Consider the following 137,552-nt stretch of genomic DNA (forward strand, 5'->3'; position numbering starts at 1 on the left):
CTGTTTTTGCTTTTGCAAACGTGAAACACTTGTATCTAAAATGTGACATTAGGGGAATTAAGACCTATGTATTAGATTAAACTGTGTAGTGTGGTTGTACCTGTGTTAATTCAAGTAAAAACACACTTTTTATACACACAAACTCACAGTTGAACGGACTGTATCTGAATCAGATACTGATAGAGATAATGACTGAAGAAGGGAGGTGATGGACCTTGATATCCCAACATGATTCAGGCCTACACCCAGCCAATATGATAACAATCAGCATCATTCATCAGGAGCACTGGTAGATCCAATCAGAAGCAGCGACGCTTATGTCTGCCTCTCTTGACCTGGTGCTTCTCTTCCTTCCCACCCCCACTTCACCGTGCAGACACAGAGTTGCTTAGCAACCCAAGAACAGCCTATGGAGAACACACTCAATCGTGCAGACTCTCACGCACACATACACACACACAGGAACTCCAAAAAGGGAAAGATAATGTAGTCCCACTCCACTCCTCCATCACGCTCTGTGACCCCAGCATGTGAAGAGGCTCAGTGAAACCCAGCGCCCGAAGGAGATTCCGTCCACTACCTGTGACCCTCTGAGTCCCCCACCCTGGTTCAGGTTCCATGTAGGCATCATCTTTATCTATGGAAACAATCCCATCAGCCTCTTTGATAAAAAGCTCTTGCTATCAAACACCAGAACCTCACGTAATATTTTACAATTTCGACTCAGCAGCCATGAAATCAGCATTTCTAACAGACAAAGCTTTAGCTGATGAAAGTTAAAAGCTCTTCAGCATCTCCCCAGTCTAACACTATTAGCACATTAAGTGAGTGCTTAAACACAGTCCGCAGACGATGGATCAACTCAGTGCCTTGAGCTGGAGACAGCATTGCAATCCCCTAAAGGGGGGGTTTCACTACAGTAATGGCAACCCGCATGAAACCACAGCCCCTGGGGAGTGGTGGGACTGGGTAGATTACGAACAGCCTTGGGGCAGTGCTAAATCCCTCATGGCTTCAAAACGCGTACACACAGACAGAAACACATTAAAAGAAACTGGTAACACATAAATAAGAATAACAAGAAAATGTTTGAAAATGAAAAAGAGAGGAGTGCATCTATAAAAATAAACATCCTCCACAGTTGCATTTGACTGATATGTCAATGGGGGAAAATTATTCTTTTCATTTTTTCATCTGCATGACATGTTTGGGGAGGAGGGCGCATTCACTGGGTGTCAGGGGGATCGTTTAAACTCCTGGTGGATTATGGGATGATGATGGAATGACTCTTTGGACCTACGGCAGGGAGGTGGCTGGAGGTACAGCAGTTTAAAGACAAATAATCTGAAAGATGGTGAGCACATTATGGCCTGATCCCTGCTGAAATATAGAATGGCAACACTATAATCATAATGACACTATATAGTTATTATTCTGTGCCAACTGTGAGAGCAATTGAATTTCTACCCAATCAGATCACTGGGCAAATGGACTATGGAGCTATTAAGACTTGGGCTGAAATGCCAGAGAGCACTATAGTCTAGAGCATATCTGCATATATATTTTGCCTTTATGCAAACCTTTTATCGCATAGTTTTAAAGCAGTAATGCTGTATAGTCTTTCCAGACTACTCAGCTGTTCATTTGTTGCTTTTACCCACTGGGGCAAAGCTGCTTATACCAGAAAGGGGATTACACATAACTAAATATACAAACAGAAAACACTGCAAAGCCTGTGTGACTGACTGCCTGTTGATGCAAGCACATATACACAACCCTTTATTGAGTCTATGTATAGATTTGGCTTACCATTTGACATTGCAGTCATAAATACAGTACTTAAACACTGCATGCCCCGAAAAGGACCGTAAGAGCTTGCAGCTTTACACAGTAGGGGGGTTCAATTGGCTCACATTAACAGCAGTTCACTCACACAGGCGCACTGGCCCTTATCTGACTCACAAATTCAAAAATACAAATAAAGTAAAACACAAAACTCCTCATGCTTGCTTTTCTCTTTGTCCTTTATAAGCTTCACTTCAGAATTGGTTGTTCACTTGTTACAAATGTCAGGATTTCTTTTCGTTTCACAACTGTGAGCACAAAACCCAGAGGGAGACACGGACACAGGTGACCTTTTGGGGGATGGGAGGTCACTGAATGTAATCTTTCCATGAGCAAAGCAAGGACTCAGCTGCCTGGGGAATACATACATACACAGAGGTCAGCCAGGCATCACTCAGCTCCTGAGATGAGACACGAACAAATATCCCATCAACCTCCACATAACCTACACACTTGAGGCATTTTTAGGCTTGTGCGTAAGAAGACATGCTTGAGGTTAAAGTTATTTAAGTTTGTGTTATTAGAACTAAATTCTGTCTTTTTTGCAGCCCTAAGCTACATGAAAGAGGCAGTAACTCAGAGAATATTTCATACCAACTTCGAGTTTTAATGGATTCTGATTTAACTTAAATAATTAAGAGTGAAAAATACTTTTTAACATTTTACATAGAATGAGACATCTGGGTTCTGTATCCACTCACTTCCACAATTAGGAAGTAACTTTTTCAGGAACTATATGGAGAGAAGAAAACACACACGGGGACTTATTATGGTGTTGTTCATAAAAGCATATGCAAATATAGTTTTATGAAAGGCTCAAAATCTTTCAGCACATCTTTTGAAGATATGGACTGGAGTAAAAATAGAATGGCCCCCCTGACAATAATTAAACTGCTGTTTTTGCACACTTTTAAAGCCAAACGGCTAAAGAGAAATTGGGTCTTGAGCACCTAAACCCAGTAGCTGAGGTACTCTCGTTTAGATTTTGCCTAACAAGCACAGCTTGAGAGATGGCACGATGACACAAGTGCGTGCATCAGGGAAAAAGATCTGAAATATAGGGCAACACTATCAAAATGTGCAAAGCTGTCCAAAGCTGTTTCTATAACTCTTTTGTGTGTTGGCACTGCCCCCTAGAGTCTGACAAAGACTTGTGCAGCGAAACTAAAACCAAACTCTGAAGTGAAGTGATTTTTCAGGCTTAGGAGAAATACAAGTTAATGCATAACTACGGTGTTTAATTTCACTTTGCAAAAACAAGATGAAAGGAAAGTACAGTTTTTTAATATCATGATTATGGACTTGTTGAAGGAACACATTTCCATTTTTTTCACAATACATTCAACTTAATGGTTTGAGGAGATAGGCAGTACAGGACAAATGTGAAGAAACAGATGTGCTATCCTACCTCTGCATGCCACATGTCCTAAGCTAATACCAACTAGTCTTTCTTTATTCGCTTTACAAAAAATATTATTATTATTATTTTGGAGTTTTGTCACATTAAATAATGAAAAGGTGCTTGGATTCATTTACCAACTGTCCACATTCAGGGAAGAACATCACTGGAAGATAAAGTCAGCCTGGAGAATCATTATTATTACATTTTTCACATCAGCAGCCAATGTTTCTTATTCTTGGAAAATCACATCTACTCATTTACAATACAGCAAAATAAGAAGCTTTCTTTTTGCGGGACCCAAAATTATAAGTCAAAACTGAAAAAAACATTTAGAAACTAACTTTGATTCTGTGGGTCAATAAATGCAGCTTAAACTTTGGATAATTAATTTAACACTTGTCTCAAAACAGAAACAAATAAAAGAAAAAAAATGAAGTATTTTAAACTATTTTAAGTGCTCACTAATACAGGCAACCTTCAAAGAAGTTTTTAGATTTTACTGTGCAAATGAAATTCAAAGTGCAGATCCATTTTTTTAATTTAAAAAATCTTTTTAAATGGGATTTGGGACTATGTCAGGCTCCTGCTGATTATCCATATAGTAGGGATCTCCTTGGTGGACTCTGTGATTGTGCACCCTAAGGTTTCCCCTGTGGGCAAATCTCTTTCCGCACTCTGTGCAAGCAAAGGGCCTCTTCCCCATGTGAACGTCCCGTTGGTGCGCTCTCAGGTTCCCGCTGCGGGCGAAACGTTTACCACACTGAGCACAGCCAAAAGGCCGCTCCCCTGTATGTGTGCGAGTGTGCACAGTGAGCTCAGAGGGAGTGAGGAAGCTCTTTTCACAAAACTGACAGGGATGCAGTCTGACTCCTGTGTGGCGCAAAAGGTGTCTGCGCTGGTGGGAGGGGTACGTAAAACACTTTGTGCAGTATGGGCAGGTGTAAGGTCGGCCGTTCCCTCCACTTGAAGCTGGATTGTGGCTAAGAGCGTTTGTGTGTCGTAAAGTGAGCAGCTGTGTATTAGACTGGGGTCGGAGAGGGTCTCTGTTTCCAAAATTTGTGACTCGCCGGGTGTTATTCATGGAGGCTCTCCCACCCCTTTCGTCTCTTGGTCTCCATAGTGACTCACCAGGTGGGGCTTGGGATTGATCCTGCTGGGCCCCCCTCTCTGCATTCTGGTTGGAGTTCTGGTTCTCAGGCTCCTGGTCCAGAAATGGGAAAGAGTTGTCATCATCTTCGTTACTGGTCTCATCTGAGCCAAAACCAGGCCTGAAGCAGGGCGCATCTGTGCCAGAGCTGCTGCTAGCTGCACCAGTGCAGCTGGTTGTGTCTGCCTGTAGGTTCTCCAGACTGGACACCCCACCTCGGGTGGTGTCCAACCCAGGTAACCACTCACCTGGTTGAGCTAGGCTAGGGTCAGGTCTGGGGGAGCAGCGCCCACTCTGGGAGATGGAGAGAAATGGGGCAGAGGCTTGATCCTGAAGGGGTCTGTGGTCTGCACCACGACTGCTCTGATCCCAGTGAGATACTGCAAAGAAATATGGAAGAAAAAAAACACCCACAATTTAGCTACTTTCAGCCTTCTCACTATTATTCTCGCTTTGATTATTTATTCTCATAGCTTCTCTTGTTTTAGCAATAGATTGTGACTTAGTTACATTTTGTCTTAGCTTGTGTAGCAGTCAGGGCATCAATCTGCATCTCGTCCCCAGCTGCGAGGCTTCTCTCTGGCGCTTGGGCTGTGAAAGACCCCAGGCCAGGCCGTGACCCAGCACGCTGAATTGAAAAAGTAAAATGTAGCTATAAGACTTAGAAAAGGCAGGGAAAGTTTAGCAGGTGAATGTTAAGAAGTCATAAAGACTTAATTGCTGCAGTTTAATAAAACAGGCAACTTCTGAATGACACAGAGGCAGGGGAGGGTCTGACCTCGTGCTTTACTGAAGCTCCATCCTGACCTTTGACCTCCTCCTTCAGTTTACCAAGGCTCTGGCTGACTCCTTCTACTGGGTCAGAATGAGAAGAGACATCTTTTCCCATATTCAGTCCTGTGCGAGAGAACTGTAATTTGTAACCATCTCTGGCACTAATTCAGTAGGTAATAGGTCTACATAATGATGAACACAACAGGTTCAATGGAGCTGATAACGGGATGAGCAGGTATAGATATGATGACGATGACCTGACGATGACCAAATTGAGTTGTTCATGAACCAGCTTGAATCAAAGACAGCTGTAATACCTGATCCTGTCAGGGTCTGTTGCCTCAAGCTGCCCTCTCTGTCTCCTGAGGACATCTCTCCTTCCTCGCTCCCTCCACCCTTTGCCTTCTGCCTCCTCTCCACTTTCTCCAGCTTACACCGGAGGATGGAGAGCTCCTCGGTTTTCTGCGCCAGCTCCGCCTGCTGTTCACACAGGCTGCTCTCAAAGATCTTGGCTATCTCGCACACAGCTGCTGCCAGCAGTGAGTCCATGACGGTGGCCAGCTGAGCATGGAAAGCGCTCCTCACAGACTCCATTGTCCTTTGTTTTGTGGATGCTGTTTTAATGACAACAGCTGGTTGCCACTGCTGTTTTCTTCTGTGGTTTGCCTCCAGAGGGAGTAGACGGACGACGTGGCTACCGCTATACACTCTGCCGTGGCATCTATGAACTGCCATGAGATGCTGCCATACTAAACAGCCAATTTACAGCATTACGCCATCAAACATTTATAACAGCTGCCAGCATTTATAACTCGATATCTACAATGTGTACTGCTTCATAGTAATGTTATAATAATCACAAAAACTCCTATATGGTTTATCACTTAAGCTACTGCTAGTGTTACACACGATGATGGCAAGCAATATGCTGTAATGTAAAAAGCCAGTTTGTATGGAAGAAGAGTATAAACATAGTTAACTTCAGTCTAGCGTTGAGAAACTGGCTGTGACCAGGCAAGGCGTTCAGTGCCGTTACACCGAGCTAGCTAACGTTACCTCCGGTTAACGTGTAAACACGGGAGCCAATCAAGCGTAGCCTTTACTATTCAACCCTGAAGCTCACAGCACAACTGAAGAAGAAACGACCAAAAGCACAGGACCGTAATGGCCGACAGTAGTCGGTGGGAAAATATCTTCACTGAGCATTAAAACAACACTCAATGTAGTTTTTCTTGAGCTAGCAGGTTGGTAACTGCGACGTGATCACCGCCGCAAGTCTCGCGATAACAAGGCTAAATGGTTCAGAGCACATTCATTTGTATTCATCGAAAATCCCTATTGCTGCAATTTGAATCTTCTATAAATTCATATTAAATACATAAATGACAAAAGGTATAAAATAGGGGTTTTATTTAAAAGTGACAACGATTCAATCTAGCAATTACAGTCCGGTTACAAAGAAAAAGTATAACGGGCTTGTAAGATCACCTATTACATATAGGTTAAAAAGAAAAACCCACACGACCAAAATAAAAACACATATTTGGTTTGGAGCAGATAAAAAGGTAAAACACATTCATATTTTTGTAAACTTGGACAAAAAAAACAAAAAACAGTGAACAAACGTACAAAATATATTTAGAACTGTATAAAAATTGCAAAGGTATCAAAACCTCAGAACAATGAAATGTTTTCAGATATAAAACAAGTTGAACCTTTAGAATAACTGATTTTTTCCAGTAAATACAGTCAACATGAAAAGCTCAAGCACTCAAGCACATCAGGCAATTTGGGATGATGTGAAAGGTCAAGTCGTGCAATTTCTCAAATTCCTGTTGACAAAAACAGGACAAGCTAAACACAAAACACCAAGAATGGCATTTAGCTCAAGTTATAAACAAGAACAAGAGGGTAAGCCTTTAAAATAGAGTTTAGCAAGCAGGGATCCATGTATCTTTCAGTATCCATTACCACAACTACTGCAGTCACTATTATGGTCAAAGTGCAAGTCTGCTTTAAGGTAATGTTGGTTTTACAGAACTTTTGAAGTACAGAACTATCCCAATTTATGAGGTATTTAATATATTTAAAACAAACCCAAACAAAACCAAAAACATCTTTAGAAGTATTTAGACTGAAATTCCTGAGGGTTAGTATACATTTGCACTAGCTTGAACCACTGCTTAAACCCCAAAATGTATTTTCATGTTATTAGTGAAAAAAAGTTTTAGGTGGATTAAAAAAAACTGTAACTCTTAGTTTAGTGACATTTCTTCATACCAATTTGTTGATAGCATACATCACCTGATTGTGGATTATTATGTTTTATGTATTGTTTTAAAATATGCCAGAGATGAAAGACAATCATGTAATTGTATTAAACAAAAACAAACAAACAGTACAGTTTAACTTAAAGCCACCAGAGACAAAATTCAGTGTTTCAATGTCCACAGTGGTACTAGAGGAGTCCTTTGGTTTAGTCCTCTAATTTTTACATTTAGACACATGCTTGTCATAAACTTCTTGTGAGGGTAATTGTTTCCCACACTTCTTGCACTGGATAGCTGCCGGTGGAGAGTGGCACTTCTTTTTGTGCACGTAAAGCTGCGCATTAGTACGAAACATCTCAGGACACCTGTCGCATTTTAGGGGTTTCTCTCCTGTGTGGATGCGATAGTGTTCAATCAAGATTATTTTGCTCCTCAACACCTTGTGACAGGATAAGCACATGAAGCCACGATTGTGCCGCACGCCCATTGTTTGCCATCTGGAGCTTTTCTTTGACTGAAGCCTTTCTTTGTTTTGCACAATTTCCTCACTCGTGTGTTTGCGGGGAGAAACTGAACCCCCTGTGTTCTCTTCGATCTCTTCTAAAGGTTTGGTCCAATATAGGTCTCCATTTATTTCCGTGTTTTGGTCGTTGTGTCTTTTCACCATGTGCAATCTGAGTGACTGAGCAATGCGGAACGTCTTTTGACAAATGCTGCATGAATACGGCTTTTCACCAGTATGAATCCGCATGTGCTCTATTAGCTTGAACCGAAAATCAAATGACTTGCTGCAGTGCGTGCAGGGGTACCTTCCCGCGTTTTTATTTCCCTCCTTATTGTTGTTGCTGCTTGAGGAACGGGTGCGCTCTTCACTGACGGCCTGTTTTTTGCTTGCCGTACGGTTTTCTCTTTTATCAGCTGGTTTGCCTTCAGAGCTGGCTGCCAACAATTTCTTGAGTTTTGCACAATTACGTTTATGATGTCTCAGTGTGCTCGGAAATGGGAAGATTTTCTTGCAGCCTCGACACGTCTTGTGTGATCGTACGTGCACATCTCGGCCAAATTCTGTATCGAAAACTTTTTTGCAAATCTTGCAGGAGTAAGCATTTTTGCTGCCACTTTCCATTGTTTCATGTTCTTTGGACGTGGACTCAGTTGATGCAGTTTTTCTTTCCCCTCTTCTGCTCTTCACTTCATTTTCTTGCTTTTGTCCTGTTAATTTTCTCCTCCTTCGTCTATGATGTCCCAAAGCAATTAGGTCCGGATATTCCTCTTTGATGTCATGGAGTAACAGTTTCACATCATTTTTAATGTTCTGAAACCAATGATCATGTGCTGGAAATCTTTTGTCCTTACCTGTTTTTTTGCTCTCTATTAAATTTGAAACTGTGAAGAAAAACATGGAAAAAATATTTAACATAACATGAATGTTATATGCCAAACTGTGCATTTGCATTTTGAAATAAACTAATGCAAACATTTAACTGATATCACAAGCTGAGCACTGAATAAGCAAATATGAAGGGGAAAATGGTGATATTTCTTACACTTTCTTATTCCTAGATCAGCCAGATTGCAGACTGGTAATACACATCCACATGAAGAGCTGCAGCTTAAATTTTATAAGGGAAGGCTTACTTGGGAAGGCTTTGTGATTTATTAGTACACACAAGTATATTTGGAGACTTATTTGAGCATTTTTTTTAAGAAAGCAGCTTAAAGTATCTTTTATTTTAGCATACAATTGGTTCTATTTAGTGTAAACAACAATCCCATTGTTTTACAAGCATTAATACAGGATCCTAAAACTTGGAACCTTCTTGTACTTTTTGATCTTAAATCAAAAGCACATGCAAGCAAACCTAAATTTGAATTCTGTTTTTATATAAATTCTTTTCTCTCAGACCATTCAACCCCACAGGGCTGCATCTGAGACAGTAAAATCTAAAACTCTCTTATGCACATCTACATATCAAATTAATGAACAAGCAATTTGAATCCATCAAATTCTAATCAGTCTTAATGACAGAGCTGTGATACCCAGCTAACTTACAGACAACATTTTTGCCTATTTTCCATCCTTACTTCAAATAGGTTGAACTTTATAACAACACAGCAGCTCTTTTTAAGTCTTAATGACCAAACATCTTTAAACCCACGCAAACTCAAATTGCTGCTTTGTCTTTAGGAGATGTGTTACTTTCAGCTTGTATTATGTACTTAACATCTTCACCTTTTCTCTGTAAAATCAGTTGCCCTGATGTCAGTAGACTGGTTCGCATTTCTTACTGGTCACACTCTGTCAACACCCACCCTTTCATGTGAACATGCTGATAGCTAGATTGTGCCAACTTCTTTAGTTGACAAGCACCTTCATGTGACTGCTTAGCTTGATTGCCCAGGTTGGGCACATTGGATTTTCTTTGTATTGCACACCCCAGTTCACTGTTGTGACACGTCTCTGCTCTTGAGAGTTGCACCAAGTTATAGGGCCACTCCAACCAGATCCAACAATAGATGGGGAACCGGTTCACATGCTGCTACACTGAGCTCAGTGAGGGTGCAGATCAGAAAAATAATAGTATTTCAAGTATGGGGCAGTTCCAGTTCAACCTCAGGATGACAGATTCACTGAAGAGACAGCTAATCATGCTGCTCCATTAATTGGCACAAGTAATTAGGCAAAATTAAATATCTGCTGAGTAGAAAACTATAAACAGATCTGATGATTCACTGAAACTTTTGCTCACAACACCCACCAACAATATTATCACATGGAAAACAGAGGCACGCTGTCACTTCTGGCATGAAATAGTAAATGAAAGAATTAAGACTCACTTCTACTGGATCTCCTGGCACTCTTTCTTCTCTGGTTCAAGTCAATGTCACAGCGAACTCCCTAAAATATAGATATACATATAGATGATAATCTCCAAAGACTAACAGGGCAATTTACAAGTAAACGAAATGCTCATGGAGCTGTGTTTGCATAAAGAGACAAACATCATCTGAAGAATTTGTTTCTTTTAGTTTTCAGCTAAAGTAAATAAGTAAAGTAAATAGATGTAACAGAACAGAAGAGTGCAGTAAACATTTTAATTTTTTATCAAGTCATTAGGAGCCACAACATCTTAGGTGAACTTGCACAATTTCAGTATGCATTTGTAAATTTCGGTTTGATTTAAAGGTTTAGCTATTGTTTATATTAGTTTCATTTTTAAAAATGTGTTTTCACCACTTAGTGAAAGTAATAATAATGCACCAGTGTGCATTGCATGCCACCTCATATGATTATTAAATACAATTAGTCAATCAAAAACATTTGATAACCAAACAAATTTGTAAATTCTCATCTTACAAACTATGTAGCTGTATACACATCATTGCACTCCTAAATTTCAGTTTTCTGTGAAACGTTGTAAGCGAGCCTCAAGTCGTCACAAAACGAAGATGTTTTTTTTCCTCTTCTGAAAACATAAAAGTCAAGTTGCAGATTTCTCTGGTGGTTAAGGATGCTACATCCACAGTTCTACCTTCAACTACATACCTCATCCTTGGGGATTGTAATATGACACAGAGGTATGGACAACGCCCGTAGTCGTACACTGGGACACACAACTTCATCTGGTTTGGTCACTGTCTCGTAGCCCAGAGGAGAACACCAGTCATCGGGTACTGCACAAACCAATGCACGAAAATTGCAAACATGCTTAAAGTTAAGCCAGGCAACTGTTTTACTGAGTAAAAATAATCTTGCAACAGTCTACCAAGATTAAATCAAATAATCAATTATGATCAACTCTGCACACGCACTCCACCACTGCCCTGGAGGTTATAAACAGTAACACCTATTTGTTCATAAATGTCATTTAGTCATAATGTAGTCAAAGAAGTAACTACATTTAAAATTATACCTTCAAAATCAATCTCAGGGACCTCAGAAGACTGTCCTGGAGTTTCAGTGACAACTTCAACCTCTGTTTGCGACGGATTCGTCTGGATTTGATTCGTCTTTACCTGTCTTCCTCTTGCATCCTCAAGTTCTTTCAGCTTTAGCTCTGCTGTCTGCAGCTTTATTTTAAGTTGGGTGACCTCTTGTCCTTTCTGTGCCAGCTCCATTTGATTGTCATACAATGTGTTTTCAAAAATCTTCATTATCTCAAACACGGCTCTCCTCGAAATAGATTCCATAGCTGTGGTCAGCTGGGCCTTGAACCCTCTTGTTAGAATGTCAGACATTTTTGAAAGCGACTTGCAGATATCCTAGTATCATAAATTTGTGTGTGGTGGTAGCTTCACTCCTAAACACAGGGATTAGAGATGAAGTTAGGTATTCTTACAAGCTTTACATTAATTATGACAGCAATTTAAAGTGTATATTTGCTGATAAAGTCTCCTCTCTGCCCCATAACTTTCCACCTAATGTTATGGCGCTAAATACATAAAAGAGTATTTAGGTGGAAATGATAAGTAGGTCTGGACTTAGAACAGGACTTACAAACAGCAAATATACACGTTTTTATTCCCTTATTCCCATCTGGTAGAGCAACTATCATTCATAACCTGATTTAGTTAAAAAATACTTTTTTTTAAAAAATATCACTGGTGGATGTATTTTTAGGTTGTTTATTTTATTCATGTTTACATTTATTCCATTAATCTGTATGGAAACCATCACATGTTGCAACAGAAAGATTTAAACTGCATTTATTTTAGCATGCAAGTTTAGTTACCTAGTAAGACAAGTAGTTCACTCTCCCGTATTTCCTTAAGGAAAAAAAACTGAACAAAAACAGCAGTAAAAACCTAACCCAGACGGTTAACTACATTTGATCACCATTCATAAACAGCTATTCGTAAACCACTTCATTTTTACTATAAGCCATGGTGATAGATTAAAACCCCGGTTCAAAATTAACGTCGAACAGACGAATAATCACTATTACAACGTGCATGCGTCATTTTATCTCAAATATAACCACTTCAGAGAGGCTACTGTTAACACATGGCGGGTGATTTCCTTATCTATCCAAATACCTACAGTGCGGCACAGTGAAACTCCTTCGAGGCTTGACTTTCTGAACTTCGCCTTCAACCCAGAAATTTGCTAGACTAGAACTAAAGAAGGAACCCGATTATGGCGCCTAGATACCAAAATCGTGTCTTAAATTGGTTTTGCGTTAGCTAATGTACATAAACCTAACATATTCAGCCGCCATTTCGCTCAAGAGAAGAAGAAGGAAACGGGTACGTCACTGCTACGTCGGTTTATAGTAGAAAAAAAACCCAAAGTAATCATGGATTTATTAAAACGCTCAATATTTTTGAAGCAAGTGAAAATTAAATACATAAATATACAGTTAATAACAGACAGATATTTTCCGTTCGCAATATTTATATTTTCTCGCCATCTTTGGTATCAAACGTAGCGGCTACCATGGCAACCATCTAATACAGCACGAGCCGGTCTATTCGTCTGCTACATACAACACTAACCTGCTTCTTTTTTTACCTGCATGCGAGAGAAGCTGTTTTTCTGTACCTGAACTACTGAATTGAACCAATTAGGGACAGCAAAGACACTGAAAAACACAAGGCCACAGCTTAACCTGATATTTCCTGACTGAACTTTTCCCGCCGCGCAGTGATATGACGTTTCCTCCCGTCACGAATTTCCGGTAGGAGTTCGTGACATTTATTATTTGTACATTTATTTATTTTTAATAGTTTTGTGTTTCGTATCCATTTCAAAAAGTGTTTTGACTAATATTTGGCTTTTAATTTTAACCTGGCATTCCGCGCTTTTGACAGTTTTTAAGAGGCGATATATAAACTGAATTATTATTATTAATATTATTATTATTATGAGAATGCAAAGCATCAAGCTGTGTGGAGATATTTTAACCATGCTTGAAGAATTCACAGATAAGCCCCAAAATAACCGCTAGACAAAGTTAAATACAATCCAAAACCTGAGAAAATTAAACCCTTTCATGAATGCCTGATCCCCAAATTAATGATTTATTTTCTCTTTCTGCAATATTCAGTTTGAAATACAGAAAAGGAAGCAGACTGTGCAGGTTTACAGTGTCATCACTGACGAAATATTTACTTCACAAACTCTTTGTACAACTGAGTATTGTTGATGACAAAGTCTATCCATTTATGACCAGAGTATACCCATCTTCTGTTGTCTGCTTCCAGCAGGATTATGTGCCATGTCACAATCATCTCAAACTAGTTTCTTGATTGTGACAGTTAGAGATTCTCGTCATGAATGCAAATCTCACAAATATGCACCGTGTGATGATACGTCAACATGGGCCAAAATCTCTGATGTTTCCGGCACAGTGTTGAATCTATGCTACGGAAGATTAAAGCAAATCTTGCCCAGCCAAAACGTTGCATAGATTTTTGTAGAGCTACAGCAGACTGAACAATCTACACTTGTATGCACAGCCTGAAAACAGCTTAATTGTCATGCTTGGGTACATGGATATATACAGTTAATGGCTTGGCTCCTATGGCCTGATGATGAACACTTCAAAGTGAGTTTTGTATGAATCCGTGTATTTCAATAATACTTAATATGTATCCTGACAATATACCTGATACTTGACCAGGCACAATGACAAGGACAACTTGCTTAGCTCATTAATGGACAACATTTTCAGAGCATTAACACTCAGTAGCAATTAGTTTACAGTGATAGTTTCAAATGGGATAAACAACAATTAACAGATGGCTTGTCTTTCACTATCATGCAATCGTAATATTTCCCCTGTGCCGTCCACATAGTGTTCCAGTCAAAGTAAGATTCCATCACAGCTCCCTGACTGCTCTAACACATACCTGTCAGGATCCTTTTTCATTGAAAACAAAGGAAAACAGAAAATCATTTATGGTTTATAGGATTTGCTTTATTGCATTTAAATGGGAAAGTTATAGTGCAATGCTAAAGAGTCTGGATAAGTGCTTTTAAGGTAGTCAGTATTTCTACAAGTGGATCACCAATTGTCTTCAACTCATCATTTAGTCAGTTATAAGTTCCTGTAGGAAAATTCTGGAATGATCTTTTTTTTGACCTCCATTTCAGCCAAAGGTTGTGCTGTTCCAGGCCACATTGGCTGCTTCCATGTCCATAAAGTTAATATACATCCTGAAATACACAAGAGAGAAGGAAAAATAGGTCAATGAGAGTAGACACTGACAGCCAGACGGGGGTGGGGATTGCTTCTGTAACCATGTTACTTTCACTCATCAAATTATTAAAAATGTGCTGGTTAAAGTGTGTCTTTGGTACCTTTCAGGAGAGATGCCCAGGTGTTTGTTGAGCAGTCCACACAGCAGTTTAGAGTATTGCCTGTTGGCAGCACCACTGATCTTGCCAATGCTGTAGAGGAAGCAGAGTGCGCAGGGGTCTCCCTTCCCTCCAAACATCATCATTTGGTCAGGGTTGATGTGCACAGATACGTACTGGTGTGTACAAGACAGAAGCACAAAACGGTGCAAACAAATTTTAAAACAATTAACCAGTGAAGGCTGTGGATTTTTGAAAAGTTACCAATATCTTCATTTATTTTCCATTTCTGTACACAAGTAGAGAATCTCTATAATATATTTTAACATTGTCGCCTATGTAGCACTTAATTAAGCACTTAATTACAGTCTAATAAAGAAACCATAGAATCGTCTGATTATAATTCAATAACATGATGACTCATGTTATTGAATTATATTTATATATATATTTATTTTATTTTGTTCTCATCATTGATGAGAATAAAATGTCTGTCTCCTTTAATGTTGACTATTTATGAGTAGGTTACTTGATTATAAGAGTATTAATGTGACGTAATGAAGCGCCATCCAGATATTCTTATGGCCAAGCTTGCATTTGAAGCGGGTGAGTGATCCAACTCCACCGATCAATGATCTCCCAGCGCTGGCAGTCTACACACTGTCTGCATAATTACACAAGACAAAGCCAGCCTAGTTTACCGAGTGGAGCTCTATATAATATGCTTTCATCAGAGAAGTTAAATCTAAACATGCGGAATTAAAGGGGACAGCCATTGATTGATAGTTATGACGTACAATCGCGTGAGGGTAGGTGGAAGAATGAGCGCGTGCCGGCCTACCTGTGCAGGTTTTCCCATAGCTTTGGCCAGCTCCTCTGTAGCCTCGGACAGGAGAGCTGCCGGTACATCACCTCTGGCAACATTGGTGTTCACTACAAACATCGGCATTATTGCAACGCTTCTCTCCCTCAAGGTGCAGCGGCTGGTATTCTTCGCCTTCCTGCTTCTTCTTCTTCTTCTTCTGGTTGTAGGGTTGGCAACTAGCTTGTAGACGCATTACCGCCACCTACCAGACTTAAGTGTTTCACAATTACAAAAGTCGCTAATGGCCCTGCATTAATAGCAACACATATTTAAACAACTTCGGCCTCTTACAACTCACTATGGGCCTTTTCCTTCTCCACCTCTCTCATTGAGATTTAATTCAATTTTATTTACATAGCGCCATATTATAACAGTTGCCTTAAGGCACTTTATATTGTACGGTATAGAGAAACCAAAGACAACCCCAACAATCATATGAACCGCTTTGAGCAAATACTTTGGAGACAGTGGGAAGGAAAATCTCCCTTTTAACAGGAAGAATTCTCCGATAAAACCCGGCTCAGGAAGGGGGAAGGAGGAATGGGGTGGGAGGAGGAAGAGAAGACAAAGACACGATGTGGAAGAGAGCCAGAAAAACTAGTTCATGCATTTATTATTTCTCGACTGGACTACTGTAATACATTATTATCAGGATGTCCTTAAAAGAAAAAGGTGAAAATCTATGCTATGCCTTCTAATGATATTGCCCAAGGGTAGAGTTGGATGTTCAGAGGACTGGAGGAGCCAGGGATCAAACCACCAACCTTCCAATCAGTGGGTATACCTCCTGAGTTGCAGCCGTCTGGCTGCAGGTTAAAGACTTTTTTTTGTCTCTGTCTTGGTCTCCTCGCGACTTTGTCTTAGTCTTGACTCGGTCTTGGTCTTGTCTTGGTCTCGATACCCTCTGGTCTTGGTATTGTCTTGGTCTTGGTTTAGGTGGTCTTGATTACAAGTCTACCTAAGGGAAGCATGTGTGATGCAATTGGAATTGGTCCTAGCACCCTAAAACCCTGTGGAACTCCATAATTAAACTTACTGTGTGAAGAGGACTCCCCATTTACATGAACAAACTGGAGTCTATTAGATATATATGATTGAAATCACTGCCGCGCAGTACCTATAATACCTGCAGCAAGCTCTAATCGCTATAATAAAATATATGATCACTGCTGCACTGAGGTCTAGTAGGACAAGCACAGATTTGTCCACTGTCAGAGACCATAAGCAGATCATTTGTAACCTTCATTAAAACTGTTCCTGTACTGTGATGAACTCTGAAACCTGACTGAAACTCTTCAAATGAACCAAATAGGCTATATGCCTTGTCTCCCATCCGTCCGTCCATCCGTTCACTTCCGCTTATCCTTTTCAGGGTCGCGGGGGGCGCTGGAGCCTATCCCAGCTGTCATAGGGCGAGAGGCAGGGTACACCCTGGACAGGTCGCCAGTCTGTCGCAAGGCTAACACACAGGGACAGACAACCATTCGCACTCACATTCATTTGCACATTCACACCTAGTGACAATTTGGGTTATCCAATTAACCTATCCCCACAAGCTGCATGTCTTTGGACGGTGGGAGGAAGCCGGAGTACCCGGAGAGAACCCACGCAGACACGGGGAGAACATGCCTTGTCTCCCAGTTCTTCTAAATCTTTGTGACTATCCCACTTTTTCCTTGCTAACCTTTTCCTTTGAATTCTTTCCTGTATTTCCTCATTCCACCACCAAGCCTCTTTATCCTCTTTTCTCTGTCCAGAGGATAGATCAAACGCATTCTTCAACATTTCCCTCAGCACTATAGCTGTACTTTCACAGTCATCTTAAGTGTCTTAACGCTTCCTTAATACTCAGAGCCTGGCTCAACTTTTTCCTGAACTCTGTGCAACAGTCTTCCTTCTTCCGCTCCCACCAGTTAATCCATGGCTCTGCCTTCACTCGTATCCAAAGCCATTTTACAGACTACTATTGAATGGTGTCTAGCTACATTCTCCCCTGCCACCACCTTACAGTCTCCTGATTTAATTGAGATTGCACCTTTTGGATGTGCTTAGCTTCCTCCAATCTTATACATCAGCTAATGTTCCTTGCTCTCCTTAAAGGAGGCACAGGCATTTACATCCTTTTCAGAAAAACCCCCACTAGCATCTGTCCTTTTGCATTTCTCTTCTTATCACCATACCTACCCCAACCCTCCTTATCACCTCTGCTTCCACTGAAGTCTACTCTCTCCATCCTGTGGAACACTTTCTAATGCTTCATCGAACTTACTCCTTCTCCTCTGAAATTTTGCACCATCTTTCCAGCTGGGGGGAATCGTAGTTATTTTTAGGGTTTTTTCCTGCAGTTTCAGGCTCGTAGGCAGCTTAAGAAATCTTCTGTCTATATCTCAGGTTTTCATGAAGAAATAATCTAATCAAACTGACCTCCTTAAGTATTTACTTTCAAGAATATTGCTCCATGAAATCTAGAAGAATGTATCACTTGCATGTCTACAAACACAGAATTCCACTTATTTGCTCCATGCTAAAATTTGTCTATGGGTTTTCTTCTGTATGTGTCTTAGATTCGGTCCTTTTGTGTGGCACTTCATTACTGTCATGTTCTGATTTTAGGCACATCAGACACCAGTGAAATTCTCAAAAAAATGGGCACCCTTATCCTTCTCCACAGATCTGTCAGTGTCGATTTAAAAATATCTTGCATGTCTCCTCTTTCCACATCGATAAAACTCAAGTACTAAATGAATGCTTTATTATTTCTTTACCTGAGCTGCAGTCAGTCAATTTCTATTTTCATGTCCACATTGTGACTGAAGGCCATAACAAAGCTGTATGAAAATAGCCAGTTGTCACATGTTCCCATGCTTCTTGCCACTCGATCCCCTCCTAACACTTGACTTCTTTCTTCCTTCTCATTTCCAGGGTATCTTTAAGGTTGGTTTTGATGAGTCTTTGTCTCCATGACCTCTGAACTTCAACAAGTAATGTTCTAGCAGCTGTTTCCTCCACACAGTGGCATCTATCCTGTTTCAGCTTGAAGCACGCGCGCGCGCGCACACACACACACACACACACACACACACACACACACACACACACACACACACACACACACACACACACACACACACACACACAACTAATGATCTTACAGCCCTGAGAGATATGAGATCCCAAGCCTGGACAATATGATGATGCAGATCCATAAACCACACTCTCATACTCAAGATCTAATTAGGGCAGCAATATCTGCACTCCATTCTGCTCCTAAAATACATAATGTTTATAACATTTTCTCATTTATCTGCATCACTCTGTGTGTATATAGCAACTTTCCATGTCACCATGCGCTTGCAGGTGAGCATCAAATTGATGTGCTTTCTTTCTTGTTAAGAACATTATCTGTGTTTGTTTCCACAAAAATTTGATCTCCAATTTCAGTGCTGCTAAGTGATGACAGACTCTTATCCCTCTGTCAAAGGATATGATTTAAGATTATTTTCCAAAAATCCTTATTTCTGCATCATTATTATTATTATTATTATTATTATTATTACTATTATTATGCTAGTCTTATTTTTAAATTTAGGCAAACTGATTTACAAATGTATTTTCAAACAATGAAACAATTAAAACCCTTTAAAGTGACATGAACATGAACATGAAAAACTTTAGTATTCTACTATGCTAACTTTGTCGTTTTTTTCTGCAACTGGTAATGCAATTGTATACGCACTTCTGTCTTAAAACTACTAAACTATGAACAGAGGTGGGAAGTAACTAAGTACAAATACTTCGTTACTGTACACTCCCTACATTTTTAAAGAAATATCCGCACATCTGCTACTACTACTTCTACTACTTACATTTTCTAACAGACTCTTACATTTGGTTCATCTATAGCGTTTATACTCGGGAGTTAAAAGTCGGTGGAAGGAGTGCATGTGTTTTTGTTTGCGATACTTCAGAAACTGTCTAGCGCTACAGAAGAGGAGACAGCATGAAGGGAGTTACGTTTTTATTAAGTAGTAATTTTAAATCCAACTTTTCTGTCAGCTGTGTGCATTTTGCAGCACAGTCTGTTGCTAGTTAAATACCAGCAGATGTATTTCACAGAGAGACAAAAGAGAGAGCTAACTTGTAGAAAGTTAGCTCTCTTTGATATAGAAAGATGCAGAAAGATAGACAGAAGGGGAAGAAGACAGGTTATATGTAAGGGTAAGGACTGATAAACTGAAGATTTAAATCTTACATATGATGTCATCATTTTCAATCACGCATTGGATTTGTATATAATATGCTGTAATAAATTATGTATATTTGTTTTGTCCTGCAAAACAAGCTAAGCTGTACTAACTTTGTGTTATTCAAATGTTGCATGAAAATACTGGGTAGTTTTGTCCACGATAAACAGGTTCGTTTGCATTAATGTGGTGAATTCACAGCAAAGCTCTGTGTTGGATTGGTGCACAGTGCCTGTGGTGTTCATGGTCAGGCTTAGGTTGCATCAAGTTGCAGAGATGAATTTGCATTTAAGCTGATGATGTTCAGGCTCATTAGCTGAATTCCAACTTTATAAGCAAAAAGTTGTTTCAGTAGCCTACTTCAACTTTTACTGGAGTATTTTTTAACCTACTGCTCAACTTCTGCTTAAGTAAATAAAGTCTGTACTGTCGCCACCCCTGACTATGAAATTGAGAAGAAAACGTGTGCAATCATGTGACAAATGGGTCGTGCTAAAAACAATAATATCAAGCGGAAGCTCTTCTGTATCCTTATGTCTTTAAAAAATCATCACCACTGCTGAAATTATTATATAAAAAGTGGCTTGTGAAACCTGAGTGCTTGGTATTTCCAGGGTGCGGCTGCTCTTGAGTGTAGCGTAATTACGGTACCGGGCATGCGTAGTGTTCTCAAGAATTAAAAGCAGTGCTGGATGAGGCGAGAAGGGAACTGGCAGGGAGAGAGAGAGGGCAGAAGTTGGATGGCGCTATCCTTTGTCGCCGTATTTCGGCACACAAACAGCTGCCGAGCGTCTCCGTGATCCGTGAAATTACACCCTTGCCGCTGTTTCACGCCGTGGTGGCTCCTCGGTGTCATCCGACAAACGGTGCGTATTCAGGGCTAAACTAGCCAGTCTGCTAGCACTTTCCAACGTTACGGAGAGGCTGCTGCTCCAGCTGTACTTTAACATTAATGCACGCACAGAAGCATTATAAGTTTACTAACAAGCCGGGCTGACGGGGGTTGTGATTTTGGCGTCGATTAACCAGCATCGCCGCCTTGGCACTGCACAGATTAACCGGGCAGGTATAGTCTTTAATTAAGTTGTAATAGAGGCGGAATGACCGTGATGCTATTCACGGAGCCCTGTCTCATTTCACTGCCGTAATCATTTAGGTTTATTTTTTAGCAGCAGGTTAGCCAGTAAAGTTAACCAACAGCTGCTATGGGGGAGAGTTGATCACACGATCGAAAACTTTTGCGATCATAGCAGGAAAGCTGTGTTACAACTGATCACGAACTGTGTGTGAAACCGTCATCAGATCTGCAGCCCCGCGGACAGGATGATGGAAGAATCGGTGACCACATTTGAGACGCATCTGACCGCCGTCATGGACAGCCTGATCCGTGCCTCGGTGTGCGAGATCACCAAACTCTTCCAGGAGACAGTGAACGACTACCTGGTGGAGCTGTCCCTCAACAGGAAGGAGAACGAGGCTCTCAAACTGCGGCTGAGGCTCACAGAGAGCAAACTGAGAACCGAGCGCAAGTACGGCATGGGCTGGGCTGCCAACCGCCGCAACGCCGGGCTGGTGGCGGCAGCAGCACCGGTGGAGGAAGCTGGAGGCCGGCAGAAGCGAAAACTTGACGTGACTCGTAAGTATTTGCTGTGTGTGGCGACTTGGAGCTTTTCTTCCTGTTTACCTTTAGTTTGCATGATGTATACAGTTCAATGGCAGCTTATCAGCACATCCTGCAGTATTTCCCTATGATTGTGGCTTTAACGTGAATAACAATGTGAATGCTATGCAGTCTAGGTGCAGTTTATGTGAAGACGCACTTGTTTTGTTGGAAAACCATCTGGCAAGAGCTGATCTCTCCCTCCCTCCTCCTTCCTCACCCCCCTTCCTCCTCCGCCTCCTCTTCATGATCGCTCTCCCTCTGTCCTTCACCTCCCCCTCTCCTCTCTCCACTGCATTCTGTCCCTCCTACTCCTTTCGCTCTTTCTGCATTTGCTCACTCCCTCCTTTCCTCTCTTCCTGCCTGGTTCCTCTCCCCCCCACCTCCTTCACTTCTCCCCGTCTCCCTCCAACTCTACCTCCTCCCCTTCCCGCTCCTCTTCTCCTCACACCCTCTTCTCCTTTTCTTATTCTCCCTGCCCCCACCTCCTTCTGCTCTGCTCTCTCTCTACTTCATCACGTTGAACACACACACACTCCCCCTCTCCTCTCCTGCTTCTCACCACCTCCACCACCCTCCATAATTACACACTCCCTCTCCACTTCTCTCTCTCTCTTCCTATCTCATCTTTTTCAACTCTCCATCCTACTTTTATCTTTTTCTCCTTCACCGTGCCCTCCTTCTTTCCTCCTCTTCCTCCTGCCCCTCTTTTGACCCCCACCAACTCCACTTCTTCCTCTCCTCTCCGCCTCTCTCTCACTCCTCGCTGTCACATGTTTTTCTCTCCTTTCCGCTCTCTTGTCTGTCCTTCCACGCCCCCTCTCCTCAACTCGTTCATCATGCTCACTCCTCCTCCGCCGCCTGCTCCCATTGCTCTCACTCCTGTTCCCGTCTGCATCTCCAATCCCCTCATCCTCCTCCTCTTCCTCGTCTCCCACTTCTCCACCCTCTTCTCTCCTTCATCTCTCCCTCCCCTGGCCTTCCAATCACATCCTCCCACCTATCTCTCTCCCCCTCATATTTCATTTGCTGTTCTTCCTGCTTCTCCCCCTCCCCTTCACTTTCTCCTTCCTCTCACCTCCTTCACCACCCTCCCTTCTCCACAGGAGGCAAGTCAAAAAAAGGCCCAGCAGCAGCCTATGGCAAAGCGTGGCCTGGAGGTGTGTGGGAGGAAGGAGGAGGAGGAGGTGGTGGCGGTGCTGGTGGTGGTGGAGGAGGAGGAGGAGGAAGTGGAGCAACTGTGGGCATGGTAGCAGGAGCGGGAGGAAGAGGGGGGAAGGAGGCCAAAGATATGTACCTCATCCAGTTCCCCCGGGATGAAGAAGACGAGGGAGGGATGGTGGAGGAAGAGGAAAGGGAGGGCAGCCTCAGCGGTGAGGGGGAGGAGAAGGCCAACATCAAAGAGGAGGTGAGGGAGACAGGCTTTCTCAGAGGAGGAGTAGGAGGAGAAAGTGGCACAGCATCTCTGCTCTGCTCTGCAGCTTCATAAACACTGAGAGAGCATGTAGACACAGACAGACAATAATAATACAGAAAGAGTTTTGCTCAAATTCTTCTTCTATCAGATCACTGCAGAGATATAGTGGATAAAGTGAAGCCTATTGATTTGATATTTAGCTTCCAGAGGAGCCAGGAGTGGGGCTCTTCATATCTCATGCACAGCAAGCTTTTAGGGAGAAACACTACTGTTAGAAAAGCTTTCCACCACATCACCAAGTGGCAGGACGCTGATCCACTCTTCATTTCTCTTCTGGATTTGAATATTCAAACCATGCATAATGTGCATAAATTTGCCTCCCTGCTCTGTGAAGTCTTTCACCGCTTGAAAGGAGTCCTTCACCTAGCTGTATCTTTATTTCAGGTGCATTGTAAACATATCATGTGGAAATTTAACAAGCTTTTTTAGAACAAGAGTAAATTTAATAGTGAATGTCTCATTGTACCTGGACTCAGTCGATTACCCAGTACAGTAGCTCTCTTTCTGCTTCTCTATGCAGTTGGCCCAAACAGAGGGTTATCAGCCTGCCTCTCTCCGACTAATCAAGGAGGCTTTGAAGATGCATCCGCCCAATCAGAACCTCCACGCTGGCTCCAGAACCCCGAGTGAAGGTAATGAGCCCAGGACTCACTGAGTGAGGGAGGGCAAGTTAGAGAAAATGTTCAGAGACCAGTACTTGAAGGAAAACGGAAATGATTGCCCACACCAGCTCGTTCACTCTCTCCTCCTCCTTCTGTTTCTGCTCAGGAGATCTGTCAGACCGTCCCCCGACTCTTCATCCAGGGGAGAGTGAAGAGGAGAACTGGAAGGTGGGCTCTGCAGAACCATCAGAGGGAGGAATGACCATGGATGAGCTGAGGGGCCTGGAGTCTGCGTTAAGGGCCGAAAGAGGCCGCGAGCAGGCTTCTCAACATGACTCAGAAGTGGTTTGTGGGTCCGAGATCAGCTTGGCCCCTAAGTACATTGGTCTCGATGGAATGGAGCAGGATGGAGAGCTGGAGCCTCAGCCACCCACTCTGCACAAAGAGGACCAGATAGGACAAGGCAGGGTGAAGGAGGGCGAGAGGTTGGGAGTGGCTGGGGATGTGGAGCTGAGGTTAGGCTGGTCAAAGAAGTTAAGAGAGAGCGACTCAGCTGCGGTCATGCCTGTAGAGGATGTGGTGGAGCACGGAGAGTCGGAGCATCCGCCCCACCTATCTGCTCCGGGGAGCGTCTGGGAGAGCGCCGGGGAAGAGGAGGGCGGCGGGGACCTGCTCCACTTCTGCCCACAATGTGGAGGAGGCTTCACTTCGGAAGCCGAGCTGGAGGAGCACCCGTGTCCACTAGGTGGCGCCCATTTACAGAGCAGCGGAGCAGAGGACAGTCTTTTCCCTTGCGCTCACTGCGGCAACACGTTCAGCCACGCCTGGGCTCTGAAGAACCACGAGTGCGCCTGCGCCGCCGAGCGGCCGCACTGCTGCGAGATCTGTGGGAAGCGTTTTACACACTCACGGTCGCTGGAGCGCCATCATCTGGTGCACACGGGTGAGAGGCCGCACCGTTGCCAGCACTGTGGACGCAGCTTTAGTCGCCTTGGTAATTTGGAACGGCACCAGCGGATTCACACAGGTGAACGTCCATACGGCTGTGAAGCATGCGGCAAGCGCTTCAGCCGTGTGGAGTACCTAAAGAGACACCAACTCATACACAACAGCGAAAAGGCAACACTCCAGTGCTCCAACTGTGGAAGGGGCTTTAGTGATGTGGAGCAACTGAAGAACCATCAGTGCTTTTAGAGGCTTCACAAGAAACTCAGTTTAGGGAAAGAACAGTGGTTTTTTTTTTAAAGTTTTTTTTATGGTTGTGGTAGAATTTAGCTGATGAATGTGACTGTTACAATCTCATGTCTTTCCCTGTGATTATCTTTAAGATAACAAAGCACATACATGGCAGACTTTGGTCGAGTAAACAATGAAGGCACATTTTAAAAAGCTGGCAGGAAGGACTGGTTGGTGTTTTTGTGTTGAAAGAGAAATAAAGTCAGTCTCTGCCATCTAGCCATTTTAACTGGAAGTATTATTATTTGTATGTACGTGCACAGCCAGGACTTATTTATAATGATGAATACATCGTTCATTCATACCTCTTTATCAGTACGTTAAAGCTGATGGCCTTGTTTTCTTTTTTGGATGACATAATTGACAGTTTGGTATTTTGTATGTTTGTGTTTTCGTCACATTGCTAGAAAATAAACATCTTAATTCATGAGGAAAAGTTTCGAGTTAGTGAATAATACGCCATAAAGCTTTTTTGTGTGACTACCTTCATCATAAATTTTAATTTTCAGCCATCGCTAGGCAACATTGTCATTACACATTCATTCAAGGACTAAAAAATTTGCTGTTCAAAGAGCTGCTGCTTTTTCAGAACTTCTTGTTAATGATGGCTATCAAATGGAGATGCTCGCCAGCCACTTTATTAGGTACACCTGTTCAGCTACTTGTTAATGCATGTGTCTAGTCAGCTGACTGGATGCATTCATGCATGTCAAGACAACAAATTCGAACCAAGCATCAGAAATGGGAAGAAAGATTTAAGTGACTTTAAACGTGGCGTGGTTGTTGTTGTTGTTGTCATGTGGGCTTGTTTGAGTATTTCAGAAGCTGTTTATCTACTTGGATTTTCCCACACACAACCATCTCGAACTATCTTGTCAATATGGACCAAACCCTCTGACGAGTGTTTCCAGCATCTCCCCACAAAGTTGATTCTGTTCATCTGGACGTAGCGGTTTCTGTGAGAGAAACATTTCATCACTCATCCAAGTGATGTCTTCGGTCTCAGCTGACTTCTGTTTCTGATGATTTCTATTTAGTCAACTGAGACTGAAAAAGCCACTTGAATAAGTGAGGAAGCGTTTCTCCCATGGAATAGAAACAGAATCAACTTTCTGGGATTTCCTTACCCAGATGATCAACACTTTCCAGCACCTTGTTGACTCTATGACAGGAAGAGTTAAGGCAAAAGGCAATCTATTAGCAAGGTGAAGTGGTAGGTGAGGGTAGATTGATGTTTTCCCTCATGATCGCCCACTCTACAGCTAAGTCCTGATATTAGAAAGGTGGTGAACCTAATTCGCAAAGTCCTCTCCACTCTCAGGATTATTTCTGTTCTTCCCACAGCAGCATGATGTGTGTCGAGGGGAAAAGATCTCCAAGTCAGGAAGTTCATATTTGAAGAAAGAGCAAAGTAGACCATCTGTGCTCACTAACGACAGCCCTGCTTGTCATCTATCCAGCCCACTTCAGGCTGGTTCTGACGGGATCTTCAACTTACCTCGTACCAGATGACTCAAGGGCCGAGTGCTGGAGTTCTACCCACAGTGTAATCATGTTTCTCAGGGTGTCGATGGCCTCGCAGCTTTTCTAGTGCAGCATGGGAGTGAGAGGGCCCTCAGTTTGAATAGACCTGCTTTTATCCTCAAACGCTGCTTGGCTTTCCGTCACATTTTAGAAAATGCGTGTTGGGAAGAGCTTCACGTATTAATCTGGCTGAAAAAAAATGTTTCATCTTTATGACAAAGCTGTTCATTACTGCCTGCATGCAGGCTGCAGTCATGCAAGGAAAGGGTTTGCATGTTACATGGCCAGAGTTGTTCTGTTTTTATCTACGTCGCTTCTTTGTGGTTATTATGAGTAAATAGAAAGTTAAACGTTTTACGGAAGTAGAAAGAAACTGCTCTTTATTTGAAGTCTTATTGAATTTATCTATTTTCAGACCTTAAGGAAAAGTCAAAACTAGATCTGTTAAGGTTAAACTAATTCACAGTGCACTGGCGAGACTTTACTGAGCTAAACTGTAATAAAATAGATTAGGCTGATGAATAGAAGTGCTTTCATACAAAAGTCAACTTATTTTATGTTGTCTGAGTCATGATCATATTATATCATCATATCATATCATATAATTATAAAAAATTATATTATTATTATTATTATCATTAATTATAAAAAAAATATTGCCATATTAGACATATTCAAGTGTTGGGCTGTTGTTGAGAGTTTCTTTTGTGCACTAGTTATACAAATATAAATCTCACTTACTGATATTTCTGATTGACTGAAGGGCTTTCTTGCATTATGCAATGAAAACAGCACTTTGACATAACCTGGCACGCTGTGTATTTGACATAAGATACTGTGTCTTCGTAGTTTTTAAATAGCGGCTAAAGTCTAGAGTAAGTTAAAAAAGACTGTATGACACTCAGCAGTTTGGTTTGTTTGCAGGTTCTGGGTGAGCGGTGCGTGAATGTAGAACAACTACAAACTAAGCTAACAAGCCGTGTTTGTTAGCTCAGCCAGTCAAGTTGGATGAGAGAGAACCCTGGAAAGATTCATTTCTGGCCTCCTGACCCAGAACAGCTCAGTTGTGCGGCAGCTCTAACCAGGACGGCTCCACTGGTACATTTTTTGCAACATCAGGAAATGATAAAGAAAGAAACCCCCAAAAGTCAGGGTTGAGGCTGTGAAATGTGTTGCACGGATCTCAGGCAAACCAGTGTTTACTGAGACAAGAAGAAAAACAAAGATCCAAGCAAATGGATATGATTTAAATAGTGGTTCATCATTTGGCTGTTTGCCACGTGATTGTGCACATCGAGTATAGCTAGATGTGGTGCACAATGCAACAGTTCACAATGCAACACGTGAAATGTGCATCCCATTTAGCACCATGTTTTCAGTGGCTGGAAGAGCCATGCAGGAGTTGCGGTGTTGTAGCATTTTCCTACAAAGAGTCTGTATCCAGATATGTTTTCACTGTCTCTATAAGTATTAAGTCTTTTTCTTTTTAAAGAAGACATAAAAAAGCTGTCCATCTGTCAGAAGGTCAGTTTGTTTGCAGAGTAAGGGTGAGTGGTGCATGAATGTGGAACGACTACCAGATCAGCTCCAGCGAGCCATTTTCTGCAGGAACAGGAAAGACAACAAGTAAAAAAGAACCCAATCACATCTTATTTGCGGTTCAGACATTTAAGTTTCATCATCGGCCCATCTGAACCAGAGTACGACCTCATTTATTAGAAAATAAATGTTGTTAGATAATAAATTCACTTCCTGTAGCTTTTTACCAAGTGACAGTACAGTTCCTGCTTGCTGATAAATTAAGAAATGGCCAGAAGAAAGAAGGGGCGCTTGTGGTGTTGCAGCATTTTCCTTCAGAGAGTCTGTCTCCAGCTTTATATCAAGTTTTCTATAAAAATTAGGGCTTCTTGAGATTGGAAAGATTGGAAATAACACACCAAGCACAAATGCTGTGATGCTATCTATGGGTAACCACTATTTAAACCATATCCATTTGCTTTGATCTTTGTTTTTCTTCTTGTCTCAGTAAACACTGGTTTGCCTGAGAACCGTGTTCTTTGTGTCACTGAAACTCGCTCTCTTGTGGGAACCAAATTTTCTGAACATATAAAAACTCACCATACCATATTTCGACCTTTATTTAGCAACTGTCAGTTCACAGCAAGTCTGCGGTTTATTTATTTTCTTTATGTGGTCAAATAATTCATGAGAAATTCCTCATTTCAACTATTTTTCTTTAGTTTGACACAATCATCATTAAATGTTGAACTGGGTAACGTCAGTGGCAAACCTCTGAAAAAAAGTGACCCAGAAAGCTTGTCTGCCCCTAAAATGTTTTCTATGATTTAATGCTGAAATTCACTAAGTCATTTTTGTAAAGAGGAAAAAATGAAATCAGACATTTGTATAGACTTAGTATTTATTGATAGTGTTCCAGCTCAAATGTACATTTGTAATATGTAATCAATAACTGACTCATGTTAAAACCAGTGCAGTTTTATTTAAAAGAACTGAGCGCTTGCTACTCTCTGTGTTTGGCTTTTGAATCTATTGGAGAATAAACATTAAAATCACACACTTCAGTCTTGATTAATTGGAAAATTATAATGCTATTAAATGTGAGTGAAATGACCTTAGCAGGAGGGGAAATTACATTTTTACAAAGTCAATCAGGGGGAAAAAACAATTTCAGTCCATCATGTCCTCAATAATCAAGCAGAAGCTCGATAATTAAAACTGCAGCGAGTTTATCAGAGTCCGGTCAAGCTAAAGGCTTTTATGCCTGACAGCGGTTATCAAACAGACTGATGGGCATGGCCAGTCTTTTTGCCAGGATACCCTCCAGGTTCTCTAACGGCATCCTCCTCACATCATAGCCCCGCACGCTGGGCTTCGCATTCTTATTAACCGGCACAATCTCCTCACCGCTGTTCGGGTCGTTTCTTCCAACTGCAGCACACGTGGGGAAAAACCGCTTCACATTATTAGGGAGATCAGATTTGAATGATGGGCAGCAGTAGGCAGACCACATGTATTCAGGAACAGACACCCTGTTATTAATCCAGTGGTCCCCAGATTTGTATGGCATGGCCCCGGTGATCACGTACATGGTCCCGTTGCAGAACATCTTGAAATCTCTCAACACGTCATTCTCCAGTTTGTTCCAGGGTCCAGAGTTGGAGCCCTCTTTTTGGGGGACAATGTTTGTCAGGGTAAAGGTGGCTTTCCGGTTGTCGAGGGTCTTCTGGTGCAAGCTGGGATTGAGATGACCCTTGGTAAAGCTGGAGTTCCTGTAGTCATCAAGCACCGCCTGGCTTTCAATCACATTCTGGTCGACAGGGGTTTCAAAATGCTTCATATCTGGGCTGGCACCGGAAAATGCCAACTGACAGACGGAGGAAAAAGGACATGACCATGTTTAGAAACTTTAAAAGAGTTTGCTGCTTCTGTTTGACTTAAACAGTCACATAGCTTTAAACATGACCTCATTTGAAGATGCAAATGTCTCTTTCTTCATGGGTTCACAAAAGAAAACATATATGTGACTGTGTTTTTCATACATGTGTTTTTTACGTATAATCTCTATTTTTCACCGGAAAAAAACAAACAATGAACACAACACTATAAAATAAGTGTCTGCTCCTTCTTACCTGCGGTTCATACATCCAAACGGATTTGGGTCGTTTGCCATCAGCAGGACTCAGTCTGTACGCAGAGAACAAAGGCACTCGACGCTGACGATCATACAGGCTGGCAAAGTAGTACTGGTTTCTATAGCGCTGGCATATTGGCTGATATCCTGGTGCGCTGACACCCTGTGGGGGAGTTTTATTATAGAAGAAATTAGGGCAGTGGGAGAAGTCCTTGCCGATCTCGCCAACAACCAGGCTACAAAGAAGAAGTAGAAACAGAGCTCTGATGGAGGGTTGGAGCAAATTCCTTTGAGACATCTTCTGTAACAGATGAGCAGGTCAGCTGTAGATCAGAAACAGATTCTAGTAAGCAGACGAATCCCCAGAGTAAAATAATCCACAGTTGTTGTTTGTTAGTTCTGCATCTGCAATCTAACGCTGAGGTTTCCTCATTTATACCAAGAGCGTGGTAACAGTTCTTACCCACCCACATCGACGTTTACAATCAAACTTCCCCTGCTAACGAGCAGTCAGGCTCCCTTCTGAGAATCAAGTTTGCGTCACAGATTTTTTTAAAAAAATCTTGGATTCTTTTCAAATTTTAATCATTTGGAAATTTCGTCAAGGTAAATGGATAAATTTGGACCTACACACTTGTAGGAACACCTTGAGTTCTACAAATCCTGGGATTTTATTTGTCACACTATGTCAGTCTGATGACACACAACATGCACTGATGATATTAGTTTTAAAAAGAGCAAAAAACGTGTGGTAAAGTCACAGGAACAGACATTGCCTTCCCTGTTTGTTGTCTCGTACAAGTTGATTTTTTATCTTGAGTACACTTAGTCCAGAATTTTTAATAGCCAGGAGAATCTCCCTTATTATACTTTGTACCTAAAAAAGAGAAACATCATGGAAAACTTTGAGATGTGTGTCTCGTTTAAGGCAGAGCGGTGTGACATGCGATGCTTTTCATAATGAAAATCAAACACTCGTTTCTGTTACCACTGTCCTAAACCAGCTCCAGCACATGTTTAATGCAGCATCAGGTGTTTATTGACAGTCATTTGACAAATTATGTATTTATGTAATCACATGCTGTCAAATATTTCTGTTTCTCTTTCTGTCTCATTGGTTTCGGTGTAATGCAGTTTTTCCTTCTGTCATCAAAACTCTGCTGGATGTCAGAACCAGTAGGATTCTGAAAGACAAAAAAAGCTCCTCGCAGAGCTTCCCCGATTTCTCAATTGCCAAAATAGCAAATGTTTACTAGCAGTATGTGGCTTCTTTATTTTGTTATGTGCTCAATTTGGGGAAATTCTCCATTTTAGTCAGTTTTTAATCAAACAAATTATGATTCACTACATTTAGGGATTGTCAGAATGCAGAAAAAGCAAAAAATATGAAAGAAACCATGATCACAGCAGAAAACTACAGATTAGATATTTTTCACACATCTAAATGAAACACATCCTGATACTTATGTGTGAAAGGAAAGTTTGTTTTCTACAAGCTACTGGTTCTGTGTTGTAGTAATGGTTTTCTGTATGACTTTATCAGTATCTCACATCACTGGAGGAATTGTGGTTCACTCTTCTTTACAGCGTTGGTTGCAAAGAAGACGGCTTGTGTCCATCTGTTTAATCATGGACATCAATTTAAGGTCTGAAATTTCTCTGGGACATTGCAATATCTTGATGGTTTTGTTTTTCTGCCATTCTGTTGTAGATTTGCTGCTATGCTTGGGATCATTGTTTTATTGCACGGCCCAGTCATCACAATAATGGGTGCTTCCATGTTCTTTTAGAGCAAAGAGGCTTTCTCCTGATAGTCCTTCCAAACAAGACAAACTTGTTTATTCTTCTTCTAATGGTCATGACCTTTAAAATTTAACATGCTAACTGAGGCCTGTAGAGTCTGAGAGCTTTTGGGGTTTCAGCAGTTTTGCATTGTTGCGAATTTTTGGAGTGAATTTGCTGGAATTTCCAATCTTGGGAAGATTATGGCATTGTGTTAACCAACATCTGAATGCTCTAAACCTCTGCTTTTATAGAGCCGGTCATACTTGCATTTGATTAGCAGTGCCTGACTACTTCACTTTAAAAGTAGAATGGGAGGCAGAACCTTCAGCTTCCTGGCCCTCTTCTGTGGAGCCAGCTCCCAGTTTGTATTCAGGAGGCAGACCCCTCTCTACATTTAAGATTAGTCTTGAAACGTTTCTTTTTGATATAGCAGATAGATAGTTAGATTCTTCCCACTGTCGCCAACTGTTTGTGTGATTTGGTGCTATATAAATAAATTGAAATAATTAAATTACTTCTTACCCACTTAATTCCAGTAGTAAGGACGTATTTAATTTTTCACAGTACTGCACAGGTGAAAATATATTTACATAATAACTGAAACTTAAATGTTTCATTTAAGAAAAAAAAAAAAAAAACAAAAAAAAAAAAACATAATAACTGAAACTGACTAAATGTATACATATTTAAGATTATACATATTGGATACATATTACCTCTGGTTTTAGTAAGCCTGACCGCATATTACTTGGTATTATTCAGCCATCAAACCTCATGGAATTACTCTCTCACTATCTACAGCATTTGTGGGCATTGGGAAAATGTCATATTTACTGGTTTCAGTTTTCTATGATTTATAGGATTTTAAATGTGTGAAACACACTGCCTCTACATCTAGCCACGATTGATCTGTTTCTACAGAAATGCAGGATGTTACGGTGTAGTGAAAAATTAACACAGAACGCACACAAATGCAGAACAAAAACTATAAATGCCATATTTACTTTCACAGTGTTTATGGAGAAGTATACAAGTACAAGGACCGGTGTCTTTGTGGCTCTAAAGAAAGCACATGACAGGGAGCTTAGAGCGGAACTGTGGGACTGCAAGAGGAAGTCAGGAGTGGCAGAGAAGTATGCGAGGCTGGTGTAGGACATGTATGAGGACAGCGAGACAGCGGTGAGGTGTGAGGTAGGAGTGAAATGTGGGGATGGCATTACATCAGGGAACTGACCTTCCTACTTAAGATGGTGATGGACAGGCTGACAGATGAAGTCTGGAGTCTCCTTTGACAACGGGTGTAGGGAGCAGGTGGAAGAGAGCCTAGGTGGAGGTATGCTCTAGGTGAAGAAAGGAGTGCAGGTAGGGTGGAGTGGGCTTCAGGTGTGATTTGTGGCATGATAGAAGAAAGAATGAAAGGGAGGATTTACAAGAAGGTAGGAAGACGTGCTATGATGTATGCTTTGAAGACTGTGGGACTAACAAAAAGACAGGTGGCAGATTTAAAGATGTTAAGATTTTCTCTGGATTAGAAAGGAGGGCATGCAGAGGACTGTTGTAGCAGATGGGGATGCTAGTGACAGGGTGAGATAATCTACTGTAGCGACCCCTAAAGGGAGAAGTGGAAAGAAGAAGAAGACTCACAAGCTGTTTGAGTTTTTGGGCACACAAAAGTTTAGACGTAATCTCACCTCTCTGAGAAACCCCTAAATAATCTTAGAAATGAGACCATTTGTTGAGAAAATGTTTTTAATATTCATGAGAAAACCACCAGAATGGAAAACTTGTTATAATATTTATTATATCGCCTCCCTCCCAAAATATTCTGATAACTAATTTGTGAAATGGATACAGTTTACAACAAGCTGGTCTCAAATTTAGCGTCTGGAGGAAAAAATCCAGGAGAAAAGGAGCAAATACTGCATCAGTCCTTATCTTAAAAATGCACCTGGTAGACTGATCATCGGGGCCATCTACTGAGCACTCAGAGGAACAACAGCAGGTGGCAGGATGACCTACATGACCCTGACATTAATCATGCAACGTGTATAAAATTGACTGAGACTAATAAGACTTTATTTGTATTAGCGTGTAATCCATGGACAGGCAGGGATATAATTTTAATCGAAGAACGCTGGCAAGAGTGTTTTTTTTTCTTGGTGTCAGCTACTTTCCCTTCCCTTCTTCCTTGCTCTGTGTCATGCTTTGCTGACTGGAAGGCTGTGTGTGTGTGTGTGTGTGTGTGTGTGTGTGTGTGTGTGTGTGTGTGTGTGTGTGTGTGTGTGTGTGTGTGTTCTTGGGGATAACCTGGGGAGACAAGTTTAATTTAAATCCCAATTAAAGGCCAAATTGAAGAGCCCTTATACGTGTACGCTAATGCTCTCTTACATGAGTATTAACACACATTTATTCAGTGCTGTCTATATTAAGTAGCTGCGCCTCTACAGTGTAATGCAGTCAAATCCATAAATGCCATGAATGGGACTTGATTACACCGTCACTGTGAAAACATGTAGGGTAAAACCTGTGATGTATATGTGAAGAAGGAAACTCAAATGCATTTCAATGCTTCAAAACTTAGTTTCAATCTTCAAAAGCCTTTAAATGCTTTTGATTCTGTCTGAGATGGGTGTTGTTCCAAAAAGCGATCATCTGATTTCTAATGTCTCTGTATGTTTCCATGTTTAATGTCTTTACTTATATTTGTAAATAGACTGTGATCAATAGGATTTAAGAAGAGATTATACATAAAATATAGAAATTAGCAAAAGTATTTCTGCGTTATTGTAGCTACATTGTAATGAATCCAGCCCCTTTTGGCCACTTAAAACATCTTTATAGAGCTATGATGTCATAATTGTTGCAATTTATGCTGCCTTCTTGGCAAGACCTTTAAAAAACCCTACATTTTTAATGTCAATAAAAACTTTTTCGGTGGATAAATAAAGGATAAATAAAAGCAACTATGGCAAACACTAATTGCAGATTTTACTTTATGACAGGAATTATGTTTCTGTCTCAAAATGACTTGATATGCTCAAAAAGAGATGGGTTTGCCATATGTTTGTATGAGTTTATAGGCCAACAACTTATTCAGAGCTGTTTATATACGGGCAATCGTTTTTTGGAAAATACGGGAAATCACTTTTTTGTTTGTGTCGTTTACCCTACTACACAGAGGTTTCCGCTCACACGTTTCTGATTTATTTCCTGTAAGTGTTTAATAATTTAAAAACTTATAAACCAACAAGTAAGACAATTGGTACAACCCCCTTTTAAAAATTCCGCGTATATTTCCTCGCAGCAATAACGTGACCTTTCTTGTTACTGTTCTCTTCCTTCTAAGAAACCCTCTTTCGCTCAGGGCAATCATAAACACACTGCGCCCTTTAAAGGAGCCCTTCATCACGCCCAGCCGAGCGTGTTTCTACACGCCTTTGGTCGCTTCCGTGAAAAAAGTCGTACTGCTGTCAGCGTCAGACCACTCCCTCTCTGAATGTGAACGGAAGAGCAGTTTAGTCTTCTTTCCCTGTCACAGTGTTTCCCACAGACGTGTCTTCTGAGAAGTATGAGCGCAGTAAATGATGGCGGAGGCCAGCGCGCTTGAAGAGCTACAGTCGGAGCTCACCTGCCCGGTGTGTTTGGAACTCTTCCGTGATCCCGTGATCCTTGAGTGCGGGCACCACTTCTGCCAGGTGTGCATCATCCAGTGCTGGGAAGCTAAGGCGGACGAACTCTCGAGTTGCCCGAAGTGTAGAAAGTCGTGCGCCCGGAAACTGCGACCCAACTCGCTCCTGTGCAACGTGGTGGATAGTGTGCGCAGAGCCCGCGCCATGGACGCGGCCGCGGGGATGTGCGTGTGGGACCACGAAGGTACGCTGGAGATGCCCGAGGACCGCGAGCGGGGTTCCAGCATGAGCAGCGTGGCCTCGTCCATCGGGCACTGGCCACGCCTGGGAATGGGTTTGGATATGTGCGAGGAGCACGAGGAGAAGCTGAAGCTCTACTGTGAGGATGACCAGCTTCCCATCTGCCTAGTGTGCGGGATGTCTCGAGACCACAAGAACCACAATGTCATCCCCATTACAGAGGCTTTTGAAAGCTACAGGGTACTGTTTTGTTATTGGCTCGTTTTTAAGGCTCCCGGTCTTCCAAAAACTTAATTCAGGCATACACAGACATGGTATTGAGATTTGACCAACATAATCACCAAATTTGATTTATTTTTCTACTGTATTTTTTTTCCTCTATAGTGTAACAGCTGGAGCTTCTAGATAAAACAAGCAATCAGAGTTTCAAGGAGTGCCATACTTTACAATGCTTATTGGACACTCCTCTTATTGTACTACATTACTGTAAGTTTCACAAGTATTCCTATAAGTCAAGTCAAAACTACTTTTTTACTACAAAACTCAACTGCTCTAATGTAGCAAGCAGGCTTTTCATATATGTAGCAGTTGTGCTTTAAAGAGCACACTCCCTGTCTGCCCCAGGAGCCTTTGGGTATTTTTGTGCATTACAGGAATTCAGCAGGCCTGTGTGAGCTTTACTACCTTTCAAACCTGGCAGCTGACCTTCATCATGTTGTTTGGAGACCCGCTCTGAGAGGCCTCTCTGTGTGTCTTAACATGTTTAAGCAGTGCTAAATTCCAGCTTTGTTAGATTTTTGGGGTCAGGGCGCTCAGTTGAGGATTGGCGGATGTATGACTCCCATTAAAGACGGGACGTTGTTCGGACTGACGCACAAATCAAATTAACTGTTGATTGAAGCGTAATCTGGTTTATATAACCTCTTCTCAACAAACGTTTTTATGTGATTATCTGTTTGTCCTGCAGGGTAAGCTGTCTGTGGTTCTGGAGAGGGTTCAGGTGCAGACACAGGAGGCCACACTCTTCCAAAAACAGACCAATGAAAAGATCCTCCTCATTAAGGTATCACGTCTCTGTGTGTGCTGGCTGTTTCTTTGTGAAGCACTGTGAAAGAAAAACACTCCAGTGTGTTTGTCCTCTAAATATAACCAGAAATTCTAGCGGCCAGGCAACATTCTGACGCATTCCTCCACCTTTACCTGTCAAGACAGAGGGATGACTGGTGGTACTAATGACTGGTGCTGACACACCATGTTCTTACTCATCTTTTATTTAGACGTGATGATTATCAGGAGCTCATCCTGGACTAAAAAGGGAGGTTCATGAACATTCATACACATCATTTTGTGTTTATCTTCGTCATGCGCTCTTCTTTCACAGGCTGTGCATGTGCCCTAACTGCTTCATGTCACACAGCTTGCGAGGGAACTCAGCTGATAGAGTTTCGACAGGCACAGGAAGAAGTTCACTGAAACGCTCGCTGTGTGTGTGTTAAACACACATATGAGGGTAGTGTTAGAGAATGCACTGGAGCATTTCTGCCGTGGCAGATAACTTCGTCTAGCTCTGCTCCAGGTTATCACAGACCGTTTCCTTTCCTATCTGTGTGTTTAAATGTGTCAGTGGGTGTATTTTCCTGTCTGTCTGTTTGACCCAGTTTACATGCAGATTCACAGATTTTTTTTTCTTCACTTCTCCCTTTCTCTGTCAGTATGACAGGATGTGGTTGAGCAGAGGAAGTTTGTCAATTTTTCTTCTCTGTGTTAAAAATACAGACATCTATCTAGCTATCTATCTATCTATCTAGCTATCTAGCTAGCTAGCTAGCTAGCAAAAACTTTTATATCTCAGTAAGATATAATAATTTGTGCCACATATGACATAAAATGTATCGTCTCCTCATAACAAATACTGATTTTTCCTATTTAATGAACCACTTCTGGTCTGAATGGTCACAGTTTAAAGTTGTTGATTTAATCTGTTGAACATAAGATTGTAGTCATATTTCCAGAGAAGAAAAAAAAACTGTATTTTTATTCAATAATAACAGTAAAATAGGACACTTCCGGTTTTAGTGTCACACCATTGCTGTCAATGAGAATTAAGTGTGTCCTCATTTTCACTGACACGCAACAGTTAAAAAAATAATAATATACTTGTTAAATAATAATAACTCTCTAATAATAAACCCTATTAAAACAACAGTATGTAACAGAAATTTCAATTGTGACAAAATAAAACTGAACCCCACCGTTTGTCACAGCATAGCTCGGTATTTTTCCACCCCAGGAAGAGCTTAAAAAGACTCAGAGATCGTTATCATACAAACTCTAAAGCAGTTAAGCATTTTGAAGACAGACTTGGTTTCTGTCAGCTTTAAGGGGCATTTTTGAGTCGTGCTATTGCTTTAACCTCCTAAGACCCGAACTCTTTCATGGCATGCATTTTTAATTTCTTTTTGCTATTTGGGGGACGCGATTAAAAAACAAAGAGTTATCTTTTTATCTGATTTTGGTCTACAAGGGCCAGAGATCCACATATGGGGACATTCGTTTTAAATTTCGATAAAACAGTGGCAGTATAATGTCCTCGTAAGAGACATCAGGCCCTTGTAGAGCAAAATGTAGTATTGTGGTCTAGACAACCCAAAATTGGATGTCCACATATGTGGACGCCAGGTTAGAGGAGGTTAAAAAAGAAAAAAAGTTGTACAAATCAGCTGTGCTTTACCTACTGACTGGCAAAGTTCTTGCTCTCTGTGACCAAATTCCTCGCTGCATTTCAGGAGCGAGCGGGAGATTTGGAGGAGCTGGTGTCTGCAGAGTTTGGCCGTATGAGGGAGTTCCTCGTTGAGGAGGAGGAGCGCATAAAGGAAAAACTGCAGAAGCAGAAGGAGGAGAAGCTTCAGCAGCTGGAGGAGGCGCTCACTCAGTCCACGGAGCAGATCAGCCAACTGGAGATTACAGCCGATAAACTTCGGCTCAAACTTAGAGAAGAAGAAAATCCTGAGCAACTCAAGGTGAGAGAAGAAGAGACGGGGCAGAGGAGAAGGATTTATGGACGAGCTACATATTTCTCATAATCTTTCAGTATACTTTGCTAATAACTGGAGCACATATAAAAGAATACTGAATAAAGAATGAATGGAAGTCCCATGTTTGTAATCACAGGCCTGTTTTTATCTGTTTCAGGGGATCAAAGATTTTATTGGAGGGTGAGTACTACTGTAATCTTATCCAAGAAGTTCTGTCAGAGCTAATCAAATATCTAGGCCATCTTCTCATTTATCTCATCATGACTTTTGTCCAAAAGTCACAAGGCAATCACGTCCGTTTTGAGTTGTTTTCGAACAGAATGAGAGGTTGTGATTGTTCCAGCTAGAAACACATTTTTTTTCAGTTTCAAATTTCATTTCAAATGTGGAGAGTAAAGGTTTCGTTAGTTTCTTCTTAAATGAAGGTTACTTGTACTTACTTAAATACTTCGAATATGCTATAAAATACAAGTTCACAAGCATATAGTTTTGGATGTTTCATAATCTTTAAAACGACTTTCTTTCCCTCTCCCTCTCAGGGCAGAGAGCTTGTTTGAGCGCCCTGCAGAGATGGCTGTGGACCTGCAATCTGGAGACTTTCTGGGACCTCTCCAGTACAGGATTTGGAGGAAAATGAGCTCAATTCTTCAGCCAGGTATAAAGATAACACACATCATGCAAACCAAGGTCAAGAGAACAATAGTGCTCATTAGTCATTAACTGCCTAGTCTGGAAAAAACACTGACGCAGCGCTTGTAGCCTCTAGTATCCTTCAAAAACCAAAACCACAGGCCCCAATACAACAAATCCAACTTCGAAGCCCCAGCAGAGCAACAGAAGGCCTTATACAACTGATTTCACAGACTCACTAATGCTTTTTATGACAAACAGTGGTGTGACATCAAAATTTCCTTTAAAAAGATTTGGCTGCGTCTAGAAAAGACATATTTGTGATTCAACTCATTGTTCAGTCTCGTTTCAGCCTGCTCTGACTGGCAGTGAGTTTCAAGCGTGACTCCATTTGTTCTCTGAATTTAACCTCTTTGTTAGTCGAGCGTACACATGCTTACTTTGGGTCTGTGATGACCTCAAACAACACTGCTGTAAAACCAGGCTGCTCTCCAGAAATTTATTTAATCTCTGGATACATCGGAGCCACGTTATTTATATTTAATTTGCGTCCATGTAGCTGATGCTCGTCTTACACTAATTGCGCAGGCTGGCATTCAGTGTCTTGCTGAAGGTCACTCCAGAGGAGTTTGGGTGGTGTCAGTTCTTGTAAACATGTTTCACCTTCATTGGTTTGTCTCTGTTTTTCATGTCCTCCCAGCTGTGACACCTGTGACCCTTGACCCAGACACAGCCTACCCTTGTCTGTGGGTTTCCCCGTGTCGCACCAGCGTCCAGGTAGGAAAACTACAAGCGAACCTGCCCAACAACCCCGAGCGCTTCACCCGCTACAACATTGTCCTGGGCTCTGAAGCCTTCTCTTCAGGCAGACACTACTGGGAGGTCGAGGTAGGCTCTAAGACGGCGTGGGGACTGGGTGTGGCCACAGCTTCCGTCAACAGGAAAGATGAGATCAGCCTTTGCCCAGATGATGGTTTCTGGACGCTGGTGCTGAGGGACAGCGGAAACGGCACCAGCGAGTATGAAGCTTGCACTGACATAGAGGAGAACTTATTATATCCCTCCAAACCTCCGAAGAGAGTGGGGATATACCTGGACTACGGTCGTGGCCTAGTGTCGTTTTATGATGCTGGAGACATGAGCCACCTCTTCACATTCAATGATGCAAAATTCAAAGAGCCTGTTTTCCCCTACTTCAATCCCTGGCCGATCATCAACGGACACAACCGGGAGCCGCTCACCATAGTAACGCCACACTGGGGATAGATGGCCTTTTTTTCATCAGAGAACCAACACTGCGCATCAAACGGATTCAGGATCAAACTGCAGACTCTGCTGCTAATCACTTTAAGGGACTTGTCTCATTAGCATTCACACATCTGTCTTATTACAAGGACTTTTTAGGGGTATGACGACGGTCTTGTAAGGCTGTCAAGCTGTGGATGAAACATCAGAAGGACAAGAAAGGCGACACTTCAATCAATCTAGCTGCAAAGAAAGTACATGAAAAGATAATCAATGAACTGTTTAGCTAAAACCTAATCTGTTTGATCCATTATTCCTCTGTGTGCCACCGAGCTCCGTTGCTGTTTGACAAATACTGTTATAAACACAACCTGACACAGTCTTTTATTGTGGTGAGCACACACACTGGTTTTATTCTCAGTCAGTCGAATGCACATCTTCCTTCTGATGGATATATTCAGCAGTGCACCTAATGCATATTAATCTGCACCTAAACTAGTTCCAAACAGATGACTGTGTCTTCTTTTTGAGTAATTTTTGTTGAAACACAGACATTTAAAGAAAACATTTTTGACATTTTGTATTTTAATGTGAGTTTTTATAACTATGATATCAAAACATGGTTTGTTTTGGCTTTTTTAACTGGATTTTCTAGCAAAGTTTTTAATGCTTTTTGTATTTTTTTTAAAGTACTTTACAGAAAGCATATCTACTGCTATCATTCGGCACATTGTTTGTGTTTCATCTAACAATGCAATACCATTTTTTTTTTTTAAGGTATTCAGTTGTTTTATCTCAGTGCCATTGAAAACATAATGGGTGTAGTATGTTATGACAGTATGAGTTCTGCAGTATGATTCGTCCACCACCTTCATATTTGTCTAACACTAATCTGAAATGTAGTTTACTAATCGTCTGTTTGTATCCTCGGAGTTTAATGTTGTAAAGCAAATGTAATGTGAAGTGATAGTCACCAATGTCTAGATCAGGGGTCGGCAACCTGCGGCTCCGGAGCCGCATGCGACTCTTTAGTCCTGCGGCTCCGCGTGGTTTTGGAAAATAAATTAGAAGTATTTAGCTGAAGTGTATTTTATTTATGTTAGTTCTTTTTTTTAACTTGTAGTTCTAAATTGGAAGATTATTGTGATATTGAAATATAAAAATAAAATTATATTCTATTATTTTTTTCATCGCTCAAAATAAGCGTCACACTCGTGGAAGCCGGTATACCCGCCGAAACGCCGTGCATCTATCGAGACTTTCAACCCCAGGTAGGTCAATTATGGATCTTCGGATCCACATGATGTCAGCAGCTGTTCTCCACCGTGTGCTATGTTAAAAACAAACGCCGCTCACGCCTCACAGATGACAGCTTACAGTCCTGCGTAAAGATGAAAGTGACTTCGTACAGCCCCGATTTGCAGACGCTGTGCGCAGAGGTTCAGGAGCAGAAGTCCAATTGTAAACATATCACGGCAGACCCGACGATGTTTGCATGAACATGCTTTTCAGCATGTCTTTATTGACCACTTTTCACACACGGTTGCTGACACATACAGCAGGCTGTAGCTTTTCAGCTCACAGCCTTACGCATACCAACACAACAGCACAGACGTAAAGGCGGCGAGGCGTGATTGCGGGTCCGCTCAGGTGCGTCCGCCTCCCCTGCAGCGGCGCTGCAGACCACACCCCGCTACACATATTAACCAGGTAAAATACATATTTAGGCAGAATTTTGCAAATATCTATTTTTCATTTTTTAGCAGCATAGTGCTTTTTTTCCAATTATTTTTTAAAAGTCAGGTCAAGGCTCCAAAAGCCCAAAGGCGATATAACAGTTTTTGTTTGCTACATGGATCATTTTAGTTCAGCTGGGTGTCTTTCCTTTTGTTATATTTCTTTAAGAGTTCAAAATGTGTTACTTACATAAATAAAATGTAATTTTCTCTGTAGCACTTCAAGGATTTCATAAGCAACACACCTTAGTTGTTCAAACAAGGCATAAAGGTAAAAAACAATATATACAGTGTTATCTTCATTTTAGATGTCAAAAAGTATTTGACATCTAAAATGTCAAATACCCAGTGTTTTCTTTTGCGTGGAAAACCAGGTCCAAATGGCTCTTTCGGTGTTAAAGGTTGCTGACCCCTGGTCTAGATAGCTGACATGAGAGTTTTAGGGTATAATTAACTTTGATTGCACATGTAGTACCAGCAGAGGGCAGCCAAAGCTAACTTCGAATGAAGCAACTTTAAAGCATTTTTGTGCAACATATGAATGCCACCCTCATGAAAATGCGACCCACTGGAAGCTGTTAGATGAAGATTTTAAAAATGATCAGCTCAGACAAATTAGAAATATGCTGCAAGTGGTAAAACATAAACTTAAATATCAAGAACTATCCACAGACTGTATAGGAAAGATGGTTGTCATCTGAAGGTGCCGGTATGAATGTGAGTCCGTTGCTTTTAAGAAGTGATGTGTTATAATGTGTAACTTTAAACACTGCCACTGAAATACAGTGCTGTGCAAAAGTCTTGAGCCACCCCTTGATTGTTTATATTTTTCTAGGAATTTGGGAATTTAATGAAGAAGAAGGAAAAACCAAGTTTATACAGTTCTAACAAGATTGAAAGTCAACTTATGTCATAAAAATCTTTATTTTCTAACACAGCCTGAACTGTAGTAGGCCAGCCTTGTTGTAATTTCTTAGTATTCAAAGTAGTATTCAGGAATAGTTCTCCAGGCTTCGTGAAGGACATTCAGAGCTCTTCTTCGGATGTTGACTGGATTTTTGTGTTGTTCTCTGTTGGGATGATCCCACACTGCTTCAGTTATATGCAGGTCAAGATGGGACTGCATGGTCGAACAAAATCTGACGTCTTCTGACTTTTCCATGTTTATCGTTCCATCAATTTTCACAAGATCTCTGAAACCTGAAAACCACGACAGAGCCAACGATGTGCTTTATGGGTGGCTGTAAACCAGAACGACAATTAATTTGACCAAGGGGCACCATGAGAAACTGGGACTGTTGTGGAGGGCTGCACCAGTGCAAAAGTACAGTTTCTCATGTGACCCACTTGGTAAAATGTTGCAGAAGTGTTCATGTCTGCTATAGATATTTACTGTTACCCTGCTCTCCTGATCTCCTCCGTACATATTGCTAACAATCATTTGAAGGTCCAGAAGCATCTCTCTGGTCCTGTGTCATCTGCATCTACAGTTCATCTGCTGTAGATGGTTTTTTGGCCCAATTTTCTCAATGTGTTTAAGGACAGTGATTCAAGCTTTTACACAGTGTTACATTCTTCAGTATTACATTATGATAAAAAAAAAAACGAACACTGAAACTTCAAAACATTAAAGCAAGGATGAAAACTCACTGGAGAAGAAAGCTAAATGAAATAAAAGTGAATGAATAAAAAGACAGTCAAGATAGTTTCTGATATAAAAACCTTTGTGGACTTTATTGTGATTATTTCTTTGTTGCTGATGATGCGTCAGAGAGATTTCATTTAACATGTATCACAATATAACACAACAACCCTCAACCAGTGGAAACAAACGTCATTTTTGACACAAGCTCAACAAAAGCTGAACATTTGAGTCACAACATTGTGTTAATCAGTTGATTACCTGTATCCTACCCGTGGTTGAGTTTGGTGTTTACCTGTCACAGATACGCTCTGTGTTCTTCTTTCACTCTGCAGTTAAGCATGGTTAATGAGTCCTCTCCTGCCAGTTGAGCAATTCGGTAATCTGTGACTACCATTACGACCAAATAAGTAATGAGAATTAGTCTGACCTGAATAAAACGTACCTGTTCTGCCTGTTTAATCTCTGTGTGTCATCTGCATACATTACTCACAGACTGCGGGACTGACCTGTCAGGGCTACGTACAGCCTTCAGTCGAACCCTTCTCTTCTCTAACTGTTCTGATCTGTAATTAGATATTATTACAGGCTGATCGACACGCAGTAACACAAGCCTTCACGTCTACATTATTGCTCAGCTGGCCCTCCCACTGCCATTCATCACATCTTTGAGTTTCTTTAAGGTCAGATAAGCCTGAGATGAAAGAAAATGAACAAACACACACACACACACACACACACACACACACACACACACACACACACACACACACACACACACATTTTTTTCCCTAACCTCTAATTTCTCTTTCCATCTCGTCCATTCATTCTTCATCTTTCCTCGATCAGATGACGGGTCTGTTCCCAAAATATGAGCCGCTATTTTTAACCCTCAGTCGTGTAACTTGGCTTTTCTGTAATGGATCTCTTTTCTGCCTCCACTCAAGAATTTGTCTCTCCATCTTATCAATAATCAATGAGGAGAGGGGCTAAAGAAAGACAGCCGAAAGACAGGGTTAAGATGATTAATGGAAACCTCATTAGGAACTGGAGAGAAGTGAAGCTATACATTATCAGCGCGTCTGGAGAACGCACACTATCGGAGGTTAACTGGAGATGCGAGGGGCAGAGCGGCGATGGAGGGAGCTTTCAGGGGAGGCAGTTAGGAACAAAATGAGGGGGGGGGGGGGGGGGGGGGGGGGGAGTGAGATGCATCATCAGCTCAAAGCTGCTAGTGAAATGGACGGGGTTGATTGATGGGTTTTATTTATAGAAAGATGATGCTTTTAGTGGAATTAGTTGCTTTAGAACACCAAAAGGCTATGGAGTTGTTTCTAGCGAGCTGAAAAGCACAACATTACATGCTTATGAGAACATTCGTGTCTAAAAATAGGGGTCAGTGGTTACATGTTCACCTGTGCATGCACGTGTGTGGGCTCAGCCATGCTTGGTGGATGAGATTATGCATGCAGGTTTCCCTGAGGTGATGTGTTATTGCTCACTGAAAGCCTTTCATCATCGTATGGCTGCTGAGGTTGGTTTTTTTTTGTTTGTTTTTTTGCAACTCTTCATCTCTTTCTATCTCTCACTGTTTCTAAATGAATAGCTGACCTGGGCACTGCAGAAAAACATCCAATTTGTTTTACAACAAAGGCTTCAAATGTGACAAGGGGATTGAGGGCAGATAGATTGGGAGAAAGAGACGAGAAGAAGGAGAAGCACAGGGAGCGACGAGGATTATTGTCAGGGGGAAATGATGGTGATAAGAAAGAGAAAAAGATGGGGGGAAGAAGGATTCTGGGAAAAAGACTGAGATAAGATGGGAAAAGATGAGTGTAAACGACCGGGAAAACACGAGAGAATAACGAGATTACGGGAATTATAGGGAAGGAAAGGCAGGTTTTTATAAAGCCTGTGTTTGAGGTAGAGAACCCGGCAGAGAGGAGGGAAGTTTACCTGTGATGAAGGGGAAAAGGTGGAAAAAGGGGAGGAAGAGAAGGAGAGAGAGAGGTCAACGCACTACAGGTAGAAAACGCGAGGGAGCTAAAGTTCGGGAGGTATAGAGTGTCACCTAAATTATCTGGAGATAGCAAGTGGGGGCAGAGGTGCTGGAACTCAATCCCGGAGCCAAGACAGCAGCTGATGATAAAAACCTCCTCACCTGAGAGAGATGGACAGAAGCTTGATGAAACTCTGAGGAAAAGAACTGGAGGAAATACTTGGAAGGAAAGGAGGAAGCAGGAGAACATTTGAGCCGTAGCATTTTAACTCCTTTTGTGTTTCCCGGGACAAAGAGACAGCTGCAATCACTGCGTGAAGGGGACTGAATTTTTAACACATTTTTCAGAGTTTAAGAAAAGAAATCGGTCCAAGCTGACTTTTTTTTGTGGTGGGAGGGGGAGTTTTATTACACTTAAGACATAAAGAGCTAGAGCAGAGGAGAGGAGAGCAGGGGAGAGGGAAGCGAGAGGGGGAGGGAGGGGGAGGGCGAGCGACGAAGAGAGAGAGTGTGTGTGTTAGCCCGTGACACCGAGATGTTCATGATCATTCGAGAGCCGGCACCCGGGGGAGCCGCTGGAGCGATGAGCGCGCCATCAGAGAGGAGCGCAAAACAGGTGAGTGGGTGCAGATAGATATATATATAATTGTGTCTGTGTATGTGTGTGTGTGTGTGCATCCTTACATGCTGTGTGCCTATATCACATTTTATATTGTGCATGCTGAAGTTTTGTTTTGCCGAAAGAATGATAAGAGTCATTGATACAAAAGATGAACTGTTGATTTCTTGTGGAAAACACATGTTACCCATATGTGACAACTTATTAAAGTTTTAAAACAAACTGGATTACTGTAAATGGGTTAAAGGATTTCTATGTAATAGGTTAAAAATGATCTTTTTAAAAAGATTTTTATAATGCATGCATTTCATAACATTTCGACTTCTGCAAGTTGTGTATTGTTCTTATTTTGGCATCTTCCTTACAAAGTATGTTCATGTCACATCTTCCTAGAGCAAATGTTATAAACTAAACATCTCACGTTTCAGGCAGTGAGCGCTGTGGCACTGTATTTCATCTACAGTCTCAGTAGTATCGGTCATGCTTTATATTGATATAAGTTTGAGTGCACTGTTCTACTCTCCTCCACCCCTGCCTTCCCACAGGTGCAGGCTGCTATCAAGAAGAAGGTGGAGAAGCAAAAGAAGCGAACCAACGACCAGGGCGGGGGTGGCGGAGACGCTCAAGCTGCTGCTCGCAATCAAAAATCCAAATTACCCCCGATGACGGCAGCAGAGGCGGGTGAGGACAGCGAAGCGCTGGAGGAACAGCTGGAGGAGTTGATGGAGGGACCGCGGAGGAGAGAGAAGGAGAAGGAAGAGGAGCCCGTCGACCTGCTGCCCATAGTGGACTCGGTGTTTGGACAGGTAGGAGTGTGTATGTGTGTGAAGCTCATCTGTTTCATACTCTGCAGTGGACGTGTATGTGTGCGTTCTTGTATGTATGTCTGACACTTTTGTTACCGTGTGTGTGTGTGTGTGTGTGTATGTTAGAGTGTGTGTGAGTGAATAAATGTGTGTGCATGTGCATCAAGTTCTCTGGCTGATTGAATGTCTGGCTTCACAGAAACCCTAAGCCTAAGCCTTCACTTCAAATTTAAAGGGTGGCTGTGGTCCAGCTTTTGTAAAGTAGCGGTCTCTCTCGCAGCCCTGCTCTCTTTGATCTGGCAGTTCAGAAAGACACAAAGCTAAATTCACAACGGCAAGGTGAACATTAACCATTTTGCCTTGTAGTTTAACCCTCGTGGAAAAAGCCAGAGCTGCAAAGCGCAATGAGTAGAAGGATGATAGCGTGAGTTTGAGAGGATTTAAGCTCTACTTTGGGAAACATTACCAAAGTGTAATCCGTAATAGATACCAGTAAAGTCAGCCAGAGATCTGATGGACACCCTATCGCTGCAGCCATTCTATCAGCTCCATATCGCATCACATCCCATCAATCACATGCTAAGAGGTGACACATGACACGGCACGATAGGCCACACCATTACAGCGCTGTAACCCGAGGGCCAGACGTGTGGGCTCGCGGTGTGAGACAGCGGTTTGTGTGTGAAAATAAAATCAGAAGGGATTACACCGAAGTTAAATCCCTACCCGCTTCCTGCTGCTGATTTCAAGCATGGCTTGTGAGTCAGTCAGTATTTTCTTTTTTTCTTGACATGTAGAAAGAGTCATGTCCACCTGATCGCGTCAGCAAACTCTGAGGAGGGTGACGATGAGTGGGGCTGAGGTTAGAAACAGGAAAGCAATGTAAAAAAAAAAAAAAAAAGTGATGTCAGTGGTGATGCAAGTGATCCAAATTAAGAGAGAGCAGCAAGTGAGTGGGAGAAAGCAGCCAGCAAAGTCGGAGAGAAGAGAAGCTTGAGTACTCAAGTGCAACAATATGTAATATAGCCTCAGATCACACTTGCTTACATAAAATAACCTGAAATTTTAACACCAGTGTTGAAGGAGCAGCTTTAAGAGCTGTGAGTGAGTGCACCATCGGGCCCTTGGTCACATGAATGTGATCTTGGTCAGAAACTGAATTTCTAAATGAATTATGTGAACAAACCCCAAGTAAGAGTAATTTCCCCCTCACTAACCGAATAACAACTATCCATCAACACGACGATATGTTCAACATGAATTTGATAACAATACATGAAAGCATCTGCTTATAAAAGCATGCCTAAAATATGCAAATGGTTGCAGAAAGTTGCTCTGCATGCAGCGCAGCACAAATTGAACGTTAACTGACGTTTAACCTGCCGGCGTTCTAGTATGAAGTTCATGTGATGTAATCCAGCCCATGTGAGAACAAAGCAGGTGACAGTCCAATGATTTCATGTGAGCGAGTGAGGACCATGTGCACACGGTGCAGCATCCTCACTTTAAACCAAACATTTCCTGCACTATGAATGCGTCTGAAGCATGAATTGTATATAAAAGATGGTTACACCATAGTAATAGTTAGTGAAGTCACATTTTTGAAACTTTGACTTCATCATTATCATCCTGTCAGCTTTTTTTAAAGCTAGCCGCCACATGGGAAGGGTGAATCACAAACGAAGGGACACGGCATTCTGTGACAACGAGCACACACCGCTTTATTGACATTGATGTTTTGGCTCTAATAAGAAACATCATGCACTTGAACTTTCCAAGTGAGATGATAAACTCATCAGAAAGTTTTCACTGAGGGCACAGACCAAGCGAGCTGCAGGTTTTATCGTCTAAACTTACAATGCTGTTGACTTCATTTTGGAACCAAAGCAGTCTCCCTCTGCTGGCCATTAGAAATGAGGCAGGCTTAATAGACTTCTGCACTGGCCTCTATTTTAGACAGTCTTAAGTCTTAAGGGAGCTCTACAACTATACTTCCTTCCTTCCTTTTTTCATCCCTTCCTTCCTTCTATCCATTCTTCCTTCCCTCCTTTCTTCACTTTCTGTCTGTTCTGTCTCTTCTAGTGTTTCCCGGTGTCTCGACAGCTCTCATTTCTGGAAACCTGCTGATGTACACCTGACACCAGATCACACTCACATCAGAGATCAAGAGTATGTTGAGTCCAAAACAAAAGACAGAGTCACGTTACCTGAGTATGGCACATCTCTATCATACACACAGCACACACGCACATATGCACGGTGTGTTAAGTTAAAAGTGTGTGTGCATTCAAATTAACCACAGACTGCAAGCATGACAGTCGCTGAGCGCTGATGTCCTGAGAAGAGCAACTAAAGAGTATTCAGGACCCAGGAACAGTGTGTGTGTGTGTGTGTGTGTGTGTGTGTGTGTGTGTGTGTGTGTGTGTGTGTGTGTGTGTGTGTGTGTGTGTGTGTGTGTGCGCCCACTTCTCAAGACCATCTCATTTACGTGATTAATTATAACCATCAGTAAGAGAGACCCAACCTGGTAGTTAATCAGATTTAATGGTGTCTTCAGTTGCAATTACTGGTGTTAAGTTTTGTTTCAATGTGCAGCCAATAGAGTGAATCATGCTGGAGCTCACAGAAAGAAGTGATTAATCTGCTAATATTATGTGCTGAAAAGCTGATACTCATATTTATCTATTAAATGAATGTATGTAAGTTTGAAGGTTGAATTGTATATACTCTACTCAAGGTTTGTACTAATTTGTACTAATACTAATAGTCTGTACAAGGTTGGTACTTTCGGAAATATGTTTTCCATCTCAGACAGCTAAAAATGTAAAACTTAGAAATGACAGTTAATTATTAATTGATTGCAAATTAATTTTGATTTGTAGGTACAAATCAAAAATACAGAAAGTCTTGCACTGAAAGCTTTGCAAGAAAAATCACAGCACATCTGCACTATAAAGGGATGCTTGGGCTCCAGTTAGAGGAGTTGCAGCAGTGCTTGAAAGTTAGTGAACCCTTTAAAAGTTTGAATATTTCTGCATATTTATTTAATTAAAACTCAGTAGATCTTTGCACAGTTGAATGAGGTAAATGAAGAACATGATATGTGTTTATCAGACTTCTGATACCGACTGTCCACATGTCCTCACAGATGTGTAAAACTGGATCTTTCAATTAAAAAATAAATGACGTCTAATATTTTTGTCACATTTTATTATTTTGACTTATTAAGGAGCCAAATCACAACAACAACCACCTAAAGGTGCATTATATTATAAAGGAAAAGACCCTATAATCGATTAAAAAAAACAACAACAATCAGACGACCTCCTTTAAGCAAACACTTAGCTAAAGTGGGAAGAAAAACTCCCTTTTTTGTTGTTTTTTCCCTGTAGAACCCAGAACAACTGGTGTGTTTTTTTAAGATATATTATATATTATAAGAACCACTGCACAGAAACATGTATAAAACACGCAACTGTGTTAAACAGTTTTCATGTGACCACCACTTTGATGAAAAGCTTTACATCCCAAACATCTCCTGTAGTGACTCCCTCATGTACCTTTGTAAAATAAAATAATCTGTTTCTATCAAATCACATGAAAGCTCTTTGAGAGAAGTGATCTATCTTCATGCCACAAAAGCGTTCTTAAGCTGCAAACTCGTTAATTCCAGTGTTGGCATTCCGTGTTTATCAATCACAATAAGAGTCTTATTGCAGAAAAAAAAGGAAAACTAGAAATCTAGATTTCCATTTCTAATATATGACTGCTTAATCTGCCTAAAGTATCTCCTAAAAAATAAACAAACAAATAAAAAGTTGGTACTCTCCCAGACATCCACTGCTGCAGCTGGCAAGTGATACTGATGTTAGACCGGTCCTAAGGTGGCCTCTAGTGGTCACTGGAGCTTATTGCAATAGACAACGCATGCATGCAGAGTTGCCATTAGTTTTAGCTAATGAGTTTAAGAACTCTCTCTGCACACACTGATTGTGCTCTAGTGTTCTATGTTCATGTTTTCTTGTTGCTGACTGAGAGTAGTATTTCATTCAACTGTACGCTTGTAGATGTATCCACTGCTGTTTCTATAATTTTCTCCACCCCACACTGTATGTATCAATTAGGGCAACTAATAGCTAATAATAAACTGCTAACTGGGTGTATGATTTAGTACGGAAAAGTACAAGAGAGACAAATTTGGAGAATGAACAGCAAGAGCCAAAACTGGATGAGTTAAATCTACCTCCTGCAGTGTTTTACACACACACACACACACACACACACACACACACACACACACACACACACACACACACACACACACACACCCTATGAATCTCTTTTTCCTGATCCTTAGTCGTCACCCTAAAATCTAAAATTAAAAGAGTCCCCACAATGTGACTAAACAGAAAGATGAGTGACACACACAGAAGCACACACACACGAGCCGTATGGATGCACTGTAGTAAGCAGCATGCCAAATCTGCTTTTGGAGAGATTTGCCGGCAGATGCTTTGTAAAAGCTCAGATGACCACTTAGCATTGCTCTCATAACCTCCACTTGAGATTTTAACTTTATGCCATTATAACTGACAGCTCAGCCAAAGTAGTCCATGGATGTAAGAGCTGAAGTTCAAATTGAAGTTCATTGTGCTTTTCAGTTCGACGTGAGCTGACGCACTTGAACGCCACCAGGGTCTCACTGTGAGTTGCATAAGCTGTCATTTTGTGAAGCATTACAGCTCACTTGTTGTATTTTTCCATTGGTTTCTAATTTAATTACCACATAATTGAAAAACACATCTAATACTTGTTGGAAAATACTTCACAAATCACAGCTAAGTCAACTTCTTATATTTTTCAAAAACGCAAACACTCAGTTTTTCTTTTGTTACTTTAGCAGGTTTCATTTTTTCACTTTCACGTTTTACATTTGGTACACTTTGTACACTTTGTACCCATTTTTGTGATCTTTGGGGCCCATGAACTGAGTGTCACAGGGACCCTTAATAGCTTGGACATGTTTTAAACATACATGACAAAGCAATGAAAACGTACATGTTATGTTTTGCATTAGCCCTCATGCTACATGTACAAATGACCACTGATAGAAGGGGATCACACTCTAAAACATCATAAATAAATCATAAATATAAAATAATAATAAATAACAACAAATGTAATAAATAAAGATTCTTTTATTGTTGTAAATAAAATGCAGAGGACATGCAGAGGGTTGGTGAGATAGAGGAGGATGCTAGGGACAGAGTGAGATGGAGGCAGATGATCCACTGTGGTGATGCCTAAAGGGAGAAGCCAAAAGAAGAACATCATATAGAAGCACCTTTTGCATTTATTGCATGTGTTGAATGCCACATGTTTGACATACATTGTTTTATCCGGTGACTGTGGAGGTCATTTAAGTATAGTGAACTCTGCCACATTCAAGAAATGACGAGTGGGTATTACATCAACAAGGCAATTTGCCCCAGAGCACTGAACTCGCTGGATATTTTCTCTTTGTTGGATCATTCTCTGTAAACTCTAGAAATGGTTGTGTGGGAAAATCCAAAAACCCCAATACGTCAGCACCAACAACCATACCACATTCCAAGTCACTAACATCACCTTTCTTCCTCATTCCAATGCTCAGTTTGAATTTCATCAGGTCGCCTCGACCATCTCTGCATGCCTAAACCTATTGAGTTGATGCCATGTGATTGGCTGATTAAATGTTGTGTTAATGAGAAGCTGAAACCGTGTGCCTAATAAAGAGGCCAGTGAGCGTACACTGTCCAGTTTGTCCCAGCCTGACGTTGATATTAGGTAACAGCTATAGCACTCCTACTGGCAACAAGAGGTCAACCTGATGTGACAAACATCATCATATTTACATTCATTTTACATCATGTGTTCTTTAATACCACATAGTGCACACATGCAGTGATATGTAATCCACAAAAAGTCCAAGCCTTAAGACATCTAAAGTAATAAAACCCTCTGGTGTTCTTCACCTCTGATATTCATCTTTAGCCAAGAATTTGTTTTATATCTTGTTTTTAATATTTATGGTTTCAAATAGTGCATGCTCTATTTCCAGGCCAAGTTAAAATATTTAGATTCTTGTTTATCCACATGAGAAAAGTATGTCTGTTTCCGTTTCTTCCTTTGAATGTCTTTAATCTATTCTCTTCCCTTTTTTCTCTCTCTATCACCCTTTCCTCTTTAATCTGAAAGGGCATGGATTAATCCCGCTCCGTTCGTGTCCTCTTAATTCTCCCTTTAAAACTCTTCACACTGTAGATGAAGTCATTTGAATGCTCGTGCAACATGTTGACATGAGACAGAGAGAGAGAAAGGGGGGAGGGAAGACCGAGTGACAGAGAGGAATGAGGGGGGGATTAAAAGCACCGCGTGAAGAGCCGAGAGTGATGCTGTTTCTGTGGAGTGACACATAAGCGAGCTGTGTTCAGTGCGCTCCACTTCTGCTCAGTCATCCAGTTTGTTTTTGTTTTGGGAAGATCATTTGGTAACGTGTTCAGTTTGGTTTGGGTCAGTGGAGATGACCATGAATGGATGAGGGCCGTTCCTCTTTTTCAATCTCTGTTTTATCCAATATGATGACTATTAACCAGAATGGGAAACTCAGAGGGATTTTTTAGCTTGTGAGCTTGAACTTGACTTTAGAAGTCCACAGAAGAAGAGCGCAGGGAAATAGGAACATAGAAAAGTGACAGGGGAGGTCTGGTAATGGGGAACAAACCATCTCTGAACGATAAAATGAAGAAGGTAAGTGTACTTTATCTCCTCTTTGTTAGATTCGAACTCACTGCAGCTTAATCCTCTTGCTTGCACTCGCTGACTGAAGCTTTTTGCCTCCGTGACAACCGCAGCTTTCTTTGGATGTTGTCTCACTGTATCATTTTAACGATTGCATGTAAATTAAGAAAACAGGAAAAAATATATTGTCGAAATTCTAACGCTTTCCTTTTTTTTTCCACCAGTGAAACTGTTTCCTTTTATGGTAGTTACAGGAAAGCTTAGTATACAGACTGCATCACTTAAAGTGCTATTTAAGGACACACTGTTTGTGTGCAGAAAATCGAAACGTGCAAATTAAAGAGATCAAAATAATAGATTAAAGTAAGACTAGATTAAAATTTTAAAACATATAAATTAATTTTACAAAAATGTATATTCTTTGTATTTGGATCTGTATTTATTTGTCCTTTTTATTTACTGTCCACACTTGTTTTAGAAAATAAGTTTTTGTTCATTTATTCCTTATTTTTTAATTATCCTCCATTTAATAATTAAAATTAATTTGTCATACTTTTTTCAAGATTATTTATGCATTTTAAAGGATAAATAAATACAAAATCCATATATATATATATATATATGATGAGCTTATCAATGCTTGCATTTATTTTAATAGTGATTTTAGATCCATGATTGCCATATTTATTTATTTAGCTTTTTTTTACTGTTACTTGTAATGTTCACTGCTTCCTACTATTGTAGCCGTGTTACTTACTGACGTGTAGTTAAGCTGTCAGTCTTTACACTAGAGAATTAGCAAACTCACATCAGCTAGTTTCAGCAGCTTGAAGCTGCAGCAGCAGGATTGAGACTTATAGATTATTTTCAAATCAAACTGGTTTCTCACAGTGAGGACTGAGGCTGATGAGGGCCTCCTGCAATAATGAGCAGCTGTATCTATCCTATAGTTCTGGCTTATTGCCTTTCCAACGTTTGACTGTAGAAAAGCAGGGGTCTTACTTTGCCTCTGAAAAGATATTGACTTGCTTGATCAGTCGCACATTTGGTGTGACGGACAGTAAGTTTGGTGGTTTAACACCCTGATCTGCTTCCAAAGCGGGTGATACACTGGCGCTTCCATCGTAAGGTGAGGGCAATGAGCCAGCAGCTGGAGGGAGATGAGGATTTGGATGTAGAAGATAAACCGTTCAAGGAGTCCCTCGGTGCGCTGGTGAAGAACTGCAACATGCTGCACAACATCGTGGGCCCGGCCTGCATCTTCCTTAAACAGGGCTTTGCTAGGACGCTCGTATGTAACAGGAAGTCACAGAAGTGTGCACACTGTGTCCTACCACAGCCAAAGTGCAACTTTTTCCACTTGTGCCGATTCATTTTCATCCCCACATCGTGGCTGACCCTCCTGCTCTTTACCAGCTGTGTCATCCCCCCCTGCATTAGTGGCTCGGGTCAGACAATTAAAATCCCCAGGCAACGGGCAAGCTTAAAGGGGTCAATCACTGAGAGATCATTGGAAAATCATTGACTGGCCTTGTGGAGCTTGTACGTGCCCTTGGTAAAGAAAGGATGCAGGCCTTTGTGTGAACTGTGAAACAATCACACTGATGACCTGTGGCCTTTGCTTCACTTCATATAGGTGAAGACAAAAATAAAATAAAATAATGGTCTAAACCTTTTTAGTGGATGTTTTTTTAATTGGATTAGGAGAAATAATAGACTGCCCAAACAGGGGCAACTGGAATAGAAAACTTCACATCAAAGTGGAAGTGCAACACTTCTGGGAACGCTTGGGGATTCTTGCTGGAAGGAATGCTAGCCACAACGTTGCTTTGCTCTACTTTTATTGTCAGGATTTCTTTTACTGTGTGAAAATGAGAATTTGATCAAAACAAATGCAATCAAATAATAATTCGGGTTACACACACAAGCTTGAGTAATGTATATATTTAGTGTACGGACACATACATCCGGACAGTGGACATATTCCTAAAACTAAACCTCTGACATGTCCTAGTCTCTAGATGTTTGCAGCCTGGCATCCTCCAAAAAGTAATCTGGGTACTCACTGTAATCTATGGTGCAGGAATCCCAGCATACAATAATCAGATATACGGTTTAATCCATGTAGATGCCCTGGAGCTTTCTATCTAATGCAGCTTAGGGATCATTTTCAGCATTTCATTGATGTGCAACACCCTGGAGTTAAAAGAACATAAATATCATTGTGATTCATAGTTCTCAAAAAATGAATCTTTGTCCAAAAACATTGGCCAGACGTCAAGACGCTAATTATACATAACAAAAAATATTTAACATTTCCTCTCATTATTCATCTTTTCTGTTTTGTTTCACTTGGTGCTTCTGTTTTTCATCTGTGCTCTGTCTAGCATCACGTGTTAAGTGACACAAGCTGTATGTCTGTGTGCTTAGATTGTGCTCCTCAATGCCTGCGTTTACTTTTTATTGTCTTATTGCCAAACAAACATTGTGAATATTTTCAGTATGAATGTTTGCAAGGTGAGGGGAAATCTATAACTGTGTGAAACATGAAGCTAATATGTGAAAACTTTCCCCACGGCAGGACAGAGAGCTGCGGCCAGAGGAGATCGAAGGTGAGGTGATTTATCCGCTTTTTTTAGCTGTACATGCATTTGATATGATACCCGCCTTACCAGTAATAACACGTGTTTTGCGTGTTTGTGTGTGTGTGTGTGTGTGTGTGTCTTACCAGAGCTCCGTGAGGCATTTGTGGAGTTTGATAAGAATAAAGATGGCTACATCAGTCACAAAGACCTGGGCGAGTGTATGAGGACTATGGGATACATGCCCACAGAGATGGAGCTCATTGAACTGAGCCAGCAGATCTGTGAGTGCAGCAACAGCCTAAAATACACGAGACAGCAGAACAGAGTGGAAATAGATGGCAACCGTGTGTGTGTGTGTGTGTGTGTGTGTGTGTGTGTGTGTGTGTGTGTGTGTGTGTGTGTGTGTGTGTGTGTGTGTGTGTGTGTGTGTTTCAGGTGGCGGTAAAGTGGACTTTGAGGACTTTGTAGAGCTGATGGGACCCAAGATGCTGGCAGAGACAGCTGACATGATCGGAGTCAAAGAATTGCGAGACGCATTCAAAGAGGTCAAGAGACATGCTGTCATTTACAACATAAAGACCTAAACATAAATTTAATTGTAGTGACTTTATTAACAGCAGCATTGGATTGTAGCATGTGACTTTGCTGCTATGAAAATATCAGTTGTGGGGGAGGCCTGTAAATCAGAATCCATTGGGAACGATAAACAAATAAGACTAAGCATAACCCTTGAAATATAAAAGAAGAAATAGAAGCACGCAGGAGTTTCTGGAATGAAACTTGGATAAAAATAATCATTTATTACTGTGCAGTTTGTTTATGGAACAAGTCAAGCTCATTTCTCCTTTGCAGACCTTCATTATGGGTTCAAATAGACAGGCCGATCTTTGTAACCATAAGTGGGAGGTAGGCTTTTTTCACAGCAGATATTGTGACATTTCATAGCAGAAAAATCACAGGTATGCATAGTTTAATGATGGCTGGATTCACTCAGGTTAGACCGTTTCAGGATCCTGGCATTGTGCATGCTCACTCACTGGAATAGCAAACAGAGCCACTTCATTTTTACCTTTGAATAGTATACTGTATGTTAATGTGCATCAATTTACCAGATACATTAGATGTCAGCATGTCAGTTCATAGCAAAAATATTAAACGTCACCTTATGTCCCAGGGCAGGTCACATAAAACATAAAACAATAAGCAAAAACATACAGATACACAACACAAACCAACAAAAACAAACACATCTGTGTTTAATGACACCTTCATTTTTCCTGCTATAGAAGGCCAAACAGGTCCGAAATACTAAAATATATTCACATATAAAGAAATGAGAGCTATGAAGGTTAGGCTACAGCAAATGAATCCAAAAAGAAACACAGTAAGTGCAAAACAAACGTCTGAGAGGAAAGAAACCTTCACTGTTTTTAGTTGTCATTTGACCTTTCAGGGCAGTTTTCTCATCATGTTAGTGGCCGACAAACCTACAACAATGCATGAGGAATATTTCTGTTAAAAATGAAGATTTCCTAGATTATAAAACTTTAATATTTTGTGTAATTAAAGTCACAAATGCATGAGCAAAACACAATAAATATAATAAGTAAATAATTGAAGAATATTCATAATTGTGCTTAAAAGGACTGTTTCTTTCTGTCTGTATCCAGTTTGACTCTAATGGTGATGGCCAGATCAGTTTAATGGAGCTGCGTGAGGCCATGAAGAAGCTGATGGGAGAACAAGTGACTAACAGAGAGATCAACGAGATCCTCAAAGACGCTGACCTGAACGGAGATGGCCTGGTGGACTTTGAAGGTGTGGGAAGGCCTTGATGGGATCAGTTGACTGATCGTGTTTATCCTCCTCTGTTTCTCTCTCACTTCTTTTCTCGTCTCTTTCAGAGTTTGTGCGAATGATGTCCCGCTGACCAGTCCACGTGTCAGACAGACATTACGCAACTGCTGGCTAAGCATCACACTACTCTGTAGTGGACATCCTTCATTTGCTCTTAAGAGCATGCATCTCAAATTATATTTTTGTATTAAAAAGTAATGAAACAAAAAAACTGTTGTAGCTAACAAAGACTGCACATGTACGAATTTAAAGGTGTAATATGTACAGTAGATAAATATGTCAAACATATCAGCAGCTTCACATTTACCATTTTCAGTTTTTTAGATGTATTTTTATATGAGTGTTTGTTCTTCGAGTGTAAAAGCTTGTTTGTAAAATCATAGACCTGTTTTTAATTAATAAAACATATATAAAATGGACAAATTGTTCAATTATTATGACCTGATACATAATTAAAGACCCAGACTAGTTTGATGGACAATGAAGTACTAGAAGGACCAACTGCTACACATAAGGAGGATGACATGGATATAATATATTTTTAAACTGATCAACTTTTCTATATTTGTATTCATTAGTAATCTACATAACCAATCTTTAAGGAAATTAAGGTAATAAACAAAGATACACTGAGCTCTAAAATCTGCCGTGCTGTAAAGCATTTGGATTGCGGCTGATGGCAGCTATTACATGTTGTTTATGCCAAATTCTGAACATTCAAATGTTTCAGTAGACTCATCACACAGCTGACTGGTGTGGCACCTGGTGTGGTCTTCTGTTGCTGATGGCTGATTGCCCAGATATGCTCTTTTGTTGTCCTCAGGTCAAAAATGACCCGTAGGCGAATGGCAAACAAGTATATGGGAATCCCGAGGACAACACAAGGGTTAAGCGAGTTACTGTTGTCTTTCCTTCTAACCCGAAGCACTCTGGTCAGCCTCCTCTGACCTCTGGCATCAACAAGAGATTTTTTTTCCCAATGAACTGCTGCTCCCTGGATCTTTCCTGTTCTTTGAAGCATTTTCTGTAAACCCTAGAGACGGTTGTGTGGGAAAATCCCAGCAGATCAGCAGTTTCTGAAACACTCAGATCAGCCCGTCTGGCACCAACAACCAACAACCGTGCCACATTCAAAGTCACTTAAATCAGCTTTCATCCTCATTCTGATGCTCGGTTTAAACTTCAGCACATCGTCCTGACCATGTCTACGGGCATAAATACATTAAGTTGCTGCCATGTGATTGGCTAGTTCAATATTTGAACTAAAAGCAGTTGAACATTATATTTTAATTTCAACATTTAAATTTTTTATTGAATTTTATGCTTGGCGAGGTTAGAATTAACTAAAAACTAAAACTAGATGTAGAAAAAAACATTTTTTTTAATTAAAATATGAATAAATATAAAAATTTGGGGAAAAATTAAAACTAACTAAAACACTTTTGTTAACTTGAAAAGCTAAAATTTAGTTAAAATAGAGAAACGATCCTTAGTTTCAGTATTTCTTAGTCACTGATGGACGCATTTATTGAGACTCCGGAGGTCTACTAAACTGCTTTCAAAAAGTTCTGCATTTTTATTGTAATACCTTTGGTCTTTTTCCTGAATCCTGCCTCTGACATATGCCCTGCAACTAAAAAGACTAAAATTAATGCTGAAAATACTAAATAAACAATTAAAAAAACAATTAAAACTAAGCATTTTCAATAAAAAATAAACCAAAACAAGAAAATCCACTCTAGAAACTGAGTTAAAAACAAAAACTCAAAACGAAATAAAATTAATAACTACGTAGAAAATACAAAACTAGAAAATAAAAAACTGTGATAACTCTGGTAGATTCATCGCTATTAAGATGTTTTGGTTTGGGGGGTTTTACAATATATAAAAGAAGTTTAAAGGAAATGAGTTTGTGTTTTATGTTCAATTCAAAACAGAAATTTCGATGGGACCTCTTGTTATGCAGAGCCTGTGCACAATGCAGCAGTCACATGATCAGAATCACATGTCTGAAACTGCTCTGCTTCCCAACTGACTCTTTTTCTATGCAACACAAAGCATTGTGCCACTGGGAGGTTTTTAAAGCTGAGTATGCAAAGGTTTAACAAACCCAAACCAGAAACAACATCAGTGTTTATTCAATGAATTTTTAACAACCATATGTTGACACTGAAAACTGTGATCGCACAGAAGAAACACTGGCTCGCATTATTAAAATAAAGAAAAAAAAATATTTTTAGTGTCCGGCTGTCCACATTTTTATCCATTTTTTAAATGATGTGTTATTGATTTATATTAATTTAAGTGATTTCTATGTAATAAGTAACAACAACGACGTCTTTGAAATCAAGATTTTCCTTTTTATTGAAAACTTGGCCAGGATTCTGTACAGCAGAGAGGGTGTGCAATGCACAGGGGCAGGAAGACGAGGGAGCAGGGGGCTCTAAGGACTCAGTTTCCCATGGTGCATCATACCCTGAGCTGAGAATCGTGTATGTAAAACAGTAAGAGACACTCCGTTCCCTCTACTGTGTCTCAGAGGTCTGTGGAGGGGAATGAAGCGAGGGACTAAAAATAAAAATAAAAGAAGAAAAGGGAGGAAAGCAAAGCTCAGCCCACAGGGGAGAAAGAGAAAAGTAGAAACAGAGAGGAATGGAGGGTGGTCTGATGGTTTTGTGGTCCAGCTGGCCCTTCCACTGAGGTGTTTTCTCCAGTCAGGGGCAGACATAGATCCTCACCCTTCCCCTCACTGCATTAGATCAAAGACCTTCTTAAGGCACTAAGGTAAAGGCCTCAGACGTCTCTCCCCCTTTCCCGCTTCCTCCGCCCCTCTCCCTCACCTCCGCTTTTTCTCTTTCTCTCCTTCCCTGAGCCTCACTTGCTGGCCATGGTGTAGCAGCCCTGTTGGTGCCACTGCATGTCACGGATACGCCTCACAGACTGGAACTGAGGATGGCGGGCGCCATATTCATTGAAGTGCCTGTATTCGCCCTTCTCCAGCAGGTACTGGCTGCCACGGTATCCAGGGAACTGGTATCCCACAAAGCTGGGAAAAAAAGATGAAACATGTCAATTTATTTGTTTTTATGGCCTTTAAATTTGGTATTTAAGCTCCACTGATGGTTGACACTCACGTTCCACAGCTGACAATGATGCTGCCCACTCTGTCGGTGAAGCCATAGGAGAACAGGCTGGGGACGTCATCGTCCATGATCTCCATCTTGCGGCCCTTGAACTCTCCAACCTCATACAGGCAGATCTTGTGCTTCTCGGGGTCCTGGCACATGGGAAAATAGAGGGAGACAGAGGTTTTATTTAGAGGGGAGTCTAAAGAGGAAAAAAAGTGACGTTTTAAAGAAATAGAAGATTTTTACCATTCTGACGGGCCTGAAGGACAGCAGGTAATCGTTCTTCTGGCAGTTGCTCCAGGAGTCCCAGCGGGGATACTCTCCCTTCTCCAGGATGTACATCTCACCGCAGAAGTTCATCTGCTCGAAGCCCACGAAGCTGCGGACGAGGAAGCGTCATGAAGCAACCAATCTAAATCTTAGATGCACAAACACAAGTGTATTTCATTTGACACTTACGGTCCACATTCAACACGCAGGGAGCGCACGCGGTCCATGCCCATCTCACACACATTCATGCACTCATTGCTGATTTCGATCATGCGACCCTGGAAGTTCTCCTGGTCGAACACGTACATCTGGAGGAAAGTAATACGTCAGAACAACATCAGTAAGGGTCTGTGATGTGAATTTTTTCAGCGTAGCCACTGTTATCTGTATCTGAAACAGGAGAGAACCACCCACCTTGTAGGACATCATTCCCATCTCAGACTTCTTGCTCTGGGCAGCCTTTCCGTCAGTCTGGGAGGAAGTCTTGGATTTATCTCCGCTGGACATGATTACTGAGTGGAAAGAGAAACGGAAGAAATAGGGAGAGATTGTTTATTCGTGTGATAAGTGCAGCCTTTCGTATTGCCACGAGATTGTTGAGGAACTCAAATGAATTAAAGGTAAAGGAAAGCTTAAACCTAATCTATGCCCTTTCCGCTTGCTGCTGGACCTCCTGCTGGCGTGTGAGCGTGTACCTTACCTGTGTGTGCGATGCCTGTGCCGAGCCTCACTCAGAGTGTGTGTGGCTCGGAGTGCGCCCCTCGCTTTTATACGCTGGCGCACATAGGAGAGGGATTATGGGAAGAGAAACAAACTCGCTGAGGTCAGAGACAAGAGACAAAAGAAACCCCGCATCATCAGAGAGGGACGGACCAAGGGTGATGGGGATGGGCAGAGACAGAGGAGGACAGACACCAGCTGGAGCACAGACTGGCCAATTAAAAAGTAGTCAGGTTTAGATTTCAGACAGTTTAGTCTTCTGTCTCCCCTTGAATGCGTGATTTAAAATAAAACCAAGTTCCCCAGACTGTAGGAACAGAATGTATGAAGAGTAAAAATGTGTAAGCTGTTTTATAACCCTGACTGAAAACTATAAAACCATAACCCTTTAAATAAAGTGTCAGATGTGTATTTATGCTTTTTAAAGGTTAATTACTGTATGATGTATACAACCTTTTCATGTCCCACAGACAACAACTGGCAACATAACAACAGGCTGCACAATCTAGCCTGACTTTGAATGAATAGGTGTTTAAACTGGGATGTAACTGGAAGGTACCAGTTACACTGTGTTTTACTTGTCTGTCTGACTGGTAATTTAGGTCAAACTTCCTGATCATTAGGGTTAAGCAGCTTCAATTAGATGCTACTAATTAAACAAGAGAAAACGTAAACCTTCCATTTCTGTACATTCGTTCACATCGACCCAGTTAAAACTTTATGCGTGGCTCTCTGCCGCGCCGTTAATCCCCACATTTTCCGCCCCGATTCCGACCCTTTGTGCGCGGGGCACGCGCTGGACTGCTGACCGGGGTCCGAACATACTGGAGAGGCTTTTGTTTCCGAGCCTCGGCAGCACTTTAGGATCTGCTGAGCTAGACGCTGGAGGGGGACAACAGCGTCCAGAGGCCACACAGCAGCTCCGGCGGCGCGCGCATGGTTACTGTGTCAAAACGGAGAGCTTGCATGGTCCGAAGCGTACGCGCGAACGCGCAGAAGTAGGCGCGCTCCCCGACCGTCGATATAAAACTGAAGCGCCAGGTTCTCTGAAAGCTCTACGCGAGGCAGGCGGTAGGCGCGTACCACTCCCGAGCTCTTCCAATAAAGTGCCATTCTAGGTAAGGCTGCATCTCTGCTTTCAGCTCAGCTCAGGGTCCGACAGACAGGTGGTGCTTTCACACAGAAACTGAAATCCAAAAGCACTTTGTGACACCTGTGAAACACTTCTGTTGCTGTCAGTCAGATTGTAAAAAATATATATATATTTGCTTTAAAAGTGTGAATTAGCTGTTCATGGCCAGACCACCCTTCAAATGTCGTAGCTGTGCAGCATAAACGATGCAGAAGGTGGAGTTTGAGGTGGAGTTACTGTGAGCGCGAACACCAGCGTGTTTTTGTCCGGTTATTTTATCGAAATTATTATTTTTAATTATTACTATCTCTGACACTGTTTCACCAAAAACTTCCTGTTCTTTACTTTACATCCACACATCCAGGAGTAAAGATGTACAGAACTACAAGGTCCCCAATGATCCAGCCCCTGGTTACCTCAGGAATGGGCATGGCTCCTTTCTTCAAGGTAAACAAATGCTCGTGAGGAGGTGTATATGAAATGTTTTATTATAGCCTTTGGAGCAGCAGCATCTAAACTCCTCCCCACTGATCTGTCTCCACAGGTGACCGTGTTTGAGCAGGAGCACTTCCAGGGCAAGTGCCTGGAGTTCACCTCCGAGTGCTGCAACATCCAGGAGTGCGGACTGGACAACATCCGCTCCATCAGGGTGGAGAGCGGAGCGTAAGTCTCAAAACTCTCTTTGTTACTAATAACAAATAGATGAAAACAAAACCCAGTGGACCAGCACAGAGTTAAAGAAATATATATAGACTTAATCCTCTTTTGATCACATCTATTCCAAACACTAAAAAAAACACTAAAAATTCTTGTAAAAAGAATACAAAGATGTGGGGTTTTTTTTTTAATTGTAGCTCACCTGCAGTTGAAAAAAAGGTTGTTTCTTTACTGTAAATCTCACTTTGGAGACGCAAAGAAGAGCCGAGATTTTATCAGCAGTACAAAAACCTACATTACAGACCAACTTTTAAAGGGAGCATCATGTAAACCAGCCTCTCTGTGTCTCTTCTGTGAAGCTGGGTGGGTTTCGAGCACCACGACTTCCAGGGCCAGCAGTTCATCATGGAGAGAGGAGAGTACCCCCACTGGGACGCTTACAGCGGCTCCATCTCCTACCACGTGGAGCGCCTCATGTCTCTGCGCCCCATCTATTGCGCCGTGAGTACACCCCGACTCTCTCAGGGTCCAACCACATCCTCCTTTTGAACCCTGAAATCTCAAACCTAACTCTTGGATTTTTCTGTCCTGTTCAGTCCCACCAGAGCAGTCGCATGCTCATTTTTGAGAAGGAGAACTTCTTGGGTCGCAGCGTGGAGATCTGTGATGACTACCCTTCTCTGCAGGCCATGGGATGGATGATGCCTGAAGTCGGCTCCATGCACGTGCAGTGTGGCGCGTAAGTATCACCCTAAAAACGAAAATGGGGATGGTACCCCTAACCAAATATTCATCGCAGTCCCTATTTTGTGACCATTAAACATCATCTGCCTATAAAACTGTACTCTTAAAATAATTAAAATCCATCATCAGCACATATTATTCCAATTACTAAATCCTAATTCTGACAGCAGCTACTGAAAACTGACTCTGCTGCCCTCTCCATCTGTCCCACAGCTTTGTCTGCTACCAGTACCCTGGCTACAGAGGCCAGCAGTACATCATGGAGTGTGAGAGACACAGTGGAGACTACCAGCACTGGAGGAACTGGGGCTCCCACTGTCAGACCCCCCAGATCCAGTCCATCAGGCGCATCCAGCACTGAGAGGAGGACAGGCTGAGACTGAGGCCACGGCCCACGGACAGCAGCTCCCCTCAACTCCCGCCTCCTTTTACCCATACCCCCCTCCTCTCTATCTTCCTCTCTTCAATCCTTTCCTTCATCTTGACTTGAGCCGCGACAGCTGCCCCAACCCGACATCACCACTACTACTGATTTACAGCCAGAGTGTGATAAGAGACAATATCGCACTGTTAAAAGCACAGGGAAACACACGCTCCACACGCGCACACACACCGACATAACTGACACACACACTGTGTCTTTTTACTTTGGTTTAGAGGTCGCTACACACCCGCACACAAGCACACACCTGCGCTGTACTCCCGCCTGAGCTCGGCGATGAGCGTAGGAGTTCAAACCGAGGGGAGACGAAGCTCCAACATGGTGCCATGTCCAGGAAAGTCTCCCACGCTGCAGTCCCTCACTGAGTGCAGCAGACTGTGATATGGTGCAGCTCAGATGTGTTTTGTTGCAGTTGTGTGTAGGAGGTTGGTCCACAGGTTGATAACTAATAAACTCATTTTCACTTCATGTATTCTTTTTTTTTTTTCATTATTTCAAATTCTGTATGTGATTTAATTTGAGCCAAAAGAAAAAAATATGTGAATAAAGTGGGCTGCCCACTTCCCTTCCTTCTCTTCTAGTATGAAACACATCACCTGCAGGGCTGAAGTTTCTCTCAGCAGTAATCATGTTCAAATATGACATATACCTTGATAGGACACAAAAACATGCAACAGGAGTTCTTTTTTATGCTAGTCATGCTGCGCTGCATTTATAAGTGTTTCTGCCAGACTAATTAAAGGGACACACAGCAGAGGCAAGTGGAGAGAATGATGAATACCGAGGGTTTTTTAATCTGTGGAAGCTCTCAGTGACTGATAGTTAAACATAGTACATCTTAAGAAAATAAACAAACTAAATGAAAACAAAAAGATTATGTTTTCCAATCTTTTTTTTTTTAAAAAGTTGGTAAACTATGTAAAATATAACTAAAACCAGAATGCTATTATTTGGAAATCACATAAACCTATATTTTATTCACAATAGAATATGGAAAACATATATTTTAACAACAACCTGTAAACATCTGGGAACTGAGGAGAGCAGTTGTTGGACTTCTGGGAGAGAAATGTTGTTCTTGTTATTCTAGCAGCTCGACAGTCCTTCGTCTTCTTCATCGTATGCCAAATGTGTTCAGATGGTGACTGCAGGCAGGACAGTTTACCTCCCAGACTCTTCTACTGTGAAGCCATGTTGTTTTAATATATGCAGTATGTGATTTAGCATTGATTTGCTCAAACATGCAGCTCTTTTTTTTTTTGGAAGATGTTCAGATGGGAGTATATGTTACTTTAAAACTTTTATATACCCTCCACCACTGATGGTGCCTTTCCAGATGTGCAAAGCTACCAATTCCATAGGCACTGATGACACAGGCTCTTAAACTGAGTGCTGATAACAAGCTGTATGTTCCTTTTCCCTTTTTTGGATGAGGAATGTTTTAAAAAAATAGTTTTGAGTTGTCCGACCTTAGAACAGCTTTCATTATAAGAGCTTTAACCTCGGAAACATTTTATGTCTGTCAAACTGTGTTTTTTATGGATTAGCAATTTGTGGCATTTTTTTAATGGATTTAACTAAAGAAGTATCCAAAGAAAAACCCTGACCTTCAGAAAGACTGAAGAACTATTGCTCAAGAGCACGTAAAAAAAAATCACAAGAAGGTCTGGCTGATCGGAAGCTAAAAAAAATAGGATTGGACTTTTGAGGCTTTTGTTGTTGTTTGTTGTTTCAGATCCACTTGCGCAGTAATAAGGTCACAAGCATCACAGAAAAATCTTTATTACAGGAAACAGATCCTTGAACCAAAAGTGCCACGGGGAACATTAGCAAACGAAAACAAACATAAAAACAAGGAGTGCTGAAAGTTTTCTGGAAATTTTTGGCAGAACAGAAGCTGACATACATGTATATATATATATGACCAATCATATTTACAACTAACTGAGTTACGCTTCAGCGGGAAATCTACGTCGTAACTTACAACGTAACCTGACGTGCAGCTCTGGAATAATGCAACTACAGGTCAGGTCGACTCTGATCGCCGTGGAAGATTAAGTTGTGATGTAGATTTTTAGCTGAAGCATGATTAAGGCGTAATGCACGGTTACTGTCATATGTACAACTAATAAAAACGCTTTCTTTACATACAAAAACCTGATTTTTTAAATGTATTTCCAATACTTCAGTTTAAAAAAAAAAACTTTGCTTAACAGTTACAAATGAGTAATATTAAACTTGTAACACATAAAATTCTTCAATTATGAACAATCCCAGCTGTCTCTATATACTCAGCTGAAGAGCTTAAAACTAAACATCTTCACACAAACACACGTCTTTTGTTCTGATTAAGCTCACAATGTTACGCATTAGGATGCAGGTCTTTCCTCACTGCTTGAAACAAATGACACATATTGCTCCATTTATCTTAAACCCCAGTGGAATAGCAACACAAACATCCTTGGTGTGATTGTCAGCATGTTTGCACGTGGATGTGAGCACAATACAGAGAGAAGACAAACATTCATGAACATCTACGTCGACCATTTGTCACCAGCCCTGAAATAGACGCAGTTAAATGAACCAATGTAAGAAATCACACGAACAGAAAAGAAGGGGGCATTAGAGGTGTTAATGAAAGCGCACCTCAGTCTGAACGTTTCCCTTGACAAGGTCTTTAATCACAGCGGTGAAAATCACTGATGAAGCGCTGTCTTTGTGTTCTCCGACTACATCAACGTCCAGCTCTCCTCCTTCTTCTTCTTCACCTTCTGAAGACTCTGTCCACGTGATGGTCACCGGTTCAGGGATGGGACTGGAGCCTCCAATCACATCGATGACCTCATCTTTGACAACGTCCCAGCTTCCATTTGCAGACTGTGAGGGTGAAACAGAAGGCTGCAGGTCAGCAAACACAGTCGGCGCTCTTCTGCTCTGAGTCTGAATCTCTTCTTTTATCTCAAAGTTTTCGTCGTCTCCATCCACATCGATGATCTCATCAGCGCTGCTCTGTACTTCCTCATCTGTCAGACTTCCCTCAGCTAGTCTGAGTTCACTCCACGGGAGATTTTCTTTTTCTTCTTGTAAACAGGCTCCGGTCGGAGAAACAGTCTCTACATCGATTGTCTCCTCAGGATCTGTGGCTCCTAGTTTAGAGGTAAAGTCTGCAGGTTCAGAGGTGGGTGGCTGTGTCGGTGTCTCAAAGCAAGCCCTCTTGGCCACGGTGGCGTTATCACTCGTATCCTCGTCTGACTCTGCTCCCCTCTTCTGTCCCCTCCTCGTAGCCCCCCCCACCTCTTCGTGTGACTGTACAGCCAACTCCTCCTCACGTCTCTCCTGGTTTTTCTCAAGTTGTTCATCCGCAACACAGAAATCTGCAGGCTGTGCCAGAATGGGTGGTTTTGAACACTCTCTGTTAGATGAGCTGAGAGGGTCATTTTTCCTGGGTCTGCCCCTACTTCTGCGCCCTGATTGAACTGCTGAGGGTAGGCGTTTGGCTGTAAGTGGCTCCTCAAGGAAGGGTAAAGCATCCTGTAAAACAGATTCACCTTAATGAACTATAAAAGTACAAAACAATAGTCTAAACATGGAAAATACTGAAAACAGTGCTACCCTTCAGCCTCCTATTACATGCAACCTATGGTATAAAGCTTTCCTTCTTAACTGACTGCATTCACAAGATTTTCAGAAAACTTGACCCATGACCTTGACTGTGAGGTCGAGGTTACGAAATCTGTACTCGTCCGAGACTTTTAGTAGATACACCACTGAGCCTTTTATGACTGAGTGGGGGAAAAATCCACGTGTGGTAACTTTAAATATCTGTCAGCATTCAAACGTTAGCAGTTGTCACAAACTGGCTCAAAGTAGCAGTATTTGGGATGCACCGTCTGGTAATCACAGAGTCTCACACGCTGTGGGGATTTTTACAGCGTTTTTAAGGTCTATGTCCTAATAGTATACAATTAAAGTTTAAACTTACTAGTTCATTATAAATGCAAACCTAGCTTCTGCTAAAGGTACTGTGTAAGCATGCAGTAGTATAGCCATTCTTAAACAAGCAAAGCATCATGCAGGAGTTGAGGCTTTGGGGTTAACTGGTTTGAATCTTCTATTAAATTTAGGATAGTTTTGATTTAACCGGAAAATAATCCTCTGCATCGGCAGCTTTGACATTTGGAGTTCCACAGGGATCTATCTAGGGGCCTATTTGTTTTCTTTATTACGCTCTGTCTAGGTCATATTACTCATCCGCACATTTCTTTTCATCGCTATGCAGATTTACCTTGGAATCAGGAAGATCGCTGACCCATAAGAAGGCTCAGTGAGTACATTTTGCACGTCCCACAGTTTCTTAGAGTTAAACAAATCCAAACCAGGGGAAATATTATTTGGCCATCTACTATAAACTGACAGTTTGAAGGATAATCTGGGCTCATTAACTCCTTTTATTAAAACACAGGTTAAAAACCTCCCAAATAATAATCATTGATTTATAATTTGGATAATCTCCCTGATATAGACAATGGAAATATTAATGCAACCTTTTTGGTTTTAAATGTGCTATAAAAATACAGTTTACTTACATATTTAATTACTGTTATTATTCACTTACTTAGCAGGTGACAGACGGCAAAATTAAACAATCTGCCAGTTAGCTATTTGAAATATTTCCCACCTTGCCTTTCAGATTCTGACAGATGTGTCGCGGCGTTGCCACTTTGACCGGCAGCAGTTCTCTCCTCTCCAGGTTCACCACAGGAATCTGCTTTAGCTGATTCTCTTTTCTGGCATGAGGGTTTCTGTTCACCGCATCGTCTGGCTTCCTCACCTTCACCTTCTTCTTCTCTAGTGAGAACAGATAAGGCTTTTGCCTTCTTTTGTTCTGTCGTTTTGAAGTCGGTCTAGTTTCCTCTATGTGTTTGGGGGAAACGGTGCGGCCAGCGTGGGCCTTGCGTGACTGTGAGCGGCTCTCTTGAGACTCGTTTTCATCAATGTGCAGCTCAGGTGTTTGAGAGCACTCAATTCTGTGGGTGCTCCTTTGTAGTTGAGGCATGTAGGGGTTTGTAGTGTGATCTTTGTTTTTTTTGTAAGTGTTCATGAGAGTGAGAGGTTGGCAGGACTCTGTGGAGCTCACACCACTCGTCTCCATCTCCTCTCTTGCACGACAGCTTTCAACATGCTGCTCAAACGACTGCAGGAAGTGGTCCAGCATGTCACCCAGCTCTCCCTCGCACGGCCGCTCTAGAACTGGCACCACACCATTTGTAGAACTGGAGCGACCAGCTGCTCCTGCAACAACTGCAACCTCAGTGGATTCATGGAGCTCAGAAGAAAGGCTCTGCGGTTTGTTTTGGGATGAGGTGATTTCAGAAGAGGCAGAGGCGCCAGTGTTGCTACCTGCTGGAAGGGGATGCTGAGCACGTGAAGCGCTGCCTTTGTTGTTTGGTAAAATATCGAGTCCCATCATCACTTCCTCCAGAAGACGATCGATCTGCTCAGGCTGCTCCTCATGAGGTGGTGGGGCTGGGACAGGAAGACAGGATGGTGGAGAGGAGGCTGCAGGCGATGGCAGGTGGGGAGATGGAGAAGCCTGGAAGGAGTGGCTGGAGGTAGATAGAGTATGTGCATTGGTAAACTGCATAGGTGTGGGAAAACAGGAAGCCGATGTTGCTGTTTTGGCTCTGGACCTTCGTGGCCTCCGCACAGGAAGACTGCCCTGCAAACAAGGACAGGTCACAATGTTTGAAAGAAGCAGCAAATGTAACATCCTGTTTTAAATCTGAATTCTCATTTTTGGGTGTAAAAACCCTCAAAGGTTTAGTTTTGAGCTCCCAGACCCTATAATTTTATTTAATTACAGCTTTTGACACTCTATAGATGCCACAAACAGGACACTCATTCGCTTACCTGTTCAAACTGTTGCCCCGTATTTTTCCTTCCACGCTGAGTGGTGCTTCCTCCGACCTCACCAGACTGCAGCACATCTCCAACTTGGCTTAATGCCCACGCTATGCCACGCCCTCTTTTCCTCTCACAGCGTGCACCCTTTTTCACAACCTCTCTGGTCTGCAGGCACAGCTTCCTCCCAGCAGCTCCGCCTCCCTGACCCGTCCTGGGCGTCCTCATGCCCCACCTGAGCAAGAACAACTTCTGCAACCTGCTCACCCCCACCTCCTGCACCATTTGAGTTAATCCTCCCCGACCACGCCCTCTCCCTCCTGCTCGTGGTCTCCCACGCTTCTCCTCGCCCGTCTCGGCTCTCCTGGCACCTCCAACCCCGGACCTTCGCCTGCGGCCTGCTCTCCCCCTGCGGGGCTCCTCCTCATTGTCAGGGTTCAGAAAGTAGCTGATGAATCCTGGGATGTTGCCTTGAAACTGTTTAAACTGCTCTTCCTCCCATTCTTCCGCCACTGTGACATCTTGGTCAGCCCATCCGCTCTGGGGGTCAGCATTACAGATGGTTGTCTGGCTCATAAAATGAGGGAGGGATGGGGGGGCAGATGTGTACGGCTGGGTCACAACAGCAACAGGTGTGCTTTCAGCTTCAGGTATAGAACCTAAGGGAGCAGAGGATATCTGAGGTGTTAGTTCATTTGGAGGGTAGAGGACAGACACAGGGCAAATCTGAGGGGGAACAAGTAGGGGGTCTGAGTGCTGTATACTCTGCAGAGCACTCATATCGATGGTCTCAAACGATACTGCTGGGTGAGCAGGTGGAGCTGTGTTTATCTGCAGCTCGTCTGTTTGAGTGCACACATCCTTCCCGCCATTTGACATCATCTCTTTCCACAGAAAAGTGCTCCCATCCCTCACCTCTCTCCTCCACCTGCTCGGTCTCTCCTCACTCTCAAACATCAGAGGCTCCGTCTGCACTCCTATTTCGGCGCACTGCCCGACCCCATCCCTGCTCTTACACTCCCTTTTCGTCACCTCCACCAACCCGTGGATGCCCAGGTTGGCCGCAGCAGAAATAGCCTGTTGCTTCTCCCTCTCACCCTCCCCAGCCATCTCTCCAGAGTATAGAAGCCTGACCAAGTGGAGCAAGGTGCAGGCACCCAGAGCCCGAAACTCCAAGAGGCGACTCTGCCCCGCAGCGGGAGTCGGTGTGGAGGACAGAGCGGAGGAGATGTGGGGGCTGATAGCTGACAGAATACAGCTGTGTGCGGGTATAGACACCCCTGCAAGACAGGGAGAAATGACAAAAACAAAACCTTTAAAAGCAAAACTAACACATGCAAAATTTTGTTTTGGGTTTTTTGTGTATGTGTGTCTCATACCTTCTGCCTTAAGCAGAGTGTCACAGAACTGGCTGCACTGTTGTTGTCTCTGCAGCTCAGTGAGGAGGAGGGTATCAAACCCTGGTTTTTGGTAGCACCACATTTCCCCATCCACTTCAGAAGGGGAGCAGAGAGGAGTGGAAACGGAAGGTGACATGTGTGTGGAGTGTGAAGCAAATATCCCTGCTCACCTGGACATTAGCACAATAAATGCTTCGATATTGTGGACAAAAACACACTTTTTGAGTTTGAAATTTTTGCACATTAAAACAGAGATTTTTGAGGTCGAGCTTTCTTTCTCCTTTATCAGCAGCTTTATAGTTTATTATTATGTATAGTGTGGATTAATGGGCAATCTTAAATATTTCTTGCAGCAATAAATAGTCTTTGAGCACATTTAAAGTCGAGTCATGTGGGGCCAGCTCAAAGCCCGCGCGCTGGTTAGTATCAGAGGACTAGCTAGCAGTGAACTCCAAACAGACTACACAGAGAAAAGAGTTGTACTAGCTTAGTTAACATGTTACAGACCGCTAAACGTCTGTTCTAACATCACCTTCCAGCATATCTGGCCTGTTTTAACCACGCTCTCCCGGCTTGCTAATTAAAGCTGCTGTTAAAGTCGGCCATGTGACAGACACCTGGTTTACTCACCGTCTGCGGGCCTGAAAACTCTCTACAGATCCACTATCGAGGCACAAAATAAAACCGTTTCTTTTTTAAAAATAAATGTACTTCACAAAATATATTTAACGGACAGCATTTTATTGGGCTGTTTTTTGTCCGATTTTAGTGGGGTCAGCCGCAGGTCAACGTTGTCATCAGAGGAAACGGTGCAGTCTTCCGCTTCGCCGCTAGGGGGCGGCAGCGTCACCGCACAGACGCCACGGCCACCCCCCAAGGAAAAAAAAACAGCCGGCCAAAGATACGCAAACACATTACAAAGAGAGAGCATTCACTGCTGGCACCTCCGTCTTCGTCAAATGGCACCAGAAACTAGTGGAAGAGTAAGCGATAGATAGATAGATAGATAGATAGATAGATAGATAGATAGATAGATAGATAGATAGATAGATAGATAGATAGATAGATAGATAGATAGATAGATAGATAGATAGATAGATAGTATTTTCTTTTCATTTCACAGTTAAATTAGATTGTATTATAGTTTAATTCGTTGAGTTAACTGCTTTATTATTAGTATTATTAGTATTATCATATTTATATGCGTTTTGTAATATTCTGTTTGTGTTTTTAGCACACTTTTTTGCAGTAATAATAATAATAATAATAATAATAATAATAATAATAATAATAATAACAACACAATTCAACCACAGCTGATTTCACTCTTTAACACATGGATTTGTTCAGTTGTTATTACATTACATGACATTTTAAAATGGCACAGACACATAACAGTTAAAAGTTACCACTCAACTTTTTCACCGTCTAATGTGAGATAAACAATTTTTATGAGGGACCTTGGCTAGTAAGCATATCAATATAAAATTATTTTTATCCACCAGTAGGTTTTGAAGTAGGATGTAATCCTACATCTCTTGCTCTCTAAGCATATATTTATATACAGTGATAGCAATGAGTAATGAGCACAAGAGATGCATTTATAGGGGAAACACTCACGGAGAGAATCGTGAATATTTTCTACTTATGAACAGAGGAGCTGGATTTTAGTGGTGAGAGGTAGAAAAGTACATTAACTCCACTGGAAGGTTAAAGGATAGATTCATATTTTTTCAAGTCTATAAAGCATTTTCAGCTGTGAAAGGCTGAAGGTGATGGGGGACACAATTTACACCTTTTACTTTGTCTAAAAAAATAAACTCTGCCGTTAAGATGAGGTCAAAATGAGGCTTCAGAAGCCTGAGTTAGACAATTCAAGCTGGTTTTGTTCAAACGTTACATTCTTTAGAGTAATAAATTCCCTCTAAGTGCTTCCTGGACAGTGTTTGCGTAGAGCTGGGATAGTAACACAAATCAGGAAAAGGGAGACTACAGGACTGCGATGCTGGAACATCACTGTTTGACTTTTCCACCTCGGACGACTGACACTTTATTTAACGTACAGGAAAAGCACATTTGCTGTTCAGTGCAGAGAGAAAACCAGGCCAAGCATTTAAAATCATAAGTGCTTCACTCTACAAATCGCACAGACACATTTTCTGCTTTAAAAAAAATGTATAAAACTGGTAGTGATTTATACATTTTGAGCGCCATGCAAGAACCTTCAGTGCAAATAACAAAATCTTCCAAAAGTTGTAAAAAATAATTGTAGTTTCACTTTTATTCGTTTCATAAGAGAAACAAAAGCTGGAGCACACTGAATATTTAAATGGATTTTAAAGAAACCTGATTCAGCTGCTGAAATAAAATTTTCATCCATTATATTTTATTTTAAGAGGGACAGAGGACCGGCAGGGAAATGTCTCCCACTCAAATATTAGTATGTGCTCTTTTAATCCAAGAGCAGCGTGTGGTCCCCCTGGAGTCCTTCTTTTCTACATTCCAGTTCACGTTGTGCCGTTGTCTCTGTGCACGTCAATATGGACTTCCTCAAATGACGAGGGGGTGATCAGACCAAAAAGCTCGGTAGAGGACGTTGTGTCCACTCGGGGTGGAGTCGGTCGCGGCCAGCGCTCATTAAACTTGACAAAGAAGAGCGGGTCTTTGAAGGGCCCCCCGTAGATGATGGCTTGCATCAGGTAGACGAGAGCTACCACCATGGAACTGATGAGAAAGAAGGGGATGAAGGGCCTCAGGTGGTGCCACGCTACCCTGATCCCATATCCCAGGCCACCGAGCCCGCTCTGCCCACCAGTGTGGGTGGTGTGGCGGGAGGAATCTGGGTCTGGAGTATGTTCAGGGGACTCGTTATCCGAGTTCGAAGCGGATGGACCAGGGACGCTGAGTGTATCCATGAGCCAAATCAAAGCTGGTCCGTTGCTCTATCTGTTTGTATGGTCACGCATAGTCCTCCACAGATCACCTCTAGGGAGTATAAGGAAGGAAGCGTAAAGCCACACATAAAATCCCAGTGGTGTGGTGTCCCTGTGATGAATCCAGCTCTACATTCCTCTCTCGATCACGTACAGTATTCCCTTGGTCCTCCCAGCGGGTTTTTTCCCCCCTCCGATATGGTGTGCAGGAGTTAAATGCTGGTGCTTCTATCTGAGCGTTAGTGAGGAAACGAGGAACAGCGGAGGAGCCCTAAATAGAAATGACACCGAATGATAGGACACCATGAAGGAGAGGGGGAGAATCTGCTGCGTTTGGTGGTCTCAGGTTTAAAGAGCGGTGTGTGTGTGTCTGCACCAGCTGCACAGGTTGCAAGCATTACACACATGCAGTGAGTAACCCAGACAGGCGCACATCTGAGTCAGATAGCTGCTTGCAACAGCTGTGCAGTTAATTCCAGCTCTAATATTAAAGCTGTAAGCAAGGAGTTCAGCTATAAATGTTGCTATAAGATTACCTTCATAAACTGGAAATTCTTTGAGATATTTACATGCCGGTTATATTGCCTTTCCTATCATGAATGAGGAGCCTGCTAATTTTGGCAAGGGAACTTCACAGGGCTCCATGTCGAAAGGATAGATTTACTATTTCTTTCTCCCTCCTCAGTATGTCTTAAAGCAGCACTCACATGTCCACATATACATTTCAGGACTCATTTGTCACTGTGATTCTTTCCTTGTAGCTTTATAGCTGTGAACAAAGTCTAAAACCTTTGTAGCAGAAGATTTCTTTCATGATTTCTCCTTTGCAGCTGAGTGAGTAAATAAAAAGAATAAATCAATATGTATATAATAATTGAAGAGAAATTACTGTTGGTGCCCATCAATCTGGGAAGGCTCATCAGGTCATTTCCAAACAATTTAATAATTTATTCACAAGTGAGAAACACTAAAGAAAGACACGATTGATCATCTACCTGCTCAATCGTGTCTACACCCATCTGGACCAGCCGGCGAGCACTGTGAGGGTCATGTTTTTTGACTTTTCCAGTGCTTTCAACACCATCAGGCCGACCCTCCTGGGTGATAAGTTAGCAGCGATGCAGGTGGATGCTTCTCTGGTGTCCTGGATTGTTGATTACCTGACAGGAAGACCACAATATGTACGTCTCCCACAGTGTGTGTCTGACAAGGTGATTAGCAACACAGGGGCACCACAGGGGACTGTCCTCTCCCCCTTCCTCTTCACCCTCTACACCACAGACTTCAGCCACTGCACAGAGACCTGCCATCTTCAGAAGTTTTCTGATGACTCTGCGGTGGTTGGATGCATCAGCAGGGATGATGAGACAGAGTACCGGGCTGTGGTCGACTCCTTTGTCACGTGGTGTGAGCAGAATCATCTGCAGCTCAACGTGGCAAAGACCAAGGAACTGATCGTGGACTTCAGGAAGACCAGGAAACACTTGACCCCTGTTTCAATCCAGGGGGTCAGTGTTGACATTGTGGAGGACTATAAATACCTTGGAGTACACATTGACAATAAACTGGACTGGGCTAAAAACACCACAGCACTTTACAGGAAGGGCCAGAGTCGTCTCTATTTTTTGAGGCGACTGAGGTCCTTCAACATCTGCCAGAAAATGCTGAGGATTTTCTATGAGTCTGTGGTGGCCAGTGCGATCCTCTATGCTGTTGCATGCTGGGGGAGCAGGCTGAGGGTCGCAGATGCCAACAGACTTAATAAACTGATCCGTAAGGCCAGCAATGTTGTGGGGATGGAGCTGGACTCCCTCAAGGTGGTGTCGGAGAGGCGGATGCTGTCCAAGATAAAGACAATGTTGGATAACACCTCCCACCCACTCCATGACATGCTGGTCAGTCACAGGAGCTCGTTCAGTGAGAGACTGAGATTACCGAAAAGCACCACTGAACGACACAGGAAATCATTCCTGCCTGTGGCCATCTCCCTGTACAACGCATCCACTTAACACACTGTTTGCTGCTACAACTACACATGTTTCTTTTCCAAATATTTATAAGTGACTTATGTATGTATGTATGTATATATATGTATATATTGTACTATTCTTAGTTAGCGTATTGTCTGTCTTGTCTTAATGTTGGTTTAAAATGGAGCACTGTAACAAAAAATAATTTCCCCCAGGGATCAATAAAGTATTCTGATTCTGATTCTAAAGAAAGCTGCCAATCCTCCCAGGAGCGGATGTCCCACGAGACTTAACTCAAGATCAGACCTTGCAGTGCTCTGAGAAACTGCAATAAAGCCCATCAAGAGCTATATCTTAAACTTCACAGGTCTCAGCATTTTAAATGTTAAAGCGATCCAAAGTATTCTAGAGTCAAATGTGAGTCTGCCTGTGCAGCAACTACAGGGAGTGCAGAATTATTAGGCAAGTTGTATTTTTGAGGAATAATTTTATTATTGAACAACAACCATGTTCTCAATGAACCCAAAAAACTCATTAATTTCAAAGCTGAATGTTTTTGGAAGTAGTTTTTAGTTTGTTTTTAGTTTTAGCTATTTTAGGGGGATATCTGTGTGTGCAGGTGACTATTACTGCGCATAATTATTAGGCAACTTAACAAAAAACAAATATATACCCATTTCAATTATTTATTTTTACCAGTGACACCAATATAACATCTCCACATTCACAAATATACATTTCTGACAAAAACAAATCAGCGACCAATATAGCCACCTTTCTTTGCAAGGACACTCAAAAGCCTGCCATCCATGGATTCTGTCAGTGTTTTGATCTGTTCACCATCAACATTGCGTGCAGCAGCAACCACAGCCTCCCAGACACTGTTCAGAGAGGTGTACTGTTTTCCCTCCTTGTAAATCTCACATTTGATGATGGACCACAGGTTCTCAATGGGGTTCAGATCAGGTGAGTCGGACAGGAGCTCTCTGCCCTTTACCAATCCAGCCACGGGCCCATCCATCTGGCCCATCAAGACTCACTCTCATTTCATCAGTCCATAAAACCTTAGAAAAATCAGTCTTGAGATATTTCTTGGCCCAGTCTTGACGTTTCAGTTTGTGTGTCTTGTTCAGTGGTGGTCGTCTTTCAGCCTTTCTTACCTTGGCCATGTCTCTGAGTATTGCACACCTTGTGCTTTTGGGCACTCCAGTGATGTTGCAGCTCTGAAATATGGCCAAACTGGTGGCAAGTGGCATCTTGGCAGCTGCACGCTTGACTTTTCTCAGTTCATGGGCAGTTATTTTGCGCCTTGGTTTTTCCACACGCTTCTTGCGACCCTGTTGACTATTTTGAATGAAACGCTTGATTGTTCGATGATCACGCTTCAGAAGCTTTGCAATTTTGAGACTGCTGCATCCCTCTGCAAGATATCTCACTATTTTTGACTTTTCTGAGCCTGTCAAGTCCTTCTTTTGACCCATTTTGCAAAAGGAAAGGAAGTTGCCTAATAATTATGCACACCTGATATAGGGTGTTGATGTCATTAGACCACACCCCTTCTCATTACAGAGATGCACATCACCTAATATGCTTAATTGGTAGTAGGCTTTCGAGCCTATACAGCTTGGAGTAAGACAACATGCATGAAGAGGATGATGTGGACAAAATACTCATTTGCCTAATAATTCTGCACTCCCTGTATAGCTTGGCACAAGTTGACCAAGCACAGCAGCAAATCTACAACAGAATGGCTGAAAAGTAAAGAATCGAGTTGTTGCAACAGCCCAGTAAAAGTCCAAACCTCAGCCTGACTGAAATGCTGTGGTGGGACCTTAAAAGAGCCGTGCATAAACGAACGCCTGCAAACCTCAATGAACTGAAGCAATGCTGTAAAGAAGAGCGGGCCAAAATTCTGTTACAGTGACGTGAGAGACAGATGAAGTCATACAGAAAACTCCTTACTGCTGCTAAAGGTGGTTCTACGAGCTACTGAATCATGGAGCATGCTTAGGTTTTCACACACTGCTTCTGCAGTTTAGCTTCATTTTTGTTCAATTTCAGCAGTGATGGCTGTTTCTAGCTAATGTCAAGACCTGTTAAAGAAGATAAGTAGAAGTGAAAGAGGTTTTGCTTTATTTATTTTTTTAACCAAAATTCTCAAATTGCATATCAATCTGTCTTATACATTTCAGGATAAGGGGGCATTGGAGTCTAGCTCAGGTGCCCTTGGCTAATAGGCAGGATGCACTCTGAACAGGTTGCCAGTCTATTGTGGGGCTTTATACCTTTTACACGCTTAAAAACTCAAATCAGGCCTACTTCTCAAAACTTAAAATACATGTAGGCATTTTTGGCACATCTCTCATAAATCATTAATCTGTAGCTTCCCTTGTAAACAGGACTCTGTGGCTTTTAAAAGTGAAAATGACTGCTTGAGATTGAGAGATGAAAGCAGGAGTATTATGTGTATGCTGGTGTGATTCAAACTGTTACAACTAAAAGTAAAGAGATTCAAGAATGAATAAATTGTTTAGTAGCTACTACAAAAAGCATGTGAACCTCCACACTATAGAATAAAACTCCCTCACAGTGCTAAAACACCACTAACATGCCCTCACTGGCTGTCTTCCTGCACCTTGTGTATTCAATTTAAGGTTAATTTTATATTCCAAGCAGACGCATGCACATCATACCTTAACTAATATCAAACTTTCACACCGACATCTGCTCATAGCCCTCGTGATCCAGCAGCTGCTTCTCAACCAGCCCACGATGCATTTCAGATGCGCTGCATACTTGAAACACCTAAACACTTTCATATCCACAGACAACCAACTGTATCTTTGACATGTTTGGAAGCAAACACACGCACACCTTCAGGACACTACCCTCCTGTCAACATGCTGCTCTGTGTGTAACCAGAGACAAACAGCAAAGCCGAGAACGTCAACGCTCGCCCGGCCTCCAGCTTTACTGTGGCGCTTGAAGGTTAGCTGGCTTTAATAAGGCTTGAGCACAAGGCGTGAGCAGTTTGAGGTCTTAAGTTAGGAGATTAACGTGTTTGTCTCTTAAATAAAAAGCATTTCCCAACTGAAAGCACTACTAATTCGATCTAAAGATGTGAGGGAGTGAATATCAAACACACCAACTATTAGCATTTGCCTTTACAAGAGTGAGGGGATGAAATTACACAGATGCATTTCCCCTCTTTAATTAGATATGTTTATCCACACGATACAGGAGTCCTTCCTCACATCAGCACACAGCCACATCAAGCACACGTTACCAAAGCTTGTCTAGGAAAAGATCTTTATTTATAAAAAACAACCAGTTACATACGTCACTGAAAAAAAGAAAAAACGAAAGCAACTTCTCAGAGCCAAGGCAGGTAATGAATGGTACATCATAATTTTACATGGATAGGCAACAGTACAAATATACTATGTGTGTGAAGAGTAAAAAACAAAAACAAAAAGATGATTGGTCTCTTTTGCCTTTAAAACAACTCTGATGTAAAAGTGGAATTATAAAGTAGAACAAATTGCATAATGCTCTCATCCACCACTCCCATACATATAAACCTCCAGAAAATAAAAAGAAACAGACGCACAAAGAAATACAAAAAAAACAAACCCAAAAAACAAAATGTGCCTTCTGCCAGCCTCCCAGTTTAAATTACACCTGTATCTCTCCCAACCTGTTAAAACTCGAGTCTCCTCTGAGTACAGAAGCCTCCCAAATGTTTTAATACAGACAAGCATGTATAAAAAACAGCTACAGAATTTTATATTTAAATTTCTTCCAAAAAGTCACTTCAGCTGGTCCAGAAGAAAAAAAAAAAAAAGAAAAAGAAAAGATGAACAGGCAGGTGTACAGGAATGGTTAAGGGCCTTCTGAAGCTGTATGTCGAAATATTTTAGTGGCTTAGTAGTGTTTGTTCACAGCTTCATCTCAGTACCAGGTCTGAAGTGTTGGCTGGTTTAGTTGGCTAAACCCAAACAGGAAAATCCAAAATAAAGCAGCTGAAATTCTCCTAAATGTTCCATGTGGGGAGGGACATAAAGGGAACAAAACAAGAACAGCTTCATCACAGGAAGAGGAGCACACAATTTAAAAAAAAAAAAAAAAAAAGCATAACTGATGGAAAAACATGTGGTGTCATCTGGATCAACACACAATCATTCAAAAGGTCCATATTCATTTTCCACGTGCACACACACCCACAGGTTTACTGTATGATAAATATACACACACCTGCCCTTTCTTGTCATCCCAACTGAGAGAAAATAACTCTAGACAGGAAAATAACTCCTATATAAACATTCTCAATCTACAGGGCGGGCTGTCGGTGTGTCCCAACCTCCCATTAATTAAATTAATGAGCCAAAACTACTGCAGTCACCCCCCTTTTCTTTTTATATACAGTATATACCCTACTTAAATGTCTAAATACAAACTTATCAGGGCCAATGTCAGGTGGCTGTAACATGACAATAAAATTGCCAAGAGGAAAAAAAAGAAAAAAAAAAAGTTAACAGCATGGAGAAAAAAAAAAAAAAAAAAAAAAAAAAAAAAAAAAAAAGCAAGCCAGAGGACAACACCAGAATCAAATGATTGTCAACAAAGGTGATTGCCTTTACAGAATAATTATAAGTTATAAACGGAATACATTTCTGCTGCTACAACTGAATTTGCATGTGTGTGTTGCTTGAAAGTCTTTGCCTGCAACACAACCACTTTCTTTGGATGCCAACCCCCCCGCCCCCATGTTTTGATCCCATTTGTGTGGTGATAAGAGAGAGAAACGGGGAAAGGAAGGGGTGAGGAGAGGGAGAGTCTGGATCTTCTCTCCTCAGTAGCAGTGGTAGGGCAGGGACGGCCCAGTCTGGGTGATGCAAACTATCAGTTTTTCTGGAGGAAGAGACAAAAACACAATGATTAAAACAAACAAAACAAAAAAAAAAAAAAAACAAGTACAAAAGATATGTGGCTGATTTAGACATCAAACAAGGAGGCAACACAAAGACTTGTGTGGTATAAGTATGGCAATCTACACACTAGTGTTGTCACAGTAAACGACCTTTCAACAGGAGGCTACTATAATCACATTACTGCTTTAGTTTAGTTAAATTAGATTCTAGTTCCTGGCCTGCTGCCCTGCACATAGAACTAATCCATAATAAACTGAAGTCTGTGCTGAAGTCAATCATCCATTAACGACCGGGCTGCTCTGTGTGTGATTTGTTACGTGTCTTAACTGCCAAACATGTTTATTTAAAACCCTCACCGTTCTGGTCATGCAGTCAGGAACATTTTACAAGGTAATCCAAACAAAGCTGTTAAGAAATAGCACTTTTTGCCACTACTTTCCTCACAAACTCAAAGAAATCAATGAAACCCATTTCTATTCTTGGGTGTCTGTTATTGTAGTAGCCGACACAACCACAAGAGTGTGCTCTCACACACAAATAACAACCCACAACAGTGGATCTCCGAAAAACCAGACAAATATTTCACAACATGACAAAAGCATTAACACTTCCTGACATTCTTAAATCCACTCCAGCAGCTGATTGTAAAGGACTTTGAGGGGGACTAAGATTAGAGTAGCTGTCACAGCAAAACTGCTTTGGGAAGCATCAATTTCATCAGAATCGTTTTGATTTTCATGTGCCATTTCTTGCCAAGAACAACAAATGTGACCAGTAACTTTTTTGTATGGCATTTAACAAAATAAATGCATGCATAAGGCACAAAATGGGCCTGAAGTTTCATGCCATTTGTACCAAACAGTCCCATGAGATCATGTACAGCAACCGGGTAGAAAACTGACACAGAACTTTGGTTTTGTATTAAAAGGACTGTAAGTAACTTTTAAAACTGTGGTATTGTGACAACACTAATGCATAAACAGTTATTATTCTGAGGATCTAAATGTTGTTATTTAATGATCAGCCCGGGGTTCGGATTTACAATGACAGAGGACAATGCACAAGGAACACCTAGCAGCATACTATACCAGCATGAATACACAACACATCAGGGTATCTCATATTTAAGCATCAGTACAACGACACCTCTGCCTGTTTTAGTTCACAATCAGACTTGGACCAGGTTTCACTCAGGTTTTCAGTTATTAGAGACAAAAAGGAGTTCATAAAGTTCATGCAGGAATAGAGGTCAGTTGGACATACCATGCTGTTACATGCAGAGGGGGTAGAGGGGATGGGGGAGGGCTAACCATCGTAGGAGTCCAATAGAGGCAGGGAGCCCTTTCTGCCCCCATACACCCCTCGCTGAGAGAGGAGCCGAGAAAGACAGAAAGAAGGCGGACAGGAAATGAGTGTGAGAAAAGATGTGTCAGTAATCGTGAGGTTTTAAAAGGTTACAATCAGGAAATATTCAGAGCTGTGCAGGAGGTTAGGGATTAATGTCATTAAGCCAGCAATCCAACATGTTAATAGTGACTTTAAGTACCGGTAAAGTGTCTGTGGTCTCATCCAGAGTGTGTCTCCTTTCTTTCTGGTCCAGTGTAGAGTAGGCCTCTGAAGGAAGATGAAAACAGGTTAAAATTTGCTAAAGATTTAATCTTGAGGCAGAACAAAAACCCCCAAAAACAAAAGAAATCTAAAAGAAATCTACTAACCAGGGCCAATGTCATTCAGGGGAATCATGTCCCTCTTTTCCCCTGACACAAAGAAAAACAATTCATGAGTTAAGCTGTAAAACTCTTCATAAATAACCCTCCTGCAAAATTTAATGTACCGGTAAATACTTTCTCTGCTCACCTCTGTCCAGGAGGGGTGTAGTGCTGTCTTCATAGGTGCCGTTAGCTCGAGTGCTCGGGCCGTTAGTGGTAGTGGTGCCTGGGTTAATGTTAACCATGAAGTCAGTTTTCTTCCAGCCGTCTTTCTCAAGAGGTCGGCGCAGTTCCTTGTGAGCCCAGACGAGCTGCAGGACCTGGCTCGCCCCCCGCACTTCGCGATCAGAGCGCTTGCTGAAAGATAACCAGAGATAAGGGTTTGAGCTGTTATCATCTCTGATGAGTTTTGTTATATAACACACACGGTTTACACCGGTTAGAAAACAGCTGCTTTTATACACAAAAAAAAAAAAAAAAAAAAAAAAAAACCACATACGCAAAGCACCTTTTCTACACTCAGAGAACACTTACCCATCTTTGTTGATTAGCACCAGGCTCTCGATGCCTCGTTTCTCTCGAAGGACCTTTGCTGGCTCCAATCTGTTGCCTAGCACCTCACTGAGCGTGCTCAGTACAGACACAACTGTCTCCTCGGATAGATTACGCCCAGACTGATTCTGGGCTCCAGGCAGGTTGGCCACAAGGTGAGGCACTGCATGCAAACCTGCAAGAGAAACTCTTACTCTTAACCCAAGTGCAATGAATGTTTAGAAAAAAAAAATGACACAGATGCTAAGATAATAGATAACAGCTAAGAAGAAACAATCTTACCTAGCAGTTCACAGTTTCGGTTGTCAATGGCAAGATTCCTCAAAGCTCCAGACATTGCACGAACCACACGATCATTGCCATGAGCCAGCAGTTCTGCCATCATGGGGAGTCCCTGCTCATGACGCACCTTTGCCCTGATATACCGACCATACTGTATGAAAAGCACAAAGAACAGATCAACTTTAGTTGTCATCTAATAACATAAAAACAAAGACAGACCCAACTATTCAGGGTTCATGCACTTTTAAAGTTCAAAATTAAACATTAGCCTTTTATAGCAGAGAGCCAGCTCTGAATCACTGATAAGAAATGATACTAACAGTCCACCGGCCAGCACACAGGTTCTGGATGGCGCCGGCAGCAGCCTCGAGCACTGATGGGTTCTGGCTCTCTTTGAGCAGTGACGTGTAAACACGAACCACTTCAGGCTGGAACAAAAGCTCATAACCTAAAGTTGGCAGAGAGAGAGAGAGTTGTATGCTTTTATATGAACACAAGCTCCCTGATCAACTATAAATCATCTGAAAGAGAAGCAGACACACAAACAGTACCTCTGGCAGGTGTCGTTCTCTTTGGAATATCAACCATATCTGCACTTCCATCATCTACATCCTTCTTTCCTGCAGAAAAAAAAAGAAACAGCAGATAAGACAGATATAGTGATGTTGGGAGGGGGGGGTATAACCATTTTCATATTCTCAGTCTTGTTATCTGGTCCAACATGCAACCAGTGGAACAAGCACCATCAGCATGCAATGCTATGTGTGATCATGCCTGTGGAATGCGTGTAAATTCAACGTTATTTCTCCAGGTGTTTCAATATGCATTAGTAAAATAATGTGATGAGAGGGATGGACAGCTTCGCCGGTTCGTGAGAACACCAAACGCAAACTCTTACCTTTGGAAAACCACTCATCTAAACAGAGCACAGAGAGGAAGAAGTGAAATAGGGTGGGAAGAAATAAGGAGGGAGAAAAGGAAAGGGGGGGAAACAGTAGAGTGTGAAAAACAGGGAAAGGGTCTTCTGCCACCAAAAAGCTCAACCCCACCAGTAACTGCCACTCACTCAACCACAAATCTGACACAATGTAGCTGTAAAACACCAACCTTTGCCTTTTCTAGAGCCAAAGCAGCCGCCCTTACTGGCTGGAGCTGGGCCCTGGTTGACAGGTATGGCCTCTGCGTATTGTTCAGAGCCGGGGATTTCACGGTGAACCTGATAGGACAGATTCCTCAGAAGGCAGACGCAGTTCTCCACCAGCTATAGGAAGAAGGGGTGAATGGGGACAAAAGGCTCAAACTCCAATTTTTATTTATTCATTTATTTTTTTAAAATCGCACAACTGTCTTGCGAAAAAAGGGACAGTTATAAGTGAATTTTTAACCTTATTGTCCACATCTTTGCAGTTGATCTGTGACTGGACCATGTACATAAGTGAATCCACCAGCCCCGTGCATTCCCTCAGCTTTCGCCTGGCCTCGCTGCGTTCTGAACTCACATTCCTGAAGTAAAGGGAGAGAAGTTAAGCACATAATTGCATGTTTTCTCCTTAAAATAAGCTTCCTTTTCTCCTTCTTCAACTTCCTCTGCTTTGCATCCATTGATCTCTTGCATACCTAAGGCAGCCAGCAGTGTTGGTCAAGGCGGTCTGCCACTCCATATGGCGTGGTTTGCAGCTTTCTTCTCCTCCTCCGCTGTTCCCTCTCTCCCAGCCTGAGTGTGGAACAATCACCTCGTCAACTAGGGCATGCAGGGCGTGGTCCACAATCTCCATCTTAACCGAATCGTGGGATGAAAGGTTCCACAAGGTGCCTGGGATAATTTAGAATGAATATTAGAATGAAATAAAGAGACAGTTGAGCCTTTAAAATAAGAAAATATAACCACCACACAAATCTTCCAAATAGTAGTAACATTTAAGAGCCACATATATCAAAAAACAAAAAACAAGTATTTTACATAACAGTGATACCTGTGATAGTGTCTGTGAGATCCTGGTTGTGCGTTTTCCTCAGTAATCTAACCAGAGCAGGTACGCCATCGCAGTTCTTGATGGCGATTTTGTTGTCTTGGTCTCGTCCATATGAAATATTCTTCAGAGCCCCGCAGGCTGAGTGATGCACATCCTTACTAGGATGGTCCAGCATCGACACCAAAGCTGGGATGCCCTTTAGGCGGCGCACCTCTGATTTAACCTACAAACATAATTAGATACTTCCTTTAAAAAAAAAAGAAATTTGCAGAAGAAACACTACAACTCAGCATACAAAGAGAGAACTACCAGAAACACAATTGCAGAGTTTGCTTTACCTTGTCATTTTTGAATGTGAGGTGCTGGAGGAAGGCAGCAGCGTTGGTCTTGACAGGATCCAGGCGGTAATTCAACATGGCGATAACCTCCGGAAGCTCTGGCTGTCTCCACGAAGTAGGAGGTTTTCTCAATGTGCTGTCCAGAGAAGCCATGCTTCCTCTCTCCATTGTCATCGGGACGGCCCAGGCGTATGGCTCAACGCTGCCTATGTCACTGTCCAAAGTGTCCTCGCAGCTCCTGTAAAAGTGGATGGAAGCATTTATCAAGAGTGTTTATTTATCCAATAAACTATGTAATGTTGTGAATTGACTTAGTGCAGAACAGTACGTTTTTATTTTACCTCAGTCTTCGTCTATCAATACCCCCAGGCCCCGGTCCCAGGCGTGGCATGGTACCATAGCCTCCAGGGTGCATAGGTGGAGGCCCCATTCCATATTCATCATATCCCATGCTACGTTGATCATCCTCCAAACCATAGTGACCGTGCCCATACCGCATCTCCATCGCAGAGCCCATGGCCCTCATTCCCCGACCCACCTGGGGCTGTGCTGCGTACGGGTCGAGCTGCTGGCGGCTCGGAGCCCGGTAGCCAGAGTCCAGAGTCCTGTAGCCATCCATTGGCCTGAGTAAAGATGGCAGTTATGAAAGTGATGAGTCGGGTTAGCTTAATCCTTTCTTTTCCAAAGAAAAGACAGTGTTAGATTGACAGAGATAGCAGGATAGGTGCTGCTAATGTGGAAAAGATCGACACGTGTTATCTGATGTCACATCTCGGCTTCTGCCTGACACTTCATGGTCTGTGGACAAATGCGGAACAGATGTTTATAGACTGGCTATGTTACCATCATGTTATTATGGTGTTAAGTTCAAGGCCTGTCAACTATAAATTCTGCTCATGTCAGTTTCACACATGACTGAATGATTATTTAGAATATGCACTACAAAAAAAGCATGCTTAAAAAAAAAAAAAAAGGGGGAATTATATTTAGCTTTGAATTATTGAGTGTGGAAAAACATGTCTATTAGTATTAACAAGGGCTAAAAAGTTAAATAATTAATGAGGCAAAACAGGAAGTTATTCCCCTGTATGCAATGATGGAAACTTCCGTTACACTGTGGCTTGTAAAGACGTGTATGCTTGAATGTAGCGCAAAGCAGTCACCATTAAACGTCAAGACACTGTCTAGAAGCATCAATCACCTGTAGCGATCATCCATGTGTGAACCCCTGCTCAGACTAGCGTAGGCCTCTGATGGCAGACCTCCGCGATAGTCATCGTAACCACCCACAGGACCATAGTGGTAGTTTCTGGGTACTGTAGCAGTGGGGTAGTCCATTCCACCAGGCTGCCTGTAAGGACGGTCCAATGTGGCGCTGTAGACGCCCATACCAGGCACTGACAAGCCCCCATCGATGGACAATGACTCAGTAGGCAGGACTGTGCGCGATATCGGTTTCTTCATCTGTGGCATAGTGAGATCAGTCCAGTGTTTTAAAATGTTCATGGCTAAATTAAAATTTTATAACGTCTGATATCATCGGTGAAAATGAAGCATGCGCTAGATTAACATACCCCATTGTCCATCCGCCGCGTGGTTCCTTCTTCGGAAAAGACTGAATGCACTTCCTGAGATTCATCCTCTGGTGTGTAGCTCTCATCTAGAGCGCCATGTGCAGGGTCCACCATCCTGTACTGTAGCAAAGACACCACACGTGTAAATATTTAAGCATAGATAAAAGAACATTATTTTTTTTAAATGTGCTTAACTTTGTACAATCACATACCTGTGTGCCGTTTATATATGTGTCTGTCAGCTTCAGTCGTTCTATGTCTGCATCCCCTAAACGCCCGTTCTGGGATAAAAGAGGAAAACATGACTGTGAAATACACAGGAAAAAAAAAAAAATTAAATATACTATTACACTGAAACAATATACAAGATTGAGGGTAAAGGCACAGTTCCCAGTAGTCTGTGCTGTCTACTTTTAACCACTCAGATGATATTACTGCTGCTGAAGCACATTCAGTGCTGACCAAACCGTCCCTGCATGTTTATGGTCTGTGAATCACTGCCAGACACGAAGGAGGACATTTTGGAATGCAGCCAGTCATCCTCACACCTCGTTTCCTCCTGCACTAAACTCTTATATAATCAAAGGCTGTCACAGTGTACGACTTGGGACACTTTCTTTCTAAACCACAGTAACACTCTAGCAATGCAACTACCTCGGTTAGTGGCAATCACATGCAAGCGCAGCACAACTGAGCTATTTTGGAAGCGTTTATCAGCAGCTGTTTAGCGTTTCGACACTCAGTTTCAGTATTACTGATACTGCCGACCAGAAAAATATTTAAAGACCTTTTACAATTTCTTCCACTTTGTTGCAATGCTACTGCGGTTTATTGTGTGCCCACAAGGAAGCAGGGCTGTGTTTTTGTTTTTTTTAAAAAGCGATATGAAGATTGGAAGAGCAGACTGTGCATACACCGTAAAGGAAGCACAAACTTCCTCTAGAGCTGGTCCTTCCTTTAATACCATCTGATTTACAAACAACTCTGGTATGCATTTGAACCCATAATCGCAGAACAGATACTGTGTGCCTTTATCATAAAGCATTGACAGCTATTACAAAGTTTTTGTAGCCTTCAGGCTTTCAAGGATTTTCATAAGACAAAACATGAGATCTAATCAATGTCAGCACGCCCTGAAAAAGGAAGGAAAACATTTAAGAACTGCTTACAAAAGTGTGCCAACATTTCTCCTCTACTGTAAAAGTGTGACTTGATCAAACAAACAAAAACAGGTCCATTATTTTCTAACTGCTCAAATAAGCGCTATGGTAAAGAAAAATGGCACATGATAACAGTGGGACCACATAAATTATTAGTCTGGAAAACAAAACAAGTGGGAGTCACAGCTAAACCTCTAAAAAGCTTTAAATAAATGTAAGAAAATACCTACTTATAATAGTCCCTCTTTTTTTAATTTATTTGAAAAAGAAAATGTAACGTCTTATAACATCTGCACAAAATCCATTATTGTCATTTAGCAAATCTGCTAAATGACAACAAAATAAGTGCTCTCAGTTGTCAGATATAATGACATATTGACAGCATCAGAGCTAAAATGTGTCAGTTAATGGCCAAATGGTCAAAATGTATCCACTGTCATTTTGAAAAGCCATCCTAAGCCAACCTGTCAGCTTCCTGCCAAACCTGGAAGCTCTGTGGAGCAGCCATAACAATTTCTAACGTACAACACACAAATTTGCAAGTCTAATAGATACAACATGCAGCACCAACACACAGACAGTTAAGACTGATGCATACAGCAGAAATGAATATCGACTTTTAAACAGCCATTCATCTAGTAGAGTTTAAAACAAATGAACACTGAGGATGCGACATGATCACAAAAGAAAAGAATCTGATCTTAAAAAACAAAACAAAAACTTGGAGAAGAAAACTTGTTTAGAGGACTATGCAACACATGCACAATGCTGTGAAGGGATAAGAAAATTACTGAAATTCCACAGCAGGGGAGAATGAAAAATGAATGCGAGTCAGAGTGCGTCTGGTGAGTGACACTGTAGGCATGCTGATAGGTTTTGAAGGCATGTAATGATAAATTTGCAGATGAGAGTTAATGAGTCAGACATATGTTATCAGAGTCCATAAAGAAAGATCTAAAAAAAAAAAAAAAAAAAAAGTTACAAGAATGACGCACAGAAACGCCCTTGCTGAGCACTGGATGGGAGGAGGTGGGACCAAGGAGATAGGGGATGAGTGATGGACGGATGAATGTCAAGAGACAAACGATGCATGAACTCACGCCAAGGGTTGGATGGAGGGAATAATGATCCATACAATCAAAGACGTAGAGGTGTTGAAATGACTCAAGATGGGAATATTTGGGTTCTTTGGGGAGTTACCTGTGTGTGAGGGAGGGGACGACCCAAGGTTGAGGGGCTAGTGGCGGGGAGGCCCACTCTCCTCCTCTCCTCCTCCAGCGCCCTGGTCAGCTGTTCAAACTGCACCTCCTGCTCCCTGACCGACTCCAGCAGAGCCGCTGCGCTCTCGCACTGCTCCATACACACTACACAGCCCCAAGGGGAGAGAAGGGGGCGTTACACACATGCATACAGCCCTAAAACAGGCTACAGCAGTGGGAGAGGGTGTATAACAAAAACACACTCTCCAAACAGAGTACAGCGAGATCCAGCTGATGCATGATTTGAATGGGGAGGTGGTTATCCTCAGATCTTGCTTGGTAACTAAGACAGAGGTTTTTTAGAGAGCTACGGGATTTCACAAGAGTTCTCTTCATGATTTGGCTTCAGTGATGAAATTACAATGGTTAGCGTAAAGACACGCCTCCAACTGAACGTCAACCAGAGAACTTTCCCAATACACTAGAATTTTACAGGAAGAGACTTCCTGTCATGTCCATTTCATTCATCTCCCCCCCCCAAATGTCACAACTATGAGCAATATTTCCCACATATTCACACGTCATCAACAGCAACAGACAAGGATTCTACACACACAGACAAAAAAATAAATAAATAAAATTAGGTGTTCCTCTTGCACTCTGTCGCATTTCCGAGCACTTTGTGACAAATACAAGACAGAGCAGTTGATTCATTTTCCTTGTCAGTCACATCCTATGGGGCTCAACTGAATGAGAGACTGCTTAGAAAACCAGTACCAGCGACTGGTCAGCCTGCAGGCAGAAAACTTTGTAACAGAGAACTTTTGCAAAATACAAGGAAGGGAAAAAAAAAAAAAAAAAAAAAAAGATGAATTGAGGAAAACTGATTTTAAAAAAATAAATGTCTTTTTTGGCTAAAATAAATATATTTGCATGGCCAACCAATTTAAATTCTGCGTGGGAAAATTTACCGTGTTCAAAGGATTAAAACAAGAAAAAGAAAAAACCCTGAAATCCCAACTTCACTGGTAAACTGCAGCAGAGGTTTATAGCACTTAACCATAAACGTTTGTTAAATCATAAAACGTGGATATGTAGTATTTTATCACAACATTACGTCAATGACTGCATGCAGTTTAATACACCATCATTAAATAAACAAAGATAGCCTCTAAATTTTGACACTGTCCGATACCACACAAGAAATAAGACGCCAAGAAAAGTTTTTAAAACATGTATTAGTATCTTTGTATCACAAGACATTTCATGGATAAAGTTTCAGATAAGAGCAGAGAAAAGCTAAATGCTGTCCTTGGATAAGTCACTCCCCCCCACATTCAAGTAGAATAATTTCTGGTGATAAATAGAAAATCCTTTATATAAACAACCTTTACCCTTAGAGAATGAAGCTTTTTTTTTTACTGAAACAGGAAGCTTAACACCACAACTTACAACCTTTAACCCAAAAGAGAACTGCACACTTCTCCTTATGGGTTGACCACTAAAAATGCACCATCTGCCTTTAAACTGGGTTCACAGAAAATCCAAAATACACACCTTAACCTGTGGGCAAGGTTTTGGTAGAAGAGGTGAGAGATCACACCAAGTTCAGAAGTGGCGCTTTAGTTGTTCATGTGTGGAAAGTGACCCAACCACCGAGCCCCAGAAGCAGGTAGAAATGGACTGCAGAGAAAGAAAGGAGAGGTGGAGGAAAGAGGGCGAGAAGTGTTTTAGAGAAGACGCATCGGCTTGAAAATCAGCAACACAGTGAGAATACCGTACAAGCGTGTCAACGGGGGTTGTTTGCTCGCTCTGTGAGGAGGAAGGCACAGCAGGGAGACAGATATACAGTAGTTTCAGCCTTTGGACACACCCTGTATTTACTCAACATTTGGCCAGAATATGGAGGCTAGCTGGGGAAGTTGAACAACCTGCACCTATTTCTAGGTTGGATAACATCGATTTTCAGCATAAAGAGCTTAAGCAAAAGCAGGTTTTAGAGATTCTAACATATGTTCTTCTTACTACCTCTTCTTTTTGCCCTTTTTTTAATCCAAACTTTTCTCTCTAATCAGTTTTCACCCTACCTGTAGCTCCGAGCATTAATTCCCAAATCTCCTAACTGCCTTATATCCCCTCCCTCTATATCCTTTGTTATTGTACCTTAAAAAGAGACATTGTTATACCAGAGGCAAGCAACTGGATAGTGGAGACTCAGATCCTCTTATCTGGTGATACACCCTGTTCTGCAGCGGCCCAGCTCTTCATGAGGTGAATAAACCCGCTATTGCTACACACCTGCATGACCGGTTGGACGAGGTGGGGGGGTGACTAAATTTCAGTCACACTGTCTGGCGCACATGCACCAACGCAGCTGAAAGTTTGAACAAGAAACAGGGCCCTGCATTTACACTTCAGATAACAGGTGTAGAGCAAAGCACAAAGCAAGCATTGGGGCTCAAGATGTGATGATGAATGACTCGTCGTTTGACTTTCATGACCCAGCATGAGCTTATAAAGAAAATAATTAAAAACAAAACTATTACCACACACTATTACCACACAGTAAGATCATTTTCTCAGTTTCATTTTACCTAGTAAACTGACAGCTGCAGTGCCTGTCTGTTCCTGTACGAATTTCAAAATAATGACTAACAAAGCACACGACATTTAAAAAAAGAAAAACATAAAATAAAATCCCAGAATGGGGTGTGTTCAGTATGGGAAAAGAGGGAGGGAAAGTGGGATGACCTGATGAGGAAACCAGGCGTGGCTTAAGTGTTTCCTAAGACAAAGGAATCCACGAGAACCAAAACCAGCATTTGCATGTGGGATAAGGCTGGCTGCCAGGAAGTGATATGATGTCACCTCATTGACTCACAGAGAGTCATAACCTCCTACCTGAGCAAATCACAAACTGCTGTCGTGTTACCCACATGCCTTTATATGGTCACAGACCAGACAGGGTTGATTTCATCCTTTAGAGATTGAGATGAACAGACTTTTAAGAGCTGGAAACAAATAAAACAGATGGACTTGTAGGAAAGATGAGGGAATGAGAGGGTGAAGCTTGGGGGGGTTGGGGGCGATAAGGAAAGGAGTGCTGAATCAAAGATAAAAGCTAATCTTGCATTCCTAGCATTGTCTCCTGCCAATTCAGCACAGCAGCCCACCCACTCATCCAGTGTGGAACAGGCTAAGGAGGACACTAGCTAATAATCACTCAGAGATCAGAGTTTACTGTGCTTTTGTGGCACTTCAAGGTAGGTTTACTGGTCATTGTGACCCAAACACAGCAAAATAAACTAATCAAGTCTCTAAAGCTGCTCTGTTTACATAGCTTTGTGATAAACTCGCATAGTCTCAATTCTTGGCTTGTTAAAATCATTAATATTATCATTACCTGTCTGTAGGCCATCTTATTGAACTAATGAGCACTAATGCCATTTGCACAAGATTAATTATAAACCATGATGGATATTTCTTGGCAGGCGAGAGTGTGTGTGTGTGTGTGTGTGTGTGTGTGTGTGTGTGTGTGTGTGTGTGTGTATGTATATATATATACACACACACATACACACTGTGTGTGAGCAAGTGTGTTATTGTGGTTTAACCACAGCCAGGAGGGAATTTGCAGCTGTCAGCCTGGGAGGCTGGAGGAACAATGAGAAGTTTGTGCAACTGAGAGCACAGGCGCAAGTGTGAAAAGGGTTTGGGAGCAAGAAAAAGATCATAGGACACATTTGACTGTGCACGCATCTGTGTTTATAATGTCACTCTTTACATGCGCATGGCTTCTGTCCTCCATCCGACTCTCTCTCTCACAGCTGTTAGTTTTGGCCTTGAAAGTCAGCGCAGAGTTTCGCTGAACAATGAAAACAATCAATGTCGTCCCACTGCCGCTCCCCTTTCCCCTCATAGCCACTTCCTGAGAAACAGGATGTTATGAATTCGACATCAGAGCTGAGGAGAGGTCCGCAATGGCATCTTTGGCTCACTATAAATCCTCTACCCCAATAGAACCAGTTGTACACAAACCTTGAAAACCTACCTAAGGTACACTTTCATAAACCACCAGCTGATGGTTGTCTTCTTCCATCAACAGAGTGTTTTGCTGCGGCGAAAATCCCCCATGGTCAATATGTTGATCACACGACCACAAGGCACTTCCCACCCTGCCAATATTGTTCTCCATTTACTGGTTTCTGTTCTGCTTTTGTGAACTTTGGGAACCAATTTTTATGAACCTGCATAGCTAAGTCATCGCAATTTATTTTAAAATAAGAAGTTAGTAGAGCATTTTCTTTTTTAATATAAAATCTGGGATAACATCAGAAAAACTCTGACACACTGACATTATCATGAGTTCCCTTTTCTAATGCTAAATGTGAGAAAGAAAGTGAGAAACTCAGCATCACGGCTGCTCCAGCTACTGGAAATGATCTTATGAGTTAGGTGTCATTAGGTGTAAGGCCAGATCGTGCACAGGGCAGCAAACACGTGGCGTGTCCGCATATCGTAAACTTTGGACGGTTACATGCTCTGTTCTCACATGAGGTACATCAAACATTACTTTCACTCGAATCTCCTAGAGATTACAAGTACAAAGTCATTCACTTTAATCACAGTTATGCTTTTAAATAATACTAAAACAAGAAAATTATTGTTTTGCTTTTTAGCGCATTTTCCTTTATTTGGTCCCAAAAGTACGCCTGCAACTACCTGAAAACTCAAAGTTTCTGCTTTTTAAAAGTTTAATAAATCCACTAACCAAAATCTGAGTAAGCAGACGTTGTAACTTTATAACTGAGCACTTCAGACTGGTTAAAAGACTAGTTCATGTCTGATGCAACCAAATTAAATGTTTGCGGTGACTGTTTGCAGGCTCCATCTAAAATCAGTCTATTTTTGGGCTGTTGATTCAAGAAGCAGAGTGGTCTAACCACTGAATCAGATCACCATCTTCTCTTGGGTTTCAGACATTGTGGTCTGACATATATACACATACATACGTACATACACACATACACACACATATATCTGTCAAAAACATATGCCCAGAAAGACCAACCTAAGACAAAACAAAGTGCCAGAGGAAACAAATGGAGCAACCCTACATGTGGACTTCAGGTACAGAGTCACAACATGGACTTATACACATTTTTAAAAAGTCTATGTAACTACAAAAACAAGTTTTCCTATTTTGTTCTTTAAAAGAGCCACACTGTTCCAAGTCGACCATGACAAGGAGAAGTAAAAGAGGTTCAACGTGTCAAGTACCGTGCCTTGAGGTCAACTACAACATCTGATCGAACACTGACACACCACGAGTCAGACAGCTCCATCTGATTCTGCACCCATCAGTCAACGTGACTCACTCACTCCTGTCAGGGGATATCTGATCATACTCACATGTAAGCAACAATATAGCCTCTGTCCACTTAATTAAAATCTAGTCAGTAACAGAGGCACCTGCACCAGCTCCCACTGAAACAAGATATTCACTGCTGAAATGCACATCTGTTCACACATCTCAAAGTAACTAACTGCAATTTGCTCTCAAGTCAGTTTGATGCCACTGGTGGTAGTTTAAGCTGAGCATGGCTTGTAATGGGATTGAAGCTTTAGCCTCCTAATCCACTTACATCCTAACGCACACACACAGTTAACATGCACGAACGTAGATGGGGACACACACACACACACGGCCCTTCGGGGATTAACCTGTACACCTCAAGAGAGCAGACACAATTGTAGTCTGTGTCGGCAGCACGCATCAACAATCAAACAAGGACTTGCAGACAGTGTGGTGGCACCTGGAACACATGAGTCAGCTACAGGTAAAGTGATAGGTACAGGAAGCCCGTGTAAAACACATTGTGTGCATTTGTGCCTTAATGAAACCAGTGTTTGTGAGTTCAGGCACACAAACAGGCTGACAGTTATCCCCACCCAGGCACTTTCCTAACAAAAACAAGTCCACACAGGACTCACACAACAGGTTCACAGGCTGACAAGCTAATAATCCCAGGATGTGTGGCAGGCTGCAAATGGAAGACCATTAACCTCAGAGAGTTCTGCAACATATACATACACGTCTAACCAAACAGGTTTCCAATTATGCTCCGGGACACGGGAGAGCTCCTAATCGTAATTACCGTCAAGCCTGTGCAATCTGCTCCCTTCTCCAGCTGAAAAATATGGATGCTACCCGCAGAAAGGAGGCATCAGCTGCAACGATAAGTAGGTCAAACCACAGTTAAGTGCAGACAGGCAAAAAAGAAAAAACGCTCGAGCATCACACTGCCATATCTGCTTGAACACCCCAAAACCTATCACCTGCAAGATCAGCTAACTGCTAGCACCCCTTCTGAAATCCCACGCAATGTCGGGAATTGATTTGCTAGCGTTAAGATAGCAGCGTGGGGCAGGAGCGACGCGGTGAGCTGGCACACAGAGACATAAATAAAAGGCGAACAAAGACCACGCATTTGACTTACTCTGTAGTTGCGCTAGCGCTACTACACAAATAAATGACAACGCCGGAGATCAAATCAGCCCAAGTTGGCGTGAATGCTCGCTCAGCACCCGCATGACCTCGTTTGGCTGTCTTGCAGCGTTAGCATCACAATAACCCACATAGCCGTCCCAGATCGCTGCCAAAAAATAGCCAGGCTAGCGTTAGGGTAGCAAAAACAGATTAGGCACGGGAATATTCGGTTAAAGCGTCCTTCACAGTCAGGTCTGACGGCTTTCTTTGTTTTATCTCCTGGCACCAAAGGCTTGTTTGAGTCCTGCACGGCGAGCAATAGAGGGTCTCGATTTGAACTTTACGTTAGCATCGTTAGCTAGCCGTGGAGAGTCGATGCTGTGACCACTCCTTGCCAGCGCTGCAGTGCACCCATAATTTGATGGAGGGGGGAAAAACGCGACCCCCAGCACACGCAGCCATATGGTAACATTTACGAATTTACTCACCTGCTCTTGAAAAGCCTGCCCCTTCCAGACGGTCGTTTTTTTTTTTGTTTTTTTGTTTTTTTTTGTTTTTTGCCCTCTTTTTTCCCCCTCCTTCTCCGGGTTCTGGGTCAAGCTCGTTAAAGACCGAGCGACATCACCGAGTTTTCTATCAAAAGAGAGGGCGGGATCAACGGCTACCGTAAAGACGCAGGCGCACACAAAATTCCTCCTCTCATACAGGTGTTTTTACGAGCTGGGCGCAGTCGCTCAGCAGTCTGCTATCACAAAAGGAACAAAATTTTAAGTATCCCCTCCCAGATGGAACGTACACTGGCTGGTATGAGAAAGACTATTACAACAAAACGGAAGTGAGGGATTTAAATTGTGTTGTGGAATATAGAAGCTACCTCCCACCGCCTCTTATCTCCTCCCATTCATTCCCCTCAGTGGCCACACACACACACTGATGTCATTTCATTGATTGCCCAAGAACAATAGTCTGGGAGGAAGCACCACTTTCATGGGGAAGTACAACAACAGCATTCCTCACCAAGTCGCCAAAACTACTGGTATTAAAAACCGCTATCAACGGCCATCGTGCACATGTTACGCATGCGCTTGGTCTGCTGGTAAACATGCTTCTTTACATGAATCATGCTTGACCACAGCTATTTAAAGGATTTAAGGCTTAGTGCATGACTATACCTCTAAGGGTTTGTTTTTTATTTTTACTATTTTGAATTTTAGTGTCTTTTTTAACACTTTGAGTCAAGTCTCTTTTTTAATACAGTCTGACTTTCCAGAGCTTTCGGTAAAATCAAAGAAAAAACAAACTACAAACTCTTAAGCAATACTTAAGTGTGGGTAGGGTGGAAAGAGGAACAATGTGAGGAATTTCCCCCAGTTTCCTTGAGAGTCCCCCCACCCACAGTGATTCAGTGTGACCAGGCCTTAAGACAGGGGTCACTAACAGGCGGACCGGGGTCCGAGTCCGGACCCAGTCGCCATCCTATATGGACCCGGACCTATAGTTAACAAAATATTAAATTATATTTAATTTTGACGGGGCGATTCAATTTTAAGCAGTAACCTTACATTGTATTAGACCAGGGAACATGCTGTATTAGACCAGGGAACATACTAACCAATTGTGTGCGAGTTACGCCGCCCACGTGACACTACTTAGCCAATCACATCTGCGCATTCAAGGCGATCGCAACGCTGAGTGCAGACACAGACAGACAGAGGAAAGACATGGTGAGAGGTGAATGACAAGCGAGACGATTAACGATACAGTGAGAGAAGACGTGAGCGGGAGTCACAAGAGGTAAAACAACTATGGCGCTTTCAAAAAAGAGAAAAGTAGACACCGAAAATAGAACTTTCAAGACTGAATGGACTGACGCATATATGTTCATTCTTCCGGCCGCAAGCAGCAAACCAGTGTGTCTCATATGTTCAGAAACCGTGGCACTGATTAAAAGTGGCAATGTCAAACGCCACTATGAGACAAAGCACAAAGCTTTTGAACAATCATACCCACCCAAGTCTGAACTCAGGTCCCAGAAAATTAGCAGTCTCAGAGCCCAATATGATCAGTCCACAAGGATCTTAACCAGTTCTTTCACCGCCCAACAACGTGCTCATGAATGTTCCCTCAGAGTTGCTTGGATTTTAGGTCAACACAAAAAGCCCTTTGCAGGTGTTGTCAAAGAGTGCATGAGTGCAGTAGCAGAAACATTACTTGAGGGTAAACAAAAAGAAGAGCTTCATGACAAAATAAAGCAAATACCTATGTCAGCATCAACAGCCACAAAGAGAAGTGAATTATTAGCTCAGGATGTGCTATCCCAGCTGGAAGAAGCTATTCATAAGACACCATGTGTAGGCTTGGCTGTAGATGAGTCCACTGATGTGTCTGACAATGCTCAGCTGTTAGTTTATGTAAGGTTCTTCAACAATGATAAGAAAGAGTTCTGTGAAGACCTGCTAGGTGTAACTTCCCTTCACAGCACTACAAGAGGAGAGGATATTTACCTGGCCATTAAGGAAATGTTAACAAAGCGAGGAATAGAGCCAAACCAAGTGGTTTCAATAACCACAGATGGAGCCCCTGCTATGATGGGGAGAGAGAAAGGAGCTGTAGCAAGAATGAAAGAGGACAATCCCGAGCTAATCTCTTATCATTGCATTATTCATCAGTCAGTGTTATGCTCCACCCTGTCAGACGAGTATGCTGAGGTGATGAAAACAATGATGAAAATGATTAATTTTCTCAGGGCATCTTCTTCTTGTCAGCATCGCATGCTCAGGGAATTTCTCAGAGAAGTTGATGCACACGCTGATGATCTTCTGCTTCACAACAATGTGAGATGGCTTAGCAAAGGCAGGGCATTGGAGCGATTTTGGTCCATCAGAAGTGAAGTAGCAGCTTTCTTGGAAGAGCTGGAAAGTCAAAAAGCAACAAACTTTTCTCTCTTTTTAAATGATGGGAAAAACATGGATATTGTGGCCTTTTTGGTTGATATCACTTCACACCTGAATGAACTGAATTTGAAGCTGCAGGGCAAGGACAATTCAATTTGTGAACTGATGACAGCTGTCCACTGCTTTCAGAGGAAACTTGAAGTGTTCAAAGAAGACCTGCAAGGAGACTATGCACACTTCCCAACAGTGAAGGAACAGGTTCAGGGACAGAGAGATGTGTCCTCTTTTGTTGACTTTGTTGATAAGCTGATTGAAAACTTCAGCAAACGTTTTGATAGCTTCAGCTTTGGACAGCAGCTCACCATGTTCATAAAGAACCCATTTGCCATCACTGATGTCAGAGGGTTCTCAAAGGAAGTCACACAGCACTTCAAGTGGGCAAATGCTGGGCCTCTTCAAATGCAACTAATTGATCTCCAAGCAGATGTGGCCCTGAAAGAGCAGTTTGGAAGAACTGAACCTGCCACTTTCTGGCCCCAATTGGTCTCTGAGACAGCTTTCCCAAATCTGAGGAAAGTAGCCCTGTACATCTTGACCATGTTTGGCTCCACATACAGCTGTGAGGCAGCTTTCTCCACAATGAACATAATAAAAACTAAATATCGTTCCAGGATCACCAATGAGCACCTACACATGTGTATGAGAATGGCCCTGACACCATTCCAGCCCAGATTTAAAATCCTAGTAGAGCGAACTAAAGCTCAGTTCTCTCACTGAACAACAGAAAGTTGGGACGTGGAATATAAGGGGGAAAGAAAGAGAAACTGTAAAATTATTAAAATGTTTTGATGTTATCTGTTGAAAATGTATTGAGACTGTTTAGTCGAGATGTAAAATGTAAAGAAAAAGGGAAACTTTTTTTTTCTGAAATTAATCACTTTGTTTTAAGATGCACAATTTAGCCATTTTATTTATTTTCTCTAATTCATTTTAAACAGCAGCCCTATTTCTAATGTAGGCCTACTGTGTGTTTCAGTGTTAACAATAAATTTTGTTGAAATGTTTTAACTTGTATTTTCATTGATTTGACAGTCTATTGTTCATACGTTCAGATATAAATAAAAATTTAAAAAAAAAGGTTGCTTCTCTATCACAATCATAACGTAAGTTAGACATTATGATGTCCCGGACCTCTGCTTGAGAAGATTTTCTCCAACTGGACCTCCTCAAATTTTAGTTTAATACCCCTGCCTTAAGACATTATAAGTGCTGGGGGGGGGGGGGGGGGGGGGGGGGGGGGGGCACAACACTGCACTCTAGAGGTGCAAAATGAAACTCTTCAGGCATCGAGTAAAAAAGCAACTATATTTATTCAGAATATCCACACTGACTAGCATATTATTGCCCTATCTATCCAGGAAGTACAAAAAAGAGGAAAAAAGCTGCAAAAAATGACAACAGTAGAGGTAGTGCGTTTTTAAAGGAAATAATACACATGTAAAAGCAACTGTTATAAGTAATGATTCATGTTTTTCGTTCTCAATTTGTTTGAAGTTCAGACTGAATTAAATCTTATTTGAGGAAGCTCGGCAGTTACTTAAAAGTATCCCTATAGTATATAAAAGCAGCTTTACATCAGTGGATTTGAACTAAGCCCAGTAACTTCAGGGTTAACCTTTATTCACTTCTTGCAGTTTGGACATCGCCATGGTAACTCATGCTGCAGACCAGTGTGGGTTATATTTGAGATTAGAGATCAACAGGTATAAAATCACCACCTATCAGCTATCAGATCTTTAAACAGAATTGTGATATTGATGCATCTGTTAACTTACACCGTCTGCATTTTTGGCCAGCTTTCTTTCCTAGCTTCAACTTGCTATATTATTAAAAACAGTAGGTGTTTTCCAGTCTTACTAACAAAAACACTTGAAGCATACACGCAGTCCTACTGCTGCTTTGTCTGCAGAATCCGTTTTACTTTCAGTTTGTATTGTGTGTGTAACTGCTTCATAGTTTTCTAATACTACAGTTTGATCTTCTTGTGTAAAATCAGCCACTCTGCTGTCACTTATCCATCTTTGTAATTGGTCAGATTCTGCCAACGCCACCTCTTTGATATGAACACAGAGAGGAAACCCTAAGTTAGCCAGCTGATAGCCAGCTTCATGTGACTGCTTATCCTGATTACTAGTGTTAGAATAAGTGAATCCAGATAAAGGGAATAACCTGAGTATGCTGAACGTGCTTCCTAGAACAGAGTCTGGGGTCAGAAAACATTAATTTAATATATATCAGTTTGCTGCAGTGGGCAAATCATTGAGCTGGAATGCTTTATAACACTGTATTAAATGTGGTGCATAAATAAAATTCAGAAATGCTCAAATCTGGCCACAAACAGTCTTGTCGTGGTACTTTATCGATACAGAAGTCTGCTATAAAATAGACTTTAACCCCTTAATGCGTAGCGTATCATATTTGACAGCAATTTCTGAGATTTCTAGTGTAATCTTCCCCCTGACAAACCTAAATAAATTGCGCATGACATTTTTAAGGTACTAACGCAAAAAACGAGCAAATATGAAACAAAGTTAAACTCATATATGCAAATTAGTATTCAAATATTATTTTTAAAAACTTGTCCGAATGTTCAATAATTTCATTAAACATTTTCTGGCAATTATTTTGTGGTCCAAGCTTTAAATGATAATTGATATCCCATTTTGAAATAACATAGACCAAAACAGAAGTAATCCACAGTCACCCACTGCTAACTGTGACATGGTTCTTTATTTCAGTGTCTTCATTTGAGGATCTGTTGTGCACGCTCGAGAATAGAAAGCCGGTTTTCCTATAGTTAAAAAATCTGAACAGCGTTTGTGTCAGCGTATCTGGAATCTACAAGTGCGCGTGATCCAAAACAGTTTTACACTGTGGCACAAATGACAGTAAAAGTGCTTCTAAACTGCAAAGTCTATCAAGTCTTTCTAGTTCGTTGGGGTCAGAGCGCCCCGTTGGTGTGTGTGATCATGTGTCTGCGAAGGTTGCTGGGGTTGTTGAAACTGGCTGTGCACTGACTGCAGGTGTACGGCTTCTCTCCGGAGTGTGTCCGCAGGTGGATCTTCAGACTGCCGTTCTGCGTGAAGCGTTTTCCACATTGCGCACATGCGTACGGCTTCTCGCCCGTGTGAATGCGCATGTGGATGCTAAGTGTGGTCTTGTTGACAAACGACTTGCCGCACAGAGAGCAAGGGACCGGAGACTCCCCGGTGTGACTCGCGCGATGTACGATGAGGTCTTCGCGGCTGTGGAAGCGCTCGCCACAGAAGTTGCAGTCCAGGGATTTGTTGGCGGTGTGAGGGAAGACGTTCTGCTGCTGTGGGAACTGGCTCATGTGGCTGGGGTGCCCCACTTGACCCTCAGTTACTACTAGTGGCGATTTCAATCCAGGGTTCAATGCTGTCAGAGCCATTTGTGTGGAATTATTTCTTTCAAGTTGGTTGTTTCTCACCAGTCCGGCACTGTTATCCTGTGTGACTCTCATTGGAGCTCTGTCACTTGCGCCAGTGGTGAAATTCAGGAGGTTGTCGTGGCCGACGTTGTGGTCAGACAGAGAGCTAAAAGCCTGAAGCTCAGACGCAGAGAAGAGGGTGTCACTTTCATCCTGTAGAGGCCCTTCGCCTCGGCCGTGAACGCACACGATTCTCAGCTCCTCGTTATCACCTGTCGAGCAAGAGGAACCAGCTGGCTCCAAATTCTGAGCTCCTGTTGCAACACCGCCCTGCAGACTGTGGTTTCTAAAGTCACCCTGATCTGAAAAGACAGAGAATAGCATCTTTAAAGGCCACTATGAAACAGAAGCGCTTAGGCCAGTCTTACTCAGCACTCATCAATGAGGAACTGCTTGTGTGTAATTTAGAAAGAGAGACTTTCTATCAGATGCTTGACGTCTGATCTACTTTCTTCCTCCTATTCTCGGCTTGCCTGGTATAATTGTTTTTCAGCCCTAAGATAGAAGATAGACAATCTAGGCTTTTAGAATCTGTGAGCTGTAGTGATGACAAGTAAAGACATAAAATACAAATAAAAATAATAATTAATCAGCCCTTTAAGCTCACTTAAAAATCCTACTCACCACCAACATCTGGCCCACATCCACCCACATCATCCTCATCTTTGATTAGAATGACATCTGGACTCTCCACATCTGCACACTAGCACATTAAGGACAGCTATGCATGAGCAAACTAGATTTCAAACAGAGCTACTGCTATTCATTTATGGACTGCATGTACCTGCACTTGAGCTGCTGAGGAGGTGGTCTTTTTCTCCGACTGCAGGACGATAGAAGCAGCTTCCCCACCCGCCTTTTGAGCCACTTGTGATTTGATGAGAACTGAAGAAGAAAAGGAAAATACATTTTTATTATTCATTAATCTTTATTTAACCAGGAAGTGAAACTCCTTAGATTAAGAATGTCTTTTGCGAGAGTGTCCTGTCCCCAGATAAGCACAGATTTGAACCCAGGACCCTACTACTTTGAGGGTAACTTAAATAACTGTGACCACAGATGGTGTTGATGTAGTCACAGAAGAGCAACAATCATACCTTTACTGTCCTCAAACCCACAACTGTTTTATTAGCTGTACTGTTGCACCACCCAGGAAAGACTTGTGGTGGTTAGTTTTATTTAAAGCAATGTTAACTGCAATGCTAGTGAATGTATAAATCACTGAACTACAGAGCCACACTGAATATGCACGCTTCAAAGCATTTTTATTCGCTGACACTTATAGAGTGTGACAGGCTTGGTGGTGCAGTGGTCAGCATTGTCATCTCACAGCAAGACGATCCTGCTTTGAATTCAGACTATGTGGAGTTTGTGTGTTCTTTCTGCGTGGGTTCTTTACAGGTACTCTAGTTTTCACCCACAGTCCAGAGATTAGATTCATTGTCACACCTACAGTCTAAATGTAAAAGTTTTCCCTGCAACCCTGAACTAGATAAGCAGAAGAAACTGTAAGCTTTTAAAGTCTTTAAAATACAGAACAATTTTGCAGCACTATGCAGGTTCCTCATATTGTGCAGCCCAGAGATATTACAGCTGATCATTTTTTAATATTTCTAATATTATTTCTTTTTTGAGTTTATACCCTCAGTTCAGTTTGGTTTGATTTCAGAAAATGGTTAGTTTTTATAACTAGTTTCTGTGTTACTTTTACCTCAAGATTGATCAAAACCTGAACTAAACACAGTACTTTTGAAGAGGTGAGTCACAGTCATTTAGACATCCTGGTCTCAACAAATATTTGCACCAAAGCCTTACTGCACAGTTTGTAATACCAAATATGGACAAGTCCTCCATATTTTTATTAAATATTTGATTTACTTTCAGTTAGCTATTTGTTCATCTGTTGGTATCAGTATTTATACGAGCTGAAAACGAAAGATTTTAAGAGTCAAGAATAGACGGGGGGGAGGCAACTTCCCTGTTGGTGTCACATGTGTTTGCTGAAACGAGCTGACAGGAATAAAATGAAGGAAGTTCAACACAGCCAGGTTTTCTTTGCATTAGCTGGCTCAATAACACCTAATACCCCCAGCGGAGATAACAAGCATCACAAAAGCAGGCTCTGTGTGCGCTCACAGAAAAATGAGTGTTTCACATGTCATATGATTCCTCTTTGCACAAAATGATCCCTATGAGTGTCGCCTACTCCAGTCAAAGGTCTTGTCAGAGGATGATGATAAAATAGTGATAAAAAAGACATTAATTAAGTGCCTTGAGCTCACAGTTGCTGTGATTTGGAGCTATGCACATAAGACTGAATTCAAAATTGAAGTGAATTGCATAAAAAATAAAACTGTAAACTAAGAAAAGGATTAATGCTGCAGAAAATTATTAATTAAGCAATTCAGACACTTTTGAGACACAGACAGCTCTGACTTTAAGCTTGATATAAAGTCGGTATGCTATTAATCAACCCTCAGATTCATGCAGAGAGTAAAAGAGTCAATTAATGAGAGATAACAAATGTTAGGGAAATCTGTTTATGTTCTGTGTCTGCAAAAAAAACAAGTTGACATGTCGACACCAAATATGATATGGAACTTAAAACTCAGGGAATTAATGGCATTTCTCTACGGTCTCTGTGGTTTACGCCACTCAATTACCTGACAGTGAACACAATAAAAGTGACAAAACATTACTTTTCCTTTAAAAAGAATGTCTATAAAGGAAATGTAATATGAAAGATCATGTAAGACATTGATTTTTAATTCATCGTATTAGTGATTTATGATAACATAGAATATGTCCATAAATAACCTGTGTACCTGAGTCTTTGATTCTTTATGGGTTGATTGTGGTGAAGACTAAATGTATTTAAAGGGACAGACACATGTTCTGAGTTGAGGTTGGACTTGTTATAATTCAGCATCACATACTTTAAGCGGAAATTCCACTTAACAATTATTTTAGACTGAGGCTTTGAATGAGCGTATCGAAATGTGTCTTTATTTATTTGTGTATTTGTTTATTTGTTTATGTTTCGGTTTAGCTGACCATTATTAAGTTTAAGTAAGTGAGTGAATTCACATTTAATAAGCCGAATAAACTTTTATCACCACAATAAAAAACCCGCTGGTTCTGTTATCTGTGTCACATGACCAGGGCCAGCTGTGTCTGATGCGCGATACTACTCCGCACATCTGCATTTTCATAATCAACTCGTTAAACTAGCTAAAACAGCTGTTTTATACGTTATTAGTTTGAAGTAACTAGCGGTGGGTATTTAATAGTTAATTATATAAATGGCGGGGGCGGAATGTTATTTGTTACTCGAGTATGAAGTACTTTTAAAGTGAAAGTATCGTTACCTTGTGGCTTAGCTCGTGGTTTGGTTATGTTTCCTCTGATGGGAGAAAAGCGGCTCGCTGGTCGATTAGTTCTGGTTTGTAGCCTGAGGGAGAAGAGCTCACTCCTCATAACCTTCATCCTCGTCCTCAGGTTTTCGTTTTCCTTCAAGCTCTGGGTTAAATGCAGACGGAGAGACGCCGAGCTCTCCGAGAACAGCTGGCTGATTTCTGCCACCGCCGCTTTCACCAGCACGTCCATAATGGACAAAAGCTGTGACTCCAGATTCAGGCTCCCCGGTGGCATGTTTGTGGACATGTTTCACTTTGCTGCCACCGAGATTTGTGTTGAAAAAAGGGCGCAACACGGTCAGTAGGTTAGCTTAACAAAAGAGACAACACAATGGCCTTCCTGGTAGCATGATGCTGATTACCGTAATACCCAGAAAGCAGGGACACTGGGGGGTGATGCTTGGCTGGTGATGATGTTTGTTTGAAGAAACCAATTTCTGTAGTTTTGAAGGCAATTCTTGGTTGATATAGTTTTAGTTGCTCAACAGTTGGCTTTGTGGTATTAGTTTGTTTCGATACAGCGAATTGTTTCAATGGGTTTACATTTTTAAAAGGCCTTCCAGGAAAGAACATGTCTCTCCACATATTTAAACATAATGATGACTTCACATGTGAGGGGGAGTTACCTCATCTATATAGATTAATGTTTCCCCAGTACCATCACAGGAGTAATGATAGCTGTTCGCTTTCCGCTTTAGTTTGGGGGATGTGGGGGATCTACGATTAACAAAATCAATATTAAATTTGAATTGGATAGACCTACACTTGGTCTCTGGCCCTCTTAAATAAGCTCTGGCCCAGAGAAACCTGCTTTGGGGTGTTGTTTACATTCAATTTAATGGAGGATAGTGTTATAAATTGCATTAGCAGACCAACTTTTCTTTTGGAAGCTTTTCACAGCTCTTGTAGCATCTTTTGTCTGCCTGAAAACCCTGAACATTTGCCCGCACAATCTTTCACAGTGTCATAACCCCCTCCCCACTGTTACCTTGTTCACAGTAACAATCTTGAACAACTCAAAATTTTAACATCTGACCAGAAATAGTTTAACCTTTTCATGTGTATTATGAAAAAAGTAAATACGGCACACACTCTCTCAAGGTTTTCTTATTGCACAAGCAGCTTTTTAATTCACAAGATCTTTGTTTCATTGTTATTTTTTCATAGATACACAGCAATTTCTTGCTTTTCGTGCTCAGAACAACATAAAAAACAGCATATCTGTAAATGGAAAAAACACACACAGAAGTACATTTTCAAACACGCTGTAACTACGAGACATCATCATCACAAGTATTTTAGTTTTGAGTGATTTTTTTGTTGTACCTCATTACTCCGACAGTAGTCAGTCCAACAATGCCAGACTAAGACTTGCTCCTTGTAGTACCATAAACAATCTTTTTGGTCTTTTCAGTCTTTGTGTTTGCCAGTGTCTGTCTAAGACTCTGCCTCGACTGATGAACTCTGACCTTCCTCCACCACACAGCTCTTTGATGGACTCCCTTCCTCATTAGTGCCCTCCATCTCTGTACCGTCTACTGGTTTATCCTCCTGACTGCTCATCGTCTCGTTCTCAGCAGACTCTTCCTCATCTTTCTCTGGCGACACCTCTCCTGCTGCATCATCTCCTTTGTCCTTCTCTTCCTCCTCGTTACCAGCCTTCTCTTTCTCCCCCTTCTCTTTGTCCTTCCTCTCTTTCTCTATTTTGGAGAGGCTGTGGCACAGGGACTGGACATATGTGAACACACACATTGGGTCTGGGTTGTTACCCATCATGAGCATGTCACTCACTTCCAGCAGAGGGCAGCAGTCAGCCAAGGACCTGTCAGGGATACACAAAGGAGGGGAAAGGATAAAGTTGAGGTGACAAGGTGGCAGTCATTCATAGTAATATGAATAAGAGATTTCTAACCAGGTGCATTTACATTAACAGTGTCATTCCATACATTGTTTTCCTGAAACTTTCTTTTTTGGACAGCCAACATGCAGAATTTTATTTTAGTTACATTCTTTTCACAGCAGTTCTCCTTTTGTATTATTCACCGTGACCTTGTTATATTATGTTCTGCATGTAAAGTTCCGACTCTTAAATATTGTAATTGTGTTATTCAGTCTTAGCTGAACTGAACTGAGAGAAGAAAGAATGAAGAAATCCATACTCTGCAGTTTTGAAGGCCAGAGTGAAGTTTTTCTCCCTCTCCTCTGGCTTCAGTGAGCTGTATTCAAAAGCATCTGGAAAGAAACGATGAATCAGAGCGCAGAATGCCATCCCATTGCACCAGGATGACGAGAAGTTTTCTATGTTGATGCCCTAAAAAATGCAAGAGACAGACACATGGGAAGAGCATCTTAAATTAGGTCTTCTTTTATCTCTGGATCTAGAATGCGGATGTGTCGCATTAGATAAAGATTTAACGCTGAGCTCACCTCGTAGTTCCGAGTCTTGTTGCGACACCACTGAAGTATCTTCTGTTTGATTGAAGCTCCTGTAGCCACAGCAGCAGATGACTTCTGAATCTTGAAGTTGCGAGGTATTGGTGTCCTAGCAGTGTTGCAACACAGTTTCTGATTTAACCTCTTGAGGAACATTTTTAACTGTCACACTCTAATTTGAGGTACTAAGCATCATGTAGTTACTCACTCTGGTGCGCCCTTCTGGAACTTGGCGATGATGTCGTTTTTAGCAGACGCTCTTATGGAGCGTGCAGAGGGTCTTGGTCGAGAGAGAGAAGAGGAGGGGGGACCACTCTTTCTTTTGGGCTTTGCCTGCTTTTCTGCTTCTTTTGTCTTTCCTTTGTCCTTTGGCTCTGCATCTTCCTCTGTCACTTGTTTTTTCTTCTCTGCCTCTTGTTCTTTCACATCTTTACCTATTTCCTTTTTCTCTTTCTCTTTGTCCTTCATGTCCTCTCCATCTTTTCCAGTCTCACTACTCTGGATCTCTGCCACTTGCCCTCCTTTCTCGGTTTCTTCTGCATCCTCCTCTTTATCTTTTCCTTCACGTTCAGAATCCTTCACCTCAGCACCAGTAGATGCTTTCTCCTTATCTTGTGCAGCTGCTTCAGTATCATCTTCACCAGACTGTGACACAGTCTGAGGTTTCTTTGTGTCTCCTGACGTCTCCTTTTCTGCCTCTTCTGATACAGTATCTTCCTCAGCCTTATCCTCAGTCTCCATTACCCTCTGACCTTCTGCTCCTTCCCCCAAGTCTTTATTCTCCACCTCTGGCTCGCCGGCCTGTGCAAAAATAAATATGTGACAAACACTCGTAATACATGTCTGTGACAATAGTTCTATCACTTCTAAATTCTAGCCTTATACCAAGGCATCAAGACAAAGTGGAGTTTAAGGTGGAGTATTCAGTATAAGTAACAGTGTAGGTTACACAGTAATTTTCTTTGCTATTTCCTTTCCCTGGGTTTGGGTGAAGAAGGGTATCCCATATAGAATTTTGCCAGATCAGAGATCCAGATTTACCCGCTGTGGTGACCCCTTGTGAAGAAGGGAGAAGCTTCTTCATAGTCATTTCTCTGTGGGGGCACTACATCACATGTTTTCTTTTCAGCATGACTCAGAGGATAGTCTTCCTCTTTTCTTTCAGTTATTTACATCTCTGATAACTATCTTCTTCTTTTCAGTCTTGTAAAGAGGATTTTTTCTGTTTCTTTCATGAAAAAATGTATGAAGAATGAACAAAAGTTTATTGTGTTTTTTATTTTATTTATTTCAGATTTGTAATGCGAGCCATTAGTTCATTTGCTGTGTGTTGTATTTTTTTTTAGGTATTTCTTTCATTAACTCTGATTTGTATTTTTAAAATTATTCTTTGTGATTTTTCTGTGTTCTTCAGTTCTTGGTCTTGCTATGTGAAACGTTTGAGCTGTTTACATGAAAGCTGCTGTATAAATAAAGTGGACTTTCCACAAGTTACTCGAGGGATAACACAGTCCTTGTAATGTGAGACCTGGAGCTCTGGGATTTGTTGAGTATTATAAATATACACCTCAGAGTTGGAACTTTCAAGGGGAAAATTGGCCTTTTACAGTTTTAAAACCAATGATCTCACATCATATGTTAAAAATCTTCATACAAAAAAAATGTAATGCATACATTATTATTTCCTCATGATTAAATAGGCCCATGTACCCTGTTTATTAATGACACACCAGGTCAGGCATCACAGCAGTGACTCATCAGTGGGAAAAGGAAACTCCAACGTTGTATGTGTGGCTTAGTGTGTGTCATGTGCACTACTTTGCATAACTTGTGTGAGTGTGTATTTACGTGTGTATGTGTCATTCTTCAGCCAGTAGTAAGAACAGGTGTAGCAAATGCAGCCAACAACCCCTTCTCCCGCTCTGCTGTCCCAACACAGCACCTGCTACAGCCACGAACACTCTCACTGCTTTTTCCCAGTACAGAACATGATGGACAGTCATTGTGGGTGAATGTGAAAATGTTAATGAACATGTTAAATAAATAAATAAATGATACAGACCTGGTTGCTGTTGTTGTTGGTGTCAGTGGGATTGGTTGATTCCGTGGAATCGAATGTGTCCTGTTTGGGTGATTCTCCATCCATGGTGTCCATAAATGTGTGTGTATCAGCTGGATTAGAGGTCAGATCAGACTTTGGTACACTAACGTTTTAATTCAGTCAAAGGTGAAAGCCCCTCTTAATGTCTCTGTGTCCCACTACTCCTGTCTGCCTTTCTCCCCTTCTCAGCAACACTGTCCTGAGTTTTAACACGTATGTGTGTGTGTGTTGGTTTGTGAATATCCGCCTTCACCCGACACCCCCGCCCTCTGCTTTGTAAGGATTCCTGTGCTTCTTTATCTGACCTTTTGGACAACACAGGTTCCCAAAATAGAGTTACAGTGACATAGGCTCAGTCCTCCAGGCCGGACAGCTGCGTCTGCTGTGGAAACCATGGTTGTACACACACACATATACATAAGCACTGAAACCATTAAATATGCCTTCTCTCTTTTAGCAAAATATAGACACAATTTAGCTACCACCTGTCCCGTTTATAAGCTCTTACTGTAAAGTGTGGTGATTTAGAGTACTGTACTGTTGGGATGCTTAAATTAATAAAATTAAAAGCAACAGTTCAACATTTGGGAAACTTATACTTATAGCAAAAGGTCAAGAAAAGGAAACATGAAACACAGCTCTCAGCTCTGTTCAAAGCAATAAAATCCACCTAAATATTTTAAGAAATTACACACACTTATTTTATTTTTTTGAAAAAAATAAATGTACTTGACAATAAAATTTTCAGCCCTGAAACCCAAATGTGACTTTTGAGGGCCTTTTCTTAGTGAATGTACATAATTTCCCTTAGAGTAGGCTTTCTTTCTTGAGTGGAATCAAATGGTCCATGTATCATTTCGCTCTAAACTCACTGCAGTTCTCCTGTCAACACCTTGTACATCACGACTCAAATCACAGCTCTTCATCTAATGTAACCTTGATGTTTGTGAAAGAAGGAGCCATGTGGCAAAGGGAGGGGGAGTTCAGCTATTTATAGTTACCCTCCTATAATCTAGTAGATTTCAGAATCTGTACATATGTGGAGGATTCAAATTATTGTCTGTAGCTTAGGTGAAAGGTTTCCAAGTGATTCCCTTGTACTGCTTGTGTGTCCACATTTTTTGCAATTCCCACCAGGGAAAGTAAACCCTTCCAGTATTTTTATGTTAAATACTTGAAAGCGTATATAGGTTACTGCCAGTGTGAGATCCACCTTAACATATAGATCTACAACTTACAAAACTGGATGCCCTTCTTGACAGCCTGAGCAGGGTAAACTTGCTTATACCAGGCCATAAGTGGGACTGTCCACTTATGGGTCACTACAGGTTGCCAACAGAAAACCCAAGTAGTTCCCTTAAGGTCATAAACCCCACATGGGCAGGTCTAAATTCAGGCGCGCATTCGGTCTTTTAACAGATCATAAATTGAGCCCAGTAGTTACATTACATGCAATTTCTACAACCTTAGTCGTTCCCGCACCACCACTAATAAGAAAAGTGACCAGGAGTATTTCATAAGACTTTATTGATTAAACTTGTGCTCATGCCTTTGAGATTCAGCTAGTATTTTATCTGGAAGGAAAGAGGGAAAGAGTTAGTACAGTTACAATATGCAGATTGTGACATGTAGGCATTTTAGGAAACATACCTGCGTAACACCTGTGTAGGAAGGAGCAGGTACTGTTTGTGCTCCAACCTGGTAATAACCTCCCACCACTGGACTGCTCACATACAAGCTGGGAGTCTGAAGGCTCTGAGCTGCTCCAACAGCCCCCACTGACTGTGCAAAGCCGGGGTAGGGGTGGTCTTTCAGGTAGTGAGTGCTGTGAGAGTAGTCTCGTCCCTGCTCGTAGTCCTGGCTGAAGTGACTGACTGTGCCCGCAGGGTACTGGCCAGTCAGGAACAAGAAGTCAAAGGATGGATACGGACTACCCCACAGCCCACCCATTCCAAACTGTCCTGTGGCAAAGCCTGGGGATGCCAGTCCACCCGCAGCAGCAAAAGAGTCCATCGTAGCTGGGACAGTCCTGCGACCTAGTTCTTCTGTCTCCGACTGGTAGTCCCCAGCCTCAGCAGCCTTCTCATAGTGGGACAACTCTCCTGGTTGGTACGCAGGTACTGGTGGTAGAAGCGCACCAGGCTCATCAGCTGTGCCAGAGGGAAGGCTTTGAGGGTTGGGTGATGATTCCTCACCGAGCTTGGGAGGTGGGATAGCCCAGTTGATTTCTAAGGAAAGCAAAATTTAAGCCAAGGTTACCAAGGATTCAGGTCAGGAGATCCTAATGATTGCATTTATACTGCATCATCACACTAGGTACCAGCTGCAGGTTGAGAAGTTGCTCCAGTTTGTGCAGAGCCAGCTGTGCTTCCTCCTGCCTGAGCAGGAGCGGAGTAACTGGAGCCGGTGTATGGTGCTGCCACACTTTGAGCAGCATGTGAGAAACCAGGCTGCTGCACTGCAACACCTCCATATGGAGCACTATAAGGCACAGCTACAGAGGAGGGGTATGGATAAGGTCCTCCCTGGCTTAGGGCAACATTAGCACCAGTATTTGCGCTGCTACCTCCAGTAGAAACACCAACATTTGAACCTTTTGAAAGAGAAAGCCACACAACACTTGCTGGTAATGTTCACAATAAATGTTTGTAGTGCATCATGAAATATTCCATTATTTACCAGCTGCAGGTCGAGCAGCACCTCCACCCTGTGTGGAGCCAGTCGTGTATCCTCCAGCCTGGGCAGGACCAGAAGAACTGGAGCCAGTATATAATACTGGCACGCTCTGGGGAGCATATTGATAGACACCAGGCTGCTGCACTGCAACCCCTCCATACAGAGTATTGTAAGGTACAACCACAGAGGATGGGTATGCATAAGGTCCTCCCCGAGTCAAGGCAACATTACCTGCAGTGTTACTGCTACCGGGGGAAGCACCAACATTTAAATCTAGGAGAAAGCAGAATGCCTTTTTGTAATGAGAGCAATGCACATTTAAACTCATGAAATATTTCACTGGTTATAAGCTGCAGGCTGAACAGTACCCCCAGTTAATGTAGAGCCAGCTGTGTATCCACCAGCCTGATTAGGTTGAGAAACACTGGAGCTGACATATGCTGGGACTAGAACCCCTCTGTATTGAGGGCTGTAGGGAACAAGTCCAGGAGTTAAATTGGCTAAAAAGTTCCTCTTGGGTTTGAGGCAAGATTATCTGCAGTGTTTACATTAGTTATCCTGTATTGAGTGCTGGGATTAGAGCCTGGGTGAGAAAGAACTGAAATTAATGAAGATTTATCACAAAGTTTTGTATGTTTAGGAATGTTTCACCTACCTTTCTCAAGAGGAAGGCTGCATATATCCACAACCAGCAAGACAAAAAGGGAACCCCTGAAACCATTTGAAAATATCAATCACGTGCCTACAAAAAGTAGTCAGTTGTGTAAAAAGAGAAAGCCAACTACACCTGCCACATACCCCAGTGAGCGGCTTGCAGTCATCATTCTGAAGGCAACCAGTAGAACAATTACCCAAGGTGAAGGGTTAAAAATGCTGCGAGAAAGCAGTCTTAACCAATCAGAGCTTAAAGAAGTAATGGAATACACCTGCTGGAAAGGTGACTCAAGCTTGAGTCAAAGATAAGGAGTATCATAAAGGTGGCTATCAACTGGGCTTCAACAATCAACAATTCCTATATGAAGACAATGAGTCCAATCAGAGACATTATCAGATGATGAAAATAAAATGATGGTAAAATCTAGAAATAGTATGAAAAATAAAGATTTAAAATGCAACACTGATGCAAATAATACAAGTGATTCATGTGGCAGAAATGCATAGTATAAAGTACAAGTATAAAAGCATTTATACATTTTGTGCATCACATGTCACATCCCAGTGATAATGTGATGTGCATTTGTGCTGTTGTAACTACAGCTGGGTTTTATTCATGGTGTTTATAAGGTACTAAAGGTACAGCTTAACAGTGTGCACATATAAAACATATTTATCCAACAGTCTTTAGGGCACTTAAACATGCTGTAAATAAAGGAATCAGTGGAGACGTAACACTTTTAGATGGAAACTGTCTACATAACCTGGCTTAACCAGGTTAAGCGTTCAGTACAAGTTACCGCAGTGATTTCCCAGGTAAAAACAGAGCCACGTCTGTGACGTGTAAAGCTTTGAGATCGACCTGCTTGCAGACTCATTATTCTCACTTCATAGTTACACCTGTTAGGTGCGAGGAGCTGCTGACTACCCTACAACAATCTCAGATGGTGTAGACGTCAAATTCTGAAAAATAACAAGGGTTCATTTGCATTTGTTTTTGTTATTTGGATAGATGATTCCATTTTTGTGGAAATCTAAGCAGTTTTATGCTAATCATCAGTGACAGTTCATCTCTCACTGTTCTGTTGACCTTTTCTGTGAGATGTGCGAACACTGAGCCAATACGACCCTTATTAGACTTCTAGCTTTTTGGACATTTCAGCAACATTATATATTTGTTAGGAAGAAATGTGCAATAAAAATGAAGTTTAATTAAAATTCACTTTAATGGGAAATAAAATAATTTGTCTCATGTAGGTCCTAAAACCATCTCTCATAAACAGAGCTTAAATCTCAATAATGTACAGCTGTTGGTCACAATAACAATAAACAATGAAACTGCTTAAAATGAATTACTATATATTTTTTATAACATAGTGACCCTTATAAGAAACATCACATGCCACAAGTGCAGATAATAGTACCTCAGAACAGATTAAGACCAACTACAGTTACAAAGTACTTTCACATGAAAATATAGGTGAAATAGAATAAGGTTAACCGACCCCTGCTCTTGAGCAGCACATGGGGATGGGGAAAAGGGAAGATCTCTTATAATAATTTAGTTCAGTTAATATAGGAACAGCTCCAAAACCAGACCCTACATTTGCTGTTGGCTAGCTCTGAACAGCATACAGACAGAAGCAGCAGTTCACAACAAGTGACTCATGGTAGTCTTTGTAAGGTAAGCCCTACAATATGAGAGCAATAACCTCAGGGATCATATCATCCCATGTGGTAAAATACTTGGCAAAAATAGGGAGGACAAACATCCTTTTAACAGGAATACACATCCAAGAGAAATAGACGCCTGCTACGACTAGCTAGGATGCTACAGAACAGTGAGACGCAGCAATGAAGAGCAAAGAAAAACCCAGACAACACACGATACACAAAGAAGACTGGGGGTTGGACTGAAGTGAGAAACAAGTAAACAAACAAATAACAAACCCTACAAAAACCACAAATCAAAAACATATACCTCCAGAGCCCGAGATACCTGACAAGGCAAACAACTGCCTTGGTGGAGCTGAAAAGGTGATCTTTAACACAAATCTTAAAAATAAAGAGTCTGTCTATGTGCCAATAAAATAAATCATTCATTTACAGTTACAGTGGTGAATAATCATATTTAATATTTACAAAGTTTCAAATATTGAGGGCATTATGTGTGAAAGTCATCTCTATGAGCCAGTGCTCAAACTGTTTTTTGTTGTTGCTCATTTCCATATTATGTCAATGACAACTGATATCATTGATATGGCCATCTCATGGCACACGTCTATGGCTGTGAGTTCAGAAGAAGCCCCACCCAAACGCTGTTCAAAGCTTTTGCATGCTAGAGGCAGCCAGTCCAAAGGAAATTAATTTCAAGGGAGGGGGAAGGGAACTGAAATTTCTTGTTGCAGACAGGAAATGAACTTGAGAGGTGCACCAAGACCACTATAATAAAAATAAGGATTTTAAACTGCATCATGCAAAGCTACTCTAGTAATCCACAAATAAAGATGGAACTAGAAATTAGCAAAATAGTCTGTTTTGGTCTTATATGGCCTGCAGTTACTTCATAAATGGTGGTTAATGTGAAAAGTGGAGCTGTAATGCATAGCTGTTAGTCTTTCACATGGAGCTGAGGACATAAAGTCAAGAGAGTAGAAAGGATTGTGGATTTGTAAATGCTGTTAACACCTGTGTGGGAGTGTCTGCAAATCATTGACGATAAACTGTTGCATGTTCATTTGACATGCTAGTTACAGAAATCACAGCATTCATCTGTGCTACAAGTTTGTGTAGAGGAGCGTTATTAAAACTTGATTTATTGGCCACATGGGGGGGGGGGGGGGGAAGCATAATATAAAGCAGCAGGCTTGTCCTATAGTGTTTATACTCAGATGCAGCAACATCATGCAATATAAATGTTCATGTTTTATGCCAACAGAATCTGAAATTTGCAAGCCAGTTACATGCCATAGATTTTTACATTTCCTCACTTTAAGACCTGAAAAGGAACTACTGTATGGCAAACTAGTAAAGTGAATTCTGTGTAGTCTCACTCCCAACATGACAGATGTCTTAGTTATCTCAAGTGCTTTAATTTCTGTGGGAAATTAAATACCTAGAATTATTAGCTTGTCTTTATCATGCCAATTAGTTGATCAGGGTTTTAAAAAGTTGCCTAAATCTGCCCAAGTTTGGAAATCATTGGGGCCTTACACTAGGGTCTTGCTTTTTGTATCAGAGACCGAAGATATACTAGAAGCTATAGACTACTGAACCATTAAGTATCCAAGGCTGACTACAGCAATTGGCATTTATCCACAGACATATGAACAGGCACTAGAGCCTTGCCGGAGTAGCAAGGGAGGGTGGGTGTAAAGCTTCATTACCACTCACTACAGAGGAGACTGAAGTCACTGTTTCAAAACACTGAAAACCAAGTTTATTGTATCACATGGAGTCATTCACCAGTTCATTGTGTTGCCCAGTTCAGTAAGCCGATTGGATTCAGCTAGTATTTTATCTGAAAGACAAGAGGGAAGTGTAAGTACAATTACAACATGTAGTTGTGGTAAAATTTAGACATTAGGAAACATACCTGCGAAACACCTGTGTAGGAAGAAGCGGGTACCATTTGTGCTCCAACCTGGTAATAACCTCCCACCACTGGACTGCTCACATACAAGCTGGGAGTCTGAAGGCTCTGAGCTGCTCCAACAGCCCCCACTGACTGTGCAAAGCCGGGGTAGGGGTGGTCTTTCAGGTAGTGAGTGCTGTGAGAGTAGTCTCGTCCCTGCTCGTAGTCCTGGCTGAAGTGACTGACTGTGCCCGCAGGGTACTGGCCAGTCAGGAACAAGAAGTCAAAGGATGGATACGGACTACCCCACAGTCCACCCATTCCAAACTGTCCTGTGGCAAAGCCTGGGGATGCCAGTCCACCCGCAGCAGCAAAAGAGTCCATCGTAGCTGGGACAGTCCTGCGACCTAGTTCTTCTGTCTCCGACTGGTAGTCCCCAGCCTCAGCAGCCTTCTCATAGTGGGACAACTCTCCTGGTTGGTACGCAGGTACTGGTGGTAGAAGCGCACCAGGCTCATCAGCTGTGCCAGAGGCAAGGCTTTGAGGGTTGGGTGATGATTCCTCACTGAGCTTGGGAGGTGGGACAGCCCAGTTGATTTCTGAGAACAGCAAAATTTAAGCCAAGGTTACCAAGGATTCGGGTCAGGAGATCCTAATGATTGCATTTATACTGCATCACCACACTAGGTACCAGCTGCAGGTTGAGAAGTTGCTCCAGTTTGTGCAGAGCCAGCTGTGCTTCCTCCTGCCTGAGCAGGAGCGGAGTAACTGGAGCCGGTGTATGGTGCTGCCACACTTTGAGCAGCATGTGAGAAACCAGGCTGCTGCACTGCAACCCCTCCATATGGAGCACTATAAGGCACAGCTACAGAGGGGTATGGATAAGGTCCTCCCTGGCTTAGGGCAACATTAGCACCAGTATTTGCGCCGCTTCCTCCAGTAGAAACACCAACATTTGAACCTTTTGAAAGAGAAAGCCACACAACACTTGCTGGTAATGTTCACAATAAATGTTTGTAGTGCATCATGAAAGATTCCATTATTTACCAGCTGCAGGTCGAACAGCACCTCCACCCTGTGTGGAGCCAGTCGTGTATCCTCCAGCCTGGGCAGGACCAGAAGAACTGGAGCCAGTATATAATACTGGCACGCTCTGGGGAGCATATTGATAGACACCAGGCTGCTGCACTGCAACCCCTCCATACTGAGCATTATAAGGTACAACAACAAAGGATGGGTATGCATAAGGGCCACCCTGGCTTAAGGCAACATTACCTGCAGTGTTTGTGTTACCTCTCCGGTAAGGAGTGCCTGGATAATAGCCTGAGGGAGAAGGAAACATTAATAGAAGTTAAGCACTGCAGTTTGTATATATGGAAAAGTTTCACCTACCTTTCTCAAGAGGAAGGCTGCATATATGCACAATCAGCAAGACAAGGACTGAACCCCTAAAACATTTGTAAAAGATCATTAACTATAATAGGCCAGAAGATCAGAAATTAAAATACACTTGCCACATACCCCAAGAAGTAGTCTGTTGTCATCATTCTGAAGGCTACCAGCAATAAAGTAAAGTTGACTGAGGTGAAGGCTTATAAATGCTGCCAGAGAGCAGTCTTAACCAATCAGAGCCTAATGACTAAAAAAGAAACACCTGCCTGAAAAGTGAATCACGCTTCAGCGTAAACTGCTCAGGTGTTTGAATGAAGATAACACATTTTAATTTGTGTTTGTTCTTTTTCTTGTTGTTGTTGATGATGATTATATTTTTTGTTGAAAGCAAATGCAACTTTAATCCAACCATTAATGCACCTTTTTCTCCTCTCACTGTTCTGTTGATCTTTGTTGTGAATTGAGGCACAGCATCACCTTTGATCAGATTTCTAGTCTGTTTGAAAATTTCAGCGTCAATATAAAAAATGTAAAACAAAACACAAATAATGTATCACAGTATCACACCAATGTAGTACTGGTGATGGAGGGAGTGGAAGAAATCCCTTTCAATAACTATTCACTGAGAGGACCAGAGAATTGGAATTAGAGTGAGAATGATAAAAGAAGTAAACAACTACACGCAAACAAAAAGATTCACCAGTAAAAACATTCAGCTATGGAGCCGGAAACAGCTGGAGAACGGGGAGGAAAAGGACACATAAACACCAAGAGGATGTTTCAGCATCACAGTACATTACAATGTATGTCAGTGGAAGAAGTACTCAGCTATAGTTAGAGATAGAGGGGAAATGATCAAATGTGGTTTCAGGCAATCATCCGACTTGTTTTCTTAAGAGAAAGTAGGTCGTTCAAGAAGAAGTAAACATGTCAGTATCAAAAACGCAAGAAATGATTTGTTATTTTTGTTTTTATTCTTAATTTATGTATTCATATATCCAGTTTTCCCACACTTTTGATGACTCTCATGCAAACCAGTGAGGCTTTATTCTTATTTACATGTAATCCTATATCCTATAATCCTGCGGAACACAATATTGTTACGTTTTATTCAGCGCATTTTTTTCCTATGGTCACACGGTGGCGCAAAAGGACCGTAGGCACACTTCACGAGCTAGCGTATATCAAACACATAGCTATTAGTTCATCATGAGACAGATGAATAGTACAAGGAGTCGAATTTAGTGAAGACGAGCAAATGCAAGTTTTAATGAGTATTTAAAGTTATTCTAATTAAAATATTTGATTCTTTTTAAGAAATTAATTTTTGTAGAGGATTAAACCTGAGCAAAGACCAGAGCTGGGAGCAGCAAACCAGCTAGTACTCATATACTAAGAGGGTGTGTGAGAGCGCAGAAGCCTCCCGAGTCCTTTCTCCAGGCTGCTTTCATGTTACAGGACTAACAATGTGTGGATTTAATGGACAATGGGATCGCTGCAGGAGATCACAATATCACGTAAGTGTACATCCCCTCTTACAAAGACTTCAGACAAAGCTGCCGACTAAAAATAGACTCGAAGCTGTTTTCTAATGAGGGCAGGCCTGCCTGCAGTTTTGTGTGTGCACACAGAGCATCAACATCATACGGGTCTGGCTGTGCAGACACTGCACCAAGCAAGATTACAGCTTAAAAAAAAACACACTGACGCCTCTTGTGTTTTTTAAGCGCATACAGCAAATAAAAAGAGTAAGAGCTGATTAGTAGAATCACATGCAACTACACTCATTGTTTTAAATGTAACGACTTTTAAAGTTGACCTAATCTAAAGATGTGGTCAGACTCATGTGATGTAAGTGCCTTTGGAGGTTGCGTGGTTGCTTGTGCCAGAGCACAAACAAACCATTAGCACTTTGTTGATGTCAGAGGTGAACGGTCATTCTGATGTGATGTGATTGGAGGGTAACAGTAATGCAAATAAACAGTGGTTATAAAGCAAGTTATGCAGAACCTTGAAGCAGGAGCAGAAGATCACAACAGGTACCACTCCTTTCACCTAAGAACCGAAAACTGAAGCTCAACAAAACTGAATGGTACTTATAGTAGATTGGAAAAACATTGCCTGGTCTGATGACTATCGATTTCTGCTGCAACATTTGGACTACCAAGTAAGCATTGTTTAAACACCTGGACGCTATTGCTGACCATGTCCATCCCTCTACGACCATAGTGTTCCCATCAGAAGATGGGTACACTGTGGTCATAAAGGGATCCAGCAGGATAACTCACCATTTAAGAAATTCACTGTACTCAAATGGCCTATAAAGCCACCAAATCTTATCCAAAAGAGCATTTTTCAGATGTGGTTCAATGTAGGAGTGCATCATGGATGTGCAGCAGACAATTCTGCTGCCACTGTGTGATGCTGTGATGTAAATATGAACCAAAATCGCTGAGCAGGGATTCCAGCACCTTGTACCACAAAGAATTAAGGTAGTTCTGTAGGCAAAAGGTACTAGCATAGTGTAACTAATAAAGTGACGGTGTGTGAATGTATGTGTGCTTAAAGAATAGTTTCCTAATTTTGCAAGTCTGTCTTAAAACAACACCCATTTCCTGTTGTCACAAACAAAAAGGGCGACTATTGCTACTTTGCTCTTCCTGCTGTTATCGTTCTGGCTTTTAAGATAGAAGGCCGAGATATCTGTGTCCAAGTCTATATCAGTATTATTGATTGGGACAAAATCCACAGCTCCCTCTCTTTATTTTTGAACGTTTATCTGAAGAATGTGGTTGTGGTCTTAAAAGGAATTTTAAAAAATGAAATTAGAAGATTCTTTACCGTCTTATAAACTTCAAGTAACTGCATTTTTATGCATCAACTACATCATCGATCATGTGTGTGGAAGGGTTTTCTTGGTGTTCAGATATGTCCACCGAGTTAAACGAAAAATGATTATCATTAATTATGCATATATGAATGCTTTGTTGTCAGTAAACAGATTGTTATTTAGAGAGAAACTCAAATCTTTCATCTTTAGTGATTTATACTGAAGTGTGAAAATTCATCATTAAGGGTGGGCGGGGAAAGTTGTCAGATGTCATCTTTACGGGGGAAAGAGTTAAAAACGCCTGTTCTTTAACTTTTAAACATTAACTAGGTCTGTGTTTGTCCGTTTGCCAAAGGTCACATGGTCATTGATTCATTCATACCAGTGAACCTTCACATTCAGTCATAGGTACTCTCATTCACTTCAATTTTGACTCCCTTCGTATGCAATAACAAAGATTTGGTCTCTTGGTGTGAAAAAGTGAAGCTGTTTCAACTGTGCAGGAGTCTATGACAACATTACCCTGCTGCTCACTTGATTTACGAACTCAGTAGATACTTTCCTGATTGGTTATGGCTTCAGTTGATAGTTTTAAGTCTTATTTACTACAACATGATCATCATTTTGTTTTAGGTTCGAGCTCACTTGTTATTGAGAAGTTGCCGCCACATCAACAGTCAGATCCACCCCCTAACTCGTGACTGATGGCTCTTAAAAACATCCTGGTGGCAGGCAAAATGCCAAACTTCAGGTTTCAGAAGTCACAAACAAACGTCACACCTGTTCAGTTGAGGAGCTTCCTCATCCAACCTGACAGCCGCGCACTGTGCAAGCCAAAACTCGCCAGCATTTTTGAACAGTACACATAAGTTAAAGAATAAAACTGTAAATCTTGTGACAAAATCCTATGTTTAGAATTTTTGTCACCAGCTAATCTCATAAGTCACATGTGGCACTAACTTTTTCTTTTACCTAAACGTTTTCAGAAAGAGGAAGTAGTGAGTGTGATGTCCCGTGGTTTCTCTATTTGGGGATCGAATTTTAAAGAAATATAAATTCGATGACATGTGACAATTTCCTGTCCAACGGTTTGCTGATGTTGGCACTTATCAGACTGGCACGAATGAAGAGTGTGTCTGACTGCCCGTTATGCAATACAGCACACACACACAGATTTCCATCACTTCTGAGGATTGATCACAGTCATTTTCTGCAGAAGACTCGCACTAAAATACTGATTTATGCATGTATGTATGTTTATGTCCAATCACATGAATAATCATATAGATGCATGTGTTTTCATATCAGAACACTCATTTACTTTTTCTAAAGCCCATAACCCTAAAGGCAACCATAATGACACCTGCACCTGGTTCGATTCATAATCAGACAAATTTCTAAGCTTCCAGATACACCCAAAAAGCTCCAGCATCACTTTTATGAAGCACATTATTACCAAAGTCCTCTTTGGTGATCTGATCTTATAGTGAAATGCATCCCTGTCTTTTTTTTTTTTTGCAGACTCAGATGAAAATCTAGCTTTGTTGTAGCCTAGCTTACAACAAAAACTGTAAGAAAATCCATTCATCAATACCTGTAAAGTTGTTGATTGGTGGGTGGTGGTCAAAGTTTGCAGTGACAGTAGGAGAGACCTTGACTCCCTATGAGGCCCCCACCTGACTCCAGTCACTCACGTTTTGCGATGTGCATGATCCTGTTTAAACAAACCAAAAGACAACAACAAAAACCAATGAGTGAAAAATTTGAGGATTTAAAGTTCTGTGAGTGAAAAAGAGGAAGAGGAGAAAAACGCTAGAGCAGACAGTGGTGAGTGGAGCAGATAATAATGAATAAATATAATGCAAAATAATTAAATGCTGCTGCCTTAACTTTTGGGGAGTGACACTTGAATAACATAACTTCTGGTCGCACAACATTGTTTCTTTTGTTTACTTTGCCAGTTAACATTAACTTAGCTGGCAGTCAGTCGACTCTTAACTCTTCCAGTCAGTCTGGAGAGAGGAGCTTCTCATCTTTAAAACTCAAAAAAACCTCCAAAATCTGCCTCAGGTCAACCATGTTTTTGGGTCTTGAGAAAATAACAGTGGGCAGGCCAAAGGCTGTAAGCAGCACTGGTCGAATCAGCGCTCATTGCATGTTGATGTGGGTTTAGTTCTTTAAGAGAACTTTTTAATGTTAAGATTACTATGTGTATTTTTTGATGCTAATTAATATTTTTATTGCCAATCGAGTGTCAGCCTGTTATACTGTCCTGTGAACTCTGGCTGTTTTTAAGAAGAGCGCAGTTTACCTGCATAGGCCAGCCCGCCCAGTGTCATCCTCAGCCATGCTAGTTACCACGACTGCTGCAGAAGCACTAAACTACTTTTAACTGAATAATTATAACTGAGCTCACTTTTGTCAGCAATATGGATGTTTACGTTTTTCATTACCAAATTGTATTAATTATTGTAACTTAGTGTTAATGCGTATCAGTAGACTTCAGCTGAAGGGCCACAGTGACTTTACTGGGTGAACTTAGACCCATCCATAACTAAATAATAAAATTTCATCACTCCTCAAGACCTTTTGCTGATTTTCAGTCCAGTTCTTGTGTAATTTGGCATACCTCATCCTTTTTTCGACATTTCCCTTTTTTTAAAAATGGCTCTGTGACAGCTGCTCCTCCACTGAGACCATTTCTGATTACTATTTTATGCGCATCAAACTGTGTTCCCTTTGGCATTCCTCATAGATTTGACTAAAGGAATGGGAACAAAATATCTGTTTTGCATCAGGCTGCTTGTAACAAAGTGCCTTAATATCTAATTTAAAATTGGTTCTTTACTAAAAGGTCTGTTATGTGTAGTTGCAACGATGTTTCATCACTTGAGTTAGGTGCATTTTTATATAGGCCCTAGTTGACTCATAGGTCAGTATTAAGTGGCTTAACAAAGATTTCATGGACTAGACTGGACTGAAAATGAGCGAAAAAGCAGCAAATGTTCAAAGAAGAACGTCCAGAAAGCCTTGGAAACTATTATTCAAGACTAATTTAAACAATTACGAGAAATTCTGGCTTAAATTATAAAGAAATGAGCGTTGGCTCAAGAACTTTGCACAGCACTATATTAGCTCATGTAGCATGTCTCAAAATGCTGGGATGGGTCAATAAAAGGCTGGACACTGGACACAGCATACCAGCTGTCACTTGCTTTGAATTGTGGTTGCAGTGAGCCAGCATATAATGGAGGGCCTAGGAGTAAAGGTACGCACCAAATACATTTAGTTTGTGTGTCATGGATATGACTGGGATTCATGCCAAACAATGGTAACTGTGGTGTTTGTACTCCCTTAATCATTTGTGAGGTAGAGGTAGAAACTTGATCTGTCTCTCATTGGTGAGGTTTGAGCCACAGCGGCAGAAGAGAAATGTGAAAGTCAACGGAAATGTGCCCTTGTTCTCGTTCTGCATCATCATCCTTCGAGCGAATAAAATGTACGCTGGCACATCATTCTTTACTTGTTACACTCACTTCCTCCGTATCATGTCACCTAGGGTCACCATTAGAGTTGGAGTCCACTTTGACTACCGGGACATTAAACAGTGACTCTGGACTGTGACCAGAAAGAGTTCATGTGCTTTAAGACCTTTGGTCATCTTTCCAGTGAGGCTATAGCTCCACTTGCATGCACATAGAAAGCTTTGGTTTCAGGAAGTGTGCTCAAGCTTGTTGTGTGTCAAGCCATGAGTGTGTGAGCTGTGTCTTGTGATGAGTAGTGATGATGATATATATGTGTTTTTATAGTAATACTTCCATTTACATCTCTGCCCTCTCATAACACCCTCTTTAACTTGTTGTAGCAGCAGAAACCCATTGATACAAAAACAATAAGGTAATAAGAATGACTTTAAACAGTTTGTTTTGTAACTGACATAGATCACACAACAATATGTGCTGCGTTTTCTCGTTTGCTTTAGCAACAGTGACATCCTGGCATCCCACACCCAAAAATGCAAATACAAACAAATCACATGTTGGTGAAATTAAATTACTTTATTTGTTTGTTGTAATGTCACTGTCGCCATTTTCCATCCTTCCCAACAACCTCAAACTAAAGAAAACTGACAGAAAATCAATCACCATCTGGTTATAATCAATAATCTCTGGAGTCTGAGTGCAGGCTGTCTCAGTGACTGTAGGGGACCAAGCAGGCAAAGCTGTGCTGTTGAAAAAGTGGGTTTCATTTCAATCAAAATTAAATAAAAGCATTAAAAATAATATTTAATGCAAGACATATAAATTTAGCAAATAAATAGGGCGAACTAAATAAACACTGCTCATAAATTACTGCTTACAAAACCTCACTTTAACAAAGAGAGCTAAAACACACGAGAGCACCATGAACCTAGAGTAGTGGAGCAAACCATTATGGATGCAAAGGGGAAAAATCACAGGGATAACAACTAAACTCACCACAAAGAAAATCCATGAACCCCACAGGTATCACAACAAATGGTTTGGTCCATTAGCCTCTGTATTTCAAACAACTCAGCCACCTGCTTTGAGTAACCATGAAGACCTGGAGCAGTCGACGTTTAATGCCAGCAACAGAGAAAGAGTGATTAGTGCAATTTCTATAAAACTCATTGTGTCGAAAAATGGTTGAATCAAAATAATCAGGTAAGCTAGTTATCTCTTATAACTGCACATTAGCTTTAAAGTCGTAACAAGGCTGTGAAACCTCAAACCTGTATGAGGGATTTAGGTGAGTGCAGAGAATGAATGGATGTTACTGAACTTGTTCCAGTGGTGTGTTTTTTGAACTTTGATCATGCAAACATTTTTGATAGAGGGACCTAAAGAATATTTGGATGCTAAAAACAAAGGCCTATCCTTGAAGCTATAATATGGAATTTTGTCTCATGTGTTAGAAACCAACCACATATTTTGAAGGTTCACCTTCACTGTAGAAGATGAATTATTTAATAGGTGAAGGATATCAATCGAGCCATTATGTTCAGCTTGTCTAATTCAGGGTTGCACGGTGAATGGAACATCTCTAGCACAGGGCAAGAGTCGGGGTACACCGCTCTAATCACAGGGCTAAGGCTCATTTACCAATTTAGAACTACCAGCAATATAATTTAAAAAAAAAAAAAAAAAAAAAAGCTAACGAGCAGCAGCTGGATCGAAATCCAGAACTGTCTTGCTGTGAGGCAATGGTGGTAACCACTGCTCCCCTGATACTAAGGATACTGTACAAAAACTGGGATGTGTAATGTGTGTTTTTATGACTGCCTTTTGCAGTAAGCCGGAATATCTGCAAAATGGCACACTGTTGGACGAAAGCACTTCTGATTTGAAAGGAGCGTGACACTTACTTTTTGACCGTGCAATGTGGTCCACTCGCATATGCGTTGTGCCAGAGTTCACACTGAGGAATCGAGCACTGTGGAATATTTGGATGTAATGAACAGAATTATGTGAGACAGAAAGAACTCCAACAAACCTGAACTTGGTCAGAATCTTTGAATAGTCCTTTACAGCAGCGGTCCCCAACCTTTTTTGCGCCACGGAACCGTTTATGCCCGACAATATTTTCACGGACTGGCCTTTAAAGTGTCGCGGATAAATACAACAAAATAAAACTAGTACCGGTACCGAAAAAAAGATTTATTCATAACACACGTGAAAAGACCCAGGAAAACAGAGTTAATGACAAAAAAACGATAACAAAATAACGCTGAAAACCGACAAAAACCCTGAAAACCATACATTTCACACTCGAGCCTCAACTCTCGCGGCCCGGTACCGAACGTTTCACGTGGTCCAGGGATTGGGGAACGCTGCTTTACAGGACTGGGCACGTCTTATTCAGGTGAGTGAGTGGGTCAGGCAAGTTTTACAGGTTTTTCCCATGTTGTCTTCCTAAAAGGGGAAAATCAAATCCGAGCAAGGGATACTAAATAAGCAAGTTTGTAATATTTATGGTTTCTCAAGGGATGAAGCAGTGTTGCTTACACATAACGGGCAACTTGGCATGAACCAGCTTTAAATTGTAGCTTTAAGCACTTTGTTTTTGGAACTGGCTGTTAGTAACACAATGTATTTCAGTTTCTATCTTTATAATCTATAAAAAGTGCCAAAGAGAACAGGTTGATAGAAAAAAATTGTATTTTGACCTAACAGGATGTTTCCAAAGTGCTATTAGCCAAAACCCTGGAATATTTCAACGTGGTGTGCAATCTTTAGAAACTAGACAAGCTGAAGATGGGTTTTTAAGTCTGCCAATAGCCTTCCATCTGTCACTAGTATCAACTTCTATTTTATTTATATAGAAGAACAGTAGTTTCTACAAAACTACAGAGAAAACCTCAATAATCGGATGACCCAACAAGGATGCACTTGGCGACAGTAGGAAGGAAAAACTCCCTCTTAACAGGAAGAAACCTCCAGCAGAATCAGGCTAGTGGAGGGGAAGTCATCTGCCGCGACCAGTTGGGTGTAAGGGAGGAAGACTGGATAAAAGACAGGCTGTGGAAGAGAGCCAGAGATGAATGACTGGGAATTCATCTCTGAGTGAGTGGGAAAGTTCCTTTTCCCACTCACTCTGGTGAGTGGGAAAAGGAACTTTTTAAGCCTAATCTTAAAAGTAGAGGTGTCTGTACCCTGAATTCAAACTGAGGGCCATCTACGAACATAGCAGAGGCTTTTGGCCTGGAATCTTTCAGTGTGGTGTGCAGCTTTCTTTGACTCTTCGTTTAATGAGTAAGACAGAATCAAACACTGCAGGCACTTTACTCTTGACTCATTTCACTCCATTGTAACAAGTTATTAGAGTAGTGAAATCTTTCTGTTCTGACTATCTGTGCATTTTTTTTTTTTTTTTTTTTTTTTTTTTTTTTTCCTCTTCCCCCTCAGTGTCACCACTTGACTTTGCGTTCTTGTTGGATGACGTTTTTTGTGGGGGGGGGAGTTGCATGCAAAGTTAATCCCTTATGTAGAAGCCTTATTCTAACCCTCTCCTTTTAATTTTAGTGAGGGGCTAATTATGCATTTTCTCATCAGCCTGGAGCACCGTGGAGAGTCATGAGTTACTGCAGCATCTTTTTTACAGCCTGTCAAGGAGAGAAAACCTATCACACATCCTTTTTTTTTTTTTTTTTTTTTTCCACGTGCACCAGCTGTGACAAAGAGGGTTCCACACGGCACTCACGTTTTTTTTTGTTTTTTGTTTTTTTTCCCCCTCCCCTGTCTGAGTCACATGATCTTTTGGCTAAACTGTCTTAGCCTCCCAGCATCCACATCTGTCCTTTCTCCCACAGTGTATGTGGCTCTGCTATCTGGCCGGCTATACGTGCGCAAGTGTTTGTTTTCTTTAGCCACTAGCACCGCGAAGAATATTTTCTCTCCTATAGAGCAGAGAGGAGAAAAAACCGGAGGGAGGGAACTGATGAGGAAGAGGAAGGAAGAACTGTTCTATATAAAGCAAGCGCGAGAGGCTCAAGCTTGTGGTTTAAGAGCATTTGTAGAGACGCTTGGAGGCTGAACTGTGAGTACAAGACGGTAATGAACTGGAAATCATTGTAACTGAACAGCAGAGCGTTTTATGTGGAATACTTCCTCTTTGTGGCAACACGAGGTTAATCTTAGTAAGAATAACTTCTTTTTGTGTAACCTATGAATTCATGCAATATGTGTCTCTGGAGGTGTGACCTAAACTTGAGCAGGGCATTTTATGTCCAGATGTTTTCAGTTACAGCTCTTACGCAGCTGAAAAGGTTTTGATTTAAGGCGTTCTGTTTTGGGTTTTTTCATTTTCTTGTAGTAGATTTCTTGTAGTCTTTCCCTTTCAATTTGGAAGGGATGGAGAAACAGGGAAGGTGGGTTAAGGAAGAGCTTGGCATGCAGCAACAGGCCTGAAATGGAAACAAACCACGACTGCTAGACAAAATAAATGACTGCTGTTATATGGTCACATCATTCTTATTTTTCTTTAAACATAAGAATAAAATGCAGTATTTTGGTTTGGTTCTTTTAGCAGGTGCTGTGAGTGAAGCCCCCTCTGACTGTGTACAAGTTTGTGACGTACTTGTGAGTGTGAGCTGAGCCTGTGCGACCATGCCAGGGTCTGGGAGCGGTTTATTGGTGCAGCGCTGCCTCACCTTCACCACAGGTCTGGTGGAGTGCCTGTGTTTCGCTGGAGCCGTGTTTGGTTGGGCTTCTCTTGTGTTTGTCCTCAAGGAAGAAGGCTACTTCAGCTCTCTGTGTGTCAACGGCACAGGAGTCAATGGAACACTCGTTTTAGGTCAGTGTGATGTTCTTACCTTCACAACTTTGAGCAACAATAAGCTTGAAAATGGCTGGAGGATGGAAATTAATCAATCACCTGTTCCTTCTGTCTTTTCTAACTTTTATTTCTGCAGATTGCGCCGGACAGGATGAACAGTTCTCGCTTATTTTTACCATTGCGTCTTTTATGAACAACTTTCTGACGCTGCCGAATGGTTTCCTTTTTGATCGGTTTGGTACTACAGTGACTCGGCTCTACGGAATGTAAGTCCAGCACCTTAAATAGTCAATGAATAATTCTAATCAAGAACATTCATATGAAAAATGTACTCTTATGTGGCACTAAAAGCCCAACAATCATGTTAAGAGAAATGAAGTGGTAAACTATTAAAGACCACCAATAAGATGTCATAACTTTTGAGCAACAACTGCACAGTGCAACTTTTAATTAGTTTTTCCTCGAGATGTGATGGTTTATTGAAATTCTGCAGGTAATTCTAATATATCCTGCCCACAAATAAAATGGACTTAAAAAAACCCACAAAAAAAAACCCCTCCTAACTGCAAAGATCGTCTGTTTTTTAGATAAACAGGCATATTTTGACTAAAATGTTATCCCAGATTTTCCTGACAATTCCAGAGGAAGGATCCACTCTGTAATAGGACTTTTGCAAAACTTCTGGTCCTTACTGTCATGTTGAATTTCAAGAGTTAAAGTTGGTGGTTAGATGTTTTTATAGCATCTGTTTTTGAGAGTCCACTTTTAAATTCCATCATCTAGAAAACTACTTGAGAATTTTCTTTTAGGGAAGATATCAGGAATTATTGCGCGGCAAATGTGGAATTTCAGGCACATAACTCGGATTACCACAGAATGATGGATGCATGACTTTCCTGAAATACTTGGATATCTGATCTGACAGCAGATTTGGAGGCTTGAGGAACCACAGTATTTCAGCTTCTCACAAGTTAGGGACGTAAATAAAACAGTCCAAATTAGGTGACTAGTGTCACAAATATTAATATCTGAATTTGACCCCATGACCTAAATCGAAATGAGCATTATTTTTCTATCTCTGTCTGATCTTTGAGTTTCCTCGTGATTTCTAACAAAAACTCACATTAATGTGCGATAGCCAAAGATTGTTTTGAAAGTAGAGTAAGGGGAAATATTTTCTTCTGCTGCCAGAGATGCCGTCTAAAGTTCAATCAAATGTCAGATTTAGCAGGGAAGGCAAGAAAATGGAAAGACGGTTAATCACAGAGTAATGTTTTCTTTTCTCCTCCAGATGCTCAGAATCCAACACTAAGCTGTCATCCCTCCTCAAAGTTAATCATGTAATGGAACACCAGACATACCTCTGCAGGGTTCTGCCCCAAATATCTAAATCCACAATAACAGACTGGCACTGAACAGATTCATATGTTTCCAGTTATACAGGGTGGGGTGAAAATAAATAGCCAAGGAATGCTAGTAGTTGTAGAAGAGGCACCTAGTGCAGATGAGGATGCTTAGGCCAAGAAAAGGAAATTAAAGCTCTCCAAACGGCACCAGAAGCACATTTACTTGGTTGTGAGTGATGGTGTGTTAATGTAACGCATCTCAAAACAACCAGTTTGCCAAAGTGCTGCACAGTTATTAGGACACTAATGATCAAGAATTCATCAAATTGTTTTAGCAAATTGTGTGGCACAAATAACAAATGATACTTTTCAATTGCAGATTTCTTTACACCATAGGTACAGTGATGGTGGCCTTTTCTACTTCAGGTGAGAGTTCTCAAATAAAGATCAGAGTAAATAAATATCAACATGAACACAAATGTTACAGCTGTTATGTTTTTTTTGTTTTTTCTTTCCCCTTTTTAGCTCTGGCCATCCTGCTCTTCCCAGCTCTCTCCCTCCTGGCTGTGGGTGGCATCTTATTTCTGATGACCAACATGCAGGTACTGGATCAGTTTAAGATTACTGCTGCGACATCAGGCAGTTTTAATAAATTTTATTATACATTTGACCATTTCTGTAAAAAAAACTCTTATATATTTTTCTAGAATGTCGGTTTGATCATTTTCCTGTTTGGGAAAGTAAAACCTTTTTTAGACCTGTCACATTTTAAACCTTTAAACCTCTCGACTTCTGAAATGCGCTTTTGCTTGTGAGCTCTGTGTGTAGATCACCAGAAAGAGCTGGAAAGACACATGATTATAACTTGCTAACTGACTCATCTATGGCCCACTTTGTCAGTAAAGCATTGTGTGAAGAAAGAGGTTCGACTGTGTGACCTTTTGTGATCTGTGTTCTGTGAATGTAAGACGTTCCACTCTTTCCTCAGGCTATCAGCAAACTGCAACAAAGCCAAAACACAGAAACCATCTTCACCACACTTTTTTTTTTTTTTTTTTTGCACAAATCCCTCTTGGGGAGGCCACGATGAATTTGAACCACATTCTACATTCCCCCTCGAGCAAGACCTACAGCCAAGTGTTTGGACAGTGACAGGTTTTGTAGTTTTGCCTCTGTACACTGGATTTTTAAATCAAACAACTTGGGTGTCATTTGAAGTGCAGACTTTCAGCTCCAAACCTAACTGACAAACATTAAGCTGTCTCAAGGTTCAGGAGATGGATCGGTGTTCATGCTGTAGCTCACTGCTGTAAGGCAGCTGCATTTTTCACATTTGGTTTGACTTTGACACGATTTTCACTAAAATTACGTCGGCTCGAGCTGTTATCTACCATAGCACAGAACTTAAAAATAATCTTCAGCTGTGCACACTTGACTCCTAACTGAAAAACTGAACCAAGTTTATCTATTCTCCCCTCCCTTCGTGGGGAAAATAGATAAACTTGGTACAAATATTGAATTTGCATTTGGTCGCTGTTCACAGGAACTCTCAGTACAAGAGACGTAATCGCCTTCAGTTGTATCTATCAGTGATAGCAAAAACTTTAGGTATGCCCAATGTGTGTTTTTTGTCCAGAAACTTACAATAGACAACAGAAAGATGAATGCAGAGGGGACCAATATCAACTAAGAATTTTAAAGAGCCCCCACAATAACATTTAATTCAATTTTCCTAAAGGTAGGAAACCTGTTTGGCTCACGTCGCTCCACCATCATCACTCTTTATAACGGGGCGTTTGATTCTTCCTCAGCACTCTTCCTCGTCATCAAGGTGAGAAACATTTACACACAAAAGAATCAGCAGGATATATTGATGCTGTCTCGTGTAGCAATGATCACCACTACATCTCTTCTTCTCCTGCAGCTGTTGCATGAACGTGGCATCGCTCTTCGCTCCTCCTTCCTGTTTCTGTCCGCCTGCAGCGTCGTTCACCTGCTCAGGACTTTCTTCTTGCTGCCTCGGAAATTGATTCCATACCCGCTGCCGGATAACTACACATACGGGTATGAATCCACGGCAGACGTCTCAGACGAGTCTGCACTTAAAGTACAAAGTGTCATTTTAGAAAAAGGACCATAAGGAGAGGAGGGATGCGCAGTTTTAATCAGTGGGAATGCTGGATAGAAAGCACCTGGATGCAGAAAAAGTGTGACTGGGTGAATCAGAAATGTTATGTAGTGCATTTCTGCTTGAGCTTTATGCAAGGACCAGTCAGTTCACATTTACAATAGCACTAATGTGTTTGGAAAGTGCCAAATGTACCTTGCAGCGTGGTTGCTAAAATAAAAACTGCAGTGAAGATGCATGAAATGATCATGCATGAGTTTAATTTTACTTTGATTAGTTTGTCTTGTGTTTGTGTTGCTGCCAATGAACAAAACCTGGAGTGGACAAGGAGGGCAGAGTTAGTGCTAAAGGAGAGTGCCATAGCTAAATCAAAAAGAGGAATCAGTGTAGCACTGCGGTCAGAATAGTTTCCTCATAGAGAGTTCCTGTTTTCATAGGAAACAGATCAAACATGCATCCACTGCTTACTGAGAAAGCTCTTACTCAGTAAGCTGAGTAAGAGAGCTCTTTACAGCCAATGATGACAAAGGCCCAATGATGAGGACATCAGTTGTATTAAAATCAACAGAACAGTTAAACCTCAGTATGAGGACAGCCTTTTTTTTTTCTTTTTTTTTTTTTTTTAAATGCACTAGAGTCCCCGCCAATATAAACACAAAGTCTAAAACTGATCATAAGAGCAGAAATTTTATAATTGTGCATAATTTTCCTCACCTGTAGCTCAAAAGGTAGAAACGTTTGTCTGCTTATTGACATGCAGACTAGAGGTGCCAGGAATCAAACCACCAAACTTCCAAAGTATCCTTGAGAAATATACTGAACCCCAAATTGATGCATGTGTCTGAGAGTGAATGCTATGTTAAAGGACTTAGAGATAGGAAAACTGACTTGTGTGTATTTGTGTTAGTGGCTGAATGAGGTTTGTAATAAGAAAAAGCTTTGAATGCTCAACTTTTACCTCCCCCCCCCCCCCACATCTCCATGCAAACATCCTGCATAATTTAAAATTCCAATAAACTCAATTCATAAAGTAAATGTAAAACAACTCGCTCGGTCCATTCTGTGTGCCGTTAACCCCGCTGTGACTTTGACCTCAGGATAACCTGTGGTAAATCGGACAATCGTATTGGTGAGGTGGCGGAAAACGGAGATGCACAGAAGGTAGAGGAAGTGCCGCTCAACAAGGATGCATCTGCAAAGCAAGGTCTGTGCCCAACTTGGAAAGAAAAAGAATGAACCAATCATACACAGTGCACTTATCCACTGTGATTTTTTTTTTTTACCTATCTCTTTGCCTTCTTTCCTCATCTCTGTGATCTCCCGTCTCTCTCAGAGAAGAGTTTCCGTGACTGTTTGCTGTCCAGGTTCTTCATGTGGCATCTGCTTTGGCTGTCAGTGATGCAGCTCAGGCATTACCTGTTCATTGGCACCCTAAACCCCATGCTGCAGAGGCTCACAGCTGGAGAGTCCTCACTGGGTAATCGCACAAACACCACATCACTCAGTCTCAGCTCTAAGCACTTGAATGTAATTTTACTAAATCAACATGCGTTAGGTACTTTGAAAATGCATCAGTGTCTAAATTCTGCTTCATTAATAAACTGGCTTATCTTACACAGTAAGTGCAGTGATTTACAAACTAAAACTCCATGTTTTTGATGCCTTTTGAACCATCATGTCTCATATTTTGGTGGACTCTGCCTTTTATCCATTTTGTTTGTGTCCCTGCAGTGAGTCAGTACACCAATGCCTTTGCGATCACCCAGCTATGTGGCGTGCTGTGTGCTCCCTGGAACGGCCTCATTATGGACAGACACAAGGGCAAACCACGAGCTGAAGGTAACACCATGACTCTAATACTGATGTAGAATAAAAGACAACACCTCCCATCCCTGTGTGGATTGAATAATTTTCATGAATTCATTCAGTGATGGGTTTACATGAGATGCTGTCATGGTTTAGTTTTTGTGCATGCTATTTAAACTAGTCTTTTTATACCTTGTTTGAAGTTTTGTTTAAGTTTTACTTTATTTCAGACTAATGATAGGGGAGAAGAAAGGAAACTTGCATACAGTATATAAAGATTTGTCCACTTTAATCTTCAGTCTCATCTGAAGAGAGACCCTCAGGCTGGCTGCAGATTCATAAAGAGCGACATGCACACTTCAGTCATTATTGTGTTTGTAGGGGAGAGCGAGCAGGAAGTGGACC

General features: G+C 41.6%; 15 protein-coding genes across 47 annotated transcripts in view; 5 read left to right on the top strand and 10 right to left on the bottom strand.

The window, feature by feature from the left end:
• Window positions 1-3,062: 3,062 nt before the first annotated feature.
• On the bottom strand, window positions 3,063-13,106 carry LOC105940428 (uncharacterized). Of its 12 annotated transcripts, none has more exons than XM_076874172.1 (9): window positions 12,951-13,074; window positions 12,172-12,220; window positions 11,353-11,739; window positions 10,986-11,113; window positions 10,277-10,337; window positions 8,795-8,824; window positions 5,173-5,291; window positions 4,905-5,022; window positions 3,063-4,774 (listed from the first exon to the last, which is right to left on the bottom strand). In XM_076874172.1, exons 3-9 carry the CDS (start codon window positions 11,675-11,677, stop codon window positions 3,801-3,803), a joined length of 1,755 nt encoding a protein of 584 aa, XP_076730287.1. In that variant the 5' UTR covers window positions 11,678-11,739; window positions 12,172-12,220; window positions 12,951-13,074; the 3' UTR covers window positions 3,063-3,800. The 12 variants fall into 12 exon arrangements, with proteins under 12 accessions (XP_076730287.1, XP_076730282.1, XP_076730297.1 ...); XM_076874167.1 differs by lacking the exon at window positions 12,951-13,074 and adding an exon at window positions 12,480-12,902; XM_076874198.1 differs by lacking the exon at window positions 12,951-13,074 and having other exon boundaries at window positions 4,312-4,448; window positions 4,643-4,774; window positions 12,172-12,897.
• si:dkeyp-121d2.7 (uncharacterized) lies at window positions 12,959-25,258 on the top strand. Of its 3 annotated transcripts, none has more exons than XM_076874213.1 (5): window positions 12,959-13,116; window positions 21,150-21,483; window positions 22,614-22,915; window positions 23,505-23,616; window positions 23,753-25,258. In XM_076874213.1, exons 2-5 carry the CDS (start codon window positions 21,171-21,173, stop codon window positions 24,778-24,780), a joined length of 1,755 nt encoding a protein of 584 aa, XP_076730328.1. In that variant the 5' UTR covers window positions 12,959-13,116; window positions 21,150-21,170; the 3' UTR covers window positions 24,781-25,258. The 3 variants fall into 3 exon arrangements, with proteins under 3 accessions (XP_076730328.1, XP_004545508.1, XP_012773102.1); XM_004545451.3 differs by lacking the exon at window positions 12,959-13,116 and adding an exon at window positions 20,539-20,713; XM_012917648.2 differs by lacking the exon at window positions 12,959-13,116 and adding an exon at window positions 20,539-20,713 and having other exon boundaries at window positions 22,617-22,915.
• Window positions 14,337-15,771, bottom strand: mif (macrophage migration inhibitory factor). Its single transcript, XM_004545450.6, has 3 exons — window positions 15,580-15,771; window positions 14,742-14,914; window positions 14,337-14,597 (listed from the first exon to the last, which is right to left on the bottom strand). The coding sequence occupies exons 1-3, from the start codon at window positions 15,685-15,687 to the stop codon at window positions 14,531-14,533; spliced, it is 348 nt and encodes a 115-aa protein (XP_004545507.1). The 5' UTR covers window positions 15,688-15,771; the 3' UTR covers window positions 14,337-14,530.
• A 3,500-nt stretch (window positions 25,259-28,758) lies between the features above and the next one.
• LOC111501402 (endonuclease domain-containing 1 protein) lies at window positions 28,759-35,547 on the bottom strand. Its single transcript, XM_023154749.2, has 3 exons — window positions 35,412-35,547; window positions 29,997-30,321; window positions 28,759-29,731 (listed from the first exon to the last, which is right to left on the bottom strand). Exons 2-3 carry the CDS (start codon window positions 30,294-30,296, stop codon window positions 29,123-29,125), a joined length of 909 nt encoding a protein of 302 aa, XP_023010517.2. The 5' UTR covers window positions 30,297-30,321; window positions 35,412-35,547; the 3' UTR covers window positions 28,759-29,122.
• LOC101480635 (zinc-binding protein A33) lies at window positions 35,207-41,743 on the top strand. The gene is made up of 6 exons (XM_004545452.3): window positions 35,207-35,892; window positions 36,620-36,715; window positions 38,439-38,672; window positions 38,845-38,867; window positions 39,227-39,342; window positions 40,018-41,743. The coding sequence occupies exons 1-6, from the start codon at window positions 35,365-35,367 to the stop codon at window positions 40,581-40,583; spliced, it is 1,563 nt and encodes a 520-aa protein (XP_004545509.1). The 5' UTR covers window positions 35,207-35,364; the 3' UTR covers window positions 40,584-41,743.
• A 4,751-nt stretch (window positions 41,744-46,494) lies between these two features.
• On the top strand, window positions 46,495-59,037 carry cabp2b (calcium binding protein 2b). Of its 4 annotated transcripts, XM_076874236.1 has the most exons (8): window positions 47,322-47,364; window positions 49,447-54,153; window positions 55,244-55,435; window positions 56,726-56,756; window positions 56,876-57,010; window positions 57,165-57,274; window positions 58,400-58,547; window positions 58,634-59,036. In XM_076874236.1, the coding sequence occupies exons 2-8, from the start codon at window positions 54,115-54,117 to the stop codon at window positions 58,657-58,659; spliced, it is 681 nt and encodes a 226-aa protein (XP_076730351.1). In that variant the 5' UTR covers window positions 47,322-47,364; window positions 49,447-54,114; the 3' UTR covers window positions 58,660-59,036. The 4 variants fall into 4 exon arrangements, with proteins under 4 accessions (XP_004545512.1, XP_076730351.1, XP_004545513.1 ...); XM_004545455.2 differs by lacking the exons at window positions 49,447-54,153; window positions 55,244-55,435 and adding an exon at window positions 46,495-46,555 and having other exon boundaries at window positions 47,104-47,364; window positions 58,634-59,037; XM_004545456.3 differs by lacking the exon at window positions 47,322-47,364 and having other exon boundaries at window positions 47,374-54,153.
• Window positions 59,038-60,925: 1,888 nt separating this feature from the next.
• On the bottom strand, window positions 60,926-62,823 carry LOC101482390 (beta-crystallin B1). The gene is made up of 6 exons (XM_004545459.2): window positions 62,685-62,823; window positions 62,399-62,496; window positions 62,174-62,292; window positions 61,961-62,093; window positions 61,721-61,863; window positions 60,926-61,632 (listed from the first exon to the last, which is right to left on the bottom strand). The coding sequence occupies exons 2-6, from the start codon at window positions 62,489-62,491 to the stop codon at window positions 61,461-61,463; spliced, it is 660 nt and encodes a 219-aa protein (XP_004545516.1). The 5' UTR covers window positions 62,492-62,496; window positions 62,685-62,823; the 3' UTR covers window positions 60,926-61,460.
• An 879-nt stretch (window positions 62,824-63,702) lies between these two features.
• Window positions 63,703-66,147, top strand: cryba1l1 (crystallin, beta A1, like 1). Its single transcript, XM_004545458.3, has 6 exons — window positions 63,703-63,822; window positions 64,201-64,283; window positions 64,381-64,499; window positions 64,853-64,994; window positions 65,090-65,232; window positions 65,451-66,147. Exons 2-6 carry the CDS (start codon window positions 64,209-64,211, stop codon window positions 65,596-65,598), a joined length of 627 nt encoding a protein of 208 aa, XP_004545515.1. The 5' UTR covers window positions 63,703-63,822; window positions 64,201-64,208; the 3' UTR covers window positions 65,599-66,147.
• Window positions 66,148-67,451: 1,304 nt separating this feature from the next.
• On the bottom strand, window positions 67,452-73,829 carry LOC101482672 (uncharacterized). 2 transcript variants are annotated; one of them, XM_076874260.1, is made up of 5 exons: window positions 73,611-73,829; window positions 72,960-73,073; window positions 71,590-72,860; window positions 70,358-71,398; window positions 67,452-69,210 (listed from the first exon to the last, which is right to left on the bottom strand). In XM_076874260.1, exons 2-5 carry the CDS (start codon window positions 73,060-73,062, stop codon window positions 68,311-68,313), a joined length of 3,315 nt encoding a protein of 1,104 aa, XP_076730375.1. In that variant the 5' UTR covers window positions 73,063-73,073; window positions 73,611-73,829; the 3' UTR covers window positions 67,452-68,310. The 2 variants fall into 2 exon arrangements, with proteins under 2 accessions (XP_076730375.1, XP_004545517.3); XM_004545460.4 differs by having other exon boundaries at window positions 72,960-73,150.
• A 7,346-nt stretch (window positions 73,830-81,175) lies between these two features.
• LOC101482979 (catenin delta-1) lies at window positions 81,176-98,891 on the bottom strand. Of its 10 annotated transcripts, XM_076874265.1 has the most exons (23): window positions 98,580-98,891; window positions 97,760-97,832; window positions 93,159-93,284; window positions 91,603-91,766; window positions 89,455-89,523; window positions 89,243-89,362; window positions 88,870-89,132; window positions 88,010-88,291; window positions 87,669-87,906; window positions 87,331-87,553; window positions 86,975-87,170; window positions 86,743-86,860; window positions 86,465-86,618; window positions 86,256-86,273; window positions 85,909-85,977; window positions 85,678-85,805; window positions 85,358-85,508; window positions 85,058-85,250; window positions 84,672-84,880; window positions 84,530-84,571; window positions 84,361-84,428; window positions 84,125-84,179; window positions 81,176-82,794 (listed from the first exon to the last, which is right to left on the bottom strand). In XM_076874265.1, exons 4-23 carry the CDS (start codon window positions 91,759-91,761, stop codon window positions 82,736-82,738), a joined length of 2,814 nt encoding a protein of 937 aa, XP_076730380.1. In that variant the 5' UTR covers window positions 91,762-91,766; window positions 93,159-93,284; window positions 97,760-97,832; window positions 98,580-98,891; the 3' UTR covers window positions 81,176-82,735. The 10 variants fall into 10 exon arrangements, with proteins under 10 accessions (XP_076730380.1, XP_014268132.1, XP_014268137.1 ...); XM_014412646.4 differs by lacking the exon at window positions 97,760-97,832; XM_014412651.4 differs by lacking the exon at window positions 97,760-97,832 and having other exon boundaries at window positions 84,078-84,179.
• Window positions 98,892-103,735: 4,844 nt separating this feature from the next.
• LOC101484204 (uncharacterized) lies at window positions 103,736-108,279 on the bottom strand. Its single transcript, XM_004545467.3, has 4 exons — window positions 107,865-108,279; window positions 105,281-105,381; window positions 105,121-105,199; window positions 103,736-104,798 (listed from the first exon to the last, which is right to left on the bottom strand). Exons 1-4 carry the CDS (start codon window positions 108,157-108,159, stop codon window positions 103,987-103,989), a joined length of 1,287 nt encoding a protein of 428 aa, XP_004545524.3. The 5' UTR covers window positions 108,160-108,279; the 3' UTR covers window positions 103,736-103,986.
• A 729-nt stretch (window positions 108,280-109,008) lies between these two features.
• smtnl1 (smoothelin-like 1) lies at window positions 109,009-112,669 on the bottom strand. Its single transcript, XM_004545468.5, has 5 exons — window positions 112,408-112,669; window positions 110,554-111,146; window positions 110,340-110,454; window positions 110,072-110,223; window positions 109,009-109,734 (listed from the first exon to the last, which is right to left on the bottom strand). The coding sequence occupies exons 1-5, from the start codon at window positions 112,498-112,500 to the stop codon at window positions 109,350-109,352; spliced, it is 1,338 nt and encodes a 445-aa protein (XP_004545525.1). The 5' UTR covers window positions 112,501-112,669; the 3' UTR covers window positions 109,009-109,349.
• A 1,287-nt stretch (window positions 112,670-113,956) lies between these two features.
• On the bottom strand, window positions 113,957-116,015 carry LOC112429644 (uncharacterized). Its single transcript, XM_004545469.4, has 6 exons — window positions 115,921-116,015; window positions 115,778-115,833; window positions 115,126-115,395; window positions 114,767-115,039; window positions 114,097-114,674; window positions 113,957-114,020 (listed from the first exon to the last, which is right to left on the bottom strand). Exons 1-6 carry the CDS (start codon window positions 115,944-115,946, stop codon window positions 114,009-114,011), a joined length of 1,215 nt encoding a protein of 404 aa, XP_004545526.2. The 5' UTR covers window positions 115,947-116,015; the 3' UTR covers window positions 113,957-114,008.
• Window positions 116,016-119,192: 3,177 nt separating this feature from the next.
• Window positions 119,193-120,938, bottom strand: LOC101484754 (uncharacterized). Of its 2 annotated transcripts, XM_024805555.2 has the most exons (7): window positions 120,872-120,938; window positions 120,743-120,798; window positions 120,626-120,673; window positions 120,398-120,538; window positions 120,042-120,311; window positions 119,372-119,949; window positions 119,193-119,296 (listed from the first exon to the last, which is right to left on the bottom strand). In XM_024805555.2, exons 1-7 carry the CDS (start codon window positions 120,895-120,897, stop codon window positions 119,285-119,287), a joined length of 1,131 nt encoding a protein of 376 aa, XP_024661323.2. In that variant the 5' UTR covers window positions 120,898-120,938; the 3' UTR covers window positions 119,193-119,284. The 2 variants fall into 2 exon arrangements, with proteins under 2 accessions (XP_024661323.2, XP_024661322.2); XM_024805554.2 differs by having other exon boundaries at window positions 120,398-120,673; window positions 120,872-120,937.
• A 1,199-nt stretch (window positions 120,939-122,137) lies between these two features.
• slc43a3b (solute carrier family 43 member 3b) overlaps window positions 122,138-137,552 on the top strand; it is an 18,324-nt gene continuing 2,909 nt past the window's right edge. Inside the window, exons 1-11 of one of the 6 annotated variants that reach the window (XM_004545476.6) lie at window positions 122,138-122,259; window positions 131,619-131,885; window positions 132,004-132,133; window positions 133,593-133,639; window positions 133,739-133,815; window positions 134,952-135,044; window positions 135,138-135,277; window positions 136,439-136,545; window positions 136,675-136,818; window positions 137,073-137,180; window positions 137,529-137,552. The exon at window positions 137,529-137,552 is cut by the window's right edge and continues 163 nt beyond it. In XM_004545476.6, the coding sequence (XP_004545533.1) occupies window positions 131,699-131,885; window positions 132,004-132,133; window positions 133,593-133,639; window positions 133,739-133,815; window positions 134,952-135,044; window positions 135,138-135,277; window positions 136,439-136,545; window positions 136,675-136,818; window positions 137,073-137,180; window positions 137,529-137,552 (1,057 nt within the window). In that variant the 5' untranslated portion in view covers window positions 122,138-122,259; window positions 131,619-131,698. Of the gene's footprint in view, window positions 122,260-128,103; window positions 128,258-128,326; window positions 128,343-130,895; window positions 131,130-131,618; window positions 131,886-132,003; window positions 132,134-133,592; window positions 133,640-133,738; window positions 133,816-134,951; window positions 135,045-135,137; window positions 135,278-136,438; window positions 136,546-136,674; window positions 136,819-137,072; window positions 137,181-137,528 lie in introns of those variants that run through there. The other 5 variants (XM_004545472.5, XM_004545473.5, XM_076874319.1 and 2 more) reach the window with 5 other exon arrangements.

This window comes from Maylandia zebra, linkage group LG2, assembly GCF_041146795.1.
Source record: "Maylandia zebra isolate NMK-2024a linkage group LG2, Mzebra_GT3a, whole genome shotgun sequence".
NCBI lineage: Eukaryota > Metazoa > Chordata > Actinopteri > Cichliformes > Cichlidae > Maylandia > Maylandia zebra.

Bases quoted from the DNA above. Each gene is read 5' to 3' on its own strand.
- LOC105940428 (XM_076874182.1), bottom strand. From the start codon at position 11,677: ATGTCTGACATTCTAACAAGAGGGTTCAAGGCCCAGCTGACCACAGCT. The intron at 10,338-10,985 runs GTATGTAGTTGA...TCTATATTTTAG, and splicing joins TTACAATCCCCAAGGATGAG to GGAGTTCGCTGTGACATTGA. The intron at 5,292-8,794 runs GTAAGGACAAAA...TCTCTCGCACAG, and splicing joins AATAGAGAGCAAAAAAACAG to GACTGAATATGGGAAAAGAT.
- mif (XM_004545450.6), bottom strand. From the start codon at position 15,687: ATGCCGATGTTTGTAGTGAACACCAATGTTGCCAGAGGTGATGTACCG. The intron at 14,915-15,579 runs GTAGGCCGGCAC...TGTACACACCAG, and splicing joins CTATGGGAAAACCTGCACAG to TACGTATCTGTGCACATCAA. The intron at 14,598-14,741 runs GTACCAAAGACA...TGTGTATTTCAG, and splicing joins CTGGGCATCTCTCCTGAAAG to GATGTATATTAACTTTATGG.
- si:dkeyp-121d2.7 (XM_076874213.1), top strand. From the start codon at position 21,171: ATGATGGAAGAATCGGTGACCACATTTGAGACGCATCTGACCGCCGTC. The intron at 22,916-23,504 runs GTGAGGGAGACA...TTCTCTATGCAG, and splicing joins AGGCCAACATCAAAGAGGAG to TTGGCCCAAACAGAGGGTTA. The intron at 23,617-23,752 runs GTAATGAGCCCA...GTTTCTGCTCAG, and splicing joins CTCCAGAACCCCGAGTGAAG to GAGATCTGTCAGACCGTCCC.
- LOC111501402 (XM_023154749.2), bottom strand. From the start codon at position 30,296: ATGTCTCAAAGGAATTTGCTCCAACCCTCCATCAGAGCTCTGTTTCTA. The intron at 29,732-29,996 runs GTAAGAAGGAGC...TCCGTCTGTCAG, and splicing joins TTTGGATGTATGAACCGCAG to TTGGCATTTTCCGGTGCCAG.
- LOC101480635 (XM_004545452.3), top strand. From the start codon at position 35,365: ATGATGGCGGAGGCCAGCGCGCTTGAAGAGCTACAGTCGGAGCTCACC. The intron at 35,893-36,619 runs GTACTGTTTTGT...TTTGTCCTGCAG, and splicing joins AGGCTTTTGAAAGCTACAGG to GGTAAGCTGTCTGTGGTTCT. The intron at 38,673-38,844 runs GTGAGAGAAGAA...TATCTGTTTCAG, and splicing joins AAAATCCTGAGCAACTCAAG to GGGATCAAAGATTTTATTGG.
- cabp2b (XM_004545455.2), top strand. From the start codon at position 46,523: ATGAGCGCGCCATCAGAGAGGAGCGCAAAACAG. The intron at 46,556-47,103 runs GTGAGTGGGTGC...GCCTTCCCACAG, and splicing joins CAGAGAGGAGCGCAAAACAG to GTGCAGGCTGCTATCAAGAA. The intron at 58,548-58,633 runs GTGTGGGAAGGC...CGTCTCTTTCAG, and splicing joins TGGCCTGGTGGACTTTGAAG to AGTTTGTGCGAATGATGTCC.
- LOC101482390 (XM_004545459.2), bottom strand. From the start codon at position 62,491: ATGTCCAGCGGAGATAAATCCAAGACTTCCTCCCAGACTGACGGAAAG. The intron at 62,094-62,173 runs GTAAGTGTCAAA...CCTCGTCCGCAG, and splicing joins CTGCGTGTTGAATGTGGACC to CTTCGTGGGCTTCGAGCAGA. The intron at 61,633-61,720 runs GTGAGTGTCAAC...TTTTTTTCCCAG, and splicing joins ATCATTGTCAGCTGTGGAAC to CTTTGTGGGATACCAGTTCC.
- cryba1l1 (XM_004545458.3), top strand. From the start codon at position 64,209: ATGTACAGAACTACAAGGTCCCCAATGATCCAGCCCCTGGTTACCTCA. The intron at 64,995-65,089 runs GTGAGTACACCC...TGTCCTGTTCAG, and splicing joins TGCGCCCCATCTATTGCGCC to TCCCACCAGAGCAGTCGCAT. The intron at 65,233-65,450 runs GTAAGTATCACC...TCTGTCCCACAG, and splicing joins ATGCACGTGCAGTGTGGCGC to CTTTGTCTGCTACCAGTACC.
- LOC101482672 (XM_004545460.4), bottom strand. From the start codon at position 73,116: ATGTCACCTTCCGTTTCCACTCCTCTCTGCTCCCCTTCTGAAGTGGAT. The intron at 71,399-71,589 runs GTAAGCGAATGA...CCTTGTTTGCAG, and splicing joins CGGGGCAACAGTTTGAACAG to GGCAGTCTTCCTGTGCGGAG. The intron at 69,211-70,357 runs GTGGGAAATATT...TCTGTTTTACAG, and splicing joins GTCAGAATCTGAAAGGCAAG to GATGCTTTACCCTTCCTTGA.
- LOC101482979 (XM_014412649.4), bottom strand. From the start codon at position 91,761: ATGGAGCAGTGCGAGAGCGCAGCGGCTCTGCTGGAGTCGGTCAGGGAG. The intron at 87,907-88,009 runs GTAAAATAAAAA...CCACTTTTACAG, and splicing joins ATTGATAGACGAAGACTGAG to GAGCTGCGAGGACACTTTGG. The intron at 84,881-85,057 runs GTAAGTGTTCTC...GTTATCTTTCAG, and splicing joins GTGCTAATCAACAAAGATGG to CAAGCGCTCTGATCGCGAAG.
- LOC101484204 (XM_004545467.3), bottom strand. From the start codon at position 108,159: ATGTCCACAAACATGCCACCGGGGAGCCTGAATCTGGAGTCACAGCTT. The intron at 105,382-107,864 runs GTAACGATACTT...TTTCTTCTTCAG, and splicing joins ACCACGAGCTAAGCCACAAG to TTCTCATCAAATCACAAGTG. The intron at 104,799-105,120 runs GTGAGTAGGATT...CTGTCTTTTCAG, and splicing joins ATGTGGGCCAGATGTTGGTG to ATCAGGGTGACTTTAGAAAC.
- smtnl1 (XM_004545468.5), bottom strand. From the start codon at position 112,500: ATGGACACCATGGATGGAGAATCACCCAAACAGGACACATTCGATTCC. The intron at 111,147-112,407 runs GTCTGTATCATT...ATTTTTGCACAG, and splicing joins CCAACAACAACAGCAACCAG to GCCGGCGAGCCAGAGGTGGA. The intron at 110,224-110,339 runs GTGAGCTCAGCG...TGCATTTTTTAG, and splicing joins ACAAGACTCGGAACTACGAG to GGCATCAACATAGAAAACTT.
- LOC112429644 (XM_004545469.4), bottom strand. From the start codon at position 115,946: ATGATGACTGCAAGCCGCTCACTGGG. The intron at 115,396-115,777 runs GTAGGTGAAACA...GCTTTCTCCTAG, and splicing joins CAGCCTTCCTCTTGAGAAAG to ATTTAAATGTTGGTGCTTCC. The intron at 114,675-114,766 runs GTACCTAGTGTG...TGCTTTCCTTAG, and splicing joins AACTTCTCAACCTGCAGCTG to AAATCAACTGGGCTATCCCA.
- LOC101484754 (XM_024805554.2), bottom strand. From the start codon at position 120,897: ATGATGACAACAGACTACTTCTTGGG. The intron at 120,674-120,742 runs GTAGGTGAAACT...CTTCTCCCTCAG, and splicing joins CAGCCTTCCTCTTGAGAAAG to GCTATTATCCAGGCACTCCT. The intron at 120,312-120,397 runs GTAAATAATGGA...CTCTTTCAAAAG, and splicing joins TGCTGTTCGACCTGCAGCTG to GTTCAAATGTTGGTGTTTCT.